The sequence below is a fragment of the Notolepis coatsorum genome (genome assembly GCF_963971535.1).
Source record: "Notolepis coatsorum genome assembly, chromosome: 10".
Lineage (NCBI taxonomy): Eukaryota > Metazoa > Chordata > Actinopteri > Aulopiformes > Paralepididae > Notolepis > Notolepis coatsorum.
In genome coordinates this window covers 61999599-62143777 of record NC_140174.1, presented here as the reverse complement: position 1 = coordinate 62143777, position 144179 = coordinate 61999599, and the positions used below count along the sequence as shown (strand labels likewise).

Genomic DNA, 144179 nt, shown 5'->3' with positions numbered 1-144179 from the left:
TTGTTCATAGTGCGTATATATACTGCGCTACTAAAGTAGGACTTTCTTTCAGTCCAGTTTCTTACCCTCCAATAGAGTCACAGACGTAAAGCCTCCCCGCGATGCCACGTGTGGGAGTAAGGCCAAGTTCGGCCTACCATCGGTATTGAGACATCATGTATATTAATATTTGAATAGTCATATTTGGCACTATATCGTCGAGTTGGACGTAGTCTATTAAGCTAATAATAGTCTGTTAATATATAGTGCTTCGTGCGGTGAGAATACTACCGTAGTCAGTACCCCATCGTTTCGGGCAGAGAACTGGCTGCTTACCCAGGGTGGTTGACCCTATGTGAAGCTGCACCCGAGGAGCCCCAGAGCCGACGAGCGAGTGGACCTGTATACCGGATTATTCTACCGACGACAGCCCGCCTTCCCAGGCACGGATTATGCTTTGGATACTTTGATTATTCTATGGATAAAGACCCCCGACACTACCGTGTGTTGGAACCCCCCCCCCTGGAGAGGACGCAAGGTGAGGAGACGCTCTGCAAGACGAGGTCTCTCCACATCTCTCCCCCGTGGACCGGAGAGAGCCGGCCCACAAAGAGTCCACCTGCTTTCATCTGTGGTCCAAGGATCGCCGGCGCATTGAACGGCACTACAGTGGGTTCACCTGGGATACCCTTGGCCGGACGAGGCAGCTGGATTCTACCCCCCCCCCCTCCTACTCCTGTCGGCTTACAAGCGACCGGATTAACCCCCTCTAGTGTATCCAGCCTATAATCATTAAAGTATCATTGCTGTTATTCCTTAACTATTCCAGGTCGTATATTTACCACCTGCGCCTTCAGAGATTGGACATTATCTATTGATATACCGACGAATACTCCTTGCCATAAAAGTGCATACTATTTCAATTCATAAATGTAATTAAGTGATTAAGTGTTTATTCTACACACCATCGCTGTGTAGGAAATAAAGACCTGTTTCTAATTCGTACATTTGTGTTGGATCCGTTTCATCTACGTGAGAGTGTTCATGATAATATATTTATGCCGTGTACTGGGTGGCCGAATATTAAGTACAAAGGTAGTGGTAGTAAGTATCATATCTAGTAATACAGTCAGGGAATTGTACCCCTCAGTTACACTAACCATGGCCTAAACAACATAGATTGAAGCCTGCATTTCTCAACCAAGGTGCCTTGCCTACCGTTTTGCTGTGGAAAGGTGAGTGTCCACAACGGCTAGCTAGCTGTTCTACTTGAATACTGAATATTATATTGAATCAGACAATATTGAATACTGAATGTTAATATCAGACCATATTGAATACTGAATGTTAATTCAAGGTTGACAGTTGACATCATTTGACAGTTGACAGGGGGCTGGAAAGTTGATTTAATAAAAGAAAAAATACTAATTTAATTAGATTAATCACTTTATTCAAATTGAGGATTTAGTTTGAGGATATAAAAAAAATAAAAAAATAAAGAAATTATTTAAAAATTTTATTTAAATGTTTTTATTAAAAACGAAGGTTCGAACGTCCGTTCGAAGAATCCTGAGATTCCTGACGAAGTTTGAATCCCAAAAACAGGCTTCGGGGACAGCCTTACCAAACATATTATTTATATTACCGTAAATCCTCAAATATAGGACGGGTCTTCTATTTACCTCAGCTGCAAAGAGCACCAGGCCTTTATTAGAGAGAGGCTTATAAGAGGCAGGCCTTAATCTAAAAAAATGACACTCATGGACATAATCCCTTCATTTTCAGACTTTTATTGCATTATTATTATTATAATTTTTTTAATACGTACATTGTCTGTCTACATGTATTTAGACTAGCATTGGTATTTAAATATTGACTGCAGTTGAGTAATTGTGGGATTAACGTAATTCACACACTGAAGTTGGAACTGTCTATACTAGGTTGCGGGGTCCGGGGACGATTTAGCGTGTGGTACCTACCTTCTCGACTTCCTCAGTCGAATCGAGTTGAATCAATAACGTGCAGTAGCTTTAGCTAACGCTATCATAGCATCATGATCTGTAATGTGTCAACTGGACAACGCCAGCCTCTCCTGCCAACGCCATATAGATAGCGAACGTTAACATTTGCAAATGAAGTCAACATCATCCAGCTGACACCACAGATCTAGATATGCCAACGTTAGCTAGCGCTAAAGCTAACGCCAACCAGAGGGAAACGTTAATGTACGGTATAGTCAGTGTAGCGAGAGGCAGCACTTGATTTGCATTGGCAAGAGTTTATCTCATTCTATATCACGGCATGCAAAATTTTAAAAATACTTTTTTTTGCGACCTTCAGTTCAGTTCAGTTCAGTTATTTCGGGCTTTGGACACATAACAACGGCCATTCCATAAATCACCAAACTTTTACCAGCTGCTATTGCAGCATTGTCCAATTGTCCGAAAAGGGCTAGGGAGAAGCACTAGGCTTGTCGGGCCCTACCCCTGAAGACTTACGTTTCATTATTTTATTTTCATTTACATACATACATAGTAGATACATATAGTACACATTTCAGTGCAAACATATAGTACACATTACAGTACACATTACAGTATAGTATACCTGCAGTATATAATAGTATATATAATAGTATAGTACATAATAGTGTATACAGCATATATAATGTGATGTGAGATATATAGTACATGATGTATACAATACAATATAGTACCATAATATAATTGTAAAGGCCATATGAGTGTTTTGGTTATTAATATTATTATTATAGTGTCTTATTTATGTTTGAACACTAGAGGGCTCACCGCCTCCATTTTAGCCCCTCTTCTATAAATAGCCTAGCTAATTACCGTAATCCCATGCACCTGTGATGAGGATACATTTTTCTACCTGTCTCACCGTTTGGAACTGACAATGGAGCAATTGACAACTGTTCTGATTTAACCCTTCATTCACCATCATTCACCTTTGGACAACAATAAACCCTGTAAACAGCAGCAACTTGTGACATTCCATATTTACATCACAAACTTTGGGACTGAGTAGATAATTAATTGCGGGTGCATCGTGGACGCTTGTCGATTCATTGGGGAGCGACAAGCGGACACTACAAAGTAGAAAAATTCCTCATGGAAGAAGGACGTGTGCTGAGTGAGTACAAAGCTGGAAAAACTCCTCACGAAAGAAGGACATGTGTGAGAATTCCCTCATGAAACATGATAAAAAGGATGTGAGTATAAGTATAGGACAACTTTCCTCACAAAAGAAAGCGAGGTAAGAAGATTTGAAACCTCTGTTATTGGATTACCTGAAATTGAAATGGATAGCGTGAAGAGCTGTAAACGCCTTCCGTGAAGATGGAATTGTTTGGACGCTATGCTGTAATTGCAAATGGAAAACTCCAAGGAGTGCAAGTACAAAATACTTAAACTCCCCCTTAAGCCTAAGTTGGGGTCGGAGTCCAAAGGTGAGGATGACGAGTGGAGCCACCTGCTGGATCCTTCCCAGAGAGTTCCTCAGAATAAAGGGGACGACGATGGTGAGGATAATAAGGAAGAGGACAATAATGAAGAAGAGGATGATGATTCGATTCCCTTTTATGTTCCCTCCAGGGAGTGGTTGATGAAACATAGCCATGAGGAGGAAGATGAAAATGAGGAGGACGAGTCGATCCCCATTTATGTCCCCTCCAGGGAGTGGATGATGAAGAGCCACCTGCTGGATCCTTCCCAGAGGGTTCCTCAGAATGAAGACAAAGAGGAGGACGGTGATGAGGAGGATGAAGAGGACGACGATTTGATCGCATTTTATGTCCCCTCCATTCTGACTGTGCCTCAAGAGGACATCGAAGATGATGATGAGGAGGACGACGATGAAGATTCAATCCCATTTTATGTTCCCTCCAGGGAGTGGTTGATAAATAATTGCATCTTAAAGTCTGATATAATCATTGATAAAACAGAAAGTGCCCAAGATGACAGCCTGATGACCCAAAATGCAGTTCTGGCTGTGCCTCAAGAGGACATCGAAGATGATGATGAGGAGGAGGAGGATGTTGATGAAGATGGGGACAACGATGATTATTATAGTGTCTTATTTATGTTTGAACACTAGAGGGTGCCTCCATTATAGCCCCTCTTCTATAAATAGCCTAGCTAATTACCATAATCCCATGCACATGTGATGAGGATACATTTTTCTACCTGTCTCACCGTTTGGAACTGACAATGGAGCAATTGACAAATGTTCTGATTTAACCCTTCATTCACCATCATTCACCTTTGGTTTATAAATTCATGGAAATGTCCGGGGTTTCATTGTTTTTCAGTTTCAGTTTCACGGCCCTTTGCGAGCATCTGAAGGCTCGGGACTGCATTTTTCGCCGAACATATAAATTACCGAATTAAAGCGCTATTCGTTGCCATTCGAATACCATCTGAATTGCCAAAATCCCGGAGAAGCATGCAGCTGCAGAGCCGCAGAGCCAGCGGCGCTCTCAGGGCCGCGCGCTGACGGCCGCGCTGTGAGGGCCGCTCAGCAGCGCCACCCACCCAATGGCTGAATTGCCAATGGCTGAATTGGAGTATTGCACTGTGCGGGCACAGCTGCGAGATCCGCGAGGGGCCGCCTTTTGCTTTTTCCAAATCCAACAGTGCAAAAATGCTTCCGCATTCGTCATCGGAGGTACCGTAGTGGCGTGCGGTAATGCGCCTTTCATTTTCCTTCACGCAGCGCCCAGCGGCGGCGTGCTCGCTCAGGTGCGTGCGTGCGCCGGCGTGCTCGCGAGGTGCTCGCGAGGTGCTCGCGCATGCGCATGAGATCCCGCCTTAACAATATATATAAGTCACCGCCCCAAATTCAGTATCCAGAAATAGCTCAATTGGCAAGACGCCATGGCTGTGGATCCTACAGCTAGTTGCTGGTGAGTTCGAATCCCATCAAATATATTTTTTTTAACGTGATTTTTTTTTAACGTGTATTCTTTCGCCGGTTAAGGTTAGGCATGGTTAAGGTTAAGGTTAAGGTTAAGGTTAGGCATTGTTTCGGAGTTGGTTAAGGTTAGAACGGTTAAGTTTAGGCGCTGTTAAGGAGCTGGTTAAGGTTAGAGTTTGTCAAAGAGAATGGCAATATTCTTTCTATGGTTAAGGTTAGGCATGGTTAAGGTTAAGGTTAAGGTTAGGCATTGTTTCGGAGTTGGTTAAGGTTAGAACGGTTAAGTTTAGGCGCTGTTAAGGAGCTGGTTAAGGTTAGAGTTTGTCAAAGAGAATGGCAATAGACAGCCTATTTCCGCGCGACAGCTCCCAAAGCGGGCCTGAAAAGAAAGGCGCTTTACCGTAGTGGCGTGCGGTGACGAATGCTTCCGTATTTTTGCACTGTTGGATTGGGAAAAAGCCACACGCCGAGGGGCCAGACTCACACAATATCTTGAATGAATGCGTTTATTTATTTCGAACATAAATTGAAAATAAATAATAATAAAAAACAAGTAATAAACAGATTAAAAAACAAACAAGCAGGAGTATAGAATGAAGTGTAAACGTATGTATTCCTACCCCCTTGATTGATTGATTGATTGAAAACTTTATTAACAGATTGCAGAATGGGTACAATACAGTATGGCTCAATACACACAATTGTTAAGGGGATGCAGACCAGAGAAAGACTTTCATCTGGTTTACATCAGGGGCCCCATTTTCAATTCATCATAACATATGACATACATGACATACAGATATTCAGTATACCTTCACACTATTATCTTATGCAACTCATATTCAATCCACAAACTGAAATATATGTAACCATGAGGCTTAGGGTATATAACAGACAGACAAAGCAATTATATTTAATACAATTATCTTTATTTATTTATTGTTTATCTAAATAAGAAAAGAGAGACAGACTGAATCCGCACTACACCCTAACCTAAAGTAGCCAAAACAGTGACCACCTGTTGACAATGACCACCACCTGTCATGACATAGAAATTACACAATGAATATCAAAGCATAACAGCAGTTCAAGAACCTTATTATATTAAATGCTGGCTGTTGCACACTACAAGACAAACATTTATAGTTACGGTCGGTAATACAAACGAACGAGAGAGAGCTAGACTTACACTTTAACCGAATGAATGAAACACCTGGCGCAGCACATACACACAGCACACACCCGGGCCGCAACGGTACGTCTATTTCCCCAACCTGAGGGAAATCAGGACAGGTCTTATTACTACTTATCCTAAACAGTCTGTGCGTGTATGCATGTGCGCAACCCATAAACCAAAGAAGCGAGCAATACCTTTGTATCGCCAGGCGTAAACACAACGCCCTGCCTCTTCACCATTCACAGTCTGTCATTCCCTAAGGAAGACCATACACAGTATAAACACCTAAACAGTGTACACCTAGCGACATGATAATACAAGCAAGCTCCGCTTTATACTATAGTTAAGTTACTCACCAGGACACTGTCACTCGAGTATCTACAGTACACTCCACACTCTCTCTCGTCCTGTAACAGGGGAACCAGGTGTGGGGAAATGTTTGCTGCTATCGTCGCCCGCACCCAACTAGGAAGTGTTCGTTCCAGCCACCATCCGGTCAGGCTGAAATATACGCTGATGCCAGAGCCACACCCACAATACCCCCAGCTGGCCACACTCACCCCCCTAGAAAATTAATCAGGGTCCCACTGATCTCCAAGTCCGTCTTTGGCCCCGAAGGACCCCTCCTCCGTACGACAACGCCCAAGTGGCGACGCCCCAAACCCTAGCACCACACTCTTCCCTCCTAGATGACGAACGGCCGATCGCAGCAGATTAAAGGGATTAGAATGCACACCCGCATTGCTACGGTGTGACCGACGCACCTGCACCGGGAGCATGGTTTTCTCCTCCGGTTCCCCCCGTTCTCTGTGGGGCCATGGTTTCACCGGTTCAGATCGTGCTCCCTGGTCTCGATGATGGGATTGTTCCTCAGAGTCATCTGAACTATTATGCTGGCTCCATTCCGGACCCCCTTCCTTGGGATCCGCCCCCAAGCCTTCTTCTGACCCACTACAAATACCAATCCAAATCATACTATCATCTTCACTCTCCTCTCCTTGCACCCCCCTGACCTCTTCCCTTTCCCCCAGTACCCCGGCACCACAACGCCGGACCTCAGAACGGTGAACATTCCTGGGCGGTCCCGCAGCATCCACCAGCACCACGGTATACACCGGCTTTTCGGGGCCCAACCGCTTGACGACCCGATGGGGAATGGAAAGCCATAAATCCTGAATTTTATTCCTACCAATTACCTTCCGATTCCACACATAAACCAGTTCCCCTGGTTGCAAGTCTGCGTCCTTGGACGTCGGCCCCCAGTGCAGACGCCGAGACTCTACTGCTTTCTGCATCTGACCACTAGCCTGCTCATATGCCACCTGTAGCCGCTCTTGATGTCTCTGCACCCACTCTCCCACACCTCCAACCTCCTCATTGCCCCCACCAAGCATGAGGTCTAGAGGTGTGCAAGGGCCAAACAGGAGAAAATATGGGGAATAGCCCGTGCTCTGATGTTCTGTCGTATTATAAGCGTATACCACCTCCGGCAAATACTCCGCCCACCTCCTCTTCTTCTCCGGGGGAAGAGCACGAAGCAAGTCATGGAGGGTTCGATTAAACCGTTCGCACTGCCCGTTACCTTGTGGATGGTACGGACTCGTCCTACTTTTCTTCATCCCATACAACTTACAGAGCGACCACACCACTTCGCCCTCAAAGCACCTGCCCTGGTCAGAATGCAACCGGGCTGGCACGCCATAAGGCTGGATCCAGTGCTTAACCAAGCACCTGGCAACCGTGGTAGCCTGTTGGTTCCGAGTCGGGACTGCAACGGTAAATTTCGTAAACACATCGGTAAAAACTAAAACATTCTCTCTCCCATCTGACGAAGACTCCAATACTGTAAAATCCATGGCCACCACCTCCAGTGGCCTGGATGCCAACACGCTCCCCATGGCAGTCACTACCCTTGGCTGTGGAGCCTTCGACACAATGCACCGCTCACAGGACTTACAAAAATCCTCCACATCCCGATACATTCCGGACCAATAACACCAACCACTCACCAGCTTAAAGGTCCGCTCGATACCTTGGTGACCATGCCTTCCATGCATCTGAACCAACACTTTTTGCAATGCCCTAGGCATGATTAACTGCTCCTGCTGACCCTCCCTTGGGCTCTCTCGCATTCGATACAGCACCCCCCCCCGTTCTACCACCCTTTCCCACTGCCGCAACAGCTCTAATGCCCTAGGGGACTCTGCCCGTCTCTCCTCTCGACTTGGCCTCTCCCCTCGCCGCCAATACTTAAGGAAAGACGCCACCACTGGATCGGCCTGCTGTAATAGAGACAAAGACTCTGAACTGTAAGACGGAAATGTAGTAGTAGAGACATTGGCCGGAGAGGCCACCCCCGCCTGCTCCTCACTCCGCACAACCTGCCCACCCCCCGGCACAGAATTGTCATCCCCTGGATATGAACCGGGTGTTGCCGGTGCTGGTTTCGAGTCCAAGATAGAGTACTGCCTGGATAAAGCATCTGCAGCTGCATTCTGCCGACCCGGCCGATAAACAATATCATAATCAAGCCGGGCTAACTCGGACACCCACCGCTGTTCTACAGCCCCCAATCTCGCGGTTTGCAAATGGCTCAACGGGTTGTTGTCCGTCAGTACGGTGAACTTGTTACCGATTAAATATTCCCGAAATGTATCTGTCACCGCCCATTTAAGGCCCAGCAACTCTAACTTCATGGAACTATAGTTCTCCATATTCCACTCCGAGGACCTCAACCCCCTGCTGGCATACGCTACCGGTCTTCTCCGCCCCTCCACCTCTTGAGACAGCACAGCTCCCAGACCCTGGTGGCTGGCATCGATCTCCACTGTGAAGGGCTTGGTAAAGTCTGCGTATGCCAACACCGGAGCCGAAACCAACCTCTATTTCAGGCCCTGAAACGCCTCCTCACATGCCGGACTCCAATGCTGATGAAACAGGTGCGATGAAAGAGGACGCCTCTCCTTCTTTGAGCCACCAAGTGCCACGAGAGCATGAAGAGGTGCTGCCAGACTGGCAAAGTTCTTCACGAACCTTCGATAGAAGGAGGCGAAACCTAGAAAGGATAACAACTCCGCCCCATTCCGGGGATTTCTCCACTCCGCTACCGCACGTATCTTCGCTGGGTCAGTCGCCACCCCTTGCGATGAGATAACGTGCCCCAGATATGACACCTCCGATCTGAAGAACGAACACTTACTGAACTTCACTTTCAAGTTACACTGCTCAAACCGCAACAAGACCCCCTCCAACCGACATAGATGTTCTGCAAAGGTGGAAGAGAAGACCACGACATCGTCAAGATAGAGCAACAATGCTTTGAACCGCTGGTCACCCAGGATGCGCTCCATAAGCCTCTGAAATGTCGGACGATCTCTCTCAAGCATCTCCACCTGATTATACCCGCTCGCTAAGTCCAGTGTCGAGAACCATGTTGCACCACTCAGAGAGTCCAATGATTCCTCAATGCGAGGCAGCGGGAACGCATCTTTGCGGGTTTTGGCATTCAACCGCCTATAATCCACACACAGCCTAATCGAACCGTCTTTCTTTCTCACGATCACCAAGGGGGAAGAGTACGGGCTACTGCTCTCCCTAATCACTCCCTGTTCCAACAACTTCTGGATGTGGCTTTTCACTTCCTCATACTGACTGGGCGGGATCCTTCGGTACCTCTGACTCACCGGGGCCTTATCAACAACTGGGATTTCATGATAAATTAGATTTGTGCATCCTAAATCACTATCTGAGGATGCAAATACATGAGAAAACTTGTACAACAGTTGCCTGGCTTGTCTTGCCTGCTCTTCCGACAAACCCGGGAAAGCGCAGTGCAGCGATCTCGGGGGACAGCTCCCCGTCTCCTTGCGACCCATGCTGCTCCCTAATCATAACCTGCTCTTCCCGTGGACCCACCCGCTTAAAATGGACAGAAACGCCCTCCCCGGCCACTACCTCAGCCAGATGTAACGATGCGAGGCGTGTCTGTGGCTTCAAACTAACATCTGAGGAACCCACATTAATGACCGGAATAGTCAAATGTCCATGGTTAGCTTCTACATAGGCACTAGAGACCACTAACCCCGCAGGCAAATTCCCCTCTTCCAACCCCAACAGCTCTATAAGTACAGATGCCCTAGACAGGCATAGACTGTCAGGTCCGGCCGCTGGAACAAAACACATCGATCCTGCAGGGATTGTGAATGGGGAGACGGCAGCAGCAAACATGTTCCTTTTCAATGTGACAGTTTGTTCATTTAGACAGGCTGCAAAAGCAGTCTGCCAACCTGGGGCCTCCAGGAGGAGCGGCGGTGGGCTAGGACCATGCGCAGGGCATAACAGCTGATAACACTCCTTAATAACATTCATCCCGAGCAAGCCCGGCACTGCTTGTTTGCGCTCTTTTGCGGCTTGTCCAACTGGGTCTTTCACCACTAATATACCCCTCTGCGGTATGGTCCTATCCAACGCCACCGCCTCCACATCAACAGTGAAGTAGCCCAAATAGGGGATATTCAAGCCATGGGCCCCACTCAATGTCAGCTATCCACAGTCAGCCAAATCCCCCCCCCCCCCCATTTTGGCAGTAGATGTTTAAAGGTCCCATGCATTATAAATGTCATTTTTCAGTCTCTAGCATTGTATTATAGTAATAGGAGTTCGTATCAATGTGTTTTAGGGTCTAAATACCATATTGGCGAATTGCTCCGTTTCAGCCCACCCCCTCTGTGCCTCTAGTAAATCGGGTCATTTTGATTTGAAGTCCCTGAGCACGTCACTGGGCGCTGTGGATAGTGCACAGTGATGCGATTGGCTCTGTGGTTGGAGCTAATGCCCGCCCCCATTCTACCTAGACTAGACAGCGAGTGCTGCGGGGCCGAGAGGAAGAGAGAGCCGAGAGGGAGCCGAGAGAAAGGAAGAGAGAGGGAGGGAGGGAGAGAGAGGGGGCACTTGGGGGGGGGGGGGGGACCTGCCGCACGGAGGTCCGCGCGACACACACCTCCGAACGGGAGAGTGATAGAAAGAAAAAAAGGAAGAGAGAGGGAGGGAGGGAGAGAGAGGGGGCACTTGGGGGGGGGGGGGGGACCTGCCGCACGGAGGTCCGCGCGACACACACCTCCGAATGGGAGAGTGATAGAAATAAAAAAAAGGAAGAGAGAGGGAGGGAGGGAGAGAGAGGAAGCACTTGGGGGGGGGGGGGACCTGCCGCACGGAGGTCCGCGCGACACACACCTCCGAACGGGAGAGTGATAGAAAGAAAAAAAGGAAGAGAGAGGGAGGGGCTTCTCTCTCTCTCTCTCTCTCTCTCTCTCTCTCATGGTATAAATGATTATTTGTGTAAATAAGGTTATACGCCGACCATTAAGAAAATACATGTTAGTTTAGGAATAAGGGGCAGGTAACTATATAACTATAAGATTTATTCTTCTTCCTGCTCCTTTTGTCCATGGAATGACTATTTATGATTTTTTAATGAAGAAACTATGATTGTATTATTCCATGTGGCAAATAAAAACTCTGAACTGAACTGAACTCTCTCTCTCTTCCCCCCCCCTCCCTCCCTCCCTCTACCAGTGCAGACTGTGGTCTGACTGTCACTCAAAGTGCTTATGGGCGGAGCCAGGCCATAACAGCCTGATTTCTCGAGGCTGAAAAATGATGGTTTCGAGTACTTGATTAGAAATATAAAACAATGAATTTTTTTGAAAAAATAAATTACAAATGTCTTCAATAGACTAACAGGAATTGTGTAAAGTTGCCCAAATAGTGCTAGGAATAGCAGTGCATAGCCCCTTTAAAGAAAAAACCTTCGGTAACAGTTGACACATTTGACCCGGAATCGATTAAACATTGAAACTTCACCCCCCCCCATAGAAACTTCCACAGTGTCACACTCCCCTACCAAACACTCATACACATGCAGATCAATATGGGGTATTGTTACTGAGCCTGGCTGTACTCCACCTGTGGTTTGGCTCTTCACCACAGAGGGAGACAGTTTCCCTGCTGCTCCGATATCTGGGCTGCCCCATCCCTCCTTGCGGCCAAAGCAGGAGACCAATGGTCTTGACTACGGCTAGGCCGTGGGGCCACACAGAATCGTGCGATATGGCCAGCTTTCTGACATTTAAAACAAATAGGCTGCCCTGAGGCATCGTACCGCGGCTGCCATTTACGGGCGTCTGTTCGCCTGGACCCTGATGCCTGCAAAGTGGTTGAAAGTTGTTGTGATAAATCATCAATTAAAACCTGTTGTTTTTGTAACATGTCTAAAACTTTGGCAAGCATAGGATCAGGCTTCCCCTCCATCGCAGCAGTAACTACACTCGCCTCTACTGGCGTGGCCTCCACCTTCTCACAGGAACCCACCACCCGCCTTCTACGCTCTCCCCCGCACTCCGCTTCCTCTCCCCACTGAAAAGCTTCTCTACGGAGCTAAAAAAACGACATGGTGGGTTGCTGGCGAGTTTTCTTTTTTTATTCTCGACGGAGACTGATATCAGATACATTTTCTGCAAATTGGTCACGCAAGGCAAAATCGCCACACCATGCCTCCTTCACCTTACAGTGATTGATCTCTTCCATGATAGCCATTAATGCATGTGAATATTCCCGTACAGACTCTCCATCCTGCTGTCTTCTATCAAAGAACTGTCTTTGCAATTTAGTGAGTGACTGGGGCTGCCCATATATCTCTTGGAGAATGTCTAACACCTGCACTGGACTTGATCGTTCAGCCTGTGTGCGATACTTTATCTCTTGCCTTGCTTCCCCCCCCCCAGATGCTCGTAAATGTACGCTGCTTTTTCAGCTCCAGCGTAAGAGCGGTAGACCAAAGTAGCATTCATTTCGTCCAACCAATCATAAAAAATAGCACTTGACCCCCCAGTGAATACTGGACATTTCCTCTCCTTTGGCAGGTATACAATCCGTTCCCTGGTACCAACAGCTAGACTCTCACCCCCCACATGCCCCCCCCCCGACCCCTGATTACCAGAGGACTGAGTAGACAAGGGAGATTGATTCCCGTCCAGCTTCTGTACTAAAGACTCATTTTCATTTTTCAACTGGCTGATGGCCTCTTTATCAGACTGCACTCACTTTCAGAGCATCAAGTTCATCTTGTAAGTCCTTCACACTCATTTTCGTGTTTCACAAAGCCACCTTAAACAGCTGTGACGCGTCACTTCACCAACGGTCCTCTTGTCCACCCGGCCGGCAGGAAACTGTTGTGATGAGTCTCCTTGAGTCTTCTGTTGACTGACTCCCAGGCCTTTCTTCTTGGACGCTGTGTGGTCACTGTTTTTGGCCACTCGGACTCCTGTCCCTAAATTCTCACCCTGTCTGCAAGTCCAACCTGTCTCTCTATGTACTGCTATAATACCCGAAGCCTAGGTCACAAAACCAAATTAGATCCTGCCAACTGCGCCAAACTGTAACCATGAGGCTTAGGTCGCTTCCACATATAGTTTTGGTGGACTCGGTGCGGTTCTGGGGGTGAAGTTGCAACATTGTTGCATTCTTCATTTGGTTCGCCTGCGTTCACATAGAAATCTGTGAGGCGGACCGAGTCCTTCTGAACAATGTCACGCGGTCGAAAAGGGCGCTCGTCTATTGGACACAATGGAGAGTGGAAATCCCTCCCTTTCAGGAAGTGAAATGCGCGTCAACACAAACTGTGTGAGCGTGATAGTAGCAGAGACGTGGCATTGATCCATCGTTCGATTATAATTCCCATTACCGCCATCCTCTCGCTAAACAACTTGTACACCTCGTTGTTTTTGTGAGTGCCCACATTCCCCACAAGCAGCTGTTTTATTTGGTCTTCAGCCCCCCAAGTCTGTCCACGAGACATGTTTACACAGTGTGCTTGTTTTGCAGTGAATGCGCACCGCGGTAATATTAATAATAATAACAGCTGTGTTTTCTTTCTTCCTTGTTCTACCCCAAGATGCACAGTAGATAGATCGATAGATGCAGTGTGCTTGTTTTGCAGTGAATGCGCGCCGCGGTAATATTAATAATAATAACAGCTGTGTTTTTTTTCCCCCTTGTTCTACCCCAAGATGCACAGTAGATAGATAGATAGATAGATGCAATGTGCTTGTTTTGCAGTGAATGCACGCCGTGGTAATATTAATAATAATAACAGCTGTGTTTTTTTTCTTCCTTGTTCTACCCCAAGATGCACAGTAGATAGATAGATAGATGCAGTGTGCTTGTTTTGCAGTGAATGCGCGCCGCGGTAATAATATACCCAAGATGGTTTATCAGGTGACTTCCTACGTTTGGTTCGATGAAGCCGAACCGAGACCTACGTTTTCAGCCGGACCAGAGTTCGCCTGCTTGGTCCGCGGACCGAGTTCGACGCGCATTCACACAAACCCGAAAAACCGGACTATCGAATTCTGGTCCGAAAGTCCGGACAAAACAGCCCCTGTGTGAAAGCGACCTTAGGATATATAACAGACAGACAAAGCAATTATATTTAATACAATTATCTTTATTGAATGCTATATTATAAGAATAAGTTGACTTTCATACAAAATAGAGTTATCACAATAGTATAAATAAGAAAAGAGAGACAGACTGAATCCGCACTACACCCTAACCTAAAGTAGCCAAAACAGTGACCACCTGTTGACAATGACCACCACCTGTCATGACATAGAAATTACACAATGAATATCAAAGCATAACAGCAGTTCAAGAACCTTATTATATTAAATGCTGGCTGTTGCACACATTTATAGTTACGGTCGGTAATACGAACGAGAAACGAACGAGAGAGAGCTAGACTTACACTTTAACCGAATGAATGAAACACCTGGCGCAGCACATACACACAGCACACACCCAGGCCGCAACGGTACGTCTATTTCCCCAACCTCGTCACTAGAGGCCCCAACATTTCTTGTAACTTTAATTTTAAATTTTTTTGGAGGCCCCTCGTCACTAGAGGCCCCAAATTATTATTATAATTTTTTTAACTTTTATTTTATTTATTTTTTGAGGCCCCTCGTCACTAGAGGCCCCAAATTATTATTATTCTTTTTTTTGAGGCCCCTCGTCACTAGATGCCCCACATATTTGTTTATTTTTTTGTAACTTTTATTTAAAAAAAAGAATTTGATGCCCCTCGTCACTAGAGGCCCCACATTTTATTAAATTTGTTTTCTTATTTTGGAGATCGATGTCATACTGTGACACTGAAATGAAAACATATTTCATCAACTAAAATATTTAGTCAACAAAAATATTTCATCAACTAAAATATACAGTACGTCACACCCTGCCGTCTGCAAGTGGCTAATCTTGAGTATTTTTTCTCCTCTTCATAAGAGTTTGAGGTTTTCCGTTTGAGGTAAAAACAGCAATAAAAAAAATCTCCACATCCCAGCCCCGACACCTGAATACTTTTATCAACGGATTTCCAGTTCCGCGTTCGCGTTCTGCGCTCTGATTGGCCACTGACGTTTCTGGTAGCGCCAATCGTGTGACGCCTCTTTCTTTCACCGGTTAAGCTTAGGCACTCTTTCGAAGTTGGTTAAGGTTAGAGTTTGTCTTAGAGCAGGGCGATAGAACACCAGCCCTGATTCCATACTCTAACCTTAACCAACTTCGAAAGAGTCGCCTAAGAAACGTCAGTGGCCAATCAGATCGCACCAGAAACGTCAGTGGCCAATCAGATCGCAGAACGCGAACGCGGAACTGGAAATCCGTTGGTAAAAGAATAGACGCAGCCCCGACATGAATGAGGCAGATTGGGATCATTATTCATGACAGACAGCAGAGACCAGCCGGTGCTAATAGCAGATATCATCGAGCTCCCCCTAGTGACTAGGGGCCTCCACTACACACTAGTAAAAAAAAATTAAAAAAAACACGAAAAAAATATATATATAATCAGATCCTCATCCAGCGTTTACTTTCACAGCATCTATAGTGACTACTAGTATCATCTCATCTCTTCTCTATCTATTTTTATTAAATTGTTTGTATTGCAAATAAAAATATGATTGATTGTTTGATAATGAGGGGTGAGAGACGTTGAGTCTACGTGACACTGACATCCAGGTCCAGGGGTCACTGTCAGGTCAGGTGGGTCAGGTGACCACTGACCGCGAGAATTGCACTAGCAAGTTGATCAAGTAGGCTAAGTACATATGAGACTCAAAAAACATGGATAAAAAAGTTAAACGGTGGGAAAGTTAAATTCTAAACAGGAAAGGGACAGAAAGAACACGTTACTTCGGCAAAGCATACCGTCTATCTTTACTTTTTTCACCCCGTCAGGTAAGGAGGAGGATAGCTCCCTGGCTAGCACTAGTAGTAGCAGCAATGTTAAAGAGGCTGAGCCAGGCGCCACGGGCAGAGAGGACGAGAATGCTAATGTTATTATTATTGATGCCAGCGACAGAGAAGAAGCAGCGGCAGCCTCTAGTTCAGCCGGCCCACCACCACCAGTGGCTGCCACCTGTTCGTATACGCCCGCCGCATCTCCACAGCCCAGCCCCAACCCCAACACGAATTACTCTGACTCTGAGGCATACCGCGGTGATGACAGCCCGCCGCCGGCGGTGCTTGAACATGAAAACCAGGAGGATTGGTTGGACAATGTTACGGATCCAGTTTTTTTTTTTTTTTTTTTTAAATTGACATATAAAACACCACTGTGCGTGTATGTGTGTGGGTGTGGGGGGGGGGGTGCCTCCACAAGAATCTGGCCCGGGGGCCTCTGAATTCTTAATCTGGCCTTGCGTGTATGCATGTGCGCAACCCATAAACCAAAGAAGCGAGCAATACCTTTGTATTGCCAGGCGTAAACACAACGCCCTGCCTCTTCACCATTCACGGTCTGTCGTTCCCTAAGGAAGACCATACACAGTATAAACACCTAAACAGTGTACATAAACCTAGCAACATGATAATACAAGCAAGCTCCGCTTTATACTATAGTTAAGTTACTCACCAGGACACTGTCACTCGAGTATCTACACGCCACACTCTCTCTCGTCCTGTAACAGGGGAACCAAGTGTGGGGAAATGTTTGCTGCTATCGTCGCCCGCACCCAACTAGGAAGTGTTCGTTCCAGCCGCCATCCGGTCAGGCTGAAATATACGCTGATGCCAGAGCCACACCCACAATACCCCCAGCTGGCCACATATACATACATTGTTGAATGAACAGCCTGTTTCTTGAAGTTAGACTCTCCTCTAAATTGTAACCCCCCTCTCTATAACAGAATTTTTGGATGTTACCCGGGAGTGAATTGTTTCGTGCTTTAAACATGATTTGTGCAGTCTTAAATTCAGCCAGGTCCCAGAGTTTCATGGCATGTGATTTAAAAAATAGTGTGTTTGTGTGTTCCAGATATCCTACCTTATTGATAATCAAATCAAAATCAAATGTATTTGTAAGGCCCGACAACACACGTTAATGTCCCTTCAGGCCCATGTCCCTTCAGGCTATGGATTTGCGGTGTTTTCCAGCTTATACAAAAAATATATATATTATTTTGGAATATTGCAACTATACTACACAAAAACGTGAGTACACAAGTTCAACTCATCTTCAGCCCTATGTTACTCATTAGCACTAAAAGTGATGTTTCTTTATTGTGTACGAAACTTCAGAATGTTATATTTCAAAAGAGACCAGGCTTATGCATGTGCTATAAGCATAAAGTATAAAGATAAGCTTTGCAAAAAAAGTATGCAGTCCTCAAGTTCAAGTAAAAAGAAATTGCCACTTTTCTGGGCGCATGTTATGCGGTTAAATTTGGGATATTGCAACCACTGCAGAAAGATTTTAGTACACAAGTTCACGTTCAACTCAAGTTCAGACCTATATGCTACTCTATTTCATTAGCACTAAAAGTGATTTCCCTTTTTTGCATTAGTAACTTCAGAATGTTATCTTTCAAAAGAGACCAGGCTTATGCATGTGCTATAAACATAATGTATAAAGATAAGCTTTGCAAAAAAAGTATGCAGTCCTCAAGTTCAAGTATAATAAAAAAAAATTGCCGCTTTTCTGGGTGCATGTTTCCAAGCATATGTTAAAACAATAAAGGCATCTTTGAGTAAACTTTGAGTAGAGATTCAAGATTCAAGAGGTTTATTCATCACATACAGTACAGTACACAAGACATAGTGAAATGAAGGTGGCCATGCCCGCTTCGATTGTGCAAAGTATCATTAAGTATCTCAAGGCTGGGGCCAGCATGTCCTCTTTTTTGGAAATCAAAATATGGTCACCCTAGCCTACAAGCCACACCGGTAAACCAATCAATCAATCAATCAATCAATCAATCAATCAATCAATTGCGATACAATAAAGCGAATCTTCATCACAAATCATATTCTCAAAATAATCTGACGGGCAGATATTATTGCTGGCGGACCTATTTCAGCCTGCGAGCCGCCTATTGCCGACCACTGAACTAGGATATCTGTTGGGTAACGTGCGTTTAGACAACACTATTTGGGACAGACCACACAGGCTATTACTTCACATAAAATATCATGTCTAAATGAAATGCACAAAACAAAAAATGTATGTATCATATCGTATTTCTGTATTTATTCATAACCTTATACATATTCGTTAACGTTAGGTCGTGCATGGCTTTTACATTGAAAAATGTACTTGTCACGTGGTTCCGTTCTCCATTCTTCACATCAAAAACTAAAAACGAACTATCAAAACGTACACGGACCAAAATCGGCCCATTATTTACTCCTTTTTTTCATTTGATTCTGACACCAAAATACGAAAAACAGCTCCGTATTTCAGTTTCCCCCCGTTTTTGGTTTCAAACGGAAATAGGAAAACACCTCGTATTTCAGTTTTTTTTTTCGTATTTCCGCTTGAAACGAAAAACGAACTATCAAAACGTACACGCCACGGACCCTTAACCCCCCCCCCTCCAACCTGTTGTGATCTTTGCTACTGTGGCCTTATGTTTTCTGTGTATCATGCTGTTTTCCCTGTTTCCCCGTGGTCTTATGTTCCTTTTGTTTCTTTGTTTTCTCTGTTTTCCCCACCTAATGTCAGCAACTTCAGATTCCTGAGAAGCGCTTTATAAATGCAATGAATTATTATTATTATTATACAAATATACTAGGGATGCACCGAATGGGAAATTCTTGACCGAAACCGATACCGAAAATAGGAAACAGTTGGCTGAAAACCGAATGCCGAAAGGCCGAAAATGATTCATAGAATAGAATTTTTTTTTACCAATGTTGTTCAGCTACCTGATTATGGAAAAATATATGATTATGGCTAAACTTAACTTAAATAATAAATAATCACTATTATGGGTCCATAAAACATTTATTCAGCACTTCTGAATGCATACAGTACATTAATTCCAAGTCAAGTGCATTTTCTTTTCTCTGTAGGATAACTACAACAAAGTGCATTCAGAACAAAGCCAATGTGCTTTAAAAGTGAATTCACCTCTTGGTATAGGGGTCTGTGATGCCGCCCGCGGCGCGGGAGGCCGGGGTTCAACTCCCACTCAGGGCATGTCCGAACCGATCTGTTACAGTGACAACAGCCTACACCATTTAACAGTATCAAACAGTAACATAAAATAGCAACAGGCTATGTCCACACAACTATAGCCATCATTAGCCCCTTTCGTGACTGCGATGCCCCTGGCTTGCATTGCAGTCACGAAAGGGGCTAAGCCATCATAAAAGTTAGCCAGTGTGAAAAGTTTGAACTAACAATGTTGGCCTTAAGGTGAGACACCCCAGGTGAATAGGCAAATATACTTATTTTTGTTGATTTTGAGATTTTGTTATATTTTGCTTCCTAAACATGTCTTCTATGAAACTAGTGACAATAAAACGTCAATAACACACATTTAGTTGTTTATTTTACTTCATTTTGCCTTATTGCATCCATAAATGTGCACATATTTAATGGGAAAGTGCCTCATTTGCATATATAAACATAAAAAATAGGGAAACAATGTCCAGGCACGCACTCCAGGCACTCCAGGTCCGGCCTCTAACAGCGATACTCCTACCTGTACTTGGTTGTAAATAAAATGTCTCTTTAATCATGCCATGACATTGGGTACAAGACAAACATGGAAAATTGCCATTTGGAATATTAGCCATAAAATGGGTAAATTTTTTGGGAAAATCTGTTTTAACTAACTGGTCCCTTAAGTTAGGTTGCCATTTGTAGAAGTATTTGGGTGGTTCCTGGAACACACCTCCGATCTTAGGATCTGACTTTAAAATGTACCAGTATTTGTTCACAATATCACGCATATCTCTAGAAATAGGGCTGAAGGTGGACACCAATGCTACTGAGTTGCTTTTTACTTTGTCTTTATGTGTAAAAAGGGATTGTCTGTTTATCTGTTTAGTTTTATTAAGAGAATTCTCAATAAGGGCCTCACTATATCCTCTAGATCTAAAGTTCTGACAAAGCTCCTTGGCTTGTGTATCAAAAATGTCATCTGTATTACAGATACGTTTATATCTCAAAATCTGACCAAATGGAAGGCTCCTCTTGAGCTCTGGTGGGTGATAACTGCTATAATGGAGAAACGAATTTCGATCAGTCTCTTTTTTGAAAACTTCGGTATGGACAATATTGTCTCTCTTTTTCACCAATACATCGAGGAATGCTATGGAATGTGAATCATAATTCATAGTAAACTTAATAGTCTCTCTCTGAGAGTTGAGAAACAAGTGGAACTCTTCCAGAGCTTCTTTAGTGCCTGACCATACAAAAAATAAATCATCAATATACCTCCAATAGGCTTTAATGTGTCCAACATATGGATTATTATTGAAAATACATTCAGACTCAAACTTCGACATAAAACAGTTGGCCATATTAACCGCTACCGGGCTGCCCATAGCTAGACCTCTTTTCTGTAAAAAATATTGATCCTGAAAACGAAAATAATTCTTATTAAGGACTTCCTGAGTCAATGATATTAATGCCTCCGTAGAGGGATGTAGCTCTATTCTCTGATCCAAATAATATCTACATGCACTTAACCCATCAATATGTGGGATGCTAGGATATAAACTAGAAACATCCATAGTACACAAAATATCGGTAGCTTCTATACTGCACTCATACAGCTTACTTAGAAAGTCGGTAGTGTCCTTTAACCAGGTTGTGCTGCAGCCAATTCTTTAAGGTGTGAGTCAACAAATTTTGAGATAGGTTCTGTAAGTGACCCGATACCAGCCACAATAGGTCGACCTGGTGGGTTATGAAGATCCTTGTGAATTTTGGGCAAAGTGTAAATAATAGGTCTTACTGGGTTATCATTCACCATGAACTTAAATTCCTTCTCAGAAATCTCACCCTCCTTAAGAAGGCGCTTTAGAACCTCTTTGATCTCAAAAGAGAACCGAACAGTTGGATCTGTGCTTAAAGGAATATACACATCTGTGTCTGCTAATTGTCTATTTATTTCAGCAACATAGGAACTCTTATTCTGTACCACTAAGGCCGAGCCTTTATCGGCCTTCCTGTACACCAGATTATCTAACTGCATCAATTCCTTAAGTGCTAGTCTCTCTGACTCAAGCAGATTAGGGAATAATCTAGTTTCATTACTTTTCCCACATAGAAGCATAACTTCATCCTCCACTAGTCTACAAAATGTGTCAACTGATGCATGATTAATCTGTGGAGTGAACGTGCTACGAGGCTTGAACAGTGTTTTAAATGGTCTATCAGCCGTGTCCAATGAACTGACTTCTGGCAGCACTGTGCTTCCAGGAGTAGAATAAACAATATTTTTGTCGACATCTCTAGAATAAAAAGCTTTAAGCTTAATGTTCCTAAAAAACTTAAACAATTCAACCTTTGTAGTGAAACCGTCCACCTTACGAGATGGTACAAAAGAAAGTCCTTTGGACAGTAGTTTACATTGAGAGTCACTGAGGTCTACCTCTGAAATGTTGACTATGTTTGCCACCTCCCCCTGCGTCTTCGGGTTGGAAGCTCTCTTGCCTCGTCGGGTCTTCCTGTGCCTCCTCTCCCTGGTAGGGGAGGAGAGGAGCCTGGCTGAAAAACCTTCCGGCTCCTCGTGTAAGGGCCGATCCTTTCAGGTCCTGGTGGTGTCTCATCTGAGCTTAGAGCAGAGGAGGAAGAGCCAGGATAGGGCCGAGCCCCAGCCTGGTGTGCTTGCCTGCGCATACGTGTGTGTATGAAAGTCTGTGAAAGCCAAGGGTAAACCCTATTGGATTCATAGTGTCTCTTCGGCGTTTAGCCTGTTTATGTTGCTCAATGTCACGTTTATATTGTTACATTTTTGCTGCACAAGCCTCCTTAATGGCCTGCAGTTCCTCTGTGGGGATTGACTCACACATGTCAACCTCCAGTGCAGTGATCTCCTTGCGTAAACTGTCAAGCTTTGTGCTTTCATTTTCGATAATTAAAAGCATCAGATCTAAGGAACACTTATTCAGAATAGTACACCAAGTATCACAAAAAGCAGGGTTCTCTCGACCCAATGTGGGTTCCTTAATGATACGCAAACCTCTAGGAATGATGCTGTCCTTCCAGTACCGCATATATAAACATAAAATTCAGAAAACTTGCAATATATTTTTTCTTAGTTTATATGTACATAACAAACTGGGAAAGTTTCATAGTGATATCTATTCAAATATTTGTTGCCTATTAGGGGGTACTATACACTGTACTACACTGTTTGTAGCCTGTGTGTAGTTCTGTTCAGTTCAATAACATCATTATTATTATTATTCAGAGAGGCATGTGTTTAGGTTGTCTATTACTAATGGTTTAATTAGGTATTGTGTTTGCAAATATCTGTTTAAAAAAAAAGTATGGCATTTTACAATACAGAACTTTGAAGGCGTTTTCCCAAAAATTTGTTTTAAGAGTTTTTCCTCATACTCTGAGCCAGAAATCTCCACTTCAGTAGCACTCACATACACCAAACCTTCCAGTTCTATTCATATCTATGTTCTGAAGGTATTTACAGAAGGGTTTGTTGATATCGCATTCATACCCTGATTTATATCACAATCTATTCCTGAAAACATGGCGAAATATGGAATTTTACCATAAAAATGGACTGAATGGAGTATTTTCTGATTTATGGAGTGATAAAAAGAGATATCCAAAATCCCCTCTGTAATAACCTTTGGCTCTAATATGTCAACAAAATGAAACTATAATTTTGAAAATGGCTTTATCCAATGTTCAGATTTCTGTCCTGGAATTATATGCAAATTAGTGCATATTTAAGTAGATCATGCCTCATTTGCATATTTAAACATATAATTCCAGAAAACTTGTAATACAAAAAAGTCTTGTCTTAATATAAGTAATCAACTGGGGAAGTTTCATTGTGATATCTATTAGTTAAATTGTTTACCCTATTCACCTGTAGTGTCTCGCCTTAAGCAGAACTGAGCAGAACTAAACTGAATGTTGGCAGAAGGCATAGTCAACTTATTATATTAAAATCAACGATTTTTTTATTGTCACTAGTAATATTATGTTTGGACCATTATGTACTGTTGATTTAATCTTTCGTTCTCAAAACAGCAGGGGGCAGCACATCATTTCCCACAGACCGCGGAGCTGGTTTCCTTTCCACGAAGAAGAAATGAACAGGGAAGGGAACTACTTGATGTGACGAGGTGAGTCGTGCTTGACACAGCTCTTGTACATTTCGCTGGCAAAAATGAAGGTTTTCCTAATTGTCCTCATATATTTCAATGTAGTTGACATTGGTACAGTATATGTTACACGTGCGTTGGCTGATAAGAGTTATTGCCGTAACAGTTTTGATGGAGACAGCAGAGAACATTGCTACTTGGAAGGTCAAGCTAACGCAAGTCGGCTGCATCACACTGGCTTTCACTTTTTACAACTGGATACAGTCAGTGGTTCAATAACACGAAACAAAAAATGTCCTGGCCCAGTGTGTTGAGGGTTTATTGTCGCCTACATTGTTACCAACACATTGATTTCAGCTACTATTAATACTGTCGATGGTGCTTGGCTTTGAAATCCAAAGATGATGTTGTTATTATTGTTGCGTAACCAGGTGACAGCTAAGGTGGCTAACCGGTGTCTGATATTGGACCATTTTATTGGGGGTCGTTCTTTTTCTTATCCATCTAGCCACACACGTTTTGAACTTACTAAGCAACTGAAGCCGGTTGCCCAATATATGCCAACCCACAGTCTACTATGATGACAACTAAGACATTGAACCAGCACAATCGAGCGTTTTAGCCCCCAAAAAATGTACATCCTATCAAAAGTTGTTTCATATGCCAGTTGCACACGTACAGGTGCAACACCTATGCAACTCATTATAATGTTAGATACGATGTATGGTTTGCAACTATTTCCTCAGTAGAACATATGAAGACACATCTGATTATTATTCCTGTACTTACGCCATTCTACTGGAATCTGGTGAGACTCGAGGATGCTGCACAGTGCTACGTTTCTCAATACTAGTATAGCCATACATGAAATTGTGGTCTGTACTAGTCAATATACTACCAGCCAATGTTTAAATAGGGCCTGAGTAAAAAAAGAAAAAAAATGAACACGTCCTTTAAGCAATAGAACACAAGAGGGAGTGTGTCATAATAGTAAATTTCATCACATTGATTGATTGAAAACTTTATTAACAGATTGCAGAATGGGTACAATACGGTACAGCTCAATACACACAATTGTTAAGGGGATGCAGACCAGAGAAAGACTTTCGTCTTGTTTACATCAGGGTCCCCCATTTTCAATTCATCATAACATATATGACATACACGACATACAGATAGACAGTACTGCTACATCTATACATTTATGACATACCAGATTTACAAATACAGTACTGTTTGTGATACCAAAAGAGTCTAAAAAAAGAGTATATAAATTTGACGTAGAAACTGTACATTGGAGGAGGTTGGGTAGGTGGGGTGGGGGGGGAACTGTACATTGGAGGTGGTTGGGTGGGGGTGGGGGGGTTGGGTAGGCAGGTTGGGTAGGTGGGGTGGGGGAAACTGTACAACTGTACAAGCAAAACTGTACATTGGGATATCGACAACCTTACTTTGTCCCAAGAAGAGGGTCTCGTGTATTATTGGGTTAGGACATTTACTGTACATTTACAGGGGCCAGTTTCGAATGGCAGTCTCCCGTAGGTGCTCTTGAGAGTGGTTTTGAAAGTGGGTAGTGATTCACATTCCTTTACAGCTTTGGGTAGGGCGTAATTAATTAATTGCGAAACGTGTTTAGTCCCTTGTTTGAGCAGAATCTGGGTTTAACATGATTTGTTGAGCTCCCTCTGGTGTTGTGGTCGTGGTATTCACTGACCTTTGGGAAGTATTTTGACATGTACATGGGTACTCGTATAGTGTATCTTGTAGACCAGGCCCATTGCAAGTTGCTGTACTCTGTAGTCTACTCTGTCGTCTACTCTAAGCCATCCTAGGTAGTCAAAGTGGGCAGGGGTGAGGTGGGTTCTAGGAGTAAGGTCAAGTAGTAGTCTGACCAGTTTGTTTTGTGATGTTTGTAATCTTGTTTTTAGCGCCTTTGAGGTGCTTTGGTACCATGAGGTGCAAGCATAGTCGTAGTACCCTTAGTACCCGGCGTAGTACAGCTGTGGTCACAGGCACGAGTCACAGATCATCAAATATATGGTGTTATTTACTATAACTATCATATATTAACATTTCATATTTTATTACGTTATTATTGATATATTTCTTTGTAAGCCTAATGATGATTTCTCTATGTCCCAGCCCCAACGACACATAGAGAAGATGGTGTTGAAGGAGGTTCCAGTAGAGAACTTAGCCCGCCCCCTGGGACGCAATGAGGTCATCGGCCTGCTCTTCCGCCTGACCATATTTGGAGCCGTCACCTACTTCACAATCAAATGGATGGTGGACGCAATAGACCCCACTAGAAAACAGAAAGTGGAGGCACAGAAACAGGTGAGAGACAGAGAACGTGAAGGAGAAAGAGAATGTGAAGGAGAAAGAGAACGTGAAGGAGAGAGAGCCAGAGAGAGAACGTGAAGGAGAGAGAACGCGAAGGAGAGAGAGCCAGAGAGAGAGAATGTGAAGGAGAGACAGAGAGAGAGAATGTGAAGGAGAGCCAGAGAGAGAACGTGAAAGAGAGAGAGAGAGCCAGAGAGAGAGAACGTGAAGGAGAGAGAGAATGTGAAAGAGAGAGAATGTGAAAGAGAGAGAGCCAGAGAGAGAATGTGAAAGAGAGAGAGCCAGAGAGAGAACGTGAAGGAGAGAGAGCCAGATAGAGAGAATGTGAAGGAGAGAGAGACAGAGAGAGAGAACGTGAAGGAGAGAATGTGAAAGAGAGAATGTGAAGGAGAGAAATAATGTGAAGGAGAGAACGTGAAAGCGAGAGAGCCAGAGAGAGATAATGTGAATGAATGAATGGGTCAGTTATGGAATTCAAATCTAACAACTAAAGTCTTCTCAGATCGGTGCCCCTGAGACAGAATCTTACACATTAGGGTCCAACGCCTAATAACATCATGTATCATGTTGGGGTCCTTGACACAAAAAGGTGGAGTATTATTAAATTGAAATTGAAATAGTCAAATGAAATGCTTGTTGACAAAACCTCTGTCTCTGTCAGGCAGAGAAGCTGATGCGTCAGATTGGGGTGCAGAACGTCAAACTGTCTGAATATGAGATGAGCATTGCTGCACACCTGGTGGACCCACTCAGCATGCTGGTAACACACACACACACGCGCACACACACACACACACACCTACCTACCTACCTACCTACCTACCTACCTACCTACCTACCTACCTACCTACCTACCTACCTACCTACCTACCTACCTACCTACCTACCTACCTACCTACCTACCTACCTACCTACCTACCTACCTACCTACCTACCTACCTACCTACCTACCTACCTACCTACCTACCTACCTACCTACCTACCTACCTACCTACCTACCTACCTACCTACCTACCTACCTACCTACCTACCTACCTACCTACCTACCTACCTACCTACCTACCTACCTACCTACCTACCTACCTACCTACCTACCTGATTTGATTTTATTACGGATCCCCATTAGCTGGTGCCATGGCAACCAGCTAATCTTCCGGGGGTCCACACAAAAAACATACAAAAACAATTATTGCAAAACAGAATTATTAAAAGCCAGTACTCAACATACAATACACAATGAAACTAACAATTAAGATGGCTAAAATTACATGCAAGCAAAGAAACAGAAAACAAAAAAACAAAACAAAACAAAATACAGTGTTAAATACAATTTAAGATTGTTTTTAAAATTGAGTATTTTTAAGAATTGCTTTTAGAATGCTCATCAATGTTACTAATTATTAAAAGCCAGTACTCAACATACAATACACAATGAAACTAACAATTAAGATGGCTAGCTAGTTAGCAACAGCCGGGGACCGGCGTTAGCTCTCGGGAGTGATGGCTAGCTAGTTAGCACCAGCCGGGGACCGGCGTTAGCAACCGGGAGCGTCGCGGAGCATTCAGCCTGCTGGCTACCTAGATCCACTTCAACCAGCGTCGCGGAGCATTCAGCCTGCTGGCTACACAGCTTGTCGGTGTGCTGGAGCTTTGGCAAGCTAACGGTAGCTGGCTACACAGCTTGTCGGTGTGCTGGAACCTCGGCAAGCTAACGGTAGCTGGCTACACAGCTTGTCGGTGTGCTGGAACCTCGGCAAGCTAACGGTAGCTGGCTACACAGCTTGTCGGTGTGCTGGAACCTCGGCAAGCTAACGGTAGCTGGCTACACAGCTTGTCGGTGTGCTGGAACCTCGGCAAGCTAACGGTAGCTGGCTACACAGCTTGTCGGTGTGCTAATAGCCTCGGCAAGCTAACGGTAGCTGGCTCCAGGCTAGGGCTGCAACGATTAGTCGACATAATCGACGACGTCGATTATAAAAAATCGTCGACGAGAAATTGTTGCGTCGATTAGTCATTAAAAAAATAAAAATAAAAAAAACTTTATTTAATTTTTTTTTTTTTTTTTGTGTGCACTACCTATCTTTGTGAGAGTGGCTTCTCAGGGTTCCAGACAACATCATAACATGATGATCCCATAGCAAATTTTGGACATTGAAAACATTGTTCCCCTGCAGGAGATGATGATCAGACTAGACACACAATACATTACACACGCACTCCTCTCACTCACACACAGCGATCAGAGTAAGACACACACATACACACTCCTCTCACTCACACACAGCGATCAGAGTAAGACACACACACATACACACTCCTCTCACTCACACACAGCGATCAGAGTAAGACACACACACATTCACACTCCTCTCTCTCACACACAGCGATCAGAGTAAGACACACACACATTCACACTCCTCTCACTCACACACAGCGATCAGAGTAAGACACACACACATACACAAATTACACAGTACACACCTCTCACTCACACAGCGATCAGAGTAAGACACACACACAAATTACACAGTACACACACTCCTCTCACTCACACAGCGATCAGAGTAAGACACACACACATACACACACACACGGACTCCTCTCACACACAGCAAACAAAAGTTATTTAAAGTACACTTCCACTTTAATTTGTATTATTTAATTTATTTATCTTGTTATGAGTGATTGCTGTATTGTTCTTCAAATACATTTTCATTTAAAGTGGCTTAAAGATCCAAATTCAAATGTTTCATGAGTCATTATTTTAATTTGCTATGGGATCATCATGTTATGATGTTGTTGTTTGGTCCTGACAAGAGTCTCAAAGTCTGGGGTGATGGTAGACAAGCAACTCTGAGGTCATGCTCAATGTCCAATCTGTTCCTCTGCTCTGTCTTCAGCTGGACCAGAGCTGAGAAGCCACTTTCACAAAGATAGGTAATAAAAAAAACAAAAAAAAAACATCCTTTTTTTTTTTTTTTTTGTTGTTTACATTGGTTTTCGATTAGTCGACTAATCGAAAAAATAATCGGCAGATTAGTCGACTACCAAATTAGTCATTAGTTGCAGCCCTACTCCAGGCTATTAGCACATCGACAAGCTGCTGGAGCTCCCGACGCTCGGCTGGTTGAAGTGGATCTAGGTAGCCAGCAGGCTGAATGCTCCGCGACGCTCCCGGTTGCTAACGCCGGTCCCCGGCTGGTGCTAACTAGCTAGCCATCGCTCCCGAGAGCTAACGCCGGTCCCCGGCTGGTGCTAACCAGCTAGCCATCGCTCCCGAGAGCTAACGCTGGTCTGTCTGTCGAAGACCGAGGGAACCGCATCAGGCTTCAGCTGATTAGTGGTCTTCTGGACAAACCTTCCACCCCCAACAACATAATCCGAGGCAATGAAGTGTTCTCTGGGGATCTTCATTCCCTGTCCAACAGGCTGATCACGCCGCCTGAGTGCAGCCAGCCTGAGCCAACATGCCAACAACACTGTTTTTTTCACTGGTAGTTTGTGGAAATTAACCAACTTTCCTCTCTCTCACATGGTAAAATTCGTTTGAACAGCCAGGAGCAATACAAACAGAACCACCGCGGTCCCGTTGTTTTGTAGGCAACATTTTATTTACCGACTGACCCATTCACTATAGGCAGCTAACCAGCAGTGTATACACCAAACAAACCCCATGACGTCAGCAACAAAATGGCGGCGCCCATGTTGAAAACAGGGATATTATATTTGATTTTTCAGACAAATAAGATAGATTTCACATTTGATTATAGAACCCTGTCTTACACAAGGTACACAACAAACAAACTAGGATCACATTGTTCACTGCTTCATTTCCACTTTAAGGCATATTTAGAGCCGAGTATAAGACATTTTGTTTTTTGCTACATTTAATTTTAGTCTGTTTTCAGTTATCCAATTCGAAATCATAAATAACCTGGTGGACCCACTCGGCATTAGTGTTACCACGATACCAACATTTTGACTTCGATGCTGATACCAAGTATTACGGTACCGATACCATGGCAAAAAACTAAAATATCAGGAAAAGTAATGGAATATATTATTAGATGACAATTATAATTAATATTTTGACGCTGTTGAAACGTAAATAATACAATTATTCTGTTACAGCTGCTGAGCTACACTATATATATATACTATAGCTAATGTATATTTGTTATTATGTGTAATCTCTCCACTCCACACTATGTTAGTGCTTGTGCCAGCACAGGAGATACGATTATATAAAAGAAAATACGATATATATTATATACACATGTAAATCAATATCTTCCCTTTGAATGAAATAGGTTCTCTCTCTCTCTTCCTATCTCCCCTCTCTGTCTCTCTCTCTCTCTAGATAACATGGCGTGACATAGCGGGTTTGGATGAGGTCATAACTGAACTGAAAGATACAGTGATCCTTCCTATCCAGAAGAGACACTTGTTTGAAGGTTCTAGACTCCTGCAGCCGCCTAAAGGTGAGGAGACATGTTGGAAATAGTTTCCACTGGTTCATATCAAGATAATACTATAATAATACTAAGTACTAATACGTATACGTTATAGGAAAATGACTATTACTTTATAAGAAAATGGCTATTACGGTAAAAACTCATAACCAGATTGCATTATACTCAATATTATATTATACCTGTACCTAATAACCTTGTTGCCGTGGTTACAGGGGTGCTGCTCTATGGCCCCCCGGGCTGCGGGAAGACGCTCATCGCCAAGGCAACAGCCAAGGAGGCCGGCTTCCGCTTCATCAACCTGCAGCCCTCTACTTTGACAGACAAGTGGTACGGCGAATCACAGAAGCTAGCTGCCGCTGTGTTCTCTCTGGCCATCAAGCTACAGCCTTCCATCATCTTCATTGACGAGATAGGTAATGTAACATTACACGCACACAAAAAGGAACAACATTATGTGTGGCACGGTGGCGTAGTGGTAACACTGTCGCCTCACAGCAAGAAGGTCCAGGGTTCGATTCCCGCTTGGGGACCAGGTTTCCGCGATGCCAGGTACCCAGGTGGGTGACCAGGCCTTTTTTTTTTTTGTTATTGATCTTTTTCCCCCTCAATTTTCCTCAGATTTTCTCCCATCCCAATGTTAGTCGTATGCCAATTCCCAGTCCCTTCCTGGTCGCTGCGCACTTACCCCCCACAGTCAGATCAAGTTTCAAGTTCAAGTTTCTTTAATAGTTGTCATACAGAAGTACAGAATACTTTCATACAAAATGCTTCTTACTGTTACGCTCCAGAGACTGTGCTAGACAAGATAGTATCAAATAACATAGTATAGCATGTAATTTAGAAGAAGAAAATGAGGTCACAGTGTTCGGTATAGACATATGTACAATGTTCTGAGTTACCATATAATATACAATACTATGCAGTGTACTAATGTACAGTACTATATAGTGCAAAGCAGAAATGGGATGAGGTACAATTTAGGTACAATTTACAGTAAGGTGTACGAGTTGTAGTGCAATCCTTCATCAATAAATATAAAGTGTGGGGAGTGGGTGCTACAGTGTGTTTGTTTAAAGTGGGTGTGTGCTATAAAGTGTGTGGAGTGGGTGCTACAGTGTGTTTGTTTAAAGTGAGTGTGTGCGTGTGGATGTGTGTGCTATGTGCGTTTGGTGGTTGTTGTTGTGTAGTGTTCATTGTTCGTTTAGCAGCCTGATGGCCTGGGGATAGAAGCTTCTTCTGAGTCTTTCTGTGCTCGCCTTGAGACTCCGGTATCGCTTGCCTGACCGCAGCAGTTCAAAGAGGCAGTTGTTCGGGTGACTGGAGTCTTTAATGATTCTCTTAGCCTTGCCCTTGCAACGCTTGTTGTAAATGTTCTGGAGGGTGGGGAGCCCCCCTCCAATTGTGCGTTCGGCTGAACGTGTCACTCTTTGTAGTCTGCTTCGGTCTTGTGCAGTGCTATTCCCAAACCAGGAGGTGATGTTGCCGGTCAAGATGCTCTCTATTGTACATGAGTAGAAGTTCTTAAGGATCTTCTGACTGACTTGGAACTTCCTTAGGCGCCTGAGGAAGTAGAGGCGTTGTCGTGCCTTCTTCACAACACTGTCAATGTGTGTGGTCCATGTCAAGTCCTCGGATATGTAGGCTCCGAGGTACTTAAAGCTGTTGACTCTCTCAACCGGTGCCCCGTCGATGCTGAGGGGGCTGTAGTCCTTGACCCCCGACCTCCTGAAGTCCACAATCATCTCCTTTGTTTTGCTGACGTTCAGGGAGAGGCTGTTTTCCTGGCACCATCCCGCCAGGACCTTGACCTCTTCCAGGTAGGCCCTCTCGTCGTTGGCAGAGATCAGGCCCACCACCACTGTGTCGTCAGCAAATTTGATGATTGTATTGCTACTCCGCTGAGCCACACAGTCGTGTGTGTACAGGGAGTAGAGGAGGGGACTCAGAACACAGCCCTGGGGGGCCCCTATGTTGAGGGTGATGGATGAGGAGGTGCAGTTGCCTGCTCTCACCACCTGGGGTCTGCCAGTCAGGAAGTCCAAGACCCACTGGCAGAGGTCATAGTTCAAGCCCAGGTCCCTGAGCTTGGTTATGAGTATGGAGGGGACTATGGTATTGAATGCCGAGCTGTAGTCGATGAATAGCATTCTCACATAGTTCCCCTGCCTCTTGTCCAGGTGTGATGCTGCTGTGTGCAGCACATGGGCTATGGCGTCCTCCGTGGACCTGTTGGGGCGGTATGCAAATTGCAGGGGGTGTTGATGGGGAGGGAGGAGCAGATGTAGCCCTTTACTAGCTTCTCAAAGCACTTCATGGCTATGGAGGTGAGAGCTACAGGGCGGTAGTCGTTGAGGCAAGCAGGCTTGGATTTTTTGGGTACAGGGATAATAGTGGACTTCTTCAGGCAGGTGGGGATGACAGCCTGTTCTAAGGACAGGTTAAATATGTCAGTGAATACTGGGGCCAGTTGGTCGGCACAGACTTTTAGGACGCGGCCGGGGATGCCGTCCGGACCTGCTGCCTTCCTGATATTCACTTTTTTAAAGGTCCGCCTCACCTCATGCTCTGTTACCCTGAACACTGCGCCTCCATCAGCAGCCGACCCCCCCCCCCCCCATTGCCGTGGCTTGTGAGCTGGTGTTGTTATTACCAGCATCAAACCTCGCATAGAAGGTATTGAGGTCATTTGCTAAGGAGATGTCACTGTTCAGTTTGAGGGAGGCGCCTTTGTAGTCTGTCATCGTTTTGAGCCCCTGCCACATAGCTCTAGAGTCAGCTTGTTCAAACTGGAGTTCAATTTTATCCCTGTAGCGCCGTTTGGCCTCTGACACTGTCCTCCTTACGTTGTATCGCGCCACCTTGTGGTCATTCATCTGGGAGAGTGGAGGCTACCACGTGCTTCCTCCGACACACGTCCAGCCAATCACCGCTTCTTTTCACCTGGCAGCGCGGATTCTCATCGAGAGGGCGTAGCATGTGGGAGGATCACACTATCCCCCTCAAGTCCTATCCGTGCTTAGCAGGCGCCCCGACCGAACTGTAGGAGTCGCTGTTTACAACGACCCGGACCCACCCCGCCAGCTTCTCCCACCCTCTAATACAGCCAATTGTATTAGTGCAGACGGCCAGCCAAGCTGGTGACAACCCCGGAGCTGTGAGCTGGATTCGAACAGGCGAATCCAGCTCACAGCTCCGGGGTTGGTGACGAACGCAATCTCCGCTCGGCCACCTAACCGCCTGCTTGACCAGGCCTTTCTATATATATTTTTTTTATTATTTTTTAAACAAACACATATACAAACATGACAACACACGATAAGATATACAAGCATTAGTTGTCAGTGCACATCCAATTAAATCACGTTTTAGTTAATTGTCTTATATAGGATATACCCCTAATACCTGTTATCTAAAAACCTACACACATATGCTCCAGCTCGAACCCCCCCCTCCCGGACCCCTTCTTGGATAGTACCTCCATTATCCCTCGCTCCTAACCAGACACTACCATTATAAGCTAGCTTTTATTCTCTCCACCACTTCTAACCACATTGACATTTTGGATTCATTGAGACCCAGAATTCTTGCTGTAGATATTTCTTGATAAATCACATCGAGATATGTAAGTAACCAAACTTTCCGGCAAATTTTTTCCGGTTGAAACCAGCGTGATGCGATCAGCTTTTTAGCTACTGTGATACCCGATAAAACCAATCTCTTTAGCTGTGGATTTACTGCAAACTCAAAAACATCATTCAATAGTAATACAGAGGGGTGTACAGGTATATTCCAAGATACGAGTTTTGATAATTGTTGGGTCACATCTTTCCAGAATGTCTTAACTGGTGGGCAGTCCCAATACATGTGCATAAATGTCCCTTCGTCCCCATTTGTACATTGGGAGCATTTGGAGTCTTGTTTAAGACCCATTCTGTTCAGTCTTATAGGAGTCAAGTATGTCTCTGCTACCAGACATTGACCTGGGACTTATAGGAACCCAAGGGGGACAAAGTAGACTACCCTGGTACTTTGATTAATGTATACTCAGTAGATAGTAAATTATTATAACACTACCTCTTGCATACTGCACCTCATGTGACACTGTGAATAATGTGAATATTCCTCAGCTAGTCAGATAGTAAATTATATTGACCATATTGATCAAATTGTTTACACTGCCTGTGTTGTCTTTTACTACCTGTATACTGTGTTGTTTTACTACCTGTACCCCTCCCCCCTCCCCCCCATGCTGCTATGATGCCTGAATTTCCCCAAGGGGATCAATAAAGGAATATCTTATCTTATCTTATCTTATGTCCTGTGAATATAGTTAAGATTGATTTGTTGATGGTCCGGGTTCCTTGATGTAAGTCGGACATTTGCCCAAGCTCCTTGCCAATCAAAGTCACTTTCCAGGTCTGGTATATCCCTCCTCCAGGCAGAGTCTAGTTGGAGGGTTTCATACGAGGACGTTAGTAATTGATGATAAAAATCTGAAACAAAACCTCTCGATGTCTCTCTTTCATAGAAGAATTTGTGGTATCTGTGGTGTTCAATTGGTATGTCTAATGGAACACCGTGAGACTTCAAACATAGCCGTAACTGTATGTAAAAAAGCCATGTGGACTTGGTGAGATAATTTTTTTGCATATTTCTCCATAACTACAAAAACCCTGTTTGTTAAAAACATCCCCTAATGAGTGTATGCCTTGCTCTTCCCATATAGGGAATCTTATAGGTCGTTTTTCAATTAAGAGTGCCTTGTTATTGAATAAGGGAGTATGATTGTGCCATTTATGTGGGTTAGGATATTTTTTTTGTGTTTCACGCCATATCCGGATCGCATGAGTAATTATGGGGCCAAATTTCCGTTCACAGTGCTTGATTGGTAGTTTAGTGTATGCTATGTCCTTCAGTCTATGTGGGGCTACTATGTTTTCTTCTAATTTTCTCCAGGATACTAATGCTTAAGGATCAAACCATGTTGTCAATGGTCTTAATGTGTACGCCTTAAAATAGTGGAAAAAATCTGGAAATGCCATGCCACCGTCTGCTTTATTTCTCTGTGCGGTGGATCTTTTTATACATGGTGGTTTGTTATTCCAAATAAATTTGTATGTGGAGGAGTGTAATCTTTTCCAGTAACCCTCTGGAGGGGGTAACGGTAGCATTGAACTGAAGAAGTTGATTCTAGGTAGTACATCCATCTTAACTATTGATATCCGTGCTGCCTGTACTGAGTTTTTAAGTTTTGCCCACCTATCAAGGTCGTCTTTGATTTTGTTTTGGATTTTTGTGTAATTGTGCTTCACCGTTTGTCTTATGGTGGGGAATATTTCCACTCCCAAGCATCTAAAATGTTTTACCATAGGTATCTCTCCTGGGAGGGTTATATCTTTTTTTGCAGGGGTGTTAAGTGGAAGGAAAGCCGACTTTGGCCAATTTATCTTAAATCCCGATAAATCACCAAATTTCTCAATCAACTTGAGCAGATGAGGCAATGTGGTGTTGGGGTTTTGCATGAATAATATTACGTCGTCCGCATATAAACTAATTTTATGTTGTGTGCCCTTGATTTACGATTGTCTTATATATTGTGCTAAAGGCTCTAATGATAGATTGAATAGTCCGGGACTAAGAGGGCAACCCTGTCTGGCTGAGCGTGATACCGGAAATATTTTGGAGATGATTGTACCTGTTGTAATCATGGCCGATGGGTCTTTGTATAATACTTTAATCATATCAATGAATCCTTTTCCTAACCCCATCCTTTCTAATACTGCCCATAGATACGACCATTCCAGCCTGTCAAAGGCTTTCATAGCATCCAGGGACAGCATCGCCTTAGGTATGGTGTCGTCCTTGTCGGCATCTAGTACGTGCAGTATTCGTCTTATGTTATCAGTGATCAGGCGGCCTCTTATGAAGCCAGTTTGGTCCGGATGAACTAAAGACGTCATATGCTTTTGTAATCTGATGGCTAATACCTTAGAGTACAGTTTGATATCGGTTCCGAGGAGGCTTAAAGGTCTATAACTACCGCACTCGTTGGGGTCTTTGTCTTTTTTAAGGAGGACTGTTATGAGTGCAATATTGTCATTCTTATGGAAGTTCCCCTCCTTGACTGAGTATAAGATCATATTTAGTAATAAGGGTCCAATTATGTCCCAACAAGAAAGGTACATTTCTGGTGGGATACCGTCTCTTCCAGGTGACCAGGCCTTTCTGTGTGGAGTTTGCATGTTCTCTCCGTGCTCGCAAGGGTTCCCCCCCCCCCCCCCGATAAGAGAAACCCAATGGAAAACATGCACAACAACAGATCGCTAACGCTGTCGCGTCCGTGACGAAGATGGGCAGGAGCACTTGGATGGTCCCCGGGCGTGGCTCACGCCACAGCCCTCGTCTGCTCCCGGCTGCCCTTGGGGGGAAGGACGACGGGATGGGTTAAGTGCAGAGGAGTATCGCATCGGCGATCCTAAAGACAATGCATGCGTGTGTGTTCCGGTGTGTGTGTTAAAAACTAACCACTGTGTGTGCCGCTAAAACATTGAGTGTCGTTGCATGCCGAATAAAGACCTCTGCGACAGGTCCTGCATTATTATATTATTATATTATTATATATTATAATGCGCTTACCGTCTTCTCCGGCTACACACTAGCCTAGCTTAGCACAAATTAATGGAAGCAGATATGGACTACTAGCCTAGCTTAAAACTCTGGGAGGGGTGTTTTTTGTAAACACCTAGGCTAGCTGGTCCGTGTCCGCTTCTATTCATTTGTGCCAAACTAGGCTAGCTTGCAGCCAGATAACTTTCTACTCAACGCACAGAGAGGAAATTGGTATCTATCTTCTTGTCTGACTCTGGAGAAGACGGTAAGTGCATTTCCCATAATGTTGGCGTGTTCCTTTAACACATTGACGACCACGGCTTGCAGTGTAATATGTGGCTGGAGGACAACGCTTTGTAAACAAACCAATGTACTTTCTAACGGCTATATATATACTTTATAGTATTGCTATCTGTCCATTCTCATTGTCACTTGAGTGCATAAACCGTGCCTTCATAATGGCTTAAAGAAAATAAAAATCCATCGGTTGGTTGTCATTTTATAGCGTCGTGAATATAAACTTTATAGCAGTTTTCGTCTCGTCTTTTTTCTGGGAAGCTAGATATGAGGCTAAAGGCTAGTCACGTTATATCAAACGCCATTTCTGTTGTGTATATATACGAATGAATTAAAACAAACTGCTTAGCATCCGGACTATTACAGAGCATCTATGGATGAAATGGGGGCGGCGGGGGGCGCCGATTAGTATTATTGATTAGCAATACAGTGTGCGTTCAAGTAGCCACATTCACTGATCGATCGCTTGCGTGTTACAACAATGTCCAATCCGGCTGTAATTTGGGTGAATAGTATCCTACCGTCAGCCCATGTGATCGCCGGCAGCATTTCCCCATTATTCATCGGCATCTGGTAGATCGATATGTCCATTGGCTGATCATAAATCCCATTATTCCAGGCTGAAATCTGCGTTCCATAACGTAATCAAAGATGGAGGATGTTCGGCTGGGATCCAGGCTCATATGAAACGCCCTAGACAGTAAAAAGAAAAAAATGTCCCATTCGGCCTCAATGATACTGCAGTGGAGCGATGGCGCCCCTAAGAGGATCTGGCCGGTATTGCATGTCGCCGATTTAAATCTGGCGGGTAAATCTGCAGAGTCGATCGGGGATCTTGATCCGTTCATTAATATGGAATAAAACAATAGTCAAGTCAAGAGTTTTATTTGTCACGGCATACAAGTATACAATGAAATGCGGGTGGTCTTGCCCGCAACGATGTGCAATACAGTAGTACAACATAGGGCTGGGCGATATGGAAAAAAATCATATCGCGATAACGATATGATAATGTTATCATATTTCTCGATATCGATAATTATCGAATTGTTATTGTTAAGTATTACAATTATTATTTTTTTTTTTTTAACAACAGATGTATGTTTATTTTGCAGCAATTCTTTGTCATTGCCGCCATCTTTAGTGTTACATCCCCTCACACTCCAGTTCTCAGGCTGCAGCTGGTTTAAAAGCGAAAGTAAACCGGCTTCTCTGCTGGCTGTGGCTCCAGGGGAGTTGAACAGTTCTGGCTCTGCTAGTTTATTTTCGATCTTTTGGCGCTTTTTTGGTGGACAAACCACCGCACATGTGCACCGTGACTCGTGACTGGAGTCTAGTTCTGCTAGAACACATAGCCTACTGTGTACAGACGGTTTCAAACTGTATTTTAAATTAGAAAGCAAACAAAATAAATGGACAAGAGAAAAATAAATCTCAATTTGGTCAGTATTGTCATTTGGACAAGCAAAGCCATTACTTTAAGTTGCAGGCAAGAAAGACAAGTCTGTCCACTGTCTCTGGTTTTAAAACTGCCCTGTTGCAGGTCACAAAAAATATATATATATTAAAAAATAAAAAAAACTATTTTTCGATTTTTTTTTATTTCGATATTCGATATCGATTATTAAAATATATCGCGATATTTATCGTTATCGTTATATCGCCCAGCCCTAGTACAACATATAATAGAATCCAATAAAACAACATTGTGCAATAAACAGGTAACATAGTAGGGCATTTCGGTATTTGTACATAAGTTATTTACAGAGCATGGAGGACATGCTAGGTCCTTTGGTAGTGCAATACACTGTTACTGTTGCTATACTATTTTTAAAGTGACCTTTCCTTTGTGGCCATAAGTGTGGGCGTGTGCAGCATGAGTGTGTGCTTGCTCATGTTAAAGTGGCTGCTAGTGTGCGAGCGTGTACAGCGTGCGTGTCGTGTGTGTGCTCATGTGTGCTTGTGTGTGGAGAGTTCAGTGTTCTGTGGCACTCAGTGTTCAGTGTTCAAGGCTCTGATGGCCTGGGGGAAGAAGCTGAGCCGAAGCCTCTCTGTCCTAGTAGCTGGGGTTCGCAGGCGTCTGCCTGACCTCAGCAGCTGGAACAGGCTGTTGTTGGGGTGGTGAGGGTCTTTCATTATTCTGCAGGCTCTGGATTTGCACCTCTTGTTGTATAGAACCTGCAGGGGAGGTAGTGCAATACCCGTGGTACGCTCGGCTGAGCGCACCACTCTCTGTAGGGCCTTCTTGTCCTGTGCCGTGCTGTTTCCATACCAGGCAGTGATGTTTCCAGTCAAGATGCTCTCTACAGCTCCGGAGTAGAAGGACTGGAGTATCTTCCCAGATACTCTGAACTTCCTTAACTGTCTCAGGTGGTAGAGGCGCTGCTTCGCCTTTTTTACGACTGAGTCTATGTGTGTTGACCATGTCAGATCCTCTGAGATGTGGACCCCCAGGTACTTAAAGCTGCTCACCCTGTCCACGGTAGCCCCGTTTATCCTCAGTGGTGTGTGTGTCTCCTGCTGTCCTCTCCTATAATCCACGATCAGCTCCTTGGTTTTACCAATGTTCAGGAGCAGGCTGTTGTCCTGGCACCAGCGTTCCAGTACCTCAACCTCCTCCCGGTAGGCCTTCTCGTCGTTGTCCGAGATCAGCCCCACCACCACTGTGTCGTCTGCAAACTCCAAGTGAGACCCAGCTACAAGGAAGAAACGGTCTACACCGCGGAGAGGCTAAATAGACGACTACAGGATCTAGAGGACCTGCCAGAGGAAGAAGAAGAGGGAGAGGAGGAGAGTCAAGCCCGACAGCAGCACAGTACTCCACAGGACCAGGAGGTCCAGTACAGCCCAGGCTCTACCCCCGCGGCTCTGCGCTACAGACCCCCGACTCAATTCACGGGTGAGCTTGACGCACGACCAGCCCCGAGGAACAGCACCTGGATACGCGGGCCATGGTATCCAGCAGGTACCAGCCCACCAAGAGGCGTAAGAGGAGACTCGCCTAGGAGGCCTCTCTTCCAACGCTCACCGATGTGCCAGCCATCCATGGCATCATACATTGGCACACCGACGTTTCCGGACTTCACCCACGAGAACAGAGCACAGTACACGGAGCTACGAATGTGCTTAGAGACAATGATGTCCGATGTAGCTGATGAACCGTACAAGTATGCTATCCTACTGAAGCACCTCAAGGTGCCCCGAGCGCACAATATAGCGCTGGCCTATGCCACCTCTACTACCCCATACACAGCGGCTCTAGCAGCACTCGACCAAAGATATGGACGCATATGGGACTACGTAATACAAGAGATAAGGCATATTGACCGCCTACCCCCAGCCACAGACAATCGCTCACTAGATGACCTGTCTATCAAGGTACAATCCCTGGTAGGGATGCTGGGGGCGCAAAGAGAAAAGGGTATGCACGAACTGTACGCAAACTCTAATGTCGAGAGGATTTTAGAGAAGCTTCCGCCCGCCCGACAAGAGCGCTTCAGGCGGCAAAGAGACCACCGTGATCCTAACGGTCCCGAGCCATCCCTCCTAGACCTAGCCGACTTCCTGGCGAGAGAAGTCAACAGCCTACGGTTGGATACGTTCATGCGGAGCACACCAAGCTCCAGAGAGGGACCTAGGAGAGCAAATGATGGCCGCAGATTGGTGACCGTCATGCACCAATCAGAATCAGTACCGAGCAGCAAGAACCACAGTACCCCCTCGATGAAAGAGAAGTGGAAGATGGTGTGCCCGTACTGCGAAAAGGAACACTGGTTGTCACAATGTGACACGTTCAAGAAGATGACCGCCGACGAGGTGAGTCAATGGATAAAGTCCAACCGACGCTGTTACCGATGTGCGCGCAGTCACATGGCAGCCGATTGCCGCTTAAAGAAGAGGTGTAATCGGTGTGACAGAGCCCACCTAGATGTCCTACACGACAGTAACAGAAGAAAGCCTGCACCCTCAAGCAGCACAAAGGCAAGTGTTATGTACATTGACCCCGCCAGCAGCGGGGGCGCCCGGGTGCTCTTAAAGGTGGTCCGCGTAACACTGAGTTACCAAGATAAGGTCATGGACACTTACGCCGTCCTTGACGACGGGTCAGAGAAGACCCTTCTCCTCACGTCCGCTGCGGCCCAGCTGGGGCTGCGGGGGAGCGAAAACCAGATGACGATTCGGACAATAAGAAGAGATCTAAAGACGATAAAGGGCGAGAATGTCTCCTTCACTATCGCAGCAAGCGGGCAGCCAGAGAGACGGTATAGGATTACTAATGCTTTCACCAGCCAAGAAATAGGCCTGTCGCAGTACACCTACCCCATCGCCAAGCTGATGGATAAATATGTGCACCTGCGTCAACTACCTATACCGCTCATAGACGGTGCCACCCCGACCCTGCTGATAGGCTCCGACCATGCAGACCTCATCGTCCCGATAGACCGGGTCCACACAGGGCCCAGAGGCTGTCCTGCAGCAGTCGAGACCCGCCTAGGATGGATATTACAAGGCCCCCTCGCTAAGTCTCTTAACCGAACAGCAGCCACTAACTGCCTCCACTCCAGAGTGACAGAAGAAGACACCACCCTCCTACAGCATGTCGAGAGGCTATGGACACTAGAGACAATGCCATTTAAGAACGAAAAGAAAGACATTCGTTCCAAGGAAGACATTTACGCTATAGCCCTCCTCGAGCAGGGGACAAAGAGAGTCAAAGTCAACGGAGTGATGAGATACGCAACTCCACTCCTGAGGCGAGAGGGTATGCCTACCTTCCACGCCCCAAAAGAAGCGACGGAGCGGTATCTATTGAACACAGAGCGGCGCCTAGCCAGAGACCCCGCTCAAGAGACTGTGTACCGCGCTGAGATTAACAAGCTAATCACAACGGGACACATAAAGAAAATTGACATTAAAGAGGCCGATCAGACGACCGAATCATGGTACGTGCCGCACCACAAAGTCCACCACAACGGCAAGGATCGTATTGTGTTCAACTGCAGCTACCAGATCGGATCACAAAATCTGAATAAAGAGCTCTTGCCCGGCCCAACACTCGGCCCCTCTCTACTAGGCGTGTTACTACGTTTCCGCCAAGACAAGGTGGCCATCAGCGGCGACATCAAAGGGATGTTCCTGCAGGTGAGACTAGTGGAGGAGGACAAGCCCCTGCTGCGGTTCCTATGGAGAGAGGATCGGGGATGAGCAACCAGCCATCTATCAATGGGAAGTCCTCCCTTTCGGAACCACATGCAGCCCATGCTGTGCTACGTTTGCACTGCAAAAACACGTCGCAGAGGACCCAGCAGCTGATGAAGAGGTCCGACAAAGTGTAGGAAATAGTTTCTACGTGGACAACTGTCTGCAAAGCGTCTCGACGCCAGAAGAAGCCGAGGCCCTTCTACTCAAGCTCCGCGCCTCCCTGATCAAAGGCGGCTTTGATCTCAGGCAGTGGGCCAGCAGCGACCCGCAAGTATTGCGCAGCCTCTCCCCCGAGGACAAGGCAGCAAGCAGCGAGACCTGGATGGCGACCATCCCAGGAGAAGCCCAAGAAATGACATTAGGACTAGTCTGGCGCTTCAAAACAGACTCGCTCCATTACAAACACACACCCCTGACCAAGGAGCAGGGAAGGTCGACTGCACTACCGACCACCAGACGGAGTAATAATAATAATAATAATTCATTTAATTTATATAGCGCTTCTCAATAACCCGAAGTCGCTGACAGTAGTCGGGAGCAGGGGTACAAACAAAGAGGCGAAAGCAAAGAAACAAAACAAAACAACAAAGAAACAAAAACAAAGGAACATGAGACCATGGGGGGAACGGGGGAGACAGCCTGGTGGCACAAAAAAAAAAAGACTAGAGACATATCAATCAGGTTGGAGGGGAGGGGGGGGTTTAGGGGTGGGGGGGGTTGAAGGCAAGGGAGAACAGGTGGGTTTTGAGGCGAGCTTTGAAGGTGGAGAGTGTAGGGGAGTCTCTGATGGACTGGGGGAGGGAGTTCCAGAGTCGGGGTGCAGTGCGAGAGAAGGCCCGATCTCCGAAGTTTTTGAGCTTGGATGTCGGGACAGTGAGGGAGGCAGTGGAGGAGGACCGGAGGGAACGGGTTGGGCGGTAGGGGAGAAGGAGATCAGTCAGGTAGGGGGGGGCCAGGCTGTGGAGGGCTTTGAAGGTGAGGAGTAGTGTTTTAAAGTTAATGCGGTGTTTGATCGGGAGCCAGTGGAGGGAGTGGAGGACAGGAGTGATGTGTTCGCGGGACCGGGTGTTGGTGAGGAGGCGGGCGGCTGAATTTTGGACCATTTGCAGTTTATGGAGGGAGCGGGAGGTGATACCAGTGAGGAGGGAGTTGCAGTAGTCCAGGCGGGAGGAGATGAAGGCGTGAATGAGGGATTCAGCAGCGGGGGGGGAGAGGCAGTGACGTATTTTTGCGATGTTGCGGAGGTGAAAGTAGGATGTTTTGACGATGGAGCGGACGTGGGGGTCAAATGAGAGGGTGGGGTCAAGGAGGACACCAAGGTTGCGGACTAGGGGGGAGGGGGTGATGGTGGAGTCGTTGATGGTGAGTGTGATGGGTCCGGATCTGGTGAGGGTGGTTTTGGTGCCAATGATGAGGAGTTCAGTCTTGTCACTGTTGAGTTTGAGGAAGTTGTGGGTCATCCAAGTTTGGAGTTCGGTGATGCATGATTCAATGTGACTGAGGGGTGGGCTGTGGGGGGATTGTGTACTGATGTATATTTGGGTGTCGTCAGCGTAACAGTGGAAGTTGAGGTGGTATTTGCGGATGATGTGACCAAGGGGGAGAATGTAGCAGATGAAGAGCAGGGGGCCTAGGACTGAGCCTTGGGGGACCCCCTGTGTAACTGGGGAGGGGGGGGAGGTGTGGCCGGAGAGGGAGATGAATTGGTGTCTGTCAGTGAGGTAGGAGGAGAACCAGTCAAGTGCTGTGCCCTCAACACCCAGTTGGTGCAGCCTTTGGAGGAGGATGGAGTGACACACTGTGTCAAAGGCTGCACTAAGATCAAGTAGGATCAGGATGTTGAGGGCACCGGAGTCAGCGGAGATGAGGAGGTCGTTGATGACCTTTACCAGTGCAGTTTCGGTGCTGTGAGCGGGACGGAAGCCAGACTGAAGGGGTTCATATAGGGTGTTGGACTGGAGATGGGAGTGGAGTTGGGAGGCAGCAATACGTTCCAGTGTTTTTGAGAAAAAAGGGAGATTGGATATGGGGCGGTAGTTGGAGAGGGTGGATGGGTCGAGAGTGGGTTTTTTGAGGACAGGGGTGACAGCGGCGAGTTTGTAGGGGGAGGGGACGTGGCCTAGGGATAGTGACTGGTTGAAAAGGGCGGTGAGGTGGGGGATGAGAGCAGGGAGGCAGGCTTTGGTGAGAGTAGTGGGTAGGGGGTCAAGGGAGCAGGTAGTGGTCTTGGAGGTAGTCATGAGGTCCATGATGAAGGAGGAGTCAACTGGGGCGAAGGCAGTAAAAGGGGTGGGAGGGATGGAGTCAGGTGGGGGAAAAATGTTGGTGGGGGGGGCGAGGGTGGGGGAATTGGCGATGCGGGCAGTCAGTGAGCTGTTGATTAAAGATACTTTATTATTAAAGAAGAGGAGAAACGAGTTGCAGAGGTCAGGGGAGGAGAGTGAGTTATTGTCCGGGGGTTGTAAGAGTTTCTTGACAGTGGAGAAGAGGGTCCGGGGGTTGCGGTTGCTGCTGTTGATGATGGTGGAGTAGTGGGCAGATTTGGCAGCTTGGAGTGCATCACGGTAGGAGGAGACGTGCTGTTTGTGGAGGTCGGCGTGGATGGTGAGGCGGGTTTTTTTATAGAGGCGTTCGAGTTGACGGCCGGTCTGCTTCATGGAGCGGAGTTCCGGAGTGTACCAGGGGGAGGAGGTGGTGAATGAGACAGTGATGGTTTTCAGGGGTGCCAGTGAGTCGAGGGAGTCAGAGAGAGTAGAGTTGAGGAGGAGGGCATAGTCGTCGGGGTTAGAGGGGGCGGAGTCAGGGGGAAAGGCGGAGGATATGGATTGAGACAGTGTGAGAGGGTCAATGGATTTTATGTATACAGAACACTCGCCAGACAATATGACCCGTTGGGATGTATTCTACCTTACACCACCAGGGCAAAGATGATTGTAAGAGCATTATGGGACAAGGACCAGGGCTGGGACGACCCCATACCCGAACACCTTGCATCCACATGGAGAGAGTGGGAGACGGAACTCAGCTCACTCCCAGGTGTCAACATACGCCGCAGCTACTTCCCACCCACAGTGAGGCCGGAGACGTGCCAGATGGACCTGCACGTCTTCAGCGACGCCTCCGAAGTAGCCTACGGTTCGGTGGCCTACTTGCGTGCCCGAGAGGAGGGAGGAGAAATACATACTGCTTTCATCCTGGCTCGCTCAAGAATAGCCCCACGAAAGCAACAATCTATCCCGCGTCTAGAGCTCTGCGCAGCCCTAGCAGGAGCGCAACTCGCCACGTTAATCCAACGTGAACTCACCATTCCGGTGCAAAGAACAATCTTGTGGTCAGACTCCACGACAGTACTCACATGGATCCGGTCTGATTCGTGCAGATACAAGGTCTTCGTGGGAGTCAGAGTCACAGAGATTCAAGATTTAACAGAAGTAGCAAGCTGGAGGTATGTGGACACAAAACACAACCCAGCTGACGTCATCACCCGGGGAATGTCCCTGGATGACCTCACCCGTCACAACCTATACAGTGACGGGCCAGAGTTCCTCAAGCTCCCGGAAGAAGAGTGGCCTACACCCACCCCACGGGAAGCGAGTAAAGAGGAGGCAGAAAACAAGAAATCTATGTTCTGTGGATTGAACACACTCGTCTCCACAGACCCCGACATAGACGATTGCCTCACCCTAGAGAGTGCGCAGCTAAAGACATTCCTGTGGCACCACCCAGAGGTTCAGCTCACTACTGACATTACAGCAGCTGACTACGAAGAAGCAGAACTTCTTCTACTACAACGAGCCCAGAGAGACTCGTTCCCCGATGAGCTAGACTGTCTACAGGGAGCAAAGCCCGTCCCATCAGACAGCAGGTGCCCCGAGCGCACAATATAGCGCTGGCCTATGCCACCTCTACTACCCCATACACAGCGGCTCTAGCAGCACTCGACCAAAGATATGGACGCATATGGGACTACGTAATACAAGAGATAAGGCATATTGACCGCCTACCCCCAGCCACAGACAATCGCTCACTAGATGACCTGTCTATCAAGGTACAATCCCTGGTAGGGATGCTGGGGGCGCAAAGAGAAAAGGGTATGCACGAACTGTACGCAAACTCTAATGTCGAGAGGATTTTAGAGAAGCTTCCGCCCGCCCGACAAGAGCGCTTCAGGCGGCAAAGAGACCACCGTGATCCTAACGGTCCCGAGCCATCCCTCCTAGACCTAGCCGACTTCCTGGCGAGAGAAGTCAACAGCCTACGGTTGGATACGTTCATGCGGAGCACACCAAGCTCCAGAGAGGGACCTAGGAGAGCAAATGATGGCCGCAGATTGGTGACCGTCATGCACCAATCAGAATCAGTACCGAGCAGCAAGAACCACAGTACCCCCTCGATGAAAGAGAAGTGGAAGATGGTGTGCCCGTACTGCGAAAAGGAACACTGGTTGTCACAATGTGACACGTTCAAGAAGATGACCGCCGACGAGGTGAGTCAATGGATAAAGTCCAACCGACGCTGTTACCGATGTGCGCGCAGTCACATGGCAGCCGATTGCCGCTTAAAGAAGAGGTGTAATCGGTGTGACAGAGCCCACCTAGATGTCCTACACGACAGTAACAGAAGAAAGCCTGCACCCTCAAGCAGCACAAAGGCAAGTGTTATGTACATTGACCCCGCCAGCAGCGGGGGCGCCCGGGTGCTCTTAAAGGTGGTCCGCGTAACACTGAGTTACCAAGATAAGGTCATGGACACTTACGCCGTCCTTGACGACGGGTCAGAGAAGACCCTTCTCCTCACGTCCGCTGCGGCCCAGCTGGGGCTGCGGGGGAGCGAAAACCAGATGACGATTCGGACAATAAGAAGAGATCTAAAGACGATAAAGGGCGAGAATGTCTCCTTCACTATCGCAGCAAGCGGGCAGCCAGAGAGACGGTATAGGATTACTAATGCTTTCACCAGCCAAGAAATAGGCCTGTCGCAGTACACCTACCCCATCGCCAAGCTGATGGATAAATATGTGCACCTGCGTCAACTACCTATACCGCTCATAGACGGTGTCACCCCGACCCTGCTGATAGGCTCCGACCATGCAGACCTCATCGTCCCGATAGACCGGGTCCACACAGGGCCCAGAGGCTGTCCTGCAGCAGTCGAGACCCGCCTAGGATGGATATTACAAGGCCCCCTCGCTAAGTCTCTTAACCGAACAGCAGCCACTAACTGCCTCCACTCCAGAGTGACAGAAGAAGACACCACCCTCCTACAGCATGTCGAGAGGCTATGGACACTAGAGACAATGCCATTTAAGAACGAAAAGAAAGACATTCGTTCCAAGGAAGACATTTACGCTATAGCCCTCCTCGAGCAGGGGACAAAGAGAGTCAAAGTCAACGGAGTGATGAGATACGCAACTCCACTCCTGAGGCGAGAGGGTATGCCTACCTTCCACGCCCCAAAAGAAGCGACGGAGCGGTATCTATTGAACACAGAGCGGCGCCTAGCCAGAGACCCCGCTCAAGAGACTGTGTACCGCGCTGAGATTAACAAGCTAATCACAACGGGACACATAAAGAAAATTGACATTAAAGAGGCCGATCAGACGACCGAATCATGGTACGTGCCGCACCACAAAGTCCACCACAACGGCAAGGATCGTATTGTGTTCAACTGCAGCTACCAGATCGGATCACAAAATCTGAATAAAGAGCTCTTGCCCGGCCCAACACTCGGCCCCTCTCTACTAGGCGTGTTACTATGTTTCCGCCAAGACAAGGTGGCCATCAGCGGCGACATCAAAGGGATGTTCCTGCAGGTGAGACTAGTGGAGGAGGACAAGCCCCTGCTGCGGTTCCTATGGAGAGAGGATCGGGGATGAGCAACCAGCCATCTATCAATGGGAAGTCCTCCCTTTCGGAACCACATGCAGCCCATGCTGTGCTACGTTTGCACTGCAAAAACACGTTGCAGAGGACCCAGCAGCTGATGAAGAGGTCCGACAAAGTGTAGGAAATAGTTTCTACGTGGACAACTGTCTGCAAAGCGTCTCGACGCCAGAAGAAGCCGAGGCCCTTCTACTCAAGCTCCGCGCCTCCCTGATCAAAGGCGGCTTTGATCTCAGGCAGTGGGCCAGCAGCGACCCGCAAGTATTGCGCAGCCTCTCCCCCGAGGACAAGGCAGCAAGCAGCGAGACCTGGATGGCGACCATCCCAGGAGAAGCCCAAGAAATGACATTAGGACTAGTCTGGCGCTTCAAAACAGACTCGCTCCATTACAAACACACACCCCTGACCAAGGAGCAGGGAAGGTCGACTGCACTACCGACCACCAGACGGAGTGTATACAGAACACTCGCCAGACAATATGACCCGTTGGGATGTATTCTACCTTACACCACCAGGGCAAAGATGATTGTAAGAGCATTATGGGACAAGGACCAGGGCTGGGACGACCCCATACCCGAACACCTTGCATCCACATGGAGAGAGTGGGAGACGGAACTCAGCTCACTCCCAGGTGTCAACATACGCCGCAGCTACTTCCCACCCACAGTGAGGCCGGAGACGTGCCAGATGGACCTGCACGTCTTCAGCGACGCCTCCGAAGTAGCCTACGGTTCGGTGGCCTACTTGCGTGCCCGAGAGGAGGGAGGAGAAATACATACTGCTTTCATCCTGGCTCGCTCAAGAATAGCCCCACGAAAGCAACAATCTATCCCGCGTCTAGAGCTCTGCGCAGCCCTAGCAGGAGCGCAACTCGCCACGTTAATCCAACGTGAACTCACCATTCCGGTGCAAAGAACAATCTTGTGGTCAGACTCCACGACAGTACTCACATGGATCCGGTCTGATTCGTGCAGATACAAGGTCTTCGTGGGAGTCAGAGTCACAGAGATTCAAGATTTAACAGAAGTAGCAAGCTGGAGGTATGTGGACACAAAACACAACCCAGCTGACGTCATCACCCGGGGAATGTCCCTGGATGACCTCACCCGTCACAACCTATACAGTGACGGGCCAGAGTTCCTCAAGCTCCCGGAAGAAGAGTGGCCTACACCCACCCCACGGGAAGCGAGTAAAGAGGAGGCAGAAAACAAGAAATCTATGTTCTGTGGATTGAACACACTCGTCTCCACAGACCCCGACATAGACGATTGCCTCACCCTAGAGAGTGCGCAGCTAAAGACATTCCTGTGGCACCACCCAGAGGTTCAGCTCACTACTGACATTACAGCAGCTGACTACGAAGAAGCAGAACTTCTTCTACTACAACGAGCCCAGAGAGACTCGTTCCCCGATGAGCTAGACTGTCTACAGGGAGCAAAGCCCGTCCCATCAGACAGCAGACTGCTCCACCTAGCCCCCGAGAGCGACGCCCATGGTCTCATCAGAGTGGGTGGTCGTCTGCGGAGAGCTCCAGACTTACCGGATGACGTCAAGTACCCGATAGTCTTAAACAGCCGACACAAGGTCACAGAGCTGATCATAAAGAAATACGACGAGGATGTGCATCACGCCGGGGCAGAGAGAGTCTTCGCGGAGATCAGACGTCGTTATTGGATACTGCAAGGGAGAGAAGCAGTGCGGCGCTTCCAGCGAACCTGTCTAGACTGTCGTAAGTGGCGAGCGCAGCCCAGTATACCCCGGATGGCTGACCTACCTCCCTGTCGCCTCCGACTCGGCGACAAGCCTTTTCACTCCACCGGTATGGACTGTTTCGGCCCGCTGTATATAAAGAAAGGAAGAGGAACCGAGAAGCGGTGGGGTATTGTATTCAAATGCATGACCACCCGAGCGATGCATATAGAACTCCTTCCAACCATGAGCACAGACTCATTCCTTATGGCCTTCCGAAGATTCACATAGCGGAAAGGCAAACCGTCTATATTATTGTCTGATCACGGGACAAACTTCAAAGGCGGCGAAAGAGAGCTGAGAGAGCTTCCAAGCTATGGGCCCAGAACTTAAGACCCACCTCGCTCCATCCCAGATTGACTTCCAGTTTAATCCCCCGAACGCACCTCACTTCGGTGGAACTTGGGAACGAGAAGTACGTTCAATAAAGACAGCCCTGTACGCCGTGCTTGGGGCCCAGACCGTGGCGGAAGAAGTCCTAATGACAGTCCTCACGGAGATCGAGGGAGTATTGAACTCAAAGCCCCTCGGTTACGTCTCAAGTGATGTAGCAGATGTCGACCCAGTCACCCCCAACACACTCTTGATGGCGCGGCTGGACCCCGCGCTACCACAGACAATGTACAGGCCTGAAGAAGCGAACGGCCGAAGAATGTGGAGGTACAGTCAAGTATTGGCTGACAAGTTTTGGAACAGCTTCCTACTCCACTATCTACCGTCTCTACAGACCCGCCAGAAATGGGTGAAAGAGAGAGACAATTTGACAGAAGGAACAGTCGTCATGATTATCGACCAGTCACTACCCCGAGCTATGTGGCCGGCTGGCCGCGTAAGCAAAGTGATCACCGGTGCCGACGGAAAGGTCCGAGCAGCCGAAGTGCTCGTCCAAGGACGGATCTACACCCGACCCGTGGCGAGGATAATAGAACTGCCAAGGCTCCCCGATACTATCGATGACGACCATGACCCCATGACTTTGTGAACTGCCCGACCCCTCACAACAGACATTGAGTAGTGGACAGTGCGGTTAATCTGTCTCTGCTTAGCTAATTAGGTGGGACTAATTAGGAGGCGGCTGTTACAAAGGATCAGATTAAACCGAATATATATATTTATTGATTGATATATATTGCATAGTATTTGTATATCGTTTGATATCCCTTGTATATTCCTTGTACATATACACGGAATGTCCCTTTAGCCTAGTACAGACCATAATATTTCATTCTCCTATTGGACAGCGGTCCACAGGCGCCAGAGCCATGCCTCCGGAGTCAGGTTCAAAGTCACCATCAAGACATGTCTGTACATGCCCGGCCTTGCCCAGGGATACGAGACAGAAATGAGGTTGGCACTAGATTGTTCACCGTGCATATAAATATGGCGCAGGTGAATACAGAAGTAGAGTTACCCAATAAGTTGAAGCCTCACCCACGATACAACGTGCGGTGAAGTATGGCCTGTTTGGCCCCAAATAGAGCATTGAGACCGCGTGCGAATTAATAACTGAATTGTCAGAGTTTGGCGCTATACCGTCGAGTGCGACATATTTCTATTAGGTCAGTAATAGTCTATTTGTGTATAGTGTATCGTACGGCTAAAGTTCTACAGTGACCAGCATCACCAACGCTTCCTCGTATCAGCTAGGGTGCTTATCCAGGCTGGGCTGCTTTCATGGCGCTTTCACCCGAGGAGACCTAGACGAGAACCGTGTGGACATGTACACTGGATTAATCTACCCGACGACTACATAGCCCTTTGCGGCTGGATTATATTTGTTTTGGCCCTGTGATTTATGGAGCGGAGAATCGCCGACGCCTACACGTGTGGGATTTACCCTGTGAGGAGCCAAGTCGAGTCTGCGCCTCAGAGAGCCTGAGGCCGGCTAGCTTTCTTCACTGTGGAGCTACAGTCTACGGAGAACAGCTGTATTCGTCTGTGGATCAAGAGACTATTGCACCGTCTCCTGTACTTGGAGTCTCCTTAGTCATCGTTGACCAGACTCTCTACTACCGACAGATCCTCTACCCCCCCCCCCTTACAACCGGGGGGACCCTTCCAGTATCTCCCGCTATATATTACTAGTGTACCATAGATATAATTCCCTAAGATTCAGGTTGTATAATTACCTCCTGCGTAACCAGAGAATGGACATTCATTATTGATTTGCCTACGCACATTCCTTTGCCTTATAAGCGCATCCAAAGTAAATAGAGAAGTATATTATGTACCTTTTGCTGCAATAAATACTTGATTACACCTTTGTGTGGAACCGGTTCATTGTGGGAAGTGTTCATCATATTTATATATCATGTACTGTATGGCCAGTAATTAAAGTACATAAAGCGGTAGTGGTTTAATGATACCATACTTATCAATACAGTCAGGGAATTGTACCCCTCAGTTACAGCTAGCATGCTGGCTAGTGTCAGTATCTTGGTTAACGTTAACGTTAACTATCGCCTCTGTAACATGAGCTGCCTCGCCTGACTTCTCATTCTCCAGTATCTTTCGCGCAAAATAAAAATGAATGGGCTTCGACATGGCTGTATTGTCTGACTCAGACAGTGACGCTGATCAGTTTCCAGTCGCGTGACCACAGGAAACTCTACTGTGATTGGAACGTTTATGCGGCTGTGAACTGTGGGACTTGGAGTTTTGTACCGATTCTCGCAGCGGAGAAAAAAAAAGAACGAATGAGGCTGTAATCTGCACTGAGTTGCACGCCGTGCGAGTAATTGATTTTTCAAGTTCGCACACACATATTTTTAGGGGCATATGCAAGCAATATGGTTGCACTGTAGAGCCCTGCATAAGCCTCTTGTGTCGTTTTGTGTCTCCAGTTTATCAGCATATGTCCGTTTTGCAAGTTTTACAGCCTTGCGCAGAGTATAGACTGTAGCCTTGTACTCCTCCATGTTTCCTGACTCTCTGCCCAGGTTGTAAGCAGTGGTGCGAGAGTTCAGAGCTGCTCTGATAGTACTGTCCACCCACGGTTTCTGGTTTGGGAAGACCCGCACCTTTTTCATGGGGACAATACTGTCAGCGAGTGTTGTAATGAAGCTCACAACGGTGTCCGCGAACTCGCTGACGTCACTGGCGCTTCCTTGAAACATCCCCCAGTCTGCGTCCTCGAGAGCGGCCTGAAGCGTGGCCTGAAGCGTGGCCTCTGATTGGTCGGTCAATTTTTTTTGTCTCACGTGACACTCACGTGACACGACGGGGAGCATGAGCGTGAGAGAACATGCACCTCTTTGGGATTAACCCAGCCATTGTTCGTGAGGAGACAGACCCCACCGCCGACGCTCTTGCCGGAGGCTGCCGTGCGATCCGTTTGCGGTGAAGGAGTCCGAGGGAGAGATGCTATGGTCCGGAGTCGTTGGCTTGAGCCATGTTTCCGTAAAACACATGATGTTAGCGTCTCTCACCTCACGTTGGAAGCGGACCCTCGCTCTCAGATCATCTATCCTCCCCTCCAACGAACGTGCATTCGCCAGAAAGATGGATGGAATTGCTGGGCGGTAAGCAGATCTTTTTAACCTCAGCCTGATACCTCCACATCTCCCTCTGTGCCTCTTCCTGCCCGTTCCTTTGTCTGTCTTTGTCTTTGTTGACGTTGTCCTGCCTGATCTCCGTTGGCCATTCTAGGCATAAAGTGTCTCCAAACTCCTCTTTGAGTCCGGAGTTTAGGTCCATAAGTGTCTGGTGGTCGTATGACGTACCCGCCACGAGTTAACTCGTGGCTCTGGTCCACAACGGGTGGAATCGAAAGTCCTTAATGGGCTCCACCTATAAGCACTTTGAGTGACAGTCAGTCCACACAGTCTGCGAGAGAGAGAGAGAGAGAGAGAAAAAAGGCCGTTCTTTTTTCTCTGCCTCTCGCGGCAGCTTGTGGGGGGGGGGCCCTCCCTTCCTCCCTCTCTTCCTTTTTTTCTTTCTATCACTCTCCCGTTCGGAGGTGTGTGTGGCGCGGCAGGTCCCCCCCCCCCCCCCCCCCCAAGTGCTCCTGAATGCTCTCTATCTCTCTCCCTCCAGAGTGCACGCAGAGTATGAGGAAGTGGTTTCCACTCGCTGTGTACAGTCAGTCTATGTAGATTGTGGGCGGGCATTAGCTACAACCACAGAGCCAATCACATCACTGTCTGCTACCCAGAGCCTGAGTAACGTCATTCAGGCCTTCAAATCAGGATGGCCTAATTTACTGGAGAAGGAAATGATCTGAGCTGAATCAGAGCAATCCGCCAATATGGTATTTAGACACTAAAACACATTGATACTAACTCCTATTACTACAATACAATGCTAGAGACTGAAAAATGACATTTATAGTACATGTCCCCTTTAAAGAGTAAACTTTCTCTCTTTTTTTTTTTTATTCACCTGTCCAAGCTTTTTAAATATTTTAAATGATCTGTATCATTACAGTGAAGATGGAACAAAGCAGGGTTTAACTATTTGTTTCATTACAGTGAAGATGGAACAAAGCAGGGTTTAACTATTTTACAGTGAAGATAGAACAAAGCAGGGTTTAACTATTTCTATCATTACAGTGAAGATGGAACAAAGCAGGGTTTCGCATTTGAAGAGCTGCTTTGTAACCTGGCGTTGTTTCTCCAGACTCGTTCCTGAGAAGCCGCTCCAGTTCAGACCACGAGGCCACAGCCATGATGAAAGCCCAGTTCATGAGTCTATGGGATGGACTGGACACTGACTACCACTGTCAGGTACACACACACACACACACACACACACTCACTCACTCACTCACTCACTCACTCACTCACTCACTCACTCACTCACTCACTCACTCACTCACTCACTCACACTCACAAAGCTTTAAAAAAAAACCACAACCACATTATTAGTGTTTATAGTCAAATATTTAGTGATATCAATAATGGGGATCAATAACATGAAAATAGATAGAAATTGTAATTTCTCTCTCTCTCTCCTCCAGGTGATCATAATGGGAGCTACAAATCGCCCTCAGGATCTGGACCCTGCCATCCTCAGGAGAATGCCCACGAGATTCCACATCAACCAGCCTGTAAGGACACACACACTCACTAGGGATGCCCTGATCGATTGGCCAGCGATCGGTATCGGCCGATATTCAGTATAAATATGAGATCGGTGAATTCCGATAATGCTTTATTTTCGCCGATCGTGAAAACGATCGATGACACGTGCGGAAAACATGATCCAATTCTCAGCAGAGTTCTCACTCGCTTGCTCGCAGCTGCTGCTGCATGCCTTGCCCCTTCCCCCCTACCCCTCCCAGACCCATGTCAACAAATGCTCCGGCAGAGTCGAGTGCACCTCGAGTGATACTAGCTAACGTTACTGTTTAAACAAAATTACCCAGTCAACTATTCACTTTAGTGTAATACATGAGGCATTGTCTAACGTTATCTAGCTGGCTAGCTACTGATAGCTCCTGATATCAACGTCTAGTGATATCATCATTTTGGCAATCGTTTTCGCAGTAGTTGGCTAGTGTTGGCTAACTAGCTATCGTTCCGTGAGCTAACGTTAGCTACCTAGCTAACGTTACTGTTTAAACAAAATGACCCAGTAGGGCTGGGTGATATGGCCAAAAACGTTATTGCGATAAAATTATTTTCATATAACTCGATATCGATAATTATCGTCGATATAATGTCGGTCAAGTTTAATTAACTTCTTATGCCCGGTGGCGAATGTCCGGCGGCGAATGTCCCGAGAGTCGAGTTGATGTCGTCATCAGTCCGCGCACGTTAGCAGTTAGCCGACAAGCGGAGTATCTCATGACAATGTACTAAATATGACCCTAAAACACTCTCTTCCGCCCAATACATTGCAACGACGTCCACTGTATACCCCACACTACTATAAACGTGGCCTCAGAATTCACGCCACACACATACTCGGCACGTAAATATATAAAATAGCGCCGTGCAAGCTAATTATCATAGCCAGCCTGTTGTTTCTAAGCGGAGTATTCCATGACAATGTACTAAATATGACCCTAAAACACTCTTCCGCCCAATACATTGCAACGACGTCCACTGTATACCCCACACTACTATAAACGTGGCCTCAGAATTCACGCCACACACCCACTCGGCACGTAAATATATAAAATAGCGCAGTGCAAGCTAAATAGCCTAGCCAGCCTTGTTGTTGAGTCCTACCTCCGGGTCTCCTTCCGGGTCTTCTTCCGCTGTCGGCCATCTCCTTCACTGATTGGTTGTTAGTGCATGTGCTCATATCCAAGCTTGGAAAATCGATATCGAAACTTTGCGACCACGTTTCATGTTTATTTCGAGGAAATAATTTATCGCGATAGTTATTGTTATCGTTTTATCGCCCAGCCCTATGACCCAGTCAACTATTCACTTTAGTTTAATACATGAGGCATTGTCTAACGTTATCTAGCTGGCTAGCAGTAGCTACAGATAGCTCCTGATATCAATGGGTCTCATTCTCGAACGAATTTACGACAAAATATTTCGTCTTAGCCAGATTTCGGCCTATTTAAGACATATTAGGGCTGGGAGTGGGAGTCCTCAAATTTTCCTGAGATCTTATTTGAGAGCAGATCTAAGAGTGCTGAGGAGCACACTTAAATATGCTCTCAGCCCACGATCAAATCTCATGATTGATTGACTAATTTAAAATGTTATTATAACTTGACAGACTGTGTTCTCATAGTGATTCCTTCATGTTAACGCTACAGGCCTCCTTGGAATTAATTACTTGATCATAATTAAAATAAATGACAATATTTGTATGATAAGAAATTACGCATTTGATGTCGGAAAAATAAATAATATGGATTCATCTGATCACAGGGCAGCTGGATTAACCATATCTGAACCAGCTATTTTGGACAAATGTATAATTACTTTAATTACTCAGATATTCAAACACAATTATGCAATTATTGTGAAATGATTGAAAATAATAATAATTTAATGCCTTCTGTGGAATTTGCATTTCTTATTTGTTACACATCTGTTTTAATGATTAATTATATACATTTGAAAGAATGCAGGTCAACATGCAATGTATCCCATTGATTGGTATACAATGGGACAGACCTTTGTTTGATTGATTGATTGAAAACTTTATTAACAGATTGCAGAATGGGTACAGTACAGTACAGCTCAATTACATAAGGGGATGCAGACCAGAGAAAGAATTTCGTCTTGTTTACATCAGGGTCCCCCATTTTCAATTCATCATAACATATATGACACACACGACACAGATAGACAGTACTGCTACATCTATACATTTATGACATACCAGATTTGCAAATACAGTACTGTTTGTGATACAAAAAGAGTCCAGAAAAGAGAGTACATTTGACGTAGAAACTGTTGGAGGAGGTTGGGTAGGAGGGGTGGTAGACTTACACTGTACAAGCAAAACTGTACATTGGAATATTGACAACCATACTTGGTCATTTACTGTACATTGGAGGGGGTTGATATAGCTATGAACCTGCATTCCTTCGAATATATCATTAATCAATTAAACTTATATTGAAATACACTATATAGCCTATACACCAACACTGAAATGACAGTGGATAATTAAATAAGAACTAAAGCTAATCGGTGGAAATAGACTGCATTAATATTCCATAACAAGTCTTGTGTGCGCCTACGAATGAACAGTAGCCTATACTATAGGCTTAATTAGTTCATTCATTACGCCCGCCGGCCCGTAGGCTATATATATTATGTCATTCATTCATTCATATACAGTACTGCGCGCAAGCGTGTGTGTGTCTGTGTGTGCGCGCGCGCTGCGGCAGGTGTGTACCGCAAGCTGTATATGATGCCAATACATTAATCTAATCTAGTTTTGATGGGCGCAAGCGTGATTATGAAACCTAGCCGCATTTCTCGGAGACGCTCTCTGATTGGCACTGATTGACGCTAGGTTTCCTAATCACGCGGCTCTCAAAGCACTTCCGCCATTCCATTTCACACAGCTGCGTCAACAGTTGCTTTATAAGGACTGTCAGGGGCGTGGTTTGTATGCAAATGACCTGAGCGGGAACGCGCTTTGGAGTTTACGACAGAATGCCATTCTCCAAGCCGATATCAGATCATATAATTTCTGCAACCGTTTCAGCCACTTAAGACATATCTCCAGCACGTTCAGGACTCAGAGTGTACTTGTCATAGATTATGTCTCAGTGGTTCCAAGATAAGTCTTCCAGAATATATATTTGAAAAAATTTCGGGAATGAGACCCAATGTCTTATAACATCATTGGTTTTTGCAGCTGTTGGCTAATTAGCTATCGTGTTTCATAGCTGTAACTTAACACTGAGAACATCTTATAAGTTTCAGTGCATAGGAAAATACTTTGACTATAATGGTCAGAAGTAAATTAACTTAGATACTGTTATGCTCAACACCCAGTACTATTCACTTAATTTCTAAGATTAGATTAGATAATTTAGACAGGACTTTGAAAATGCCTGTGTTAGACCTACAGTATAATACTGCCAGCTGCTATAAGAAAACCAAAAACGATCGGTATCGGCAGTGTATCGGCCGATATGACTCATAGACGATCGGTATTGGTGGCAAAAAACGTGATTGGGGCATCCCTAACACTCACACATGCACACACAAACTATGTTCTGCTCTCTCCTATTGTTTCTAAGAATAAGTACTGAGGCTTATTATTATATCTGATACTGTTTACTTACTAAAATGTCATTTCTCCTCCCGCAGGGTATGAAACAGAGAGAGCTGATTCTCAAGCTGATACTGGAGAACGAGAGTGTAAGTTAGCTAACAACACTGCTTTGTGTGTCGTTGTGTGTGTGTGAGCATGTGTGTGTGTATTTCTGTGTTTATGTATTTGTGTATTGTGTATGTCCTTCGCATTTGTTCTCTATTGTACTTCTTGCGATTCACAAACATGATCCATGTCTTTCAGTCTACATGTAGCTATTTCATGTTTCTTTTGTCAAAATGTAGATTTCTGGCTTGTTTACAGATATGTCACATTTTACTTAAACAGTGTCTGGGTTTTTATAATCGGTGACAGTGGGTCTTATTGATAAATATAAATACAGCTGTTCACACGTAACAAGGTCTCATTACAGTGTGTTTATCGATGTGACTCTGAAGGCTACTTTCCCCCAAATGCGTGTTTCCAGGTCGACTTGACGGTGGACCTTAGCGACATCGCCAAGGAGACGGAAGGCTTTTCAGGAAGTGACCTCAGAGAGATGTGTCGTGATGCTGCACTGCTCTGCGTTAGGGACTTTGTTCACATGCAGTCTAATGACAGGTAACACACACACGCGCATCCTCGTGTTTTACATGTAAGGACATTTGGTTGACATGGTTTAATTCCCAAAGCACTAATCCTAACTTGCCAAAGCAAACATATTACAGACGACAACAACAAAAAAGTATTATAGAACAACAAAACATTAACTCAATCAGCGCCGGACCCGATGATAGTCGGGTTAACTCGCCAACCGTTCAGCGCCAGACCCGAGTATAGTCGGGTTTTCATATTTATTCCTTTTATTCAATATTTCCATTCATTACAGGCACACGGACATCTGGGTTAACATGGGGAATCATCCTGAGAATGCCAAAGTGCAATACCGGCCGCATCCACCCAGGTGGCAGTATCGAGCACCCTTTGAAACATTATATCTTGGCCTGTGCGTCGATCAAGTGTCTCCGGTCGGATTTCTATTGGTCGGGCAAGGGGGGGCGGTTATAACGGTCGAATTGAGAAGCGTGAATTGCTCCCGGTGCATGATGTGTGGCGGATTATGTTGGTGACACGATCGACACCAATACTGGGACTCGTGATCAGATAATTGGAATATTCTTTTTGGGGTACATCCCCAAAGTGAAGTTAAGGGCTATATGATATCAATCCTGCTGTGATCCAATCATGACTTCACCTCGATCACAACATGTGTCTGTAACGTTACTCCACAGCGCATGTCGTTGGTGACGATCAAAGCATAAAAAAACGACCCCCCCCCACACCCTTTCATGCATTCATGATGAAACATAATACCGATAATATAGATGTGATTTCGAAATAGTAGCGTGTACAGGCGAGAAATGGCAATGTTTTTAGTGAATTGCACGTATTGCTGCATAGCGTCCTTTTCTGGGATTAGACAGAATTACTCTAAAACTATAGTCATAATCACCACGGTATAAAACGGGAATGTATGGATGAAAGACTTATTTCTTTAACACATATTGAACGATAGTCGATGTTAAATGGGCCATAATATTGTATCCATAGCTATAATATAAAATATAGTTATAGCCCTGCAAACACCGCCACATATTCCTATATTTTAGAGCGTCTGCCTTTTAACAACACATCACACATCGCTGTGGCGTCCATTGAGTTAACAACAAAAACTAAATGGTGAATGACATCATGCCATCTCTCCTTCTCTCTGTCTATTGGTCTATGTTCATCCAACAGGTTCACCTCCAGAAATAACACTCAGGTTCTCTCTTCTCCCATCCCTCCGCTTTGTCCCTATGTCTCTCACCCCTCTCTCTCTCCCTGTGTCTCTGTCTCTCCCTGTGTCTCTTCCTGTGTCTCTCTTTCTCCCCATCTCTCTCGTCTATTTTTCTCTCATTCTCCCTCTGTGTCTCTCCCCCTCTGTCTCTGTTTTTCTCTCTCTACCCCCCCCCCCCCCCCCTCTCTGGCTCTCCCTCCCCCTCTCAGTGAATCAGAGGACTACATCCGTCCCATCCACCAGACAGACCTCCAGAAGGCCATCAGTAAGATGAGGAAGTCTAAAACTGCAGGAGGTCAGGGTGCCTTGATGCACGCTGCACTGGACTGAACATGCAGACACCGACACACATGCACGCACACATATGTAAATATGCACTTGTATGAACGACACAGTTGTGCACACAATTTTGAACAACACTGACACAAAAAGCAGACACAGTCATGTGTCCACACACACACACACACCACACACACAGAAACACATAGCTGTTGTATCCCAGTCTAGCCTCTTGGGTGTTGGTTCCATCCACTCGTAGTTAATTTATCTGGGTACGCGCTCACCACTGGACCTCTAGGTCTATTCATTCAACATAATCAGGAACTCTGTATATAGACGCTGGCTGTAAAATACTCTATGTGCCACTTCTATGTTTTCTGTTGATAATATTACTTAGGTGTTAGGTGTAAACGCGACGATACACAAGCAATTCCTTTGAGAAAGTGTAGATCGGTAATTCTGTCAACAATTGAGTCATTGAAGAATAGTTTAATTCTGTTTAGAAATGTTTTTGGACAGGGCGGTCAGGTGGCGTAATGGAGATTGCGTTCGTCACCAAACCCCGGAGCAGCTAGATTCGCCTGTTTGAATCCAGCTCACAGCTCCGGGGTTGTCACCAGCTTGGCTGGCCGTTCACACTAAATACAATTGGCAGTATTAGAGGGTGGGAGAAGCTGGCGGGGTGGGTCCGGGTCGTTGTAAAACAGCGACTCCTACAGTTCAGTCGGGGTGCCTGCTAAGCGCGGATAGGACTGGAGTGGGATAGTGTGAACCTTCCACACGCTACGCCCTCTCAATGAGAATCCGCGCTGCCAGGTGAAAAGAAGCGGTTGATTGGCTGGACGTGTGTCGGAGGAAGCACGTGGTAGCCTCCACTCTCCCAGACCGACTGTGGGGGGTAAGTGCGCAGCGACCAGGAAGGGGATTGGGAATTGGCATAACGACTAACATTGGGATGGGAGAAAATCAGAGGAAAATGGAGGGGGAAAAAGATCAATTATAAAAAAAAAATAATGTTTTTGGACAGCCCATGTTTTAGCAGTTGTAAAGTTGATGCTAATTACTTGGAGTGTCACCTGAAAGGATCTATACTGTCTTTAACTATGAATGTCGGCAACAAACTTAAGAAAATTAGGTTTCAAAACATTGTTTGTCAAATAACTTAAAACGCACAGTGCAAGGTGTAATACAATTTCTATTTGTTGTCACAATAGAGGCCTTGCACACAATGTTTGTGTGGCTTGTCTCCCTTCAAAATGGCTACCTGTATGGCTATTGGTAACCACTTCTGAAAGAGAAGGCCTGATTTCTGTGCAGTGGTAGAGCAGGTAAAACACTGGAAAAGCATGGTATTACTGTTCGAATGCAACTTGTTTACAAGATCCAGGAGTAGAAAACCTCCCTGTGGAAAAAATACCCAATACATTATATTACACGTAACAGCTGTTGTTTTGCACAAAGCAACCGTTGTCTCTTCCAACATGGAGGACAGGCATTCTAAAAATTCTGTGAAAGGCCTCTATTGTTGTCATTCCGTAGTTGTCCGTCTACATTCACTCCTACCGTTACTTGTGTATCGTGGCTTTTAGACAAAAGAGAGAATCTTCTTCTCTCTTGAGTATCTATTAAGAAGGACTTGGGGCAGGGGAGAGATTTCCCAAAACCATGCCAGCGACTTTAACCAGTGATCACACTGAGCAGCTGAAGTCAAAGCGCTACGTCTCATCTCGTTCTCTACAGTCTCGTGAGCGTCAACAACGCGCCTCACATGTACACCTGTTGATTAGATTCCAGAACCTTTTAGTTTATATTCTCGAAAAGAACCACACATTTATTACTTTATTGTTTATCTGAACTAAGACACCATCACACCAGCAATGTGTGCAGCGGAGGAAGCCATCTTTCTCTGTCTCACTCTCTCCACACAGCGTTCCTGGACAGTGTGAGACTGGCAAATTCACTTGTGTAACAATATTCGAGGGGATCAATTCCAGGATCCGCTGGAGTCGATTCTACTCTGGAATCCATTCCACGGCTTCAAGAGTTGACTCTCGATTTTGCAAGTGTCAAGGAATTGGAATAATCAATTCTTTTTGGAATCGACTCCCGGCCCTGCTCACAAACGTTGGCCGAGTGTTCTACGGTAGCATAACAACGGTTGCCATAGCGTTCTGCCAGCCGTGCCTCACAATGAGAATCTCAAGGCTGATCACCTCCTTAGCGCTAATATGATTTTGGGAAAGCCAAACCTGTTTTTTTTGTGCGTGTGTGTGGTTGTGAATGAGATTAAGTTATATCGTGCATGTTCTATTAAGTTGATTTCGCTCTGTCTCTCTCTGTAGAGTTGGAGACCGTCATAGCATATGTTTGTAACAAGAGCGTGATACTGGCGGCACGCTGCCATCTCACAGTAAAATCACCCTACGCTCTAGAAAGCGGAAAGTTACACAAAAGGAGATGTGTAAATATGAACAGTGCGCAAAAGGAGATGTGTACCGTAAATAATATGAACAGTGCACACGGATGACGTCTGAGGAATGTTTACAGTAATATGAAAGCATGGATTGCAATTCTTGACAGTTCAGAAAATAGGCCTACGGTAAATTGATTTCCAATTGTCCGATTTCAGACATTTTCTTTGGTGTGTAAAAGAAAGAAAAGAAAAAAAGGAAACGTTTCTGTTCATTCATGCCATAATGTGAAGTGAACCCTTGACGTGGCTGAAAGTGAATTGAAGCCCAGTCCTGCTTACAGGGCCTTCTTTCCTCTAGAGTAGACGGATGCACCCAGAGTCCTAGGTAGAGTTTGGACACAGTGGTTTTCATTGGTAGCCATGTTGGCTCCACAGTCCTGCTTCCATGGCTGCTGCAAAGTAGCTGGGCTATTCTAATGCTAACTGATCTTCAAAAGTGGGAGTGGAGAGACGTGGGAGTAACATGGCCACCCATTAGTACAACCTGGCCAAACTCTCAATCAACGGCTCTGGGTTCAGAAGATAGAAGATCACCATGGTAACCGGATGCTAAATGTGTGATGTGTAAAATATGTCATTGTATTTGTTATCCATTAAGTGTACTTTTGAACGATTGGTACAGTTTCTAACAACTGAGTCCTGATTCTGGATGAAATTGGGATGAGCAGGAATAAAGAAAACATCTGTCATCTTAGACACAAAACTGTTTTAATATACTGTACTGTATATGTCAGGGCGTAGTCGCCACCAATGGAGGCATTTGACATCAAGGGAATTAAAAGAAACATGACTTGTATGTTCCGTCTAAGCTGTAAATATCTTATAAAAAAAGAGGTTCCATTGTTAGTGTGACGCACACTGGACATTGCGATTGAAATTGGGAATATTCTTTTTTTATGTTTTCTTAGTGGTAAATCTCGTCAGTGAAAATGTGTGCAACTGCCAATGAATGATAAAACGGAGAACTTGGAAAGAGCAAGATTTTTTTGGTCTGTATTGACGATATACAAGTTGGAATTCTGCTCTGGGATCAGATCCCTTTTTACATAATCATATTCTTTAGGACAATAAGAAACTGTCCCTGTATCAGCGCTACTACTCTTGAGACTTCATTGACGCAGGAACTGAAAATCAGTGGTTCTCAATGTAGGGTCCAGGGACCCCCGGGCGTCCTGGAGGGGATTCCAGGGGGTCCCCAGAAAACAACGGGGAGTTTAATTTTACTCAATGAGATAATGTATAAGAAGGATCCTTCTGATTACAGGTTTCCACTATCTCTTCAACTATGGTTATGGAATTCTTTAATACATCAAATAACAACTAAAGTACTGGGATGGGGGATCGAAACTTATCTTGGCCTAATGTGTATTCATGTCGGACTCCTTTGAGAACCACAGGTGTGACAGATCTGAGATTCTTCCATGCTATTGGTGGGCTGTATTGGAATCTGGGGCTGGTGAGATTTCAGTCCAGGGCAAGAAAGACCGTAACAAAGCACCAGATATGATGTTGATATATTGTAACAGATGGGGAACTCTATTTGTGGTGGCCCGTCAGCATCTATTGCGTCTAATATGTGGTCGGCCGCCACAAGTAAAACTGAGAATTACTGTTCCAAATTCATTGTGTTTTCACAGCCATGAAACCATCAGATCCATGCCTTTTAAACCTCTTGTTTGGCTTGCAAGGCTAATCATTTGTTGGGAGGTGAGGAGATATTTAAGTAGTTAACATATAACCAGTACATTTGTTTAAACAAGCAATGCTTTTTTTTTTATACTGACATATGTGAATATGTATAAATGATTGGTATGTTGTACTGCTGTTGATTTTGAACTACTAGTATTGTCTGCATTTTGTTTTGGACTTTCTTTTATTTGACATTACTGGGACTGATGTGCTTTATTTGGATTCTGCAGGAATAAAAATACACCAAATCCATCATTTCTGTTTTATGAAAGTATTTATCTACATACAATAATTCCATAAACAGTGAGCAATTCATTTGATAAAGATGCCACTCTGTAGTTATTGCTTAAGTTATTGTAAATTTGTAATTTGTAGCAATAAGGTACTTTGTATAAACAAGAATGGCATGGTAAATGATGAGCATTGGTCTTTAATAAATGCTAGATCTTAAAAGAGGTCCAATTATGTGGGAAACACAATTTTAAACATTTGTTGATTAATTTCACAATTGAATGAAGCCACAAAATCCTTTACCTTCACCTACACATTTTTAGAGTGGAGCACTAGTGACAAATAACTCTTCACAATAGGAATCATAGTTATCTTATTATAGCCACATGTAGGATGTATGTGATTGGCACCAGTCAATCATTGGGTTGATTCTTACCCTCACAAGGGACATAGCCCTTGTGAAGCCTCTATCTAGCCCCTGTCCCTCATCAGGGAAAATCAACCCACATAACCCAATGATTGACAGGTGCCTCACAGTATGTTTGCCTATAATAAGCTGTACAATAAAGAATGAAAGACTGGTTTGTCTGAAACTGTTGGAAAATCTTTATTAAAGCTTTTCAATAAAAACCTGTGGGACAATATTTGGCAATAACCATTCTTAAAACAATTCCACAGGAAATATTTATGTCCCCCATATCCTGCATTGGCAAAATATTTCAGCACACAGCAGTTTTATCAAGTACAACATAATAGGGATGGGCGTGAGTAATCGCGATTACTCGTAGCTGAGAAAAATCATTCTTAAATTATTAATAATTTTTTTAAACATTTGTTTCACATGTATGTGTAAGATTATAACTGTTGGTTTCCTTAAACATATATACGTGAATGAACAAAATTAAGTTTAAAAAAATGTCCCCCGTTGTTTCCCCCTTTACGAGTAATACACGATCACTAGAGTATAGCATGCGATCAATCGATCTGGATTTGTCTTAAAAATACCCATCCCTACAACATAACCCCCAACCACCTCTAGAAATCACTCATAAGAAGCAAAGCAAATCAAACCATCAGAAGAGAAAGAAAATAAACAAGAGAAAAAACGAATTGCAAAAGGTCCCACTCCCTATTGAGAAGTAACTGGTGATGACAGCAGTACTGTATGAAGGCACTCTGCTTCTAAAATCTCTAAACCTCAACAATATTGGCACCTAATGGCAATCAGAAGAAATCTCTTGAGAATCCATCAAGACATTAAACAAAGGAATACATTAAGAAAAATCAAACTTAAATATATAAAGCTAGGAATTCTTACAGAGAGAAACAATTCAACTAGGACCCTGTGTTCCTGAATGTAGTGGATAGGCTGCACGATTAATCGTTTTTTAATCAAAATCGCGATTTGGAATGATGCAATTATCAAATCGCTAAAGCCTGCAAAAAAAGATATATATATATATTTTTTTAACCAGGAAGTCCCATTGAGATACAAGATCTCCTTTGCAAGGGAGACCTGGGCCCCGTACCTGGATAACTGAGTTAGCCGGATAACTTTCGGTCAAGTCTGACTTAAGCCGGACTTTCCCGTTCCCCGAAGCGCGATTGTCTAAATCACCATGACAACAGATCAAAAAGTTTGAGCCTGGTCGAGAGCAGGGTTAAGTTCAAGTTAGCCGGATGAACCATAGCCACGCCCCCGCAAAGAATTGACAGCTCGTTTCCTGAAATTATTCCCACAGTCTACGATCTGCATTATACCATTCTGAATTACGTTTTTGTGCTCCATTCTTCCAGAGGGGGCTTTTGAAATGTAAAATAGACCCAAAATGCTGATACTAAATTCACTTTGTCCTAAATAATGCACGTTATATACCGTGGCGCTCGCTCGGTGCGATGTACACATTATGTGGTTATTATAACAACGCGCAGCATTGCAAATGTGAATCCTGCGGGGATATCCTTAATGATTGAAACCTATCGCTCGTTTGGCTCTGATTCCTTTCATATTCTCCGCTGTGGATGAGGAGCGAGGAAGGAGAGGAGCGCCTGGATTTTGTTTCATTCAAGCATAAAATTGAAGTGTCTATGCGTGGATTGTGGATCTTGTGTGATATTGTAACTGGGATTAAAATGTCTGATGAGATGCGCTGTTTGACGGATTTGAGAAATTTAATGAGCCGTTGACGTCACATTAATGAATGAGAATAAAGAGATAAAACTTCATTCAAAATAAAGAATATTCTAAACACGGGTCTCTCGTTCATTAATGTATAAACAATGAATGTATCCCATCTGGCACAGTGGCGCAGCGGTAGTGCTCAATCCTGGCAACCGGTGTTCGAAACCCCGTGTTTCCAATATAATTTTTTGGAATAATGATTATACGCAGAAGTAGCCTAGTTTTAAGTTAAAATATTATAAATCTACATGCATTGAGGATGTCATTCTTTATATAGCTCTCAACGTGCACCAAATTGAATTATTCCTACATTGCAAAAAGAAGGAAAAGACTAGGAGAAGTGGGATTCGAACCCGGGCCGCCTGTGTGAAAGTCAAAAGCAGACACCGTTACACCACAGTGTAGATAAGTAAAAGATCCACCATACATCAATCAATGGGTAAGCGAGCCGTGTCCTTATTCCGTATAACAGTTTAACTAATTATTTTCGCTAGCAAGATCTCATTTGATTATCCATTCCATAAACCTACTGCCAGCAGGCAATTTTAAAGAAATATAATCTGATTGATTGGGGTAATGAGGGACTTAAAATTTGCCTATAGATAACGCATTTAACTTGTCGGCGAGGCGATTGAGCCGTAATGCAATCTGTTAATAAAGTTTTAAATCAATTAATCAATCAATGCCGTTAGAGAATCAGGATCTCTGCTATCGATACGTGATGGCTTTTCAACTGAAGCGGCCGCGTGCACTTATCCTGGGTCTCAAGTCTGGTTTGAGTTAACGAGACTGAATCCACCTTCGAGGAACATGAAAATCCCGGCTTCAAACATCGGGTTAACTGAAGCTGGATAATGGGACCCTTGATCGACTTAGTTGAACCAGGTACAGGGAATAGGGCCCTGGCCAAGATGACAGCAATAACATTTGCAATACATCACACAGCAATAAAATGTGCGATACATCACACAAGAACATCATAAATGTGCATGTATACAATATACAATACATCACATGTAAACACAAAAACACAAAGCAGAATAGTCTACATGATAGTAAAAGTGTATATCTCTCTACTGGTTCAATTAATGTAGAAAAGTAGAAAAACGTTGCACTATAAAAACTAACTGGATAGTTGATGATAATAAACATTTAACTTCATTAGCTGAAGTATTCTAAAATCATTTAAGCCATTCTCCTTGTCTGTGTGTGTGTGTGTGTGCACGCGTCTCATATCTGGTCTGACATCAGAGGAGTTTGATAGTATTTACTGAGGATTGCCAGATAATGTTGATATTTAAACACAAAACAAATACAAAATAAATATACATGATCATGCAACATAAAAAAAATTGTTGTAGGAACAGTTTGGGAGAGGGAGGTAAGGGGTTTTAGATTGTGTGTTGTGAAGTTTACTTCAGAGAGGGAGAGTAAAGTACAGAAAAAAAGGTACCGTTGGGTACCGTACCGGTATCGATTCCCAGGTAAAAAGAAACATTTTCAGACTCGGTGTCCCGAACAGACCCACCGCGTAGGCCAGATGCAAGCCGCATTTTACAATAAACCTCTGTGGGGCTGCTTAAAAAAAATTATAATCGCAAATGTAATTGCAATCGGTCAGAAAAATCACAATTAGATTATTTCCCAAAATCGTGCAGCCCTATAATAAAAACACATTTCCTCAACAGCAAAGTTGGCAAACGTTAGTCAACTTAGCCACGCACCATATTAAATAACCTTATATTGCGCTGGCAAAATAATATGGTGGACAAATTATTATTTAACATATACCTATTCTAGTTATGATAGAATAATGTACAAAAAAATTTCAATGCCTACCAGCTCAATGATATTATTGTGCGTAGCTAGGCTGACCAAAATTACCGTCTTTGGCTAGCTTCACTATTGGGCTAATCTCCGGAAATGAAACAAACTTTTAACCCACATTGTGAATAATAATAAGAGATGTGCAAGGATAATTACTGTAACGTTATACAGTAGACATGTGGTTTCCCTGTCATTTCCTGGATCAGCGGTGGTTGAGGGTAAACATACTAAAACCTTTATATACATATTACACAGTATAGTAAGTATATAACTTTTATATATTTGTATACACTATAAACTAGTGTTTTCTGTAGCTGTTGTGGTCCACCACTGCTGAATGATATACAGAGGAAGCAGCACTGCAGTTGATGAATTACACTAGAACCTAATTTAACCAAACCAGACATTCAAACCACCTGTGAGGTATTATGAAGTCTCCTGCTGTCAGTTACGTTACCGGTTAAGTCAGTTATATATCAACTGGCCTCGCGTCTCGCTCTGCCTTCTGAGATAACCCATTATCTCTAGCACCTAGTGTGCTCCGGGAAACAAAACAAATGCGTCCCCTATATTACGCCGGAAGTGGTCACGCCTCACCCTTCCTCATTCGTTTCCAACGCGGAAGCAACTAGATGCACTTCGGAACTGGAGATTGTTATGAAGCAGAAGGAGAAATTACACAATGTTGGGAATTCGCCAGAAGTTCGCCAGCCCCCGGAACCTTCTCGGCACGTCCTGACAGCACGACGGCCCTATCCTGTTTGTTCCTCGTCGCATGACAGCAGACCGAGGGACTTCGCGCGACGGTTAGCAGTCGAGCTACGTCGCAACCAGGTAGGACCTGCACTAGTGCAGGCATTGGTATATGTAATACTGCTCGTTGTCTCGTGAGACAGCCGGGTGATCTATTGGCGCGGGGGCGGGATATTTGGATAAACGTGGTCATCATGACTCACTTTTGGATGTTCTTCCAAGTATCCTAGCGCGCGCAGCTAATGCTAATGCTACAGTGTTGGGGCGCCGTTTCCCATGTACCCCGCCGAGGGCTGTCTTTACGGTCTTTCCTCCTCTTAACCATTCATGCTGACGGTCAATCGGTGTCTAATGTTGGGGGTTTAGCGGAGGCTTATTTACCCTTTACATGGGTGGATGGGCTGACGACAGGGCTCAGGGCAGGTGTGCTTTTTGTGAATCTATGAATTGAAAATGGGGGACCCTGATGTTTTCTCTGGTCTGCATCCCCTTAACAATTGTGTGTATTGGGCTAGCCCATTCTGCAATATGTTAATAGAGTTTTCATTCATTTATCCCTTCACAGGTGCACACCGCAGTGGGGGTTGTTACATGACTACTAGTGGAGCAGTGCTTCACTAGTAGTAGACTTTGGTCAGCAGCCACCACTGGTGTTCCGTGCTTAGTGAAGCAGGTGGCATCAGTCCTTTGCCCTGACATGGTGAAACGGTGTCCCACCCGGCTGACGCCATGAGGCGAGTCAGCCCGGCAGGTGGCCTGATGAAGCTTATGCCGCTGCGGTACGGAATTGAGCAGCAACTGACAACATTGCTCAATTGGCTGCTTTTCTGTCAAAAATGGTGTTGGGTGGTGGGGCCTTAGGGCCAGCCGACGTCAACCATTGAGCAAGGTTTTGAGGTTATTCAGCTTTTGACCTAGCTGCAAGCTATAACCGCAGGGAGGGCTAGGCTGCTGTCAACGGTTGTTCACAGGCATCTTTGGTTGGAGAAATCTCCCCTTGAGGAGGGGAGGGGTCTCCTCCTCAGGGCTCCCCTCTCCGCGGGTGGACCTTGGTCTGTCCACGGAGGCGTGGGCGCTATTTGACCTGGGCTCCACGCCGCCCCACACCGCGCAGCCAGAGCTGAGAGCACGGCCTCGCCAGCGGCTGCGGCAAGGCCCCCGGCCATGTTTCCCCCGCCTGAGATACCCTGGACACAAAGAAAACAGGTGATCACAAGGCCGACAGCCTCGGCGGCCAGAGGGATCAGCTATATTAGATGGGCATGCCCTAAAAATCCGTTGCCATCAAGCTGTGTCTAGCACGCTCTCCGATTACTCCGCCCCGCTACGCTACGGGACTCCGGGCTCTGATTTGTCCCCTTTGGCTGCGGGCCGCGTTCTTCCAGTGAAGCGCAAGCGGACACCCAGTTGCTAGCTAGGCCTGGGTCTGTCTATGAGAATGCTGTGCTGTCAAGCGGCTCCCACACCACACATCCTGCGTCTGTGTTTGGTGAGCCTGGTGTTGTATGTCGACGGAGCAGGGTTCCCTGTATCTAAACAATTTTGTCAGAGGGGGAACTCTAGGCCCAGGACGTCGCAACGTGGGTTCCCCCCAGCCCCGCCCTCGCCAGGCCGGGTATTACGTTAGTGCCTCCCCCGTCTGGACTTCCGATCCCGCGGTGGTCAGCAGGCACGCGTAATTTGGGTGGTAGTAATATCACTACAGGGCTACGGTGTGTAGAGACCCACCCTATCGGGCAGTGTGAGGACCACACACCATGCATGTCCAGCTGCAGAGCAGGCCGTCCTCAGCAAGCTAAGCCGGGAAGATGCTCAGCGGGGGAGCCTAGGGGTCACCAGGGGTGATGGCCGCTCCCCCCGTATCAGACCGCCCCTTCTGTCGGGGTCCCCCCCTTGGGTGCGATTGCCTCGTTGGTAGAGTCAGGGTGCGATATCCCGGCTCCACGAGACACCCTGCTCGCGCGGTTGGAGAGACCAGGGTTGACAACGCACAGCGGGAGGGACCGGGCCACCTATCTACGATTCCTAGCGGAGCAGCGGCGGGGGCGCTTTGGAATTTTTACCACGTATGGCTACAGTGGTAGCCATATGTCGGTGTGGATGGAGAGAACGCTGAGGGCGGCGCTTGTGTTACAGTTTACACACCCCCGCCCTCCGTTTTTTGGGTTTGGTACAGACTCTATTATCAGAGTCCGCGGCAGCCCTGGCCGAGGAGATTTGTTCTCTGGCGGCAAAACAGGCCGTCGTCGTGGTCCCATGGGAGGACGCGATGTGCAGCGTTTCCTCCTGATATTCTCTGGTGCCCGAGAAATCGGGGGGGGGGGGGGGGGGGGGGGGGGGGTTGTCGGACCCATACTCTGGACCTGTCCCATGGAAGGTTTTGGACAAATTATTCAAAACATCAACAACAAGCAAACACCTCAGTGAATCAAAGGCACGAAACTTTCAGTAAAGCTAAAAAAGGAACAGTTGAAATTTCCTTGGTGTGATTAAGGAAACTATAAAAGAAGGAAGAGTCATCACGTCACTGTGTAGCGTGTCAACGCAAATGTGAACATTTTCTGTTTGGCTGACAGAGTTAAATGGTAACGCCATCTCCTCGTCATTTAAAACAGGTTATTACCTCCGATGTCAGAATTATCTGCAATTTGTTTGACATTTTGGTTGATGTGTATTTCCTCAAATAGCTTGTATAGTTTGCTTCTCCATGCATCTCCCATAGGCTTCAATACTAGAACTGGCACCAAGCAGAGCATAGAATGCTGGTGTTCTGATGTAATGACTCTTCCTTCTTTTATAGTTTCCTTGGGTGCGATACAAAGCTGTCAGTTCTTGTATCATTCTATCAGCTACATTTAGTCTGTTCTTGTATCGTCAGCTCTGAAAGTACGTTTCAGAATTGTAAAGAGAAAATGGCTCCAATCCAATGTTTTGGATTTCTGTGGTCAAGTTGCCTTTCAGTTTCTGTTTAAAGAAAACTTTGACATTTGGGGAATTTAGGGCACGTTCACACCTACCCTAAATGAATAGTCTGTTTCGTTTGTAGAGGTGTGAACACAAACCGAACTATTTTGAGGATCAAACAACCGAACCATGGTCCTCTTGAAAAGTTGGGACTCGGTCCGTTTCAATCGAACTATAGTACCTAATCCAGGAAGCAAAGTAGCCTACAGTGCATTGCAGTGTGGCTCTGAAGTCAGACTTGCGCCGCTCGCGTAATGAGTCTCTCCTCTCTAGACTCGCGCCACGTGCGGACAGTCTCTCTTCCTCTCTCTCTCTCCTCTCTAGACTGGCGCCGAGCGCGGACAGTCTCTCTCTCTCTACTCTCTAGTCGACTTGCACCGCGCTCGTAATGACAGTATCTCTCTCTCTCATTACGCTGTCGGCAACTGTTTACGTTTGTGAGTGCTATAGTCCAATCGACTTGGCGACTGTATGTCCTTTGTTTACAAATTAGATCCGCACCAAAAAGGGTAGTGTGAACGCAGACCAAAATCAAACAATGTATCATTTTCACATTTGGTCCACCAGAAAGTCCGGACTATCCGCAGACTTTCAGGTGTGAACACGCCCTTAGTCTCTTTTGATTTTCCTCACCGGACCCGTTTGTCACAGCTGTCACATGATGGGGGAAATAGTTCCTGAGTCGACTAGAACCTAATTTAGCAGAGTACCCCACTGGTTTCAATGAAGAATACTAAACACTGCTAATTGCTAATTGGAGAATTAAATATTAAAACATGTAAATAACCATTTCTCCACAGTGTGTCCAGGGTCTGGAAGAGAAAAGCCAGTGTGTTTTGGTCCATAGGTGCTCAAAAGGGCGTGCAGTTGTTTGTTGAGTGTGAGGATGCCGAATCAGACATTATAGGCAAATGTGTGACTGAGGAAGCGATCGAGTGAATGCACGTGTGGATATGTACCATACGTACACACTAACCAACCAGCCGACCCACAGAATACAGTACATAGAGGTGCTCCTTCCAAGCTAGGGATGTCCTCGACTAATAGTCATAGGTTTTGTTCACTATTTGGATTAGTTGATTCATTGGTTTAATCGACAAAAACTCATGCAGTCATGTAGAAAAACCTCTTTAAATCTAGTGATTTTTCATAAAAAGCTTAAAAACTGGGCCCCCCTGTGCGAACCACATAACACGCTGAGTCGCGGCACGGCCGACCCGGGTTCGATTCCCGGACCCGTCGTTATTTGCAGAATGTCTTCCCCCCACTCTGTCTCCCGTTCCTCCTCTCTCTCTCTCTACTGGACTGCCCAGTAGTAAAAAAGCGATAAACGCTAAAAAATAAATCTTTCGAAAAAGCTTAAAAACTGAGTAATCAACCATCAAAATCTTGGGTCAACTAAGACCAAACGGACTGATTAATGGACTGAGTGGGGACAGTCCTATCCCGAGCACCTAATAACAAGACTAAAACTCAAAAAGTCAAGGTATTCGTTAGAGGACTAGTCTTTCACCAGAACTCCAGGAGAGTTCACAGTTCAGAGTTATGTTCGTGTTTGTGTTCAAATCTGTTTTTAATCTCACACTCTTTTTTGAAATCGCATCCGTTCAGCAGCTCCTTGTACCTCTGGCGAACATCTTGGTACAGCGGCGCATCCTCCTCGAGCCCTGGGAAGTGAACCGGTGACTCATTGAGGAGGAACTGCAGCCTGGGTCCCTCCTGGCCGCATTCATACAGGAGGAACAGCATGTTGGCGGCATAGGGAACGATGCGGCTAGTCTGGAAACTTCTATCTACAGGTAGATCAAATAAGATTATTATCATTCAGGGTTTAAGATTATCACTGGTGGTCACTTTGACAGATAACCAACAATCATTTGAGAGTTCTTTACATTTAAACACATTAAAAGTTACGGGTATAACAATCTCAATACAGAATAATTTTTTTTAAGAATTGACCTTCAGTTTCGATCTTATAAAACCATATAGACGATTCTCCCTCTCTCGTTGTCTTCCCTGGGTCTCTCTCTCTCTCTATCCAAGCCTACTATACAGGGCATAATGGTGAGTACCATAACCATCACCGGTGATAAATCTAATGACTGAATGAGTTCAGATTTTTGGAAACCTAGCCCTATTTCTTATTTACCAATGCTGATGTTGATCTGTAGAGTCCTTTCTCAGCACAGTCCATGCTGTTACTCATACTAGCTCCGGATAGTTAACTACAAACCAATGTAAAGTCAATGGCGTCTGGCTTCTGTCTGCGCAAGCTGACTGAGGACAACTGAAAGTTACTCCACGGTGCACACAAAGTAGATTTCAGTGAGCTTTAGTCAGCTTGTACAGACAGGAGCTTGACGCCATTGACTTTGCATTAATTTGTGGCTAACTGTCCAGAGCTAGTTTGAGGAACAGCTTGGATTGTGCTGAGAAAGGACTCTACTCACTGGCTAAGTAAGAAATAGGGCTAGGGTTCCAATTCAGGTCCTTGGCCTTCCGTCAACCTATATGTGAAGTTTCATCCTAATTGGATCAGAACTGGTGGGAGTTATGGCAGCTACAGACAGACAGACAGACAGACAGACACAACACACACACACACAGATACAGTGATCGCAATACCACACCGGGTGTAATAAAACTAACTAACTAACCCTTGTGTTGAGAGTAGTTGTCTGCGGTAAGTGGGGTGTCATCTCTGTAGAGACCTAGTAGAGACAGGAGGGGTAGGAGGGTCTCAGCGTGGCCCACCTGCACTGTAACTGCTTCAGGAATCTCCTCGCCTAACCTGGGGGGTGGAGGGAGGGCAGAGGGGAGAGAAATGGAGAGAGGGGGGGGGGGACAGGGAGAGAGAGAGAGAGAGAGCGACCAAGGGTGCTACACGTGTTATCATTTTATCAAGCGTGTAAATCAGACATTATAAACTGAACGTGCGGACAGCAGCTATTTTTAGGTTTCACTTTCACTTAGTTTTAACTTCACATGAAGGAGAAGGCTCTAGAGGCGACACGACATGTTATACAACGATAGCTGAGGATTCTGAAATATTTCGGATTAAACCCTGCAGCAGTGAAACGACTGGAGAGAAGCTCAGAGGACGACCAGTCCAGACCAGCAACAGTATGTTTTCGTGATGTGCTAAATAAGGCTGCAGCTACATTGCTCCGTCCATCAATGAACAGATAGAAAAGTGACGGAAGGTATTACTGTCAGTTGGTTTATTTTTTTATTAGAACATCAACTCTGTCTGTCCAACAAATTAATACTAATCATTGAAAATGTATTAAAAACAGATGTAGATGGACAGACAGTGGATCAATGTAGCCGTATAACTCTCTAGCGCTCTACAGATATTAAGCATAATTTTGTAAAATGTCCAGTGTCACCGGTAATACCTGTGTTGTTTATTAGTCATGGGAAATTCCACATCACCGTGGCAACCCTAGTGTGTGTGTGCGTGCATGTGTGTCTGACCTGCTTTGTTGTGTGGCCAGGTCCAGCCTAGTAAACAGATCGTGGAACAGCGTACAGCTCGACTTGCTGTTAATGTCATGACCATGACCTCGCTTCCAATACTGCTTCAGATCACCCTTATACTCCAATACCTAGAGAGACAGAGAGTGAGCGAGATAGAGATTGAGAGAGAGCAATAGTGTACTATTTCAACTCATTGATATACAATGTCTTGAACTTTACATTAACTTGTCTAAATATAATATACCCACCTGAGCATCGTTCTGATCAAACATGTGACACCAAGGAGAATGGAGAGACTTAATGGAAAACTCATAGGAACAGAGGAAGAACGCCGCTTCTACTAGGTCTACAGAGAGAGAGAGAGAGAGAGAGAGAGAGAGAGAGAGAGAGAGAGAGAGAGAGAGAGAGAGAGAGAGAGAGAGAGAGAGAGAGAGAGAGAGAGAGAGAGAGAGAGAGAGAGAGAGAGAGAGAGAGAGAGAGAGAGAGAGAGAGAGAGAGAGAGAGAGAGAGAGAGAGAGAGAGAGAGAGAGAGAGAGAGAGAGAGATTTTTTTGATTTTTAAACACAACTTTATTTTCTCACTCAGCAATCAACAATACATCAGAATGTATACTGCAAAAAACAGAACAGCAACTCAAATCAAGAAAAATAAGACAAACTTCACATCAGAACAAAACCAAAAACCAACTCCAACTCCTCCACAACTGTACACAACACCCACTTGTAACACCATATCATCTCAAACTCTGCTACATTGCTGGTCAACTTGTAAAAATGAAAATCCGTTCGTAACCTTGCCTTTACCATACCTCTAAACAAAATAGTGGTATCTACCAGCACTGAATCCTCAATCTTTTTCCTCCTACTTAGATAAATGGCCATTTTTGCCTGACCCAGCAGGAAGTTGAAGAGCTGACATTTTAACCTCCTCTTCCTGCTGTACCTGAACCCCAAAATACACATCTCTGGAGTAAGATGTTCATCAAACAGCACAAACATGCGGGTCAGGAACTGAAAAAAAACCAAGAGCCTGTCACACTTTAAAAAACAGTGAAAAACTGTTTCCCTCTCTGTGCAGAAAGGACAGGTGTCTTCAACATCAGAATTAATCACAGAGACAAAAGCGTTCACAGCAACTGCACCATGTAAAATTCTCTATTGTAAATCCCCAACCCTTTTAGTTAACGGTGGTTTGTACAGTGCTCTCCACTCAGGCCTCTGAGCCTCCTGTAGGCCCAGATGAGCTCTCCATGGAGTGTCAACCCTATCCTTCAGCCTGTTTTGGTTCAACACTTTAACACACAGGTAGTACATAGCTTTGCCCACCATGGTGCTCAGCCTGCAATCAGCAGCACTGCTCACCTCTAACAGACAACCATCACATTTAAAAATAGGGATAAGTTTCACCTCAGGAAAAGAATCATTTACAGCAGGCAATAACTGACCATTACAATAATCAACACACATTTCCAGTTCATTATCAGTCAGCTGCTGTTTCCAGCCTCCCAATAGGCGGCCCATCACCCTGACAGACCTTGTGCCCAGCTGTGAGGCCAGACCGGCAGCATTATCAAAAAGGGGACCGCACACCTCCAGCACATTACCCAACGTGAACATCTTCGCCTCACACAGCCTTTGCCTCAGTGCTGGCTCAGCCCCACCCTGAAAACGAGTCCCATGAACCACCGGCTCCCTCAGAAGCCAATACAAAGAGCCACCGTCCTTCAGTCTCTCTTTCGTAAACAAGCCCCACACTGTTAACAGTCCCTTGTAGAAACGGGGCAGGTTTTTCATTGTACATCCCTTTAAATCCATGAGGAACATCGGCTCAGCCAGACTTAGCCCACCACACCGCTCCAGTATGGCTCGGGCCACAGGTCTCCAGACCAGATCAGCCGGTCCTGTCAGGAGTCTCTGAATGAAACGGAGCCTGAACGCAGCTCCCCTACTTGCCAAGTTGACAAGCCCCTGTCCCCCTTCCTCCTTGGGCAGGAAAAGGACACTCTGCGGGACCCAGTGCAACCGGTCCCAGAAGAAGTCCACCATCAACCCCTGCACCTTAGACAGTAGGTTCAGCGGCATGCTAGCCGATGCCACAGCATGGAGGACACAAGATTGTTGATAATAAGGACCCGACCTTTCAGCGACAGTTTTGGAAGAATCCATTTCCATCGCTTCAGCCGGCCCTCCACTTGCTCCACCACACCGTCCCAATTCTTGGAAGAAAATACCTCATCCCCAAGATAAATCCCCAAGTACTTTAGGCCTCCCCTCTTCCAAGTCAGGCCTCCAGGTAACACAAGTCCATCAATTGGCCCTTTACCCACTGCTAAGGCCTCACTCTTCTGCCAGTTCACCCTAGCAGAAGAGAGAGTACCAAAAGCCCTCACATTTGAATGTACAATATTAATATCGTGCTGAGACTTTACCATAATCATGACATCATCAGCATACGCAGACAGTTTGAATTTTATGTCACAACCCGGAAAAGAAAAACCCGACAAATGAGTCCTTAATCTGTGTAACAGCGGCTCTATGGCCAGACAGTACAACATTCCTGATAAAGAACAGCCCTGTCGGACTCCCCTCTGAACCTCAAAAGGCGCACTTAAACCACCGTTAATCTTAAGTACACTCTCAATGTCTCTGTACAAGACCTGGATCATAGCTATAAGCCCAGAGCTGAAACCAAAAGCCTGCATTGCTTTCCACAGGTACTGATGTTCAACTCGGTCAAAAGCCTTTTCTTGATCTAGAGAAATCAGACCAAGTTCACAACCCAAAACACCAGAGAGGTCCAAAATATCTCGAATCAACGTAATGTTGTCAGATATCAACCTGCTGGGCACACAGTAGGTTTGGTCCACATGGATGACCCGCTCCATCACCTTCCTCAGTCTCATTGCCAGTACCTTTGAGAGCACTTTATAATCGGAGCAGAGTAAAGACACTGGACGCCAGTTCCTGATGTTCTGTAAGTCTCCCTTCTTGGGCAGGAGAGTGATGACCGCTCTCCTACAGCTCAGAGGCAGCCTCCCCTTTCTCAGACTATCACTGAGGACACTCAAAAGATCCTCACCAATCACAGACCAGAGAGACTTGTAAAAATCAACCGGGAGACCGTAAATCCCAGGCGCCTTCCCACTCTGCATGCTCTGCAAAGCCTCTAGCAGCTCTTGGCCTGACAGCAGTGCTTCCAGCTCTGCGCCGTCCTCAGCTGAGACTCTAGGGAGGCCCTCAAAGAAGGACCGTGCCACCTCCGGCTCTTCTTGGTACTCAGTTCTATAGAGCTCTTTGTAGAAACCAACCGCACACTGACGGAGGTCGGCTGTCTCATGCAGCATCTGCCCAGTGTCTGACCTCAGAGTGTAGCAGCCTCTTTTGGCCATTCTTGCTCTCCAAACCAAAGAAAAAGTGAGACGGAACATCCATCTGGACCACGTTTTGAAAACGGGATCTAACCAGAGCGCCCCTAGCAGAGATACCCAGCAGGTCAGACAGAGCTGATTTTTTCCTTTTGAAAACTTCAATATGTTCTCTTTCTCCAGTGGAGCCTGCCAACTCCTGCATCTCCATCACTTCTCTCTCCAGAGCTCTCATAGATCTGGCCATGTCTCTTGTAACATTGAGAGTGTACTGTAGGCAAAGCTGTTTTATATGTATTTTACCTACATCCCACCACTGTTGCAGTGAACTAAAGTCATGTTTAGTTTGCCTATAGTCAGCCCAAAAAGAACCAAAAGCATCCTTAAAACCATTATCAGCCAACAGAGAGACATTAAGGTGCCAATATGCACTTTTACATTTTTTATAAAAATAGAACACTGGACAAGGGAGTGGTCAGATAAACCCACCGGACTTATGGAACAGCTTGTGACCACACTCATGTGATGTTCAAAACAATACAAACGATCAAGCCTGGCTAACGATAAATAATTATCCCTGGAATGAGCCCAGGTATACTGCCGCTGATTACTGTGGAGATATCTCCAAATATCACACAGTTCAATGGTTTCAACCAGTCGTATTAGACAGGCTTTAGAAGCCGCATGCGGCTCCTGATGATTCCTGTCTAACACGGGATCTTCAGTGCAGTTAAAATCACCACCCACAAACAGATACTCCTCACTACTACAAGCACTAAGAGTATCTTTTAATTTATCCAAAAACAATAACCTTTCCAACCCCACCGTTGGAGCGTATACATTTACAAAACACATCTTTACATTTTCAAATACAGCACAGAGTTTAAGCAACCTGCCTGGAATGATCTCATCAACAACACATGAAGCAGGTAGAAAATCCCTAGAAAAAAGAAAACCAACTCCCCCACTGTTACTACTCTTATGACTGAAGAAAGCTCCCCCACCCCACTCCCTCTTCCAGTCAGATTCATTTTCAACCGTGCTGTGAGTTTCCTGAAGAAAAGTAACATTTAGCTTCTTGCCCCTGATCAGGCTGTACAGGGCAGCTCTCTTACCATCTTCTCTAGCACCATTAACGTTTAAAGACCCCAGTTTAAATTCACACATGTTTAGTATACAGCACAGCAGCAACCAAACAATAGCAAAAAAACACATTAGGCCTATACATCATCAGGACCAACAGCCTCCTCATTGATTTTTGCTCTGACTCTTGATAATATTTTCTTTAAGCGGAATCCCTCTTGGTGAGAGAAAAAAGGTAGCCCTGCGTCCTCCCCACTCCTCATGTGTATTGTGACAGAATCATGAAACTTCCTTAAATCAGGGAAAAGTTCCTCTAATTTAATAGATTTACCTTTGGTATTTTTCAAAAATGTTTTTATCTGTTCGAAAGAGAACTCAGGCTGTGATAAATCACTCAAGAGCACATCCTCCTCTTCCTCACTGCTGTTACTACTGTCCTGTGACTGTGCGTCCTGTCCTTTCTTTCCTGAGCCTTGCCTCGTTTGAGAGGGGGCGGGGCTCTGCTCCTTCCTAGCTGCCTTCGCGTCCTGCCCGCCAGTAACCCTCGAAGTAGCCCTGCTTTTCCTCTTTCGTACAACTTTTGAAAAATCCATCTCTGTCTCATCCTCCTCAACCAGTACAGACTCCGCTATCCTGGTTGCTGTACTCTCTAAATCCTCTCTCACTTCGACCTGAGTATCACTGTTCAAATCAATTAGCAGATTCCCCTGAATAGTGCTGATGCTTTGTGCGGCTTGCGCCTGCACAACATTTCCCCCGCTCTCTCCACTGTGTACCTGCGCTTTTGCAATAATTGCAACTGGCCTCTCACTCACACTTGTCTCCGCAGCTGTGCGTGTAACAGTAGGTGTACTCGCTGCAGTGCGGGCAGCTGCCGAAGGCTTATTCGCTGCTGGCTGACTGCTATCTGCGGTCTTTGTAGCCTCCGCGCCAGCAGTCGGCTGTTCACCCCTTTTCGCTGGGCATGCACGAATTAAATGATTCTCTTCCCCGCATCCAAAGCATTTCATTCTGCCTGAGCTCACATGAATGTCGTAGTCAAAATCGTCCAGCCTGAATTTGAAAACTAAACTCAGTTCCTCATCTTTCTTCTTCAGAATCATATGCACTTGTCTCCTAAAAGACACGACATGTTTAACGTGACGCGAGGTCCCCCCGAGAGAGAACATTGTAATCGGTGAAACTAACTGCCCGTGTCTTGACAGTTCTTTCTCCAAAAGTCCATTTTTCAAAAACGGGGGGACATTAGATATTATAACACGTTTGGCTGGGTTCGGGGGGGTGACGAGTGGAAACACCGTAGTAAGCGTCTCCCGAATCACCACTCCACTTTCCACCATCTGATTCACTTTAACGGTAGAATCAAGGAAAATTACAACTGCCCGATTCATCCTTGAAGCTGACTTAACGCTCGCATATCCCACGACTGCGCCGATAGCCAAACAACATTCTTCCACTGAGACACCGTGGTCTGGAGAGAGTCGCAAGCCGTGTTTGCGTGTAAGTCTCTCCAAACCGGAGGGCACTCCTCCCTGCTCCGCCATGCCTGTGTAAAGGCACGACGCAGCGGCAGCACTCACCAAACAATTGTCACTTAGATACTACGGCTAAACTCAACCGAAACAACTAAAACCAACACTCTCGTAAAAGCAAACAATAAATAAGCAATAGTCTAATTCATAACATTAAACACAACAAGTTAGAGAAAAAGTTAGAGTTTCACTCACACTGCAAACGCTCCTCCACGCTCCTTCACCACCATACACACGCATGCGCAGAGAGAGAGAGAGAGAGAGAGAGAGAGAGAGAGAGAGAGAGAGAGAGAGAGAGAGAGAGAGAGAGAGAATGACATGCTTTCTGATTGAGCTCTGGAGTTCCCGCCCACTCTGATTTTGAACGTGTTTTGTTTATGACCGTAGTATAATAAGTTACTAAAAATTAAGATTAGCCACAGTAGGTTTACTATGTAACATTGAAACCAAAGAGCCATCAGTGAGATCATAATGCAGCTGCATAGATTGAGATCATAATGCAGCTGCATAGATTGTACTCATTCACTCGCGGTTAGCTGCTCTGCCCCTAGTGGCGGCTCACAGGCATGTGAGAATATTGTTCAGAGAATCTGCCCTAATGCTTCACATCTATGCCAGTGTGTCTTCATTTATTTAACTGTTTACCGGTAATTACATGTATTTATCCAGGGAACATGACACATCCACAGATGTTACAGCCTGTCTGACACTGGGAGCTGCCCAGTACAACCACAGTCCGACACTGGGAGCTGCCCAGTACAACCACAGTCTGACACTGGGAGCTGCCCAGTACAACCACAGTACTCTGCTTTCTACCTGGCGTGACTCGGTCGTAGGGAACGTTCAGTCGTTTGGCGATCTCCCTCCTCACTCCCCCCATCTCCTGTCCTCCTTTGAACCGCTCCACCTCCCTCAGAGCTGTCTTGTTGTTCTCCACGCCTTCGACGAAACCACGGCAACGCTCGAAGAAACGCATCAAGTCATCGTTGACTTTGTGTCGATACCACACTTCTGCAGGGATGAAGGTGAGAGGGAAGGGGAGGGGTGTTGATCAATTTCCATCTCGACTCATCAGGTAAAAGCTACTACAAGGAGAACTTTCAACAAAATACATCATTGTCAGATTGTTTGTGATAGCTTGAAGTATAATTACAGTAAACAAATGAGACCATTGTTGAAAAACAAATGGTGGCCTAATTCTCATAAGACCACATTTCCCATAAACCCTGTCGCTTCCTGTTGCGATATTTAGCCTTTTATTGTGATATGCTATCCATTTATATTTACACTACACACACTACCATCCATTTATCTATCAATCATCCTTCCATCTCTAGCCATTCCATCACTCCCTAGTCCCTACATTCCACAGAAATAAATAAAAAGACAGACAGACGGACAGAGAGAGCGAGACCTTTTATCCCCCAGTGTCTGTGCAGCCCCTCCTGAAAGGCCTCTATGCTGTCCACACATCTGTGTTTGGAGCTGGTTATGAACCTGATACGATCTCTCCTCAGGTTCTCCACTGAGAGCAGTGAGGGAAACAACTTAGACAGCCTCACAGCCAGGTGCCTGTGGTCATCTCTCCCCTTCTCCACCAGCTTCCCTAGAGAATAGAACAGAACAGAATATGAAAACACAACTCAGGGCTGCCTTCTTAGTCGATTAAGCGATCGGTTTGGTCTTATAGTCGACTTCATTTTCTTATGCTTTTTCTCCCCATGCTGAATGAATTATATCCTGAAAAATTATGTGTATCTGCCTGGTAAGCATTAAAGGTAGAATCCGTAATGCCATCAAACAGTGACCTCTAGGCTAAAGAGCCCCGCTTGGTATTGCTCTTTGTTTCCTCTCTTTTTTTGGTCTGATGTGTGGGTTGGAGTTTAGTTTTAGTATTATACTGTCAATTTCTTCAGACCTCTCTTGGCAGAGCCTGAGGTGTGGCCAGCAGTAGCAACCCCTCCCCTATACCCACTGACATCCAATCCACACATCAGACTAAAACAAAAAATGTAAACAGCACAATACCAAGACAAGAGGGGCTCTTTTGCCTTGAGGTCATTGACGACATTACACATTTTACCTTTAAATTTATTTTAAAACATGATTGCATGTGGGAAACACAATTTTACATATTTGTCAATTAAATCAACTACTCGATTAGTTAACTAAATCAACTAAAATGCCTTTCAAGTTAATCGAGGACAGACAGACCTAACACAATTCCTGTGGTAAATAACATTAGTGTGGAAGTAAATAGGAACCTTCTTACCTCCATCTCGAAAGTCATGGAAAAAAAATTCTACGAACAGGTTGAAAAGTACCTACTACCTAGCGGAAAAAAATCTAATCTACGAATTCCAATCTGGCTTCAGAACATCCCACTCCACTGACACATGCCTTCTCTATTTGAACGACCACATAAAACAAGAGGTGGACGCGGGCAAATACTGCGGCATGGTCATGCTGGACGGTGGACCTACAAAAAGCCTTCGACACTGTCAATCACTCCATTCTGATTGACAAGCTAAAAGCAATTGGTTTTGATAGTCTATCAGTGAGCTGGATGCAATCCTACCTTGAGGGCAGGGAACAGATGGTGGAGGTAAACGGTACCCTACCCCCCCCCCCCCTCACAGTGAGCTGTGGTGTTCCACAAGGAAGCATACTAGGACTGCTACTGTTCCTAATTTATGCAAATGACATGTCGTCAGCTTGTGACTGCAACTTGTTCTTGTTCGCAGACGACTCAGCCCTGCTGGTCTCTGACAAGAACAAGTTACAGATTGAAAAAACCCTCAGCTTGGAAATTGGCAAAATCTGCATATGGCTCGCTGATAACAAACTATCATTACACATGGGCAAAACAGAGTCCATTCTCTTCGGTTCAAATAACAAACTCAGCAAGACCGACGGCTTCTCAGTTACAGTGGGTGACAATATTATAGTCAAGTTTCAAGTTTCTTTAATATCAAGTTTCTTTAATATTTGTCATACAGAAGTACAGAATACTTTTATACAAAATGCTTCTTACTGTTACGCTCCAGAGACTGTGCAAGACAAGATAAGTATGAAATAAAATAACATAGTAAAATTAGAAGTAAAAAAATGAGGTCACAGTGTTCAGTTTAGACATATGTACAATGTTCGATGCAGAATAGACGTAGTTACCATACAATATACAATACTGTGCAGTGTACTAATATACAATACTATATAGTGCAAGGCAGAAATGGGACGAGGTGCAATTTAGGTACAATTCACAGTAGGTGTACGAGTTGTAGTGCAAATCCTTTATCAATAAATATAAAGTGTAAAGTGTGTTTGTGTGATCTAAAGTGTGGAGAGTGGGTGCTGCAGTGTGTTGTTTGTTTGAGTGAGTGTGTGCGTGTGGGTGTGTGTGCTGTGTGCATTTGATGGTTGTTGCATAGTGTTTATTGTTCGTTTAGCAGCCTGATGGCCTGGGGATAGAAGCTTCTTCTGAGTCTTTCTGTGCTCGCCTTAAGACTCCGGTATCGCTTGCCTGACCGCAGCAGTTCAAAGAGGCAGTTGTTCGGGGGGCTCGAGTCCTTAATAATTCTCTTAGCCTTCCCCTTGCACCGCTTGTTGTAAATGTTCTGGAGGGTGGGAAGCCCCCCTCCAATTGTGCGTTCGGCTGAACGTGTCACTCTTTGTAGTCTGCTACGGTCTTGTGCAGTGCTATTCCCAAACCAGGAGGTGATGTTGCCGGTCAGGATGCTCTCTATTGTACATGAGTAGAAGTTCCTAAGGATCTTCTGACTGGAATCTTCCGGTTTAGCTGCAATATGTAGCGCACGCATTTGGTTATAGCTCCGCTCCCGTTAACGTTAATTTAGTTTAAAAACCTTATTTGGACAATACCAAAAGAGATTAAACCACATCGTATGTATTGATAAGACCTTCTACTAACTATATCAAAAGACAACATGGATAAGGATAAGAAAAAGGGTGGAAAGAAACAAGAAACAGCAATTCCAACGGCGCCGATTGAAACACGTTCAAGAAAAATAACAGGCGACGCTGCGGCAGATCCGTCGGTGACAAGCCCCGACGTGGGGAATATAGAGGAGAATACACCGGGACCAAGGACTACTGGCCCCGAGAGGGAGACAATAGATGACAACATAACAGGAACGACAGGAAAAAGTACCGTGAAGGATAAAGCAGGTGATTTTGAGAAGATAATAGCAAACATATCCATCGGATCCCTCACTGCACCCATAACATCAACTGACACAAGCAGTGCAATTACACAACCCGACTTCAACTCTCTGACTATCCTGATGAAAGAACAGATGGTCGCTTTCAAATTACACGTTGCACACATCGATACTAAATTCGAAGAGGTTATGAGAGCGGTCGCTGTACAGTCCATGCGAATCACGACAGTGGAGAATACGGTGACAGAAATTACACGGGCAGTCAAGGCGAACGAAGGTGGCATGACAGAGATGGAAAAAGAGATAGAAAGTGTGAAAGAAGAATACCGGAGGGAAATACAAGTGGTTAAAAACGAAGCGACGGAGAGGCTACTAGAATCCCAACGCTACCACAGGCGGAATAACATCCGCATTGTAGGGCTTGATGAAGCAGTAAACTGCGAAGATGCCAACTTTCCAACAGTGCTATCAACGATTTTGGGTAACAACGATCCAAACACAGTGCCAGAAGTGGACCATGTTTACAGAATCGGTTCTCGGGGGCAAAGAAACATCGGGCCAAGAGTCATCATTGTTACTCTGCGGAAGACTACAACAAGGGATGACATCATCAAATTTGCTCGCATCCAACGTGGGAATCTGAATTATGGTGATAAATCAATATTTATCTACGAAGATTTGAGCAAAGAAGCCATCATTCGACGTCTACCATACAAGGAGGTGATGCAAAAGCTGTTCAAATCTGGTCACAAGCCAAGGTTATCATACCCGGCGCTGTTATCATTCGTGGGCAGTGACGGCCACAGGTCTGGTGTATACACACCTAAAGAAGCTGAGGATTTTCTGAATCGAAATGGAGCAAATAACCCAAGGCAGGACGACAATGCCGGAAACAGATAAGCCTCTTTCTCAATGTATACCAGTGTTAGAATGACTTTATTGTGTTCATCAAGGTAGCAGACCAGATATGCAAGCCGTCTATAACAATGTGTACTGTGTATAATACGATTCGTAATACATTATAATTTCAGACTCTGGTCTCTGGGGAGACAAATACATATCATTGCAAAAAGATCTATCTGGAATATTCTGGGTTTATCGCTCAAATGCCCTGGGTCTCTTAGATCATTCTGGAACATAAAAATAGTCTATTGCACTAGTATACTCTACAACCTTCTAGAATATAAGGCACCATGACAACGAAGGCCTACAACTCTAACAATAAACATCCGGTGTGTATACACATAGCAGATAATCAATTGAATGAAGTTCAATCAGTCCTTAATAATACTTTAAAAATTAACCACACCTAAACGTATGAACACTACAAGGTTATTCTAACAATTTAAGTAATCACTCCATTGATGGTGACTGGCACATTGAAGCTCTAAAAGGCTCTGCTTTTCTATCTTATCTAATCTGTTAATTCGGTTCTAGTGGCTTCTCCACGTTGATAATTATTCTATCTCTCATTCCTTATCTATATCTTTCCTTTAATTTTTATTTTATTTTATTTTTTCTTCTCATTACTCTATTTTTTATATATATTTTAACTTACATTGTTCTTTTCCACTGTTCTTCACATTAAGGTGTCAATATTGCTCTACAATCTTTTCCTTTTTTCCTTTTTTCCCACACGTTAGTAGAGGGTTCAAATGAATATGTCGATGAAAGTTTCTCTTTTTTTATTTTTTATTTTTTGTCATTTATCACAATACTTCATTACAGTAAGGGAAGGTGCAAGACCAAAAGCGACATTCTATTGCAATAGAATGGAAATGTTAGATCCTATGGCAATTAGCATAGGAAGATTAAGATTACAATGCTCAGTTTGGGCAATCCGGTGGACTATGGGAGAAAGTCAATCGCGGAGGATGTGTTTTTGGAACACAGGCCTGTACGACTTTCTGGGTGAGGGGAAAATAGGGGATTTTTATTTGTATATATATATGTTTTTAAGCTCAGCTCTCAACGGGACCTCATTAATTGGATGTACATCTATTGTAGCTTCGCACTCCAGAAGCATTACCAAAAACTACACAAAAACATGCATAGATTATGGCTAGTTTGAATATAATGGTATGGAACACCGGTGGGATAAACAAACAACACAAACGCAAAAGCGTGCTCACACTGATGAAAAAAGAACATGTGGACGTGGCTCTATTAAGCGAAACGCACATTTTAGAGGAAGACATAAATACGTTAGCGGATAACATATACCATAATATTAGTCACTCTTCTTTTGTTACGAGAACTAGAGGGGTAGCCATAGTCGTCAGACGCAAATTAAATATCGAATTGAAAGGGGTATGGTCGGATGCTGAGGGGCGCATAACTATAGCTAGGATTATACACAACAGGAAAATTGCGTTGGCAGCGGTATATGCCCCAAATTTGTACGAAGTGGGTTTCTTCACTTCACTAACCGGAGAAATGTTAAACCATCCCGAGTACTCATATATAATAGGTGCGGATTTTAATGCCATTTGGAACCCAAGGATGGACAAAACTTACCTTACCTTTTCCAGCGAACAAAAAAATTCATCTAAAGCATTAAAAGATTGGTCAAAATCAACAGGGGTAATTGATTTATGGCGTTCACTTAATCCCATGACCCGCAAGTACTCCTGTCGTTCGGCGAGACACAACACACTATCCAGAATTGATTACGTCTTTGCATCCCCGAGAATATTTGATAAATATGAAGTGGAAATGACACCCAATGCGCTATCAGATCACTGCTACTTAATCCTGAAAGCAACATTTGGTACACTATCTTCCCGGGCCCCAAGATGGCGTTTTAATTCTATGCTGCTTAACAACAAGGAATTCATTACACAAATTAAAGAAGCTCTCACAGTATTCCTACAGGATAATGCAAACTCGGTGCAAGATCCCAGAATATTATGGATGTCGGTAAAGAGTATGATCAAGGATTTCACGGATAGATTTTCCTCCATATTGCGCAAAAATCAATGCACAAAACTGTCTGAAATGGAAACGCTTTACTCAACGCTTTTTAATTCTTTAAAATACAACAACTCTACTAGACTAGAAAACCAAGTTAACATTCTAAAGACAGAGATCAAAGCAATATACAGACAAAAATCGGAATTGCAAATACGCAGCACAAGACAACAGCAGTACTTCCAAGGATCTAAACCTAGTCACCTATTAGCCATGCGACTAAGAATTAATGCAAAATTTGCAGATATAACTGCCATTAGGAAACAACAAGCTCTAGTAACAGAACCCAAAATAATAAACGATACATTCAAAGAATTCTACTCCGATTTGTATAATTCAGAAACGACCTTTGATCAAGACAAATTAGACACATATCTTAATCAAATTACTCTCCCTAAACTTTCGGAGGACGACGCTAAACAGTTAGAAGCACCGATCACATTAGAAGAACTCAAGAAGGCCATATCCGGAATGAAAAACGGCAAGGCTCCGGGAATTGACGGTATCCCATCAGAAATGTACATTTCTTGCTGGGACATATTTGGACCCTTATTACTAAATATGATCTTATACTCAGTCAAAGAGGGAAGCTTCCATAAACACCAAAATATCGCACTCATTTCAGTTCTTCACAAAAAAGACAAAGACCCCACTGAGTGCGGTAGTTACCGACCTTTAAGCCTCCTCGGAACCGATGTCAAACTGTACTCTAAGATATTAGCCATCAGATTGCAAAAGCATATGACGTCTTTAGTTCATCCGGACCAAACAGGCTTCATAAAAGGTCGCCTGATCAATGATAACATAAGGCGAATACTGCACGTACTAGATGCAGACAAAGAGGACACCACACCTAAGGCGATGCTATCCCTGGATGCTATGAAAGCATTTGACAGGTTGGAATGGTCGTTTCTATGGGCAGTATTAGAAAGGATGGGGTTAGGAAAAGGATTCATTGATATGATTAAAGTACTATACAAGGACCCATCGGCCAGGATTACAACAGGCACATTCATCTCCGATATCTTTCCGGTATCACGCTCAGCCAGACAGGGTTGCCCTCTTAGTCCCGGACTATTCGATCTATCATTAGAACCTTTAGCACAATTTATAAGACAATCCCAACACATAGAACCAATAGTAATCAAGGGCACACAACATAAAATTAGTTTATATGCGGACGACGTAATATTGTTCATGCAAAACCCCAACAACACATTGCCGCATATACTCAAGTTGATAGAGAACTTTGGTGATTTATCGGGATTTAAAATAAATTGGCCTAAGTCGGCTTTTCTTCCTCTTAACATCAGTGCAAAAAAAGACACAACCCTCCCAGGTGCGATACCCATGGTCAAACATTTTAGATGCTTGGGTGTGGAAATATTTCCCACCATAAGACAAACGGTGAAGCACAATTACACAAAAATACAGAACAAAATCAAAGACGACCTGGACAGGTGGGCAAAACTTAAAAACTCAGTACAGGCAAGGGTATCAATAGTTAAGATGGATGTATTACCAAGAATCAATTTCTTCAGCTCAATGCTTCCGTTACCTCCTCCAGAGGGCTACTGGAAAAGATTACAAACCTCCACATACAAATTTATTTGGAATAACAAACCACCTCGCACCTTACTGTAAATTGTACCTAAAATTGTACCTCATCCCATTTCTGCTTTGCACTAGATCAGGGGTGGGCAATTATTTTTCCCGGGGGGCCGAATGAGCAACTGAAAATATGTTGGGGGGCCGGGCCAAAATTCCAAACTCAATTATGCATAATATACATTTTATTTCTATATAAAAAGCAGTAAATGGCATTGGTTTGACCCCTGGTAAGAGTGTATGTTATTATTTGGCAATTAAAATGTGAGGTTAGCTTTCAAAAATATAATTTATTCAAATATAATTTATTTCCAAAATGATAAACAAAATGTGAAACATTAATAACAAAGGGCATTTTGAGTTTCATATACTATTGAAACAAGGATTTTCTTAGCTTTCTAAAGACATCACATCATCTTATAGCAAAAATAAACAAGACATGTCACTGAACTGTGTAAAGAAAAGTGTCCCAGTTTTGTAGCATTTTTTACTTTACATGCCTATATTAAAATGTTTTCAGAACTGTGCAAAAAAAAGAAAAAAAATATCAAGTGTCCCATTTCACTTGTTATATTTCCACATTTTAGTGTCTTCAGTTCTTTTTTTTCATTCAGTGTGAGAAATCCAGTCTCTGTTGAGCTTTAACAAGTCCATCAAAGTCAGGTTGCATGTCTGAGGTGGAGATGCGAAGCACAGCTGCCAGATGTTCATCAGTGAGAGAGGATCTGTACCTGGACTTGGTAAACGTCATGACTGAGAATGTCTGTTCACATATGTAGGTGGATCCAAAGAGAACCAACATCTTCTGAGCATGTCTCCTAAGCGTATACTGTGCGTGTGAACGTTGACATGAAAAAAAAAGTAAAAAAAAAAAAAAAAAAAAAAAAAAAAATTTAAAAAAAATATTTTTTTTTAATTTTTTTTTAATTTTTTTTTATTATCATGTCATCTTTCGCGGGCCGGTCGGATCCGGCCCGCGGGCCGTACAATGCCCAGGTCTGCACTAGATAGTACTGTACATTAGTACACTGCATAGTATTGTGTATTGTATATTATATGGTAACTCAGAACATTGTACATATGTCTATACCGAACACTGTGACCTCATTTTCTTCTTCTAAATTCATGCTATATTATGTTATTATGTTATTTGATACTATCTTGTCTAGCACAGTCTCTGGAGCGTAACAGTAAGAAGCATTTTGTATGAAAGTATTCTGTACTTCTGTATGACAACTATTAAAGAACTTGAACTTGAACTTGAACTTGAACTAAAAAGATCCACCGCACAGAGAAATAAAGCAGACGGTGGCATGGCAGTTCCAGATTTTTTACAATATTTTAAGGCCTTCACATTAAGACCATTGAAGATATGGTTTGACCCCCAGGCTTTGGTATCTTGGAGAGAATTAGAAGAAAACATAGTAGCCCCACAGAGACTGAAAGACATAGCACACACTAAACTTTCAATCAAGCATTGTGAGCGAGAATTTGGCCCAATAATTACCCATGCAATCAGAACATGGCGGGAAACACAAAAGAAATATCCTAACCCTCAAGAATGGCATAATCACACTCCCATATTCAATAACAATGCACTCTTAATGGGAAAACGCCCTATAAGATTCCCTATATGGGAAGAGCAAGGCATACACTCATTAGGGGATATTTTTAATAACCAGGGCCTCTGTAGTTATGTCGAAATATGCACAAAGTTTAACCTCACCGAGTCCACATGGCTTTTTTACATACAGTTACGACTTTGTCTGAGGTCTCACGGTGTTCCATTACTCATACCAATGAACACCACAGATACCACAAATTTTTCTATGAAAGAGAAACATTGGGAGGTTTTGTATCAGGTTTTTATTATCAATTACTAACGTCCTCGTATGAAATCCTTCAACTAGACACTGTCTGGAGGAGGGATATACCAGACCTGGAAAATGACTTTGATTGGCAAGGAGCCTGGGCAAATGTCCGACTTACATCAAGGAACCCGGATCATCAACAAATCAATCTGAACTATATTCACAGGACATACTTGACTCCTATAAGGCTGTGCAAAATGGGGCTTAAACAAGACTCCAAATGCTCCCAATGTACAAATGGGGACGAAGGAACATTTATGCACATGTATTGGGACTGCCCACCAGTTAAGGCATTCTGGAAAGATGTGTCCCAACAATTATCAATACTCGTATCTTGGAATATACCTGTACACCCCTCGGTATTACTATTGAATGATGTTTTTGAGTTTGCAGTGAATCCACAACTAAAGAGATTGGTTTTATCGGGTATCACAGTAGCTAAAAAAACTGATCGCATCACGTTGGTTTCAACCGGAAAAAATGTGCCGAAAAGTGTGGTTTCTTACATATCTCGATGTGATATATCAAGAAATATCTACAGCAAGAATTCTGGGTCTCAATGAATCCAAAATGTCAATGTGGTTAGAAGTAGTGGAGAGAATAAAAGCTAGCTTATAATGGTAGTGTCTGGTTAGGAGTGAGGGATAATGGAGGTACTATCCAAGAGGGGGTCCGGGAGGGGGGGGTTTGAGCTGGAGCATATGTGTGTAGGGTTTTAGAAAATAGGTATTAGGGGTATATTATATACTAACATTTATATAATTGTAATTTCGCTGGATATACACTGTATACGGTTAAAATGTTATTATAGACTATTTTTGTTTTATCTTGTTTCTGTACTTGCATATATTTTAACCACCTTTACTGAAAGTTTCATTATGCATTGTGTGTTGAGTACTGACTTTTAATAATTTTTGTTTTGCAATAATAAAAAAAATATAAAAAAAAAAAAGGATCTTCTGACTGACTTGGAACTTCCTTAGGCGCCTGAGGAAGTAGAGGCGTTGTCGTGCCTTCTTCACAACACTGTCAATGTGTGTGGTCCATGTCAAGTCCTCGGATATGTGGGCTCCGAGGTACTTGAAACTGTTCACTCTCTCAACCGGTGCCCCGTCGATGCTGAGGGGGCTGTAGTCCTTGACCCCCGACCTCCTGAAGTCCACAATCATCTCTTTTGTTTTGCTGACGTTCAGGGAGAGGCAGTTCTCCTGACACCACTGTGACAGGTTCTCTACCTCTTCCAGGTAGGCCCTTGACTATGAGTTTGGAGGGGACTATGGTATTGAATGCTGAGCTGTAGTCGATGAACAGCATTCTCACATAGTTCCCCTGCCTCTTGTCCAGGTGTGATGCTGCTGTGTGCAGCACATGGGCTATGGCGTCCTCCGTGGACCTGTTGGGGCGATATGCAAATTGCAGAGGGTCCAGGTTGATGGGGAGGGAGGAACAGATCAAGATCAACAAGGAAAGATGAAATTACCTACCTGGGTTCCATCCTAGAGGCTAATCTTTCCTGTGACAAAATGGCATCCAATGTAATAAAAAAAAGTCAACAAACGAACTAGATTCTAGTACCGGATCTCCTCTCTGGTAAACAAGAATACCCTGAAGACTCTGGCAGGAGCACTCATTCAAGGGTACTACGACTATGCTTGCACCTCATGGTGCCAAAGCACCTCAAAGGTGCTAAAAACAAAATTACAAACATCTCAAAACAAACTGGTCAGACTACTGCTTGACCCCACCTCACCCCTGCCCACGTTGACAACCTAGGATGGCTTAGAGTAGACGACAGAGTACAACAACTTGCAATGGGCCTGGTCTACAAGATACACTACACGACCAAGGTACCCATGTACATGTCAAAATACTTCCCAAAGGTCAGTGAATACCACGATCACAACACCAGAGGGAGCTCCACAAATCATGTTAAACCCAGATTCGGCTCAAACAAGGGACTAAACACGTTTCGCAATTATGCCACATCAATGTGGAACGCCCTACCCAAAGCTGTAAAGGAATGTGAATCACTACCCACTTTCAAAACCACTCTCAAAGAACACCTACGGGAGACTGCAATTCGAAACTGGCCCCTGTAAATGTCCTAACCCAACCCCCTCCAATGTACAGTAAATTACCAAGTATGGTTGTCAATATTCCAATGTACAGTTTTGTACAGTGTCTCCCCCCCCCCCCTCCTACCCAACCCAATACCAAACCAATAAATGTAGCAGTACTGTCTATCTGTATCATGTCATATATGTCCTGATTAATTGAAATGTGGGACCCTGATGTAAACAAGACGAAAGTCTTTCTCTGGTCTACATCCCCTTAACAATGTGTGTTTTGAGCTGTACTGTATTGTACCCATTCTGCAATCTGTTAATAAAGTTTTCAAAAAATCAATCAACCAGTTGATCAATAGGTCGTCACGTGGGATTAAGTAAATATTACAAAGAGGATTTTACGAGTCATGAAACTAAATCGATTTGTCTTACCGTCCATATCGTTCTTGTACCACATCTCCCAGTTGTTTTTTATCTCATCCAGCCATTTCTCAGAGCTTGACGCCTCGTTTACCACCATATCATACAGGCGCTGCATCCTTTTAATGTTTTTGACCGTCGGGTATCGAGTCCCATGTCGTATGATCGCTGTAAGATGGATAGGGGTACACGTGTCGGTATGTGGTGTCGGTTTCAAAAGCGATTTATTCACCGATAGAATATCGGCCAGGAGATAGGAGTTAACTTCTTCATATCGTCCCTTCGTTCCGAAGTAGTTAGCGATGGAAGGGATGTTTGAGTGAGACACGGAGCAGTAAGAAAGGCTAGTCAAAGCCAAGTTGAATGTGGTTAAAAATAAACTTTGTTTGATCAGCATTTTGTTGGTTTATTTGAGGTAGATGTATACTAACTTCTCACTCGCGGAAATGTCTGCTTTGTTTGATCTATTATTGTTCCGGGTTTGGTGCAAGGACATTACAAAAGAAGGAAGGGTCACTGTGTAACGTTAGTTATTACCCTGATTGATTGATTGATTGATTGATTGAAAAGTTTATTAACAGATTGCAGAATGGGTACAGTACAGTACAGCTCAATACATACAATTGTTAAGAGGATGCAGACCTGAGAAAGACTTTCGTCTTGTTTCCATCAGGGTCCTCCATTTTCAATTAATCATATGACACACGACATACAGATAGACAGTACTGCTACATCTATACATTTATGACATACCAGATTTTCAAATACAGTACTGTTTGTGATACTAAGAAAATCCAGAAAAAGAGTGTATATACATTTGACATAGAAACTGTGCATTGGGGGAGGTTGGGTAGGTGGGGTGGGGCTGTACATTGGAGGTGTGGGGGGGGGGGGGGGGGGGTGGGTAGGGGGGGACACACACTGTACATTGGAATACTGACCTACATTTGACATATAAACTGTACATGCTTGGTCTTTATTGTACAACTGGGTTAGGACAGTTGTAGGGGCCAGTTTTGAATTGCAGTCTCCCGTAGGTGTTCTTTGAGAGTGTTTTTGAAGGTGGGTAGTGATTCACATTCCTTTACAGCTTTGGGTAGGGCGTTCCACATTGTTGTGGCATAATTGCGAAACGTGTTTAGTCCCTTGTTTGAGCCGAATCTGGGTTTTACATGATTTGTGGAGCTCCCTCTGGTGTTGTGATCGTGGTATTCACTGACCTTTGGGAAGTATTTTGACATGTACATGGGTACCTTGGTCGTGTAGTGTATCTTGTAGACCAGGCCCATTGCAAGTTGCTGTACTCTGTCGTCTACTCTAAGCCATCCTAGGTTGGCAAAGTGTGCAGGGGTGAGGTGGGTTCTAGGAGTCAGGTCAAGCAGTAGTCTGACTAGTTTGTTTTGAGATGTTTGTAATTTGGTTTTTAGTGCCTTTGAGGTGCTTTGGTACCATGAGGTGCAAGCATAGTCGTAGTACCCTTGAATGAGTGCTCCTGCCAGAGTCTTCAGGGTATTCTTGTTTACCAGGGAGGAGATCCGGTACAAATCCAATCCATTATTATTATTATTATTATTACAAGAATCGAGTTCGTTGATTGAATTTTTTTTATTACATTGGATGCCATTTTGTCACAGGAAAGATTAGCCTCTAGGAACAGATAGCCAGTACTGTATTTGCAAATCTGGTATGTCATAAATGTATAGATGTAGCAGTACTGACTATCTGTATGTCATGTATGTCATATATGTCCTGATGAATTGAAAATGGGGGACCCTGATGTAAACAAGACGAAAGTCTTTCTCTGGTCTGCATCCCCTTAACAATTGTGTGTATTGAGCTGTACTGTATTGTACCCATTCTGCAATCTGTTAATAAAGTTTTCAATCAATCAATCAAAGGTAGGTAATTTCATCTTTCCTTGTGACAATATTGTCACCCACTGTAACTGGATGTCAGAATTATTATCAGCAATTTGTTGCAATGTTAACAAGCTAACGTTTGATATATTAGTTGATGTATATTTCTTCACATAGCTTGTATATATATATTCAATTATTTACATCTCCAATAGCCTAGGCTTCAATAGAACTGTCACCAAGCATACGCTGGTATTCTGACGTGATGACCCTTCCTTCTTTTAGTTTCCTTGGTTTGGTGGTTTCGTGTGAACTTTGAACTTCGCTCTCTCAGTCTCACTGGCGTCTCTACATTTCGTAGCTCCATTTCTGCAGACCCCTCTCTGATTGGTTGAGCTCCATTTCTGCAGACCCCTCTCTGATTGGTTGAGCGCGCGCATGCGCATGAGCCGCGACAAGCTCCTCTAGCCAGGAATCGAAACTCCGTTGATTGATTGATTGATTGAAAACTTTATTAACAGATTGCAGAATGGGTACAATACAGTACAGCTCAATACACACAATTGTTAAGGGGATGCAGACCAGAGAAAGACTTTCGTCTTGTTTCCACCAGGGTCCCCCATTTTCAATTCATCAGGACATATATGACATACATGACATACAGATAGTCAGTACTGCTACATCTATACATTTATGACATACCAGATTTGCAAATACAGTACTGTTTGTGATACAGAAGGAGTCAAGAAAAGGGAGTATATACATTTGACGTAGAAACTGTACATTGGAGGAGGTTGGGTGGGGGGGGTTGGGTACACTGGGATATTGACAACCATACTGGGTAATTTACATTGGAGGTGGTTGGGGGGGGGGGGGGGGGGCACACTGTATAAACAAGCAAAACTGTACATTGAGGGGGGGGAGACTCTGTACAAACAAACAAAATTGTACATTGGACTATTGACAAAACCATACTAGGTAAATGACTGTACATTGGAGGGGGTTGGGTTAGGATATTTACAGGGGCCAGTGTTGAATTGCAGTCTCCCGTAGGTGTCTCTTGAGAGAGGTTTTGAAAGTGGGTAGTGATCCACATTCCTTTACAGCTTTGGGTAGGGCGTTCCACATTGATGTGGCACGTTCCACATTGATGTGGCACGTGCCACGTTAAGCTGAATGAATGAATGAAAACTTTATTTAACAGATTGCAGAATGGGTACAATACAGTACGGCTCAATACATACAATTGTTAAGGGGATGCAGACCTGAGAAAGACGTTTGTCTTGTTTCCATCAGGGTCCCCCATTTTCAATTCATATAGACATATATGACATACATGACATACAGATAGTCAGTACTGCTACATCTATACATTTATGACATACCAGATTTGCAAATACAGTACTGTTTGTGATACAGAAGGAGTCAAGAAAAGGGAGTATATACATTTGACGTAGAAACTGTACATTGGAGGAGGTTGGGTGGGGGGGGTTGGGTACATTGGGATATTGACAACCATACTGGGTAATTTACATTGGAGGTGGTTGGGGGGGGGGGCGGGGGGCACACTGTATAAACAAGTAACACTGTACATTGAGGGGGGGGGGGGAGGAGACACTGTACAAACAAACACAATTGTACATTGAACTATTGACAAAACCATACTAGGTAAATGACTGTACATTGGAGGTGGTTGGGTTAGGATATTTACAGGGGCCAGTGTTGAATTGCAGTCTCCCGTAGGTGTCCCTTTAGAGAGGTTTTGAAAGTGGGTAGTGATCCACATTCCTTTACAGCTTTGGGTAGGGCGTTCCACATTGATGTGGCATAATTGCGAAACGTGTTTAGTCCCTTATTTGAGCCGAATCTGGGTTTAACATGATTTGTGGAGCTCCCTCTGGTGTTGTGATCGTGGTATTCACTGACCTTTGGGAAGTATTTTGACATGTACATGGGTACCTTGGTCGTGTAGTGTATCTTGTAGACCAGGCCCATTGCAAGTTGTTGTACTCTGTCGTCTACTCTAAGCCAACCTAGGTTGTCAAAGTGGGCAGGGGTGAGGTGGGTTCTAGGAGTAAGGTCAAGCAGTAGTCTGACCAGTTTGTTTTGAGATGTTTGTAATTTTGTTTTTAGCGCCTTTGAGGTGCTTTGGTACCATGAGGTGCAAGCATAGTCGTAGTACCCCTGAATGAGTGCTCCTGCCAGAGTCTTCAGGGTGTTCTTGTTTACCAGAGAGGAGATCCGGTACAAGAATCGAGTTCGTTGGTTGACTTTTTTTATTACATTGGATGCCATTTTGTCACAGGAGAGATTAGCCTCTAGGATGGAACCCAGGTAGGTAATTTCATCTTTCCTTGTGACAATATTGTCACCCACTGTAACTGAGAAGCCGTCGGTCTTGCTGAGTTTGTTATTTGAACCAAAGAGAATGGACTCTGTTTTGCCCATGTGTAATGATAGTTTGTTATCAGCGAGCCATATGCAGATTCTGCCTAGTTCCGAGCTGAGGGTTTTTTCAACCTGTAACTTGTTCTTGTCAGAGACCAGCAGGGCTGAGTCGTCCGCAAACAGGAACAAGTTGCAGTCACAAGCTGACGACATGTCATTTGCATAAATTAGGAACAGTAGCGGTCCTAGTATGCTTCCTTGTGGAACACCACAGCTCACTGTGAGGGGGGGGATAGGGTACCGTTTACCTCCACCATCTGTTCCCTCCCCTCAAGGTAGGATTGCATCCAGCTCACTGATAGACTATCAAAACCAATTGCTTTTAGCTTGTCAATCAGAATGGAGTGATTGACCGTGTCAAAGGCCTTTTGTAGGTCCAGCATGACCATGCCGCAGTATTTGCCTGCGTCCACCTCTTGTTTGATGTGGTCATTCAAATAGAGAAGGCATGTGTCAGTGGAGTGGGATGTTCTGAAGCCAGATTGGAATTCGTAGATTAGATTTTTTTCCGCTAGGTACTTTTCGACCTGTTCGTAGACTATTTTTTCCATGACTTTCGAGATGGAGGTGAGAATAGAAACAGGGCGGTAGTTGCCTGGGTCTAATTTGCTGCCCTTTTTGTGCAGAGGGGTCACCCTCGCAATTTTGAAGTCCTTGGGGACGTGTCCCTGTTTTATGGAGAGGTTTATTATGTGTGTGATGATTGGTGTGATGGCGGCTGCTGAGTCTCTGAGGAATTTGGAGGGGATGTTGTCATGGCCAGTGGCCTTGTTAGGTTGGAGGGCGCTCAGTTTATTGAGTACCTCATCTGTTGTTACCATTTCCAGCTTGAAGTCGTCCTTGCGGACCCCTAGGTTTTTGTAGTAAGCTACTATGTGTTCTACCCCATAAAGCCCTGAGTGGGAGGGTAGTTTGTTTACCAGTGTTGTGGCTATGTTTGTGAAGAAAATGTTTAAGTAATTGGCTACATCCAGCTTGTCTGTGATGAGCGTGTTGTCCGTTTTTATGTTTATGTTTGAGAATCTGGTTTTAAGTTTTTTACTGCATCCTAGTTGATTATTGAGTAATTTCCAAAGTTCACGTGGTTTGTTTTTGTTTTCCTCAGTTTTGTCATTGATGAAATTCTTTTTTGCAGTTTTGATCATGGAGTTTACGTCGTTTCTTCTTCTGTTTCTTTCTAGTTTGAGTTCAGTCACGTGGGCTTGGAGTTCACTGCTCGTGCTTTTAGTAAGCTTTGACTGACTTTTACGAAACTCAGAGCATTTTTTGTCTCTGGTTTTCATAGCGGCCAGTATTTCGGAGTGCATCCACGGCTCAGCGCGATTTTTTACCCTGGTGGTTCTTAGGGGGGCCATGTCGTTTAGTATTGCTGAGAATTTGGTTTTGAAACCAAGCCATGTTTCGTCAACCAGTGTACCATTGAGTTCATCTGACCAGTCCAGACTCTCCAGTTCAAGGTTGAAGGCCTCGCTAGAGTAGGTTTTGAGGTCTCTAGATGTGACTGTTTTGTGGCAGCCAGCCTTTTGTTTTAGTTTTTTTCGGGTACAGAATATCATATAATGATCACTTAACCCACATGCTATAACCCCTTTATTTGAGATCTTGGACTTGTCGGAGGTCAGAATGAGGTCAATGGTAGTCTGAGTTGATTCACATACACGTGTGGGTTGGGTGATTAGCTGGCTGAGGCCATGCAGATCACAAAACCTACTGAAGGCCTTGAGGACGGGTGCATCTTTTCGTTGCATATCCGTGTTCCAGTCTCCAATAAGAATTTTGTCTACATCCTCAACTCCAGCTAAACACCCATCCATTGTATCATAAAAGCCACTATGATCTGGCGGCCTGTAGACTGTGCCAACCAGTAGGGATTTCGCCCTTTCGAATAGGATTTCCACCCATACAGTTTCAATTGATTTATGATTCAGGTCATTTCTGTTGATGAATTTGGTGTCCTTGTGTATGTACATACAGACACCACCTCCATGTTTGTTCCTATCATTCCTGATTATTGAGTAGTTCTCAATCTCTATCTCTGGATCTTTTACAGAATCGTCGAGCTTAGTTTCTGAGAAGCACAGTATGTTTGCCTTACCATTTATGAATATTTGTTTGATTTCATCCAATTTGTTTTTTAAGCTGTTAATGTTAATGTGAAAAATGTTCAGTCCATTGGCGTTGGTTATTTCATTGATGTTGGCAGGTTCGAAGTATTGTCCGTTTGTGATCTGTTCCTCTGTGTTGTTGTGGGTGGGAAGGGGGGAGGGGGGGTCGGGTCCCGCGCCGTGCTGGAACAACAAAGAAGGGGGGAGGGGGGGGGTCGGGTCCCGCGCCGTGCTGGAACAACAAAGGACTCGTTCCTGGTTGTTTTCGTTGTTAGCTCTGCTAGCTAGCCGGCTATCGGGCGTCGAGATGTTTACATCCCGCGTCGAGCTGGTCGTCATGGTTTCGACCCTCGGTTCACCTCCTCTCGTCACTGCCTCACGTGTGCTCGTCTGCTGTGGCGTCATTGGGGGAGCTTCGCCGCCCGCGCTGTGGAAGTAGCCACAGGTTGCGTTGTTGATGCTGTTGGTCGCGATGGGAACCTCCATCGCTTCTTGCTGTAGTCTCTGGTTCCGTGTCATTACGGGACCAGGGTTCTGATGTATGTCACCCGACATGAGCAGATATAATAAAAACATTGATCTCTTATTACACTTGCCTGCCGGGGGTAATTTCTTTCGTTCCGGATTTGCAGTAAGTACTGCGTGGATCGCCGTGGCTCCGAAGGCTGGATGTTTCCTCTCCGTGCCGGTTAACAAGTAGAAGTCGCAATGGGACTGCTCATTTACGTTTTCGCTACCCTCCACTTCTGTCTGGAGTTGCTGCTTGAGTTGTGAATTCAGGTACAAATCCATAATCCACAGGAGGGAAAGTAGAAAATGCGCAAAGTACTTTTTTGTCGTTGCTCTGTTGCGTTGTTTACGGGAGCTACGTAAAATGCGACCGTCCATGTTGAAGCCGGAAGCCAGAGAGAGAGGATGAAAACCCACAGTTCTTGCCCGACGGATGGGAACCGAATCGCGGATCCGAGGTTTCTGATGACTACCCCCAAAATTGATTGATTGATTGATTGAAAAGTTTATTAACAGATTGCAGAATGGGAAAACATGGAGGTCGCGAACGCAATTTGGAAGTATTGATTACGCCATAACGAATCATTAAAAAAATACTATTGACAGGACCTAAATAACTTATGTACATATACCGATATGCCCTACTCTGTTTACTTGTTTTATTGCACAATGTCGTTCTATTGACAGGACCTAAATAACTTTGACAGGACCCAAATAACTTATGTACATAGGCCTACCGATATGCCCTACTCTGTTTACTTGTTTTATTGCACAATGTCGTTCTATTGGATTCTATTTTATTACTATTGTATTATGCACATCGTTGCGGGCAAGACCACCCGCATTTCATTGTAAACTTGTATGCAAATAAACAACTTGTGACAAATAAAACTCTTGACTTGACTTGACCACCAGCCTCTCTCTCTTAAGGCATTAACTGGGTTAATTAATCTAAATGTTATATTGTAACTGTCTAGTTAGGCATTAACTGTGTTAATCTAAATGTTATATTGTAACTGTCTAGTTATTGATTGATTGAATTGATTGAAAACTTTATTAACATGATTGCAGAATGGGTACAGCACAGTACAGCTCAATACATACAATTGTTAAGGGGATGCAGACCCCAGAGAAAGACTTTCGTCTTGTTTACATCAGGGTCCCCCATTTTCAATTCATCGTAACATATATGACATACAGATAGACAGTACAGTTAGGCATTAACTGTGTTAATCTAAATGTTACATTGTAACTGTCTGACTAAAGCATTAACTGGGTTAATCTAAATGTTACATTGTAACTGTCTAGTTAAGGCATTAACTGGGTTAAGTGGGGAGTGCGTCATGGTACAGTTACAGTAAGTGGGGAGTGTAAACAAGTTGAACGCGTCACGTGAAATAACGTTATGTGAATAAACCTATAACGTTACAATGTACAGTACAGCTGGCTGTGTTGTGAATAACGTTATGTGAATAAACCTATAACGTTACAATGTACAGTTTCTGACAGCTGGCTGTGTTGTGAAATGTGCATAACGTTATGAATAAACGCGAAGTCACGCGAAATAACGTTATACGCGAATCTGGTAGTAGGCCTACATTTCTTTTTATCTTTCTTGATATGATCTCTTCTTCTTCTTCTTCTTCTTCTTCTTCTTCTTCTTTTTGATGTTTTACGGCGGACGGCCAACATAATTGGGGCATTTACCGCCACCTACCGACCCGGAAATCGGGCCAGTCTTCCATTCTCCCTTCTCTAACCCCTACTCTAACTACCTAACCTACAAAACAATTACCTACAACCACACCGTTCACCATCCCTGTCCATCTACATCATACTATATACCCCACCCCACTCTCTGAATCACGTATAATTCAACTTCTAACTAACTCCCAACCCTCACCTCCATGGAGTGCAGCTAATGCTGCTACTACCTAATTGAGCCCCCCTCTGCGAGACACTCCTTGCCCCCTTCTGGCTGACTGTGGAGTCCTTGGTCACCCTCAGCCCCCAACTTCAATTCCCTATCCACCTCCTCCCATGTCAGACCTACCATACCCAGATGTTGAACCGCTATCCTAACAATCATCCTTACTCTATCATTTCTACCCTCAATCTCTGCCGCAACCCCTGCCACGAAGGCCACAATACTCCATTTCTCCTCCCACACCCTCTCTCTATCCTCCTGCCCTACCCTTTCTGCCACACGCCCTTCTCCACACCCCTGCACCCTATCTTGACTTCCCTGTCCTACCCTCCTAGCCGCCTCCGCATACGATAACTTACCCTCCCTTCTAACACTCTGAACCACTACCTCCCTCTTCATCACCTCACACCCCCTAAACGCTACACTATGCTCCCCCCCACAACTACAACACTTCAGCTTCACTCCCTCTCCACACTTCCCATAGTCATGCTCCCCGCCACACCTAGCACACCTCTGTCCCTTCTTACATCAAAAAGCTACATGGCCAAACTCTTCTTGATATGATAACATTACATCCGCCTTTTACCGCGTGACGAGCTAAACCAATCAGAGAGGGGCTTCGCTCAACCAATCAGAGAGGGGTCTGCAGAAATGGAGTTCAACCAATCAGAGAGGGGTCTGCAGAACTGGAGCTACGAAATGTAGAGACGCACGAAATGTAGAGACGCGTCTCACTGGCCGACCAAAGTATTTCCCAGGGTTCTTATGCTGGCCTGGAAGTTAGACTGCCGCTGTGGGAAAACTAGATATAATAATAATAATGCAGGACCTCTTAGGGGGGCTTTAATCGGCATGCAACGAACTGGACATGCAATTGGAGCGACACACACACACACACCGGGATACACATGCACACACACATGAATGAAATGAATGAATGAATGAAAACTTTATTTAACAGATTGCAGAATGGGTACAATACAGTACGGCTCAATACACACAATTGTTAAGGGGATGCAGACCTGAGAAAGACGTTTGTCTTGTTTACATCAGGGTCCCCCATTTTCAATTCATATAGACATTTATGACATACACAACATACATGACATTTATGGCATAGGGACATATAGGTATTTAGTACTGATACATTTGTGACATAAACGGTATTCAAATATACAGTACTGTTACCCCTAGATCCTGACATATGAGTATATACATATGATGGGGAGGGGACTGTACATTAGGAGGGGGTGGGTGGGTGGGAGAGGGATATATACATGCGGTGGGGAGGAGACTGTCTATTAGGAGGTGGTGGGGGTTTTGGGCATTTACGGTGGCCAGTTTCGAATTGCAGCCTCCCGTAGGTGCTCTTTAAGAGCGGTTTTGAATGTGGGTAGGGATTCACATTCCTTTACAGCTTTGGGTAGGGCGTTCCACATTGATGTGGCATAATTGCGAAACGTGTTTAGTCCCTTGTTTGAGCCGAATCTGGGTGTAGCAGGGTGGATTATCCCTGCTTTGTGGGAACGGTTGCTGGCAGTCACAAGGTAGCGGGACGCAATAGAGCTCCGTCTGACTGCACCCTCGTCTTTGGGCCTGGAGCGTCAAACTGGGGGCCGGCAGTGGGAGTGAATGGGGCCCGGGATTTACCAACCTGGTTTGGTACTCTGGTCTTCCTCGCCTCTCCGGGGCGGTCAGCAGTAGGCCCTACTCCCCAACTCGCTCTCACTTCCCCCAATACCTCCGTTAACCCTCCCACACCTAGTGACTGATATATGAATAAATAGATTTGTTCCTCCCGCAAGCAGTACCCTCCCTCAGTGACACTAGAGACCTTAATAACTGAAAGGGGAAGGTGGGTAGGAAAGGGTTAAATGTATGAATGTTACCCGCACCAAAAGGGTTAGTGTTAAGGCTCAGGAATTGACACGCACACAAGACTCCCATCTACATCCTTTAGTGTTATTTAAGGACTGGTCAGTTACAAATATTCAATAGCAATGGGTCAAATGAAATGTAGTTCTCCTATTATTCGAGTTGTAACTCAATACCTTGCAGACAACTGATATTGTACACCCAAATAATATAGACTCAGATATTGCAGACCCAAAGATAATAGACCCAGATATTGCAGACTCCAATGTAACTGACTCATTACCCACGTCTGGGCTAGTACCAATAATAATACCTCTCTAAGGCTTTACATATATGGCAGCGTTACGTTACCTCCAAGAAGAGAAGGGTTAACTGGATGGGAAATTATTATGAATGAACATACACGTTATCACACTCAAATGAAATGAAAATGTGGGCCCACTTTACCAAACAAAAGTCCTAACTAATGCCGGCATGAAATGTTTGTGGGGTACCCCTATGCACTGTGGTTAGCAACCATTATCTTCGCCCGTAGGCCGCGACACACTGTGTAATGTACGATATGATCTTGGTCACCGAAGTGCCACTGTACTTAGCCAAGATGGCGGCCTCGCCCTCACCACCACTCGTCTGGGTGGTAAGATGGCGTCGAACGCTCTCGTCCCAGGAGCTAGCAAGCTGTGGTAGGCAGGGGGGCAGTAGCAGGCTGGAGGCGCGTGCTGGGTGGTGGCGACCTCTGCTGGAGAGGCGGCGTCCTCTGCTCCGACGAGACGAACTCCCGTGCTAGGCTGCTGACTGCCGGTGCTGACAAGCTGCTGGTCGACGAGCTGTGTAGGCGCGCGTGATAATCTGATGGCTACCTTAACTGAAGCTACTCTGTGGGTCTGAGAAGGCCCTCCTGCTAATCGAACATGCAGCAACGCACGGTGCCTCTAACCACCAGCTCTCTTCAGGCAACGCTTGCCAGGGGCACCTCGCTGGAGGGGATAACGTTAGCATTAGCCACTTCAATATACCGCTTACTTCTAGGATAACTCGCTGTATCACTAGGGTTGTTCTGTTCGGATGTTCAACACGCTACTAACGCTTATATTTCTATCATAACCCGAAATATACTTGAGTCCAATTACATTCACCCGTGTGCTTCACGACGGGGCTCCTCGATGATACGTCCTCTCAGGTTCACGTTCAACGCCGAAGAGGCTGGTTCTCTCTACTTCCGTTCAGGTGACTTGCTTCTCCTCGACGCCTGCCACCGCCGCCCCCTGCTGGCACCGCCAACTAGCCCCACAGGAAGAACTGGGTGAATTGAATATGATTCAGTTAGTGTTTATAATCCATATTCCAGCCGGTGAGAGAAGGAGAAACTTGCGTCATTGTTCAGGAGAATATCAAGGGAAACTGGTTAACATGTCTTTGTGCACAAAGGGGAGATAAAAGGCCAAGTCAGCACTTCTGAATAATAGTCGAATATTCAGGGTGCTACATTTCCCCCCACTTTAAACTTGCTAAGTCCTCTGCAAGTTAATTCAATGGAACACCGGTTAACGCATGCATGAATACAGTTTCATACATTAGATCGACAGTCGCACACATTAGACCAGCAGTTTCACACACTTGTTCATGAATTGTAAACACTGTTCAACAAGCGGGTAGCCGACCTCTGGTGCTCCTCTGGGGGCGGGTTGGTTCGACTCCCCCCACGTCCGACTCCGTGTCAGATTCTTCAGTGCCTGTTGGCGGGTCATTGACCACGGCCTCGCCCTCCGGGGCCATCGGTGGACCGCCAGCGGCCTCCTCTTTGTCCCTGTCTCTGCCGTCCTCCCCATCCTCTCCTGAGGGGGTTGACTCCACCTCTGTCTCCACGTCCGCTGCCTCTTCAGGGGCGTCCCGCAGGGGCCTGGGGTGGTTACACGCCCTAGGATGCGGTTCCCGACGGTAATCGAAAGCATCTCCTATGTCCGATTCGGACGAGCTCCGCGGTGCCGCAGGGATCTGTCGAGGGGCCCTCGCCCGCACTTCCGGGTCGGAGGCCGGGAAGGGACAGGTCTTGAGCTGGTCTCTATGTACGGTCCTTTCCGGACCCCCTGTTTCGGGCCTGACCGTGAACACGGGCGTCCCCTCGTGGCTCTGCTTAACCACCACATAAGACGTGGGCTCCCACTTGTCCTGTATCTTATTACGGCCCCGGATTCGGTGGTCGCGTATCAGGACCCGGTCTCCGGCCCTCAAGAGTGCGCCTCTGGACTTTCTGTCATAAATCCTCTTGCGTCGATGAGACGCGTGCTTCGCCGTGGCCTCGGCGGCCTCCGCAGCGTCCTTCAGTCGCTCGTGGTGACCCTGGACCCACTCGTCTAGGTCCTCCGCACCGTCTTCGATGACGTCTTTGCCACCCAGGACGTCTCGGGGCATCCTATCGTCCCTCAGGTAGAGCAGGTAGAAGGGGGAGTATCCCGTGGAGGAGTGCACGTGGCAGTTGTACGTAAGTACCAACTCGGGCAGGTGTTCCCTCCAGTTCCGCTTCTTGTCCGCAGGCAGACTACGCAGCATGTCATGCATCGTCCGATTGAACCTCTCGCACTGCCGATTCCCCTGGGGATGGTAAGGCGTGGTGCGGCTCTTTGAAATCCCGTAGAGTCGACAGAGCTCCTTGATGACACTGGACTCAAAATTTCGCCCTTGGTCGGCATGGAGTCGGGCAAGGCAGCGTAATACACGAACCAGTACTTGATGATGGCGGCGGCGATGGTCTTCGCAGTCTGGTCTTTGGTTGGTATGGCGATAGTGAATCTGGTGAACATATCGGTCAGCACCAGTACGTTCTCGTAGCCACCCGCCGACCTCTCCAACACGGTAAAGTCCATGGCAAGGACCTCCATGGGTGCTGTCACATTAGTGCAGGTCATCTGGGCCTGGGCCTTAGGGAATACATCACGGGCCAATGCACATCGCTTGCACTGCTGCACCCATTTCTTCACCTCTTCTGCCATTCCGATCCAATAGTAACTTCGCCTCATCAGATCCACCGTCCCTCGCCCCCGTAGTGTCCCCCATCTTCATGTTGGGTCTCGTAGATCCTCCGTTGCAGGGCCGTGGGCACCACCAGCTGGAGAACCTCCTCCCCGTCGCGGGGGTCGCTGACGCGCCGAAACAGTACTTGTTGGTGCAGACGGAACCGCTCCCACTGCCCGTATAACTTGCGGAGCTTCGGGTCCCCTTCTCTCAACTGCACTTTAGTGGGAGGGACCCCCTGTGTCACCGCCCGCCACACCGGTCCCAACTTGAGGTCGTCCGCCTGAAGTTGCCGCATTTCCGCCCAGTCATACCCGCTGTTCCCCTTCTGTGCCGCTACCTGTCGTGCGCTGACACTCGGGACCTCCCGCGTCTCTGTCGGTCTCTCAGGGCCTAGTAGTACTTCTTCCGCCGGGACCACGACGTAGCCATCGCGGGCGACTGGTGCGGGGGCGTACAATGGGACGGTCCGTTCCTGGAGACCCTGACGGGTGTGGGTGCCGGTCGCGGGTATCGTTAGGAAGTCTTTGGCGAACACCAATACGTCGTCTAGATAGACAAGCAGGACGTCGAAGGCCAGGTCCCCCAGCACGGCGGTCATCAACCGCTGGAACGTCGCCGGTGCGTTGCACAGCCCAAAGGGCATACGGGTGCACTGATAGAGGCCGAAGGGCGTCGTGACGGACGTCTTCTCTTGGTCTTCTTCTTTCACCGCCACCTGGAAGTAGCCTGCCGTGAGATCGAGGGAGGAGAAGATCTTGGCCTGCCCCAAGGCGTCTAGGGACTCCTCGATGCGAGGTAGGGGGTACGCATCCCGGTGCGTCACGTTATTTAGGCGGCGGTAGTCGCAGCAGAACCGCACAGAGCCGTCTTTTTTTATGACGATCACGGCTGGTGACGCCCACGGACTGCAGCTCTCTACTAGGACGCCCTGGTCCACCAGGTCTTGTACGTGCCGTTTTACTTCCTGGAAAACGTGGGGCGGTATTCGGCGGTGCCGTTGCTTGACCGGGGATGCGTCACCGGTGGGGATGTAGTGAGTGACCGTGGTTGTGTAACCGTAGTCCCCGTCATCTACGGAGAACACCGCCTTGTGTTTCTCCAACACCTGGTTTAATCGGCTCACTTGGGCCGGCGTGAGATCCTGCAGGTTCGCCTGGGCTAGTACCAATAATAATACCTCTCTAAGGCTTTACATATATGGCAGCGTTACGTTACCTCCAAGAAGAGAAGGGTTAACTTGATGGGAAATTATTATGAATGAACATACACGTTATCACACTCAAATGAAATGAAAATGTGGGCCCACTTTACCAAACAAAAGTCCTAACTAATGCCGGCATGAAATGTTTGTGGGGTACCCCTATGCACTGTGGTTAGCAACCATTATCTTCGCCCGTAGGCCGCGACACACTGTGTAATGTACGATATGATCTTGGTCACCGAAGTGCCACTGTACTTAGCCAAGATGGCGGCCTCGCCCTCACCACCACTCGTCTGGGTGGTAAGATGGCGTCGAACGCTCTCGTCCCAGGAGCTAGCAAGCTGTGGTAGGCAGGGGGGCAGTAGCAGGCTGGAGGCGCGTGCTGGGTGGTGGCGACCTCTGCTGGAGAGGCGGCGTCCTCTGCTCCGACGAGACGAACTCCCGTGCTAGGCTGCTGACTGCCGGTGCTGACAAGCTGCTGGTCGACGAGCTGTGTAGGCGCGCGTGATAATCTGATGGCTACCTTAACTGAAGCTACTCTGTGGGTCTGAGAAGGCCCTCCTGCTAATCGAACATGCAGCAACGCACGGTGCCTCTAACCACCAGCTCTCTTCAGGCAACGCTTGCCAGGGGCACCTCGCTGGAGGGGATAACGTTAGCATTAGCCACTTCAATATACCGCTTACTTCTAGGATAACTCGCTGTATCACTAGGGTTGTTCTGTTCGGATGTTCAACACGCTACTAACGCTTATATTTCTATCATAACCCGAAATATACTTGAGTCCAATTACATTCACCCGTGTGCTTCACGACGGGGCTCCTCGATGATACGTCCTCTCAGGTTCACGTTCAACGCCGAAGAGGCTGGTTCTCTCTACTTCCGTTCAGGTGACTTGCTTCTCCTCGACGCCTGCCACCGCCGCCCCCTGCTGGCACCGCCAACTAGCCCCACAGGAAGAACTGGGTGAATTGAATATGATTCAGTTAGTGTTTATAATCCATATTCCAGCCGGTGAGAGAAGGAGAAACTTGCGTCATTGTTCAGGAGAATATCAAGGGAAACTGGTTAACATGTCTTTGTGCACAAAGGGGAGATAAAAGGCCAAGTCAGCACTTCTGAATAATAGTCGAATATTCAGGGTGCTACATTTCCCCCCACTTTAAACTTGCTAAGTCCTCTGCAAGTTAATTCAATGGAACACCGGTTAACGCATGCATGAATACAGTTTCATACATTAGATCGACAGTCGCACACATTAGACCAGCAGTTTCACACACTTGTTCATGAATTGTAAACACTGTTCAACAAGCGGGTAGCCGACCTCTGGTGCTCCTCTGGGGGCGGGTTGGTTCGACTCCCCCCACGTCCGACTCCGTGTCAGATTCTTCAGTGCCTGTTGGCGGGTCATTGACCACGGCCTCGCCCTCCGGGGCCATCGGTGGACCGCCAGCGGCCTCCTCTTTGTCCCTGTCTCTGCCGTCCTCCCCATCCTCTCCTGAGGGGGTTGACTCCACCTCTGTCTCCACGTCCGCTGCCTCTTCAGGGGCGTCCCGCAGGGGCCTGGGGTGGTTACACGCCCTAGGATGCGGTTCCCGACGGTAATCGAAAGCATCTCCTATGTCCGATTCGGACGAGCTCCGCGGTGCCGCAGGGATCTGTCGAGGGGCCCTCGCCCGCACTTCCGGGTCGGAGGCCGGGAAGGGACAGGTCTTGAGCTGGTCTCTATGTACGGTCCTTTCCGGACCCCCTGTTTCGGGCCTGACCGTGAACACGGGCGTCCCCTCGTGGCTCTGCTTAACCACCACATAAGACGTGGGCTCCCACTTGTCCTGTATCTTATTACGGCCCCGGATTCGGTGGTCGCGTATCAGGACCCGGTCTCCGGCCCTCAAGAGTGCGCCTCTGGACTTTCTGTCATAAATCCTCTTGCGTCGATGAGACGCGTGCTTCGCCGTGGCCTCGGCGGCCTCCGCAGCGTCCTTCAGTCGCTCGTGGTGACCCTGGACCCACTCGTCTAGGTCCTCCGCACCGTCTTCGATGACGTCTTTGCCACCCAGGACGTCTCGGGGCATCCTATCGTCCCTCAGGTAGAGCAGGTAGAAGGGGGAGTATCCCGTGGAGGAGTGCACGTGGCAGTTGTACGTAAGTACCAACTCGGGCAGGTGTTCCCTCCAGTTCCGCTTCTTGTCCGCAGGCAGACTACGCAGCATGTCATGCATCGTCCGATTGAACCTCTCGCACTGCCGATTCCCCTGGGGATGGTAAGGCGTGGTGCGGCTCTTTGAAATCCCGTAGAGTCGACAGAGCTCCTTGATGACACTGGACTCAAAATTTCGCCCTTGGTCGGCATGGAGTCGGGCAAGGCAGCGTAATACACGAACCAGTACTTGATGATGGCGGCGGCGATGGTCTTCGCAGTCTGGTCTTTGGTTGGTATGGCGATAGTGAATCTGGTGAACATATCGGTCAGCACCAGTACGTTCTCGTAGCCACCCGCCGACCTCTCCAACACGGTAAAGTCCATGGCAAGGACCTCCATGGGTGCTGTCACATTAGTGCAGGTCATCTGGGCCTGGGCCTTAGGGAATACATCACGGGCCAATGCACATCGCTTGCACTGCTGCACCCATTTCTTCACCTCTTCTGCCATTCCGATCCAATAGTAACTTCGCCTCATCAGATCCACCGTCCCTCGCCCCCGTAGTGTCCCCCATCTTCATGTTGGGTCTCGTAGATCCTCCGTTGCAGGGCCGTGGGCACCACCAGCTGGAGAACCTCCTCCCCGTCGCGGGGGTCGCTGACGCGCCGAAACAGTACTTGTTGGTGCAGACGGAACCGCTCCCACTGCCCGTATAACTTGCGGAGCTTCGGGTCCCCTTCTCTCAACTGCACTTTAGTGGGAGGGACCCCCTGTGTCACCGCCCGCCACACCGGTCCCAACTTGAGGTCGTCCGCCTGAAGTTGCCGCATTTCCGCCCAGTCATACCCGCTGTTCCCCTTCTGTGCCGCTACCTGTCGTGCGCTGACACTCGGGACCTCCCGCGTCTCTGTCGGTCTCTCAGGGCCTAGTAGTACTTCTTCCGCCGGGACCACGACGTAGCCATCGCGGGCGACTGGTGCGGGGGCGTACAATGGGACGGTCCGTTCCTGGAGACCCTGACGGGTGTGGGTGCCGGTCGCGGGTATCGTTAGGAAGTCTTTGGCGAACACCAATACGTCGTCTAGATAGACAAGCAGGACGTCGAAGGCCAGGTCCCCCAGCACGGCGGTCATCAACCGCTGGAACGTCGCCGGTGCGTTGCACAGCCCAAAGGGCATACGGGTGCACTGATAGAGGCCGAAGGGCGTCGTGACGGACGTCTTCTCTTGGTCTTCTTCTTTCACCGCCACCTGGAAGTAGCCTGCCGTGAGATCGAGGGAGGAGAAGATCTTGGCCTGCCCCAAGGCGTCTAGGGACTCCTCGATGCGAGGTAGGGGGTACGCATCCCGGTGCGTCACGTTATTTAGGCGGCGGTAGTCGCAGCAGAACCGCACAGAGCCGTCTTTTTTTATGACGATCACGGCTGGTGACGCCCACGGACTGCAGCTCTCTACTAGGACGCCCTGGTCCACCAGGTCTTGTACGTGCCGTTTTACTTCCTGGAAAACGTGGGGCGGTATTCGGCGGTGCCGTTGCTTGACCGGGGATGCGTCACCGGTGGGGATGTAGTGAGTGACCGTGGTTGTGTAACCGTAGTCCCCGTCATCTACGGAGAACACCGCCTTGTGTTTCTCCAACACCTGGTTTAATCGGCTCACTTGGGCCGGCGTGAGATCCTGCAGGTTCGCCTGTACGGGCACGGCGAGCTCTCGGGTCCCCCCGTCCGCCACCGCCGATGTCGGGCTGTCTTGAGCCTCAATCGCCGTCACTCTGACGCCTCCGTCTACTTCCTCCACGGTCACCCTTTCCTTAGGCTGTACTTGACGGGGGCAGTGGAGCTCCGCCAGTCTGGACCGGGGTCGGAGCACAATCTCTGCGTCAGTCGGATTCAACACCTGCACAGGCACTCTTCCCTGTCGGGCGTACGCCACCACGTTCGCCACCAGTAGTCCGGGGGGCAGGTTGGCACTTGGAGTGTTCTCTAACATCACGGGACGCCGCATCCCCGCCGTCGTCTCACAGCGGCCCGAGACGATCACTTCGCTGTGCGGGGGAATGACCACCGGCTCTCTGCCGGCCACTTTGACGTACCCCATCTTTCCCGGGGCGGTACACTCCCAGGCTTCTTGGGCCATGGTGGCGACCACACGGCGGATGGCGACGCTTCTAGCGTCGGCGCGGCTTCGACTCGCCAGACGCATCCCCTTGATCCCCTTGAACAGGCCGTCCACTCCGCCGAGCACGTTCATGCCCAGAAGTCCCTGGACGGCGTCTCTTGTGGGCCCTCGGGCGGGGTCGTCCTTTACGATGAATATGCATTTCCCCGTGAATGTCATATCTAGGCACTTCACCTCGGCGTAGAGGCACCCCACCACTGGGATCTCCAAACCGTTGGCGGCGGTGAGAGTGATCCAGTTGGCGGGGGTCAGCTTCGTCCGCGGGAAGTGTCTTCGGAAGTGACTCTCCGCCATGGTGGTGACCTCCACGCCCGTGTCGAAGAGGCAGCGGGTCTCGACACGTCGATCTGGACTCCCCGTGCACGTCCTGCGCCTCGGGGCCCTCCGTGGCCGAGTCGGCGGCTCCTGCTGCTACGGCGTCGACCGCCCTTCATGGTCCGGGTCGGTACCCCGACGGGCCCGGAGCAGAGGCTGGGCGTGGTCCGCTGGCCATTTGGAAGGCAAGAGGCTTTAAGAAATCGGCTCACCGATCCTTCACCACAAGCAGGTTGTGGCGCTTATTCAGGCTGTAAAGTTGCCCAAAAACATTGCTATCGTAAAGTAAAGTAGCCTGCCGTGAGATCGAGGGAGGAGAAGATCTTGGCCTGCCCCAAGGCGTCTAGGGACTCCTCGATGCGAGGTAGGGGGTACGCATCCCGGTGCGTCACGTTATTTAGGCGGCGGTAGTCGCAGCAGAACCGCACAGAGCCGTCTTTTTTTATGACGATCACGGCTGGTGACGCCCACGGACTGCAGCTCTCTACTAGGACGCCCTGGTCCACCAGGTCTTGTACGTGCCGTTTTACTTCCTGGAAAACGTGGGGCGGTATTCGGCGGTGCCGTTGCTTGACCGGGGATGCGTCACCGGTGGGGATGTAGTGAGTGACCGTGGTTGTGTAACCGTAGTCCCCGTCATCTACGGAGAACACCGCCTTGTGTTTCTCCAACACCTGGTTTAATCGGCTCACTTGGGCCGGCGTGAGATCCTGCAGGTTCGCCTGTACGGGCACGGCGAGCTCTCGGGTCCCCCCGTCCGCCACCGCCGATGTCGGGCTGTCTTGAGCCTCAATCGCCGTCACTCTGACGCCTCCGTCTACTTCCTCCACGGTCACCCTTTCCTTAGGCTGTACTTGACGGGGGCAGTGGAGCTCCGCCAGTCTGGACCGGGGTCGGAGCACAATCTCTGCGTCAGTCGGATTCAACACCTGCACAGGCACTCTTCCCTGTCGGGCGTACGCCACCACGTTCGCCACCAGTAGTCCGGGGGGCAGGTTGGCACTTGGAGTGTTCTCTAACATCACGGGACGCCGCATCCCCGCCGTCGTCTCACAGCGGCCCGAGACGATCACTTCGCTGTGCGGGGGAATGACCACCGGCTCTCTGCCGGCCACTTTGACGTACCCCATCTTTCCCGGGGCGGTACACTCCCAGGCTTCTTGGGCCATGGTGGCGACCACACGGCGGATGGCGACGCTTCTAGCGTCGGCGCGGCTTCGACTCGCCAGACGCATCCCCTTGATCCCCTTGAACAGGCCGTCCACTCCGCCGAGCACGTTCATGCCCAGAAGTCCCTGGACGGCGTCTCTTGTGGGCCCTCGGGCGGGGTCGTCCTTTACGATGAATATGCATTTCCCCGTGAATGTCATATCTAGGCACTTCACCTCGGCGTAGAGGCACCCCACCACTGGGATCTCCAAACCGTTGGCGGCGGTGAGAGTGATCCAGTTGGCGGGGGTCAGCTTCGTCCGCGGGAAGTGTCTTCGGAAGTGACTCTCCGCCATGGTGGTGACCTCCACGCCCGTGTCGAAGAGGCAGCGGGTCTCGACACGTCGATCTGGACTCCCCGTGCACGTCCTGCGCCTCGGGGCCCTCCGTGGCCGAGTCGGCGGCTCCTGCTGCTACGGCGTCGACCGCCCTTCATGGTCCGGGTCGGTACCCCGACGGGCCCGGAGCAGAGGCTGGGCGTGGTCCGCTGGCTGGGCGGGGGCAATCCCTGCTGATGTGGCCCGACTGATTGCAGGCATAGCAGATCAGCCTGCCCTCTTCGTCTCGGCGGGGCGATCCCCGAGTAGCGGCGGGCGCGTCGTCGCCGTCCGGCGGCGCCTCTCCGGGGCGCGTCTCGCTCCTGTTGGAAGGCCTGGAAGAGTTGCTCCTGGCGTGCGCCCAGCCGCTCCTGTCCTGCGAAGAGCTGCTTAATAGCTTCCTGCAGCGTGTCTACGCTCATCGGGGCCTCTCGTCCCTCCGCGGCGTGGACCAAGCCCCGGGTGGGACCCTTGACGGGGGGGAGGACCAGCTCCTCCTCCGACCAATCGATCGCCGCTTTCAGTACCTGGGGGAACGGCCGCGTCCCGTCCTCCCTCATGTACTTCCTCATTTCCCACCTCAGGGTCTCGTCTCGGAGGCCCACCACAAATTGTTCCTGCAGCAGGGCGGCGGCGTCGGTGACCTGGGTAGGCGCCCGTCGTCGTAGGCGACGAATCCTCTCCTGCAGGTCGTAGGCGAATTGTCGCACAGTCTCCCCGGCGGCCTGCCTCCGGTCGTAAAACTCCCCCAGGCGGACACTGACAGGGGCCTTGTCTCCATAGGTCTCTTCGAGGAGCGCGAACAAGGCTTCCATGTCGGGGGCGGTTCCCTCTGTCAGGAAGCGCACCGTCTGTTTCGCCTCGCCTTTCAGGTGGAGCTGTACGACCTCCACTTGTTCCTCCGCCGGCACTCGACTGGCACGGAGATGGGTCCTCATTGCCTGGATCCAGTCCTCCACAGGCAGCTCTCCCCTCTCCTTTTCCCCTCCAAACTCACTGCACTTCCGCTCCCGCTGGATGTACACCACCGGGGGGGTCGCTGGGAGTCCAGGAGTGCGTTGTTGGAGCATGGCCTGCGCCAAGGCAAGCGACTCTTGCTGGCCGAGTCGGGCCTGCTCTAGGTATTCGTGCTGGTGGTCCAGGACGCTCGCTTGGTCATAGAGTTGACCCCGCAGGGCCTCCACTTGTGCGGCCAAGGTCCGCATCGTCTCGGCTTCCCCTCCTTCCTCCTTGAGGAGGGCCGGTGGGTCACTTCGTCACTCCGCTGAGGACGACTCTGCTTTGACCTCCGGCTTCGGGCCGTCGCTCTCAGACATCGTAGGTCTCCTGGTCGTCACGTTCGAGGGAGTGGGTTAGGATTTTGATCCTGTGTTCATGACGCCAAATGTAGCAGGGTGGATTATCCCTGCTTTGTGGGAACGGTTGCTGGCAGTCACAAGGTAGCGGGGTGCAGTAGAGCTCCGTCTGACTGCACCCTCGTCTTTGGGCCTGGAGCGTCAAACTGGGGGCCGGCAGTGGGAGTGAATGGGGCACGGGATTTACCAACCTGGTTTGGTACTCTGGTCTTCCTCGCCTCTCCGGGGCGGTCAGCAGTACCCCCCAACTCGCTCTCACTTCCCCCAATACCTCCGTTAACCCTCCCACACCTAGTGACTGATATATGAATAAATAGATTTGTTCCTCCCGCAAGCAGTACCCTCCCTCAGTGACACTAGAGACCTTAATAACTGAAAGGGGAAGGTGTGTAGGAAAGGGTTAAATGTATGAATGTTACCCGCACCAAAAGGGTTAGTGTTAAGGCTCAGGAATTGACACGCACACAAGACTCCCATCTACATCCTTTAGTGTTATTTAAGGACTGGTCAGCAATGGGTCAAATGAAATGTAGTTCTCCTATTATTCGAGTTGTAACTCAATACCTTGCAGACAACTGATATTGTACACGTCTGGGCTAGTACCAATAATAATACCTCTCTAAGGCTTTACATATATGGCAGCGTTACATTACACCCAAGAAGAGAAGGGTTAACTGGATGGGAAATTATTATGAATGAACATACACGTTATCACATAATGAAATGAAAATGTGGGCCCACTTTACCAAACAAAAGTCCTAACTAATGCCGGCATGAAATGTTTGTGGGGTACCCCTATGCACCCATTATCTTCGCCCGTAGGCCGCGACACACTGTGTAATGTACGATATAATCTTGGTCACCAAAGTGCCACTGTACTTAGCCAAGATGGCGGCCTCGCCCTCACCACCACTCGTCCGGGTGGTAAGATGGCGTCGAACGCTCTTGTCCCAGGAGCTAGCAAGCTGTGGTAGGCAGGGGGGCAGTAACAGGCTGGAGGCGCGTGCTGGGTGGTGGCGACCTCTGCTGGAGAGGCGGCGTCCTCTGCTCCGACGACACGAACTCCAGTGCTAGGCTGCTGACTGCCGGTGCTGACAAGCTGCTGGTCGACGAGCTGTGTTGGCGCGCGTGATAATCTGATGGCTACCTTAACTGAAGCTACTCTGTGGGTCTGAGAAGGCCCTCCTGCTAATCAAACATGCAGCAACGCACGGTGCCTCTAACCACCAGCTCTCTTCAGGCAACGCTTGCCGGGGGCACCTCGCTGGAGGGGATAACGTTAGCATTAGCCACTTCAATATACCGCTTACTTCTAGGATAACTGGCTGTATCACTAGGGTTGTTCCGTTCGGATGTTCAACACGCTACTAACGCTTATATTTCTATCATAACCCGAAATATACTTGAGTCCAATTACATTCACCCGTGTGCTTCACGACGGGGCTCCTCGATGATACGTCCTCTCAGGTTCACGTTCAACGCCGAAGAGGCTGGTTCTCTCCACTTCCGTTCAGGTGACTTGCTTCTCCTCGACGCCTCCCTCCTGCGCTCCGCCTGCCACCGCCGCCCCCTGCTGGCACCGCCAACTAGCCCCACAGGAAGAACTGGGTGAATTGAATATGATTCAGTTAGTGTTTATAATCCATATTCCAGCCGGTGAGAGAAGGAGAAACTCGCGTCATTGTTCAGGAGAATATCAAGGGAAACTGGTTAACATGTCTTTGTGCACAAAGGGGAGATAAAAGGCCAAGTCAGCACTTCTGAATAATAGTCGAATATTCAGGGTGCTACATGGGTTTAACATGATTTGTTGAGCTTCCTCTGGTGTAGTGGTTGTGGTATTCACTGACCTTTGGGAAGTATTTTGACATGTACATGGGTACCTTAGTCGTATAGTGTATCTTGTAGACCAGGCCCATTGCAAGTTGCTGTACTCTGTCGTCTACTCTAAGCCATCCTAGGTTGTCAACGTGGGCAGGGGTGAGGTGGGTTCTGGGGGTAAGGTCAAGTAGTAGTCTGACCAGTTTGTTTTGTGATGTTTGTAATCTTGTTTGAAGCGCCTTTGAGGTGCTTTGGTACCATGAGGTGCACGCATAGTCGTAGTACCCTTGAATGAGTGCTCCTGCCAGAGTCTTCAGGGTATTCTTGTTTACCAGAGAGGAGATCCGGTACAAGAATCTAGGTCGTTGGTTGACTTTTTTTATTACATTGGATGCCATTTTGTCACAGGAAAGATTTGCCTCTAGGATGGAACCCAGGTAGGTAATTTCGTCTTTCCTTGTGACAATATTGTCACCCACTGTAACTGAGAAGCCGTCGGTCAGTCGCCGATGCGATAGAGTCTCTGCGCCTAACCCAACTAGATATGATTACACGATTAACGTCCCTGGTACTTTTAGAGAAGAATAAAAAACCCACATGTTATTAATAACTTTCGTGCACTGAGAAATCAGGTTTCGAGCGTGCACATTGCAGTACTCTCTCCTGTCAGTAGAGAGTAGTAGATTATACAATATATTAGAGTAGGGATCCATCGCCCAATCAAAGCCCCCCAAAGACGTTTCAATCACACAGATGAGCGTTTGTTTAAGGACCCAGGGTATCCCAATGGTGCATGCCATAAAATCACACGACGTCTTTGACATGATTAAACCTACGGGAGCATGTCTATGTTCCCCGGGTCGCGTGTATGCCTTCTACGACGGAACTGCGTTTCCGCGTTCGAGTTTTGCGCTCTGATTGGCCAGGTCATGTGACATGTGCGCCAATCGTGGGACAGCAAGTTCTGCGCCTATTTCCGGGTCTAACAGCCTGCAAACTACCTGGCGTTCTATCGCCATGCTCTAAGACATAGGTGTCAAACTCACGGCCCGCGGGCCAAATCCGGCCCGCCACGTCATTTGATGTGGCCCCCCAAGAGCTCAGGTAAATTTTTTTTTTTTTCTTTTTTACATTAATATTGGGTTAAAAAATAGCAGTGTTAAAATAATTGTGGGTTAATGCGTTAATAAAGCTTTAACTTTGACAGCCTTAGTTATTACACATTCTTACACATACATGTATGTTGAACATCTGAGGTAACAAAGGAAAAAAGCCAAAAGCACTTACTCCTCAGACATTCTTTGACAATTTTACAGCCCAAAATACAAAAAAGATCCAGGCGGAATAGGTAACAAAGGGTTGAAGAAATATTGTCTGAACTGTCAGATGCAAACTGGCTGTGTGACATAACCGAGCATCTCGCTCAATTGAATAAGAAGCTGTAGGGACGCAAACAAGTCCCACCCAAAACTTGACCAATATAGTTGTGAACTGAGACAACCCTTATTTTGTTATTTTTGAGTACAGTTACAGTTGTGTGTTCATGCAGACACATAATAGCAATTTCATTAAGAATTGAAAATGGGGGACCCTGATGTAAACAAGTCGAAAGTCTTTCTCTGGTCTGCATCCCCTTAACAATTGTGTGTATTGAGCTGTACTGTACTGTACCCATTCTGCAATCTGTTAATTAAAGTTCCATTAGTTGGATGTATGGCCTCTGCAAGGTTGTGTGCAGCCATTTGTTTTTGTAACATCTGCTACATCTGTCCCACGTGTTCTTTGCAGCTCACAGTTGTTAGTTCTGCCCCTCTTGACTGTGACAAAAAGGTTTTGAACAAACTTAATGTCATAGCTTGTATTTGATGATATTCTTCTTTGTTATTTACTTGAATGGTTTGATCATTGATTGGTGGAGTAATATGGGGTTCTGATAAACTAAAATTATTTGTTAAAATAACATAAGCTAACATATATTTTTACATTTATGCAAATTAATATGCAATATGTATAACTTGAATAAGTAATAAATACAGAAACACCATGTTTAACAATATGTAAATGTGTAGCTACATTTATTTTACATTACATTAACATTTATATGGTCTTTGGCCCTTTGAGGGCAACCATAATGCTGATGTGGCCCTCTGTGAAAATGAGTTTGACACCCCTGCTCTAAGACAAACTCTAACCTTAACCAACTTTGAACGAGCGCCTAAGCTTAACCAGTGTAGAAACTTGCGGTCCCACAATTGGGCGTACATGTCACATGACCAGAAATGACCTGGCCAATCAGAGACGCGGAAACGCAGTTCTGTTGTAGAAGGCATTCAGGCCCCTGGGGCGTCCTATGTTCCCCGCTTGATTGATTGATTGCACATTTTAGACCACCAGCCCTGATTACAAACTCTAACCTTAACCAACTTCGAAAGAGGGCCTAAGCTTAACCAGTTCGAAACAAGGCGGACATTAATAATTAATAAAATAATAAAAATTAATAAAATGTTCAATCAATTAATCAATCAAGCGGGGAACATAGGACCCGGGGAACATCGGACCCGGGAACATAGGGATGATCCCAAACCTACTACAGAGTTTTAAAGTATTCTGTTTTTATACAAATAGATTAACTAGGTTGTAAAATGTACATTAATTGACAAAACTGCAAGTAATATAGATTCCTGGAAGGCTCAGTCTCAAAGAGCACCTACAGAGACTGCAATTCGAAACTGGCCCCTGTAAATGTACAGTAAATGTCCTAACCCAATAATACACAAGACCCTCTTCTTGGGACAAAGTAAGTGTAACTGAGGGGTTACAAAACCCTGACTGTATTAAAGATTGTGATAGATTAAACCACTGCTAGTTATGTACTTAGTATTACTTGCCAGACAGTACAACTAATTATGGCAGACACTCATAATAACACGGCACGGTGACAAAGAAATATCATTGAGGGTATTTATTATTATGCAGCAAATTGTACAGATATGAGAATTAAGGTCGCGCTTGTATGGTGAAGTGTTATGGTTTGTAACCGACCCCAATCGCACAACACAAGACAGGTATGAGAGTAAGCCAAGAACTGGGCATTTATTGAAAACAACAGAAAACGGCACTGTCCCTTTAAGGGAGAACACAAATTACAGGAAAACATGAACTTGGGAAAATAGGCACAGTGCCTTTAAGAGGCGAGCTGGCTAAGGGGAAGGCTAAGGGAAGGCTAACGGACAGGGCCAGGGCAAGGGACAAGGCAGGAACAGGGAGGACTAGGAGGACTGGACAGGGAGGACTAGGAGGACTGGACAAGGAGGACTAGGAGGACTAGAAGGACTGGACAGGGAGGACTAGGAGGACTAGAGAGGGGAAACAGGGACAGAGGCCTGCGGAGGCGGGCTGGGGACAGGGATAGAGAAAACAGGGTAAGGCCTTGGACAGGGCGAGGGCTGGAGCTGCTTACAGGGAGGAGTAGGAGCGCGCAGGCTAGACGTCTGGAGGAGAGCGCATCTGGCGCGGAGGTCTGAGTGGTGCGCGTCTGCTTGGAGTAAGCGCCGGTACGGAGGGCGCATCTGGCGCGGAGGTCTGAGTGGTGCGCGTCTGCTTGGAGTACGCGCCGGTACGGAGAGCGCATCTGGCGCGGAGGTCTGAGTGGTGCGCGTCTGCTTGGAGTACGCGCCAGTACGGAGAGCGCATCTGGCGCAGAGTCTGGATGCGCGTCTGGATGCGCGTCTGGAGTGAAGAGCGCGTCTGGCTCGGAGGTCTGGATGCGCGTCTGGATGCGCGTCTGGAGTGAAGAGCGCGTCTGGCTCGGAGGTCTGGATGCGCGTCTGGATGCGCGTCTGGAGTGAAGAGCGCGTCTGGCTCGGAGGTCTGGATGCGCGTCTGGATGCGCGTCTGGAGTGAAGAGCGCGTCTGGCTCGGAGGTCTGGAGTGGAACACTGGAATACCTCCCGTAGAGGTTTAGAGAGCGCAGTTCAGTGTCTCCCTCCAGGCAAACGGCGACAGGAGGCGAAGGCTTGAGCGCATCTCACGCCAAAGATAAAACAGCATACAGACAGAAACAGACAGAGAACCTCCCGAAGGAGTTTGGTGATAGAGATATGATACGGAACGACCCGACCAGGACTGAGGGGAAGAGCGAGGTACTTAAAGCCCACAGGGGTGCTAATTAGAATACACATCAGGTGCGTGATGGTAATTGATACTTGAACTAGAAGAGTGTGTTCGGCACGAACCAATCAAACAGATACTGACAGATAGTCCAAGGGTGTGGGCAGCTGAAGAGCATACGAGGCTAAACGAGCGCGAGGGTGGGGGCTGGAGAAGTGAGGAGACAGGGAATTAAGGTCCAGGGAGAGGAATTAAAGGTCCAGGGAAGAGGCGAACCTCACAGTACTCCCCCCTCCACGGGAGCCACCGGGCGACCCAAAAACACAGACAGAGGGGCAGGGGACAAAAAACAAGGCAACAAACAAAAATTGGGCCATGCTAGCGGGGAAGCTACACCAAAAGTGGGGCTAGCAAAGGGGCAGGGTAGCTAAGGGGTAACTAGGGTAGCTGAGGGGTAACTAGAGGAGCTGAGGGGTAACTAGAGAAGCTGAGGGGTAACCAGAGGAGCTGAGGGGTAACTACCAGGGCACTGATAGCTACAGGGCCTATGCTAGCTGTACTGCTACATTAACATAGAGGCTGCGCTAGCTGCCGGAGCTAGGCTGGCAGACAGGGCTGGACCAGCATGAGAGAACAAGCTAGCTGGAAGGACAGTCCTAGCTGTGGGGAACTGACCTTGCTAGCTGAAGGGGCAGTCCTAGCAGTGGGGAAAACTGACCTTGCTAGCTGAAGGGGCAGTCCTAGCAGTGAGAGAAAACTGACCTTGCTAGCTGAAGGGGCAGTCCTAGCAGTGGGGAAACTGACCCTGCTAGCTGAAGGGGCAGTCCTAGCAGTGGGAGCAAACTGACCTTGCTAGCTGAAGGGGCAGTCCTAGCAGTGGGAGAAAACTGACCTTGCTAGCTGAAGGGGCAGTCCTAGCAGTGGGAGAAAACTGACCTTGCTAGCTGAAAGGGCAGTCCTAGCAGTGGGAAAACTGACCTTGCTAGCTGAAGGAGCAGTCCTAGCACTGGGAAGGCTACACAAAAAGTGGAGGCCATGCAGAGGGACCGGGTTAGCTGCCTGGGCATGGCTAGCTACAGGGCCTATGCTAGCTGCAAGGGCTGCATTAACATAGAGGCTGTGCTAACAGCCGGGGCTAAGCTAGCAGACTGGGGCCATGCAGAGGGACTGGGTTAGCTGCCTGGGCATGGCTAGCTACAGGGCCTATGCCAGCAGCAAGGGCTGCATTAACATAGAGGCTGTGCTAGCAGCCGGGGCTAAGCTAGCAGACTGGGGCCATGCTGGTAGTAGAGGCCTAACAAGCTGCAGGGGAGCTAACGAGGCTAACAGGGAAGCAAACAGGGGAGTCAACAGGCTAACAGGGGAGCTAACAGGGGAGACTAACAAGCTAACAGGGGAGCTAACAGGGCTAACAGGGAAGCTAACAGGGCTAACAGGGGAGCTAACAGGGAAGCTAACAGGGAAGCTAACAGGGGAGACTAACAGGCTAAACAGGGGAGCTGACAGAAAAGCTAACAGGGGAACTAGAGGGAACAAAAAAAAAAGGCAAACTCAACATACACCGTCTGTGCTGGCTGGGGTCGTCGACGTGTCGGGTCGTACTGTTATGGTTTGTAACCGACCCCAATCGCACAACACAAGACAGGTATGAGAGTAAGCCAAGAACTGGGCATTTATTGAAAACAACAGAAAACGGCACTGTCCCTTTAAGGGAGAACACAAATTACAGGAAAACATGAACTTGGGAAAATAGGCACAGTGCCTTTAAGAGGCGAGCTGGTTAAGGGGAAGGCTAAGGGAAGGCTAACGGACAGGGCCAGGGCAAGGGACAAGGCAGGAACAGGGAGGACTAGGAGGACTGGACAGGGAGGACTAGGAGGACTGGACAAGGAGGACTAGGAGGACTAGAAGGACTGGACAGGGAGGACTAGGAGGACTAGAGAGGGGAAACAGGGACAGAGGCCCGCGGAGGCGGGCTGGGGACAGGGATAGAGAAAACAGGGTAAGGCCTTGGACAGGGCGAGGGCTGGAGCTGCTTACAGGGAGGAGTAGGAGCGCGCAGGCTAGACGTCTGGAGGAGAGCGCATCTGGCGCGGAGGTCTGAGTGGTGCGCGTCTGCTTGGAGTACGCGCCGGTACGGAGGGCGCATCTGGCGCGGAGGTCTGAGTGGTGCGCGTCTGCTTGGAGTACGCGCCGGTACGGAGAGCGCATCTGGCGCGGAGGTCTGAGTGGTGCGCGTCTGCTTGGAGTACGCGCCGGTACGGAGAGCGCATCTGGCGCGGAGTCTGGATGCGCGTCTGGATGCTCGTCTGGAGTGAAGAGCGCGTCTGGCTCGGAGGTCTGGATGCGCGTCTGGATGCGCGTCTGGAGTGAAGAGCGCGTCTGGCTCGGAGGTCTGGATGCGCGTCTGGATGCGCGTCTGGAGTGAAGAGCGCGTCTGGCTCGGAGGTCTGGATGCGTGTCTGGATGCGCGTCTGGAGTGAAGAGCGCGTCTGGCTCGGAGGTCTGGAGTGGAACACTGGAATACCTCCCGTAGAGGTTTAGAGAGCGCAGTTCAGTGTCTCCCTCCAGGCAAACGGCGACAGGAGGCGAAGGCTTGAGCGCATCTCACGCCGGAGATAAAACAGCATACAGACAGAAACAGAAACTCCCGTAGGAGCCTACAGACAGAGAACCTCCCGAAGGAGTTTGGTGATAGAGATATGATACGGAACGACCCGACCAGGACTGAGGGGAAGAGCGAGGTACTTAAAGCCCACAGGGGTGCTAATTAGAATACACATCAGGTGCGTGATGGTAATTGATACTTGAACTAGAAGAGTGTGTTCGGCACGAACCAATCAAACAGATACTGACAGATAGTCCAAGGGTGTGGGCAGCTGAAGAGCATACGAGGCTAAACGAGCACGAGGGTGGGGGCTGGAGAAGTGAGGAGACAGGGAATTAAGGTCCAGGGAGAGGAATTAAAGGTCCAGGGAAGAGGCGAACCTCACACGAAGAATATGCATAAGTCAGTCAGTAGCAAAAGTCAGTGGGAATAGAATAATTCCTACGATGGGGTACTAGGCTAACGCCGCCTGGCGTAGGATGGCAATTATAGGGGGAAACGCTGGTACCGCTGGAGACAAGGGGTTTCCTCCCAGAGATGTAAGCTCTGGAGGAGAGAGGAATGTTCGGATACTCAGTCTGATCAATTGAAGAAGAAGGGGGTTCACGTACAGAATCCAGTCCTTGTAATCCAAAACTCAGCCACAAAGCAATAACTGTAATCCAATTGCACGATAGCAATGATGATAGCCAGCTAGCCTCGGTCCACGAAGCCAGCCCGAAGTAGATCTTCACGGTGGTTAAATCCAAACGACAGTGGGTATTAACGATGCTCTTCTCCAAGGGTAGTACGTTCCACAATCAATATAATCCAACCAATACTGGTTCTGCAATCGCCGCCGTCGGTTCCAATATGCACATGTCCAGTAGGTTCTCCGACTAGGCCTCCTCGTGTACTGGCACCAATGTATTTAGTCCACGCACACTGGCTAAGGTTCCACTAGCTAAACGAACGAACTGCTGGGTAATGCTGCACACGAACGAACTGCTGTTGGCACGATACACAATAAATTAACGACTCTTTACTTCACATTAAGCTAAGTCGAACTTGACGTTACTGCATTAAATCTGACACTTTTACTATTCACTTCGCACGTGGTTCTCAACGCTCTGTTAGACGAACTGCTTCTCACTACATTAGAATCACACTGAACTTGATGAACAGCTACTGTTCGCACCTGCCGCCGTATATATACTTAAGTGGCTTTCTAGTGCCGAACCTCAGTTCTCGTCTCGAATCAATGCGCCGTCTCCAGGCATGTTGCAACATGCCCGAACTCGCCTTTGAACCTGACTTTAGGGGCTCGCCGTCTGGCGCCGATAGCGTTATCCAATAAGGAAAGCGAATATTACTAGGATTCAAACGCAGGCTTAAAGGGATATAACGTGTATATATAAATAATATACAAGGTATATAAAACAATAAATGTAGATTCTCAGCTTTAATCTGGCCCTTCACAACAGTAAGGTTTCGTCGATATTCCAATGTACAGTTTTGCTTGTAGTTTCAGTTTCCCCCACCCCGCCTACGCAACCCCCAACCACCTCCAATGTACAGTAACCCCCCACCCCACCCCACCCCACCTACCCAACCTCTGTGCTGAAGGGTCTGCAGTTAAGTAGAAATAGACCTAAGATTTCCCCATCTAAGTTCATTAGACCTGTTTAATATGTGGGAGCTCAGTTATTATTTACCACATACTGTTTACACCATCTGCCTACTGTTGGCATCTCATGTTATGTGACAGTGCTGCCATCTACTGGGCCAAGGTGGAAGTGTTTTAGTTATCGTGCGTCACTTCCTGTAACGTTGAACTTGCCCAGACTTGTATAGAGAAAGAGAACTGCATCCAACGTTAAGGTCACATATATATTTTGACCAGGGATGTAAAGCTGCTTACCACGCAGCCATTATTCCACCAAGAGAGTGTGAGTTTTAGTAATCAGCTAATTAGATGTTTAGTAAACGTCAGGGATTAGCGGATTACAGCTAACTATAGTATTTCCCATTATCGTTAGCAGTTAGCATAAGCTAGCTAGCTCGGAGCTAATATCTAACGTAGCCCGTTGCTCATGCGTTGCTAGCTGCTCTGTACTGGACATATCGGACGATATAGCACAGACCGGAGGACATTTAGCTAGGGTCTGTGCCGAAGGGACTCTGTACAGAGGCACACAACCAGTCATTGTGCTAGCTCAGTAGCCGCTAGCACTAGCCTGTTGTACCGCGGCGGACAGCGTGTCTTTAGTCTGGCTGTCTGCATGCTCACTACTGAGCGGAGGAGACACTCGGATACCCCACAGCGGTGCATCTGGTCTGCAGGAGCAGACTGGTAGCGCCAATCGGACCAGGCAGCGTCTTCCCGCCCTCATCACCTCGCAGCGGTCGACCACTCCTCGCTACAGAACCCCTCCGCGTTATCACCACCAGGATTACTAACTCTCTCCACCTCTCTCGTCCGGCAGAGGGTATTGTTCCTCTGCTGCAACGGTAACCGCGGCAACGTTGGCCAGAACACTTTAATAGAACCATTTGGGCGCCCATCTAAATTTAGCTATAGTATTTTAATTAGGAATTGTATAAAGTAATAATAATATTTGTATGTATGTTTTTCCCCCCTTGTTTATATAAAAATGGTATTATGATTCAACAGTTTCCTCACTCTTTCTAGTCTAGGTGACTCCATTTTAAGTTCGTTTTTGGTTTTTGGCACAATTTGGTCCTTCGAGCCGGATCTAACCAGATAGGATGTCCCGAAAGAGCGAGGCAGGTTCAATAGGTAGAACCCCCCCCCCCTCCCTGAAGGGAAGTCACGTGCTCCTAGAGAGCATAGATTACCCTCCTGACTAGATGACTGTGTCGTACACCCAGTAGCCCTAGTTTGGAGAGCAATCAGCATGTGCTAAACACATCAGCTGACCGGACAGTAGGGGACCTTACAACCCAGACGGCAGGCACACCCCAGCCAGTAGAGGGTGCTGCTGCCACACCGCAGTTAGATCAGACTATGAGAACAGAGTCAGACCCAACTGACACCCCCCAGCTGCCTGAAGACAAGAAGAGACACGAGGTGGCAGTCTCGTGTAGTAAAGACATAACTACTTTCCCGCCACTGAATACCGCCAACCAAGATGAGTCTGATCAAGAAGAGGAGCGTGACTCCACTGAAACCGACTCGCAACCTGGCAAGGATATCATTCCCCCAGACAGTGTGGAGCCACGCGGCGAGCAGGACTTCAATCACTTCCAACCGGGAGAGTTCTTCCTAGACACTCACAGAACTGGTAGGCCCCCCAGCAGATCACGGAGCAGAGGGAGCATTACAGGCTCAGAACTCATGTTCCAATGCATGCAACAACAACGAGAAGATGCACTCGCAAGAGAGGAGCAACGACGCCAAGATGCACTTGCAAGAGAGGAGTGGCTCCACCAAGATGTGCTCGACAGAGAGAGAAGAGCACTGGAGCGGGAGCGCGATAGAGCGGCAGCCCAGGCCTTGGAGTACACCCGGCTCGCTACCGCCCAACTGCAATCGGCCTCTGCCTCCAGGCAAATATCAAGAACATCCACTAGGAATAACTCACCCCAGGGCCGCCAGCCTGAAAGGGAGGAGCACCCGGCTACGTATCCCCGACCCGAAGAGGGGACAAGGCCGACTCCGAAGACCTGGAAGGGCGACTGGCTCGTCTGCAGAAGGAATATATGGCACCAGGGCCCTCATTTATCAACAATTCTTAGAAAGTGTTCTATCTTTGTTCTTAAGCACATAATTTAGAATGTGTGTACGCACAAAAAAAACAGGATTTATCACACGTGCGTACACAGGTCGTACGCACACCTGTCTTGATAAATATCACTTTGATCCTACGCTGCAGCTCGTGCACGGTTTTACGTATTTGCATATAGCACCGCCCGTAATTAACCATATACGGTAATGGAACGCCCCCATGAAATGTGGAAAAGTGGACTAAGCCGAGGGAAGCGCGTTATGGAGAAATACGTGACAGGCTGACAGACATACACACGGTGATGTCGGATATGATATCTATTAACTTAAAGACCATATTAACTAATAAAGACCGTGCTGGAATATGACTGCCTTTTTCCGTTTTGTTTGATTAATACCCAGGGATTAAAGTTCTCCTCAATTTTATTCCAAATCGCGACGGATTTTCCGTAAATTTTCTACCTGCTGCATATGATTTCTAGAGGCATACAATCTATTTTGATGTCGGTATTGGGTAGCCTATATAAACAATAATACGAGAGCATATACAAGAACAATGAATCTCCTATACGCCATGTGTAGCCTGCCTATATGTGATCAATAGCCTACAAACATGAACTTGAATTCCATCATGTCTCTGTGCGGGAGCTCACAAGGCTGTTGTCACAATGTAAATAAGAACGTGCACTGAAAAGTTACAGTATGTAGTTGGTTGATTATTTGTATGACAGTCATAAACCCTTGCAAAAAGTATCAGTTTTATTTAATGAATTGAAAACATGCAGCATGCCTTTCCTCCCGGCAGCAACAACATTTATCAGGCAAATGCCCATCACTGAGTGGAATCCCTTTCTATTCACATAACTGCATTTGTGATGGAGCTTTGACAGCTACATGGGTGGTACAGTAATAACAGTCTATTACTCGATCCATCTACAATATCACGATGGACCGTGCCATGTAGCCTATGTTATGTATAGCCTGCCTATGTGATCAATAAAAACGCGAACTTGAATCCCATCATCATTCATATTTATATGTTGTGTCTGTCCATGTTTATTACTTTGTTATTTCCCCCCCCTATCTATGTAAAGCGACATTGGGTCTTTTGAAAGGCGCTATATAAAATGAAGCTATTATTATTGTTATTATTATTATTATTATCACGTCTGTGCGCGGAGCTCAAAAAAAATAATACTGTCTTTTACTTTTAGTCTCAGTGAAGTTTCAACGGAGCGAGGTAATCTATTCTAACCAACAAATTGAAGTAGAAAGCATTTCGTTGTGGCAAATCGTATTTGGAAACACAAAATAATAGTATGTCGCTTTTTATTTGAAACAATATTTAATCGCGTTTGGAGGTGGGTGTTCTGCGTCTGCCCCCCGTGCCAAACAAGCAGGCAACCTCTTGTTCGCGCGTGAGCCCGTTATAATTACACTACTGTCGCTATTTTACAATGAACTATAATGAATTACGGGTCATACAGAAGTTGAACACGCCAGTGTTGGAAGTAATGCGCGGAAGCTTATTTCCGCGTAGCAGACTGCAATAATTCTACCACCGGGCGCCCAGGTACGCATGCTCCGAGCTGTGCGTATATATACGCACAAAGTCAAGCACAAGTTCAATTTGATAAGTCCCACACTTTGCTTAGAAATGATCGTACGCACGGGTTACGCACATATCTGTGCGTACGCAACGTTGATAAATGAGGGCCCAGGAGAGGTGCCACCCCCCTCTCAACGTGAGCGGCTACCCGCCACACCCAGAGCAACCTCCAGATCCCATCAACGTTGGCCGGAAACTACACCGGCCCCTAGGTACGACCCGCTCCCACAGCGCCCACCAGGGAGTGCCATCCCATTCTTCAAAGATAATTCTAGAAGCCAGTACCATGACATGAGGATGTGTCTGGAGTTCCTCCTGGGCGCTGCCAAACACAGCAAGCAACAGAAGTTCCTCGAGCTGTCTATGCACTGTAGGCTCCCTGCGGCCAAGCTCATATGCACTGCCAACGCATACTCCCCCACCCCCTATACTTCGTCTATCCAGGCCCTGGACGAGCGCTGGGGACGCTTGTGGGACCACATATTGGATGAGATCCACGAGCTGGGAGAAATGGCAGACATAAAGGACGACCAGGCCCTGGACGCATACTCCTTGAAGGTACAGGCTCTGGTGAGCCTGCTGACGTTTCAAGGAGCCGCCGGCCGCACAGAGCTCTACGCAGGCTCCAACGTAGAACGCTTTGTCAGGAAGCTTCCAAAGGAAAGGGAAGAGAGGTTCCGACGGGAACATGAGCGTCTCCACCCCAAACAGCCACTGTCTACCCTGATGGAGCTCTCAGAGTTCCTGAAGTCGGAGATGAGGCACATCCGCCTCCCCAAGCGCGAAGAGCTGAGAGGCAGTGGACGCAGTGGACGAGACAAGTCTGACCGAATGGGGCGGCCCGTTAGGGTGCTGACAGCCATACATGAAAACACATCAAAGGAGCACCAAGGGCCCCCGAAAGGCAAACGAGGCTTCTCCTCCCAGAAGAAAGGAGAGAAGAAAACTCTGCCGCCATGCCAGTGCTGCACCGAGGTCCACTGGCTAGACAACTGTCCCGTGTTCAAGGGGAAGACTACAGAAGAAAAGAAACAGTGGATAATAGAGAATAAGCGGTGCTGGAAGTGTGCCCGTGAGCACAGAGCAAAGGACTGCACCCTCAAGGGACCCTGCAGACAGAGCGGGTGCGGGAGGATCCACCTCACGGCCCTCCACGACCTCAACAATAGAGAAGACAAGGCTAAGCCTGACGTTGCGGAAGCCCATGATGAGCCCTCTAGAGAGATACGCAACTACTACGTGGGCCCCGTGAGGGGCAGCCCTCCCTGCGTGCTGTTGAAGATTGTGCCAGTGGTCCTGTGGAACCGCGACAAGACTCTGGAGACCTACGTGGTTATTGACGATGGCTCGGAGCGCACGCTGCTGATGCGTGAGGCTGCCATCGCCCTTGGACTCAGGGGCGACGCAGAGGAGCTGGATCTCCTCACCATACAACCAGGGCGCACCACTATTCATGGAGAGAGTGTGGCTCTCACCCTCACACCGGCCGGATGGCCGAAGGAAGTCTTCAAGGTGAGCCGCGTATTCACCGCTGCCGGGTTGTGCCTCTCCAGTTACGGCTACCCCATGGAGTCCCTCATGAAGAGGTACCCACATCTCTGTAATCTGGGGATAAACGCTGCAATGGAGGTGAAGCCCGCCCTCCTGCTCGGCTCTGATAATGTGAACCTCACTTTACCCAAGCACATCATCCAGGGTCCACCCGGATATCCCGTCGCCCTGGAGACTCCGCTGGGCTGGACCCTGCAGGGCCCCATCAGTCTGAGAAATCTTAATGCCCGTCAGACCCACTGCCTCTTCATTGGAGCGGGGCACGAAGACGAGGCGCTGCTGGAGAATGTTCAGAGGCTGTGGCAGCTGGACATTGCTCCATACAAGAACGAGAAGATGCACACTCGCTCCAAGGAAGATAAGGCTGCGATGGATCTTCTCCAAGCCAAGACCAAGCGTGTCTGCGTGCGCGGTGTCCTCAGATACGCCACACCGCTCTTGAGAAGAGAGCCCAATGCGACCTTCAAGGTTCCCCCAGGAGTAGCGAAGCCATGTCTGCTTAGCACTGAAAGAAGACTCAGCAGAGACCCCGAGACGGCTGCCGCCTACGCCACAGAGATGAGCAAGCTCATAGAGTCTGGACTCGTCAGGAGGCTGAAGCTTGACGAGGCGGAAAGGAGTACAGAGTCATGGTACCTTCCCCACCATAACGTTAAGCACAACGGAAAGAACAGAGTGGTGTTTAATTACAGCTTTCAAGTGCGCCAGCAGAACCTCAACCGCTATCTCCTGCCCGGTCCGACTCTGACCCCTCCTGGTGCGCTTCCGACGACAGAAGACCGCCATCAGTGGCGACATAAAACGCATGTTCCACCAGGTGTGTTTGCTCAACGAAGATAAGCCACTCATGAGGTTCTTGTGGAGAGAAAACCTAGACAACCCGGAACCGTCCATCTATCAGTGGGAGGTGCTGCCCTTCGGGACGACCTGCAGCCCGTGTTGCGCCACCTACACCCTGCAGCGTCATGTCGACAACGGCGCCGCACCCCCCGGAGTCTCCGATGCTGTCCATCACAGTTTTTATGTGGACAACTGCCTCCACAACGTGGAGACCGCGGAAGAGGCCTACAAGCTGGTGCATGATATACGCACCTTCCTGGCCACTGCTGGCTTTGATGTCCGCCAGTGGGCCACCAACGACCCTGAGGTCGTCCGAGACCTCCCAGATGAAGCGAAGGCTGACAGCAGCGAGACCTGGCTCTCCCAGTCAAGTGAGGATGCCCAGGAAATGACTCTGGGTCTCCTCTGGTGTTTTAAGTCTGACACCCTGTGTTACCGGCAAAAGAAGATCGAAACTCGCCATTACGTAACCAGGAGGTCGATCTACAGTACTCTGGCAAGTCAATATGACCCGTTGGGTTTTATCAACCCCTACACGACTCATACCAAGGCTCTGGTCATCGAGCTATGGACTGAGGCGAAGGGATGGGATGACCCCCTACCAGAGACAAGCTAAGTGGAAGAAGTGGGAAGAAGAGCTCCCCACCCTCCAACAGATCGAGTTCCCCAGGAGCTACTTTCCCTCGAGCGTCAGTCTGACCGGCAGCCAGCTCTCCCTTCATGTATTCTGTGACGCGTCTGAGAAGGCATATGGTGCAGTAGCGTACCTGCGCGCGGTAGAGCCCGACGACACAGTCCACGTTTCCTTCATTCTTGCACGCTCAAGAGTTGCACCCAAGAAGCAGCAATCCATTCCCCGGCTGGAGCTCTGCACAGCTCTAAGTGGAGCCCAGTTGGGAAAGATGCTGAAGGAAGAGCTGCGCCTGCCCCTTTACGCGGTGTCGATGTGTTCCGACTCCACAACAGTCATCCAGTGGATCCAGTCGACTTCGTGCAGATATAAAGTCTTCCAAGTCAAGTCAAGTCAAGAGTTTTATTTGTCACGGCATACGAGTATACAATGAAATGCGGGTGGCCTTGCCCGCAACGATGTGCATAATACAATAGTAATATATAATAGAATCCAATAGAACGACATTGTGCAATAAAACAAGTAAACAGAGTAGGGCATATCGGTATATGTACATGAGTTATTTACAGAGCATGGTAGGACATGCTAGGTCCTGTGGTAGTGCAATACACTGTTAGCTACGGATGAGGCACTGGGTCTTTATGTACATGCTATATTATACAATCTCAAGTTATACTATACTATTCTTAAAGTGACCTTTCCTTTTGTAAAGTGGCCATAAGTGTGAGCCTGTGTAGCATGAGTGTGTGTTTGCTCATGTTAAAGTGGCTGCTAGTGTGTGAGTGTGTATAGTGTGTGTGTCGTGTGTGTGCTCATGTGTGCTTGTGTGTGGAGAGTTCAGTGTTCAAGGCTCTGATGGCCTGGGGGAAGAGGCTGAGCCGAAGTCTCTCTGTCCTAGTAGCTGGTGTTCGCAGGCATCTGCCTGACCTCAGCAGCATGAACAGGCTGTTGTTGGGGTGGTGAGGGTCTTTCATTATTCTGCAGGCTCTGGATTTGCACCTCTTGTTGTATAGAACCTGCAGGGGTGGTAGTGCAATACCCGTGGTACGCTCGGCTGAGCGCACCACTCTCTGTAGGGCCTTCTTGTCCTGTGCCGTGCTGTTTCCATACCAGGCAGTGATGTTTCCAGTCAAGATGCTCTCTACAGCTCCGGAGTAGAAGGACTGGAGTATCTTCCCAGATACTCTGAACTTCCTTAACTGTCTCAGGTGGTAGAGGCGCTGCTTCGCCTTTTTTACGACTGAGTCTATGTGTGTTGTCCATGTCAGATCCTCTGAGATGTGGACCCCCAGGTACTTAAAGCGATGACAGCTGTCTTCGTGGGAACAAGGGTGACAGAGATCCAAGAGCTTGTGGGGACCAGCTGCTGGCGATACGTTTCGACAGATGTCAACCCGGCGGACGTGATCACCAGAGGTGCGACCCTCGAGGAATTGGCACGTCCCAACCTCTACCACGAGGACCCGACTACCTACGCAAGCCAGAAGAAGAGTGGCCTTCTCCTCCGAACTTGGAGAACGCAGAGGTGGAGGTGGAACTTAAGAAGTCCATCTTCTGTGGCCTCACCGGACTCCAAGACCCTTCAACCACCGACGGTCCCAAGGTTGAGGATTGCCAGACCCTAGAAGAGCTCCAAGTACGTACCTTCCACCACCAGAACCCCAGTCCCGGAGACCCGACCCCCCTCAGCGCCGACGACTACGCCGCAGCTGAGATCATGTTGCTGCAGAGGGTGCAGCGGGAGGTCTTCCAGATCGAGATGGCGTGCTTGGGACGGAAGATGGAGCTACCAAGAGACAGCAAGCTGAGGCTACTGGCCCCCGAACTGGACGAGAAAGACCTCATACGTGTCGGAGGCCGCATACGACGGGCTCAGGGCCTCACCTAGGACAGCAAACACCCCATCCTACTCCTCTCGAAGCATTCGGTGACTAACTTGGTGATTCGTCACTATGACACCAACTTGTATCACCCTGGAGCGGAGCGGCTCTTCGCGGAGCTCAGGAGAAGGTTCTGGATACTTCGCGGCCAGGAGGCTGTGCGGCGATACCAACGGTCATGCACAGCCTGCCAGAAGCTCAGAGCCCAACCCATCATGCCACGAATGGCTGACCTCCCATCCTGCCGCCTCCATCTCCAAGAAGCGCCCTTCCACAACACAGGCATGGACTGCTTCGGGCCCTTCACCATCAAGGCAGAGATCGGGAGAGCAACTGCTAAGATATGGGGAATCATCTTCAAGTGCCTCACCATGAGAGCCGTCCATCTCGAGGTGCTGGCTGAAATGACAACAGACAGCTTCCTCCAGTCATTCCGTCGATTTACTGGAAGGAGAGGGCAACCCCATACCCTCTGGTCTGATCACGGGACGAACTTCAAGGGAGGAGAAGCTGAACTCATCAAGAGTTACCACCAGATGAGTGAGGAGTTGAGGGACGAGCTGGCCTCCCAACAGGTCACCTTCTCCTACAACCCTCCAAATGCACCCCACTTCGGTGGAACGTGGGAGAGAGAGGTCAAGTCAGTAAAGGCTGCTCTAGGTGCCGCGCTCAGGTTCCTAAGGCAGAGGTCTTCAACACCGTGCTGGTAGAGATTGAAGCCATTCTGAATTCCAAGCCACTGGGGTACGTCAGTAGCGACGCGGCCGATCTCGACCCCATAACACCCAACAGCCTTCTGATGGGGCGGCGAGACGCTGCCCTTCCCTTTGCGGTCTACGCCTCCACCGAAATCATCTGCAGAAGACAATGGAGGTATAGTCAGGCTTTAGCCGACCAATTCTGGAAGAGGTTCACCACCGAGTATCTCCCATCGCTGCAAGGCCGCCGCAAGTGGATCCCTGAAAGAGGCAACCTAGAACCAGGAACCCCAGTCATGATCGTGGATCAGGCGCTCCCCCGAGCCCGCTGGCTCACCGGAGGGGTGAAGAGTGTGGTAAAAGGGCAAGACGGAAGAGTCCGCTCGGCTGTCGTGGATGTCGAAGGAAGAACTTACCACAGACCAGTGGCTCGACTGATCCGACTACCCCCGTACTCTGACTCTGACTCTGACCAGCCTGAGTGACTACTAGACATTCAGCAGACCTCAGGACTGATTAGCGCCGCAAATCAGGGTGCGGCTGTGCTGAAGGGTCTGCAGTTAGGTAGAAATAGACCTAAGATTTCCCCCTCTAAGTTCATTAGACCTGTTTAATATGTGGGAGCTCAGTTATTATTTACCACATACTGTTTACACCGTCTGCCTACTGTTGGCATCTCATGTTATGTGACAGTGCTGCCATCTACTGGGCCAAGGTGGAAGTGTTTTAGTTATCGTGCATCACTTCCTGTAACGTTGAACTTGCCCAGACTTGTATAGAGAAAGAGAACTGCATCCAACATTAAGGTCATGTATATTTTGACCAGGGATGTAAAGCTGCTTACCACGCAGACATTATTCCACCAAGAGAGTGTGAGTTTTAGTAATCAGCTAATTAGATGTTTAGTAAACGTCAGGGATTAGCGGATTACAGCTATCTATAGTATTTCCCATTATCGTTAGCAGTTAGCATAAGATAGCTAGCTCGGAGCTAATATCTAATGTAGCCCGTTGCTCATGCGTTGCTAGCTGCTCTGTACTGGACATATTGGACGATATAGCACAGACCGGAGGACATTTAGCTAGGGTCTGTGCCGAAGGGACTCTGTACAGAGGCACACAACCAGTCATTGTGCTAGCTCAGTAGCCGCTAGCACTAGCCTGTTGTACCGTGGCGGACAGCATGTCTTTAGTCTGGCTGTCTGCATGCTCACTACTGAGCGGAGGAGACACTCGGATACCCCACAGTGGTGCATCTGGTCTGCAGGAGCAGACTGGTAGCGCCAATCGGACCGGGCAGCGTCTTCCTGCCCTCATCACCACGCAGCGGTCGACCACTCCTCGCTACAGAACCCCTCCGGGTTATCACCACCAGGATCACTAACTCTCTCCACCTCTCTCGTCCGGCAGAGGGTATTGTTCCTCTGCTGCAACGGTAACCGTGGCAACGTTGGCCAGAACACTTTAATAGAACCATTTAGGCGCCCATCTAAATTTAGCTATAGTATTTTAATTAGGAATTGTATAAAGTAATAATAATATTTGTATGTATGTGTTTCCCCCCTTGTTTATATAAAAATGGTATTATGATTCAACAGTTTCCTCGCTCTTTCTAGTCTAGGTGACTCCATTTTAAGTTAGTTTACTCAGTTGTGTAATTTGGTACAATTAGTTTGGCAGTTAAGGCATCCGACCAACCCCCTAAGGTGAAATTTATATACAGTCCTTTAAGCTCCAGCACATCCTCCAATGTACAGTTTCTACGTCAAATGTATACTCTCTTTTTTAGACTATTTTTGTATCACAAACAGTACTGTATTTGTAAATCTGGTATGTCATAAATGTATAGATGTAGCAGTACTGTCTATCTGTATGTCGTGTAAGTCATATATGTTATGATGAATTGAAAATGGGGGACCCTGATGTAAACAAGACGAAAGTCTTTCTCTGGTCTGCATCCCCTTAACAATTGTGTGTATTGAGCTGTACTGTATTGTACCCATTCTGCAATCTGTTAATAAAGTTTTCAATCAATCAATCAATCAATCAGGCCTTTCAACGGGCTGACCTATGTTTTAAAGCATGCGCGTATATTGTGGGTAGCCTTGTGACCATGAGGATGAATACCTTGCACAGAATTGCTACGTTTTGTATTGTAATACGAATATTTTGATACAGCTATCCACCTATAAATAAATCCCAGCAGTAGCAATGCGATTATTCAATGACATTTAAATATATATATATATATTTCAAAAAGCACCTACAATCTTTTGTAAATTTGTCTTACAATAAATTATTTTTGCTTTGCTGCGCGCGGCAAAGAATCGACTGATCCAGTGGAACGATGTTTTCTTCTGTTCGATTGACAGGTCATACCTGGCTGCCACCTGATGCGTCATAAGAAGTGGTCAAGGTAAGAGAAGATGATGTGGGTAGAACAGGCTGGGTCCGTGAGAGTCGAGAGGAGCCAGAGCGAGAAGCATGCAACTGCAGAGCCGCAGAGCACGGCGCTCTCAGGTCCGGCGCTCTCAGGACCGCTCAGCAGCGCCACCCACCCAATGACTGAATTGGGTCACGAGACCGCCACCATCTTAGCGCCACCCACCCAATGGCTGAATTCGGTCACGAGACCGTCACGAGACCGCGACCATCTTTGAAGTCACCCGCACATATTCTTATTTTATTTTATTGCACTTGTGTTTATTCTATTCTCAATAAAATTTTTCTGTGTTATTGTGTTTCTTATGTTTGAGCCCAGAGAGCAGCAGTTGGCTAAGCCAGTGGTTCCCAAAGTCGTGGTCGCGACCCAAAGGTGGGCCGCGAGCAGCCACAGGAGGGCCGCGAGATGATTTCCAAAAAATAAAAAATTAAATCAATTTTTTTTTTTTTTTTTTGTCAGGCCACTGAACTTAGAAGCAGGCCAGGACAGTGTTTCTAGTTGTATTCTAAAATTCTATTCTATTGTATTCAAAAATGTGACTATATGGTTTTATATTAACTTAATAAATAAACAAAAACGAAAAATCTACTTATTTCAACGAACATTTCAAACTAAATAAGCTGAAAACAACTGAAGCAACAATAGTATTTTAATGAGGCTATTTGTGAGGATTCGCCTGTTCCCTGAGCTTTTCCCTGTCTACTCTCTTCACCAGCCCCCACCCTTGTGAGAACTTTTGTCTGCCTCCTACTCTTCACCAGCCCCCACCCTTGGACATTCTGTTCCTCTACCCTCACGCCAGCGTTTCCGTTAGCCGGTAATTACCGGTATTTGACCGGCAAAATATGTTGAAGTCCGAATATTTAAATCTCTCCGGTCATAATGTCCGGTGAAAATAATTTCTCTAAGCACAATTTTATTATTTGAATTGTATTAAAATAGGCTAAAATTAAATAGCCTATGCGATGAACGAAACAATCATTACATGTTGCTTCACTCTGATAAAGCGCGGATGGCGCCGCTCGGATGTGAATCTTTTTTTCTTTCTTTTTTTGAGCCTGTCTGGCCACCATAACGACAAACAGGTATACGAGCGAGAGAGATGGCCAAAACAAGCTAAGCTTAACAAATATTTCATGAAACCAAGCACAAGCAGGTCTAATAATAATAACAATGAAGATGAGTCTTCTGAACTTGAAGTCACAGAGACCGCTGATGCCGTGGTGAAAGAAAACGGAAACAGAAATGTCGAGCGTTCAGGCCCGAGTGGAAAGTTTAATTCTCCTGGCTGAGGTGCGACATTATATCCACATTTTCCAGTTCACTGATCCAGCCAGGGTTACCACAGTTCATTCTGGAACCTCAGATCCCCGCTGATCATGGAGTTCTACAGTATCGCGTTGGATCCATACACGTATCGATTTTTTCGAATGGTGATCAGGAATTGGAATATACCAGTTGGATACCATCTGATGTCAGGTAAGGACTCTATGTTATCAGTGTTAGGATAATCAGAGTAAGTTTGATGAAGTTATAAGCTGTTTTGTGAAATGTCTTCTTTCGGTTTCACTGTAAAAGTCCGAGAGGAAATCAACGGGGCGATTGTCCGCGCGTGACCGTAATGTGCTTGCGTGCACGTATAATATTGATCATCTAGCGTTTATTTGAAAACGATTCATAAAAAGGCCGACGAATATCAACGTTGTGGAATATTCCACTAAAAGACGATTTTCATAGAATGCTCCAGAATGAGCTGTTTTTTATCTGAAAACGGGGGCTTTTCTAAATGCTCTGAAACGGAAACGACGCGATAAACAGCCTTGACAGCACTGACTGGAAAATAGTCTTTGATAATGCGATGGGCAGATTAGACACATAGCCATAATTTAAAACATAGATTAGGCGATATTAACGTTAACATTGGCGCCGATGGTGGCATTCAGCCGGTAAAAAGGAAAACCAGGCTGACCGGAATTTCTCGAATATGTCCGGGGATAGAAATCTTGCAGGACACCCAGACCGGCACGAATATGTTCTAACGGAAACGCTGCCTCACGCACCTGTTGGGAGTTTGCAATCTGCTGGAGAGTACTTAGGTTGCAGACTCCCCTCCAGTCCTTGTCGGGTCGTTCTGTGTTCTGGATTCTGTGTTCTGGATTCTGTGTTCTGGATTCTGTGTTCTGTATTCTGTGTTCTGGACTCTGTATCTGTATCTGTGTTCAGTGTTCATGGAGTTCTGGACGTTACCATTCTGTACGTCACCATCACCTGCCGCGTCTCCGGCGTGAGACGACGGCCCAGCCATCACCACCTGTCGCCGATTGCCTGGAGTGGGACACCGTCTTCGTTCTCTAATTCTCTACGGGAGGTTTTCCAGTGTTCCCACTCCAGACGTCAAGGCGGCACGCCATCGCTCCCGATTCCACGGGAGGAAGGCGTCTCTTCGTGATCCTCGTTCCTGGGGTGAGGCTCGTTGTCGCTCCCTAGTATTCCACGGGAGGACAGCGTGTTCCCATCCCGGTCCCCTGGGACCCCCTTTGTTCTGCGCTGCCCGTCTGCAGCATCCGAAGAGGAGGAGGAGGATCCCCGTGCCAGGCCTCCGCCGTCGGGCCCCTGTCCCCGTGCCAGGCCTCCGCCGTCGGGCCCCTGGTCCCCGTGCCAGGCCTCCGCCGTCGGGCCCCTGTTCCCGTGCCAGGCCTCCGCCGTCGGGCCCCTGTCCCCGTGCCAGGCCTCCGCCGTCGGAACCCTGTCCTCATCCCTGTAAGCAGCTCTGGCCCTCGCCCTGTCCAAGGCCTTAACCCTGTTCTCTGTCCCTGTCTCCAGCCCGCTTCTCCGGGCCTCTGTCCCTGTCCCCCTCTCCAGTGCCCCTGGTCCTGGCCCTGACACTTAGCCCTGGTCCTTAGCCCTGGCCCTTAGCCTTAGTCCCTTAGCCTGTTCGCCTCTTAAAGGCACAGTGCCGCTTTCCCATATTTCCTTGACTCTAGTGTTTTTGTGTTTTCCCTTAAAGGGACTGTGCCGCTTTTTGTTATGTAAGAAATAAATGCCCTGTTTTGGCTTACTCTCATACCTGTCTTGTGTTGTGCGATTGGGGTCGGTTACAAACCATAACAGTACGACCCGACCAGTCGACGACCCCAGCCAGCACAGACAGTGTATGTGAGTTAGCCCCTGTTAGTTCCCTCTAGTTCCCTCTAAACCACTCTAGCTCCCTCTAGTTCCCCTGTTAGTTCCCCTGTTGACTCCCCTGTTAGCCTCGTTAGCTCCCCTGTTAGCTACCCTGTTTCCCCACAGCTAGGACTGTCCTTCCAGCTGGCTTGTTCTCCTTTGCTAGTCCAGCCCTGTCTGCTAGCCTAGCTCCGGCAGCTAGCGCAGCCTCTATGCTAATGTAGCAGTACAGCTAGCATAGGCCCTGTGGCTAGCAATGCTCTGGCAGCTACCCAGTCCCTCTGCTAGCCCCACTTTAGGTGTAGCTTCCCCTGCTAGCATGGCCAATTTTTTTTGTTTGTTGCTTTGTCATGTCCCCTGCCCCGCTGTCTGCTTTTTTCGGTCGCCCGGTGGCTCCCGTGGGGGGGGAGGTACTGTGAGGATTCGCCTGTTCCCTGAGCTTTTCCCTGTCTACTCTCTTCACCAGCCCCCACCCTTGTGAGAACTTTTGCCTGCCTCCTACTCTTCACCAGCCCCCACCCTTGGACATTCTGTTCCTCTACCCTCACGCACCTGTTGGGAGTTTGCAATCTGCTGGAGAGTACTTAGGTTGCAGACTCCCCTCCAGTCCTTGTCGGGTCGTTCTGTGTTCTGGATTCTGTGTTCTGGATTCTGTGTTCTGGATTCTGTGTTCCGGACTCTGTATCTGTATCTGTGTTCAGTGTTCATGGAGTTCTGGACGTTACCATTCTGTACGTCACCATCACCTGCCGCGTCTCCGGCGTGAGACGACGGCCCAGCCATCACCACCTGTCGCCGTTTGCCTGGAGTGGGACACCGTCTTCGCTCTCTAATTCTCTACGGGAGGTTTTCCAG

The 144179-nt window shown here is 46.9% G+C and overlaps 2 protein-coding genes across 2 annotated transcripts; one reads left to right on the top strand and one right to left on the bottom strand.

Annotated features, from left to right (window-relative positions):
* Positions 1-23731: 23731 nt before the first annotated feature.
* On the top strand, positions 23732-65512 carry atad1b (ATPase family AAA domain containing 1b). Its single transcript, XM_084322495.1, has 10 exons — positions 23732-23758; positions 25880-26074; positions 26742-26840; positions 30441-30561; positions 30768-30968; positions 54912-55018; positions 55252-55341; positions 59033-59083; positions 59464-59597; positions 61026-65512. The coding sequence occupies exons 2-10, from the start codon at positions 25901-25903 to the stop codon at positions 61144-61146; spliced, it is 1098 nt and encodes a 365-aa protein (XP_084178621.1). The 5' UTR covers positions 23732-23758; positions 25880-25900; the 3' UTR covers positions 61147-65512.
* Positions 65513-72611: 7099 nt separating this feature from the next.
* minpp1b (multiple inositol-polyphosphate phosphatase 1b) lies at positions 72612-96220 on the bottom strand. Its single transcript, XM_084322467.1, has 7 exons — positions 95802-96220; positions 84088-84279; positions 83490-83684; positions 76943-77040; positions 76692-76822; positions 75872-76005; positions 72612-75007 (listed from the first exon to the last, which is right to left on the bottom strand). Exons 1-7 carry the CDS (start codon positions 96184-96186, stop codon positions 74745-74747), a joined length of 1398 nt encoding a protein of 465 aa, XP_084178593.1. The 5' UTR covers positions 96187-96220; the 3' UTR covers positions 72612-74744.
* Between the last annotated feature and the right edge of the window lie 47959 nt (positions 96221-144179).

Excerpts from the sequence above, each read along its gene's own strand:
- atad1b (XM_084322495.1), top strand. The coding sequence starts at position 25,901 with ATGGTGTTGAAGGAGGTTCCAGTAGAGAACTTAGCCCGCCCCCTGGGA. Across the intron at positions 26,841-30,440 it reads TGGACCCACTCAGCATGCTG|ATAACATGGCGTGACATAGC; the intron begins GTAACACACACA and ends CTCTCTCTCTAG. Across the intron at positions 30,969-54,911 it reads CATCTTCATTGACGAGATAG|ACTCGTTCCTGAGAAGCCGC; the intron begins GTAATGTAACAT and ends TTGTTTCTCCAG.
- minpp1b (XM_084322467.1), bottom strand. The coding sequence starts at position 96,186 with ATGCTGATCAAACAAAGTTTATTTTTAACCACATTCAACTTGGCTTTG. Across the intron at positions 84,280-95,801 it reads GTACAAGAACGATATGGACG|GGAAGCTGGTGGAGAAGGGG; the intron begins GTAAGACAAATC and ends TCTATTCTCTAG. Across the intron at positions 75,008-75,871 it reads CAACTACTCTCAACACAAGG|ATAGAAGTTTCCAGACTAGC; the intron begins GTTAGTTAGTTA and ends ATCTACCTGTAG.